At 63.6% G+C, this 123,634-nt stretch overlaps 30 non-coding genes across 30 annotated transcripts; all 30 read left to right on the forward strand.

Annotated features, from left to right (window-relative positions):
* Window positions 1-16,439: 16,439 nt before the first annotated feature.
* LOC142874504 (5S ribosomal RNA) lies at window positions 16,440-16,558 on the forward strand. Its single transcript, XR_012922260.1, has one exon. It is a non-coding gene; the product is annotated as a 5S ribosomal RNA (ribosomal RNA).
* Window positions 16,559-20,155: 3,597 nt separating this feature from the next.
* On the forward strand, window positions 20,156-20,274 carry LOC142874594 (5S ribosomal RNA). The gene has a single exon (XR_012922271.1). It is a non-coding gene; the product is annotated as a 5S ribosomal RNA (ribosomal RNA).
* Window positions 20,275-23,832: 3,558 nt separating this feature from the next.
* LOC142874669 (5S ribosomal RNA) lies at window positions 23,833-23,951 on the forward strand. The gene has a single exon (XR_012922324.1). It is a non-coding gene; the product is annotated as a 5S ribosomal RNA (ribosomal RNA).
* Window positions 23,952-27,454: 3,503 nt separating this feature from the next.
* LOC142874766 (5S ribosomal RNA) lies at window positions 27,455-27,573 on the forward strand. Its single transcript, XR_012922395.1, has one exon. It is a non-coding gene; the product is annotated as a 5S ribosomal RNA (ribosomal RNA).
* A 3,506-nt stretch (window positions 27,574-31,079) lies between these two features.
* On the forward strand, window positions 31,080-31,198 carry LOC142874394 (5S ribosomal RNA). Its single transcript, XR_012922212.1, has one exon. It is a non-coding gene; the product is annotated as a 5S ribosomal RNA (ribosomal RNA).
* Window positions 31,199-34,681: 3,483 nt separating this feature from the next.
* LOC142874406 (5S ribosomal RNA) lies at window positions 34,682-34,800 on the forward strand. The gene has a single exon (XR_012922223.1). It is a non-coding gene; the product is annotated as a 5S ribosomal RNA (ribosomal RNA).
* Window positions 34,801-38,287: 3,487 nt separating this feature from the next.
* On the forward strand, window positions 38,288-38,406 carry LOC142874417 (5S ribosomal RNA). The gene has a single exon (XR_012922234.1). It is a non-coding gene; the product is annotated as a 5S ribosomal RNA (ribosomal RNA).
* A 3,511-nt stretch (window positions 38,407-41,917) lies between these two features.
* Window positions 41,918-42,036, forward strand: LOC142874428 (5S ribosomal RNA). The gene has a single exon (XR_012922245.1). It is a non-coding gene; the product is annotated as a 5S ribosomal RNA (ribosomal RNA).
* Window positions 42,037-45,546: 3,510 nt separating this feature from the next.
* On the forward strand, window positions 45,547-45,665 carry LOC142874439 (5S ribosomal RNA). The gene has a single exon (XR_012922253.1). It is a non-coding gene; the product is annotated as a 5S ribosomal RNA (ribosomal RNA).
* A 3,483-nt stretch (window positions 45,666-49,148) lies between these two features.
* LOC142874450 (5S ribosomal RNA) lies at window positions 49,149-49,267 on the forward strand. Its single transcript, XR_012922254.1, has one exon. It is a non-coding gene; the product is annotated as a 5S ribosomal RNA (ribosomal RNA).
* Window positions 49,268-52,741: 3,474 nt separating this feature from the next.
* LOC142874462 (5S ribosomal RNA) lies at window positions 52,742-52,860 on the forward strand. Its single transcript, XR_012922255.1, has one exon. It is a non-coding gene; the product is annotated as a 5S ribosomal RNA (ribosomal RNA).
* Window positions 52,861-56,346: 3,486 nt separating this feature from the next.
* On the forward strand, window positions 56,347-56,465 carry LOC142874474 (5S ribosomal RNA). The gene has a single exon (XR_012922256.1). It is a non-coding gene; the product is annotated as a 5S ribosomal RNA (ribosomal RNA).
* A 3,483-nt stretch (window positions 56,466-59,948) lies between these two features.
* Window positions 59,949-60,067, forward strand: LOC142874485 (5S ribosomal RNA). The gene has a single exon (XR_012922257.1). It is a non-coding gene; the product is annotated as a 5S ribosomal RNA (ribosomal RNA).
* Window positions 60,068-63,551: 3,484 nt separating this feature from the next.
* On the forward strand, window positions 63,552-63,670 carry LOC142874497 (5S ribosomal RNA). The gene has a single exon (XR_012922259.1). It is a non-coding gene; the product is annotated as a 5S ribosomal RNA (ribosomal RNA).
* A 3,492-nt stretch (window positions 63,671-67,162) lies between these two features.
* LOC142874510 (5S ribosomal RNA) lies at window positions 67,163-67,281 on the forward strand. The gene has a single exon (XR_012922261.1). It is a non-coding gene; the product is annotated as a 5S ribosomal RNA (ribosomal RNA).
* A 3,474-nt stretch (window positions 67,282-70,755) lies between these two features.
* On the forward strand, window positions 70,756-70,874 carry LOC142874523 (5S ribosomal RNA). Its single transcript, XR_012922262.1, has one exon. It is a non-coding gene; the product is annotated as a 5S ribosomal RNA (ribosomal RNA).
* A 3,513-nt stretch (window positions 70,875-74,387) lies between these two features.
* LOC142874535 (5S ribosomal RNA) lies at window positions 74,388-74,506 on the forward strand. Its single transcript, XR_012922263.1, has one exon. It is a non-coding gene; the product is annotated as a 5S ribosomal RNA (ribosomal RNA).
* A 3,483-nt stretch (window positions 74,507-77,989) lies between these two features.
* Window positions 77,990-78,108, forward strand: LOC142874547 (5S ribosomal RNA). The gene has a single exon (XR_012922264.1). It is a non-coding gene; the product is annotated as a 5S ribosomal RNA (ribosomal RNA).
* A 3,484-nt stretch (window positions 78,109-81,592) lies between these two features.
* On the forward strand, window positions 81,593-81,711 carry LOC142874559 (5S ribosomal RNA). The gene has a single exon (XR_012922265.1). It is a non-coding gene; the product is annotated as a 5S ribosomal RNA (ribosomal RNA).
* Window positions 81,712-85,223: 3,512 nt separating this feature from the next.
* Window positions 85,224-85,342, forward strand: LOC142874571 (5S ribosomal RNA). Its single transcript, XR_012922266.1, has one exon. It is a non-coding gene; the product is annotated as a 5S ribosomal RNA (ribosomal RNA).
* Window positions 85,343-88,824: 3,482 nt separating this feature from the next.
* Window positions 88,825-88,943, forward strand: LOC142874583 (5S ribosomal RNA). Its single transcript, XR_012922267.1, has one exon. It is a non-coding gene; the product is annotated as a 5S ribosomal RNA (ribosomal RNA).
* Window positions 88,944-92,426: 3,483 nt separating this feature from the next.
* LOC142874591 (5S ribosomal RNA) lies at window positions 92,427-92,545 on the forward strand. Its single transcript, XR_012922268.1, has one exon. It is a non-coding gene; the product is annotated as a 5S ribosomal RNA (ribosomal RNA).
* Window positions 92,546-96,019: 3,474 nt separating this feature from the next.
* On the forward strand, window positions 96,020-96,138 carry LOC142874592 (5S ribosomal RNA). Its single transcript, XR_012922269.1, has one exon. It is a non-coding gene; the product is annotated as a 5S ribosomal RNA (ribosomal RNA).
* A 3,474-nt stretch (window positions 96,139-99,612) lies between these two features.
* On the forward strand, window positions 99,613-99,731 carry LOC142874593 (5S ribosomal RNA). Its single transcript, XR_012922270.1, has one exon. It is a non-coding gene; the product is annotated as a 5S ribosomal RNA (ribosomal RNA).
* A 3,474-nt stretch (window positions 99,732-103,205) lies between these two features.
* Window positions 103,206-103,324, forward strand: LOC142874595 (5S ribosomal RNA). Its single transcript, XR_012922272.1, has one exon. It is a non-coding gene; the product is annotated as a 5S ribosomal RNA (ribosomal RNA).
* A 3,492-nt stretch (window positions 103,325-106,816) lies between these two features.
* LOC142874429 (5S ribosomal RNA) lies at window positions 106,817-106,935 on the forward strand. Its single transcript, XR_012922246.1, has one exon. It is a non-coding gene; the product is annotated as a 5S ribosomal RNA (ribosomal RNA).
* Window positions 106,936-110,410: 3,475 nt separating this feature from the next.
* On the forward strand, window positions 110,411-110,529 carry LOC142874596 (5S ribosomal RNA). The gene has a single exon (XR_012922273.1). It is a non-coding gene; the product is annotated as a 5S ribosomal RNA (ribosomal RNA).
* A 3,501-nt stretch (window positions 110,530-114,030) lies between these two features.
* LOC142874411 (5S ribosomal RNA) lies at window positions 114,031-114,149 on the forward strand. The gene has a single exon (XR_012922228.1). It is a non-coding gene; the product is annotated as a 5S ribosomal RNA (ribosomal RNA).
* Window positions 114,150-117,653: 3,504 nt separating this feature from the next.
* Window positions 117,654-117,772, forward strand: LOC142874412 (5S ribosomal RNA). Its single transcript, XR_012922229.1, has one exon. It is a non-coding gene; the product is annotated as a 5S ribosomal RNA (ribosomal RNA).
* Window positions 117,773-121,263: 3,491 nt separating this feature from the next.
* On the forward strand, window positions 121,264-121,382 carry LOC142874597 (5S ribosomal RNA). Its single transcript, XR_012922274.1, has one exon. It is a non-coding gene; the product is annotated as a 5S ribosomal RNA (ribosomal RNA).
* The last annotated feature ends 2,252 nt before the right edge of the window (window positions 121,383-123,634 follow it).

The following is a 123,634-nucleotide window of genomic DNA, read 5'->3' on the forward strand; positions in this document are numbered from 1 at the left end:
CATGCCCGTCTTCCGTTGGTCAGTGGACATAGCCAGATTCACACAGCACCCTCTTTGTCCGACTCCTGTGTGTGAATGGACACAGCCAAATCCACACTGCACATTGCCTGCCCGTCTCCCGTGGGTGAGTGGACACAGCCAGATCCGCACTGCGCCCTGCCTGCCCGTCTGCCGTGGGTCAGTGGACATAGCCAGATCCAAACAGCACCCTCTCTGCCCGTCTGCCGTGGGTCAGTGGACATAGCCAGATCCACACAGCACCCTCTCTGCCCGTCTCCCGAGGGTGAGAGGACACAGCCAGATCCACACAGCACCCTCTCTGCCCGTCTCACGTGGGTGAGTGGACACAGCCAGATCCGCACTGCGCCCTGCCTGCCCGTCTGCCGTGGGTGAGTGGACACAGCCAGATCCGCACTGCGCCCTGCCTGCCCGTCTGCCGTGGGTGAGTGGACACAGCCAGATCCGCACTGCGCCCTGCCTGCCCGTCTGCAGTGGGTCAGTGGACATAGCCATATCCACACAGCACCCTCTCTTCCCGTCTCCCGTGGGTGAGTGGACACAGCCAGATCCACACTGCGCCTTGCCTACCCGTCTCCAATGGGTGAGTGGACACAGCCAGATCCACACTGCGCCCTGCCTGACCGTCTGCCGTGGGTGAGTGGACACAGCCAGATCCGCACTGCGCCCTGCCTGCCCGACTGCCGAAGGTCAGTGGACATAGCCAGATCCACACAGCACCCTCTCTGTCCGTCTCCCGTAGGTGAGTCGACACAGCCAGATCCGCCCTGCGCCCTGCCTGCCCGTCTGCCGTGGGTCAGTGGACATGGCCAGATCCACACATCACCCTCTCTGCCCATCTCCCGTGTGTAGTGGACACAGCCAGATCCATACTGCGCCTTGCCTCCCTGTCTGCCGTGGGTCAGTGGACATAGCCAGATCCACACAGCACCCTCTCTGCCCGTCTCCTGTGGGTGAGTGGACACAGCCAGATCCACACTGCGCCTTGCCTGACCGCCTCCCGTGGGTAAGTGTACACAGCTAGATCTGCACTGCGCCCTGCCTGCCCGTCTACCGTGGATCAGTGGACACAGCCAGATCCGCACAGCACACTCTCTGCCCGTCTCCCGTGGGTGAGTGGACACAGCCAGATCCACACTCCGCCTTGCCTGCCCGTCTCCCCTGGGTGAGTGAACACAGCCAGATCCGAACTGCGCCCTGCCTGCCCGTCTCCCATGGGTGAGTGGACACAGCCAGATACGCACTGCGCCCTGCCTGACCGTCTGCCTTGGGTGAGTGGACACAGTCAGATCCGCACTGCGCCCTGCCTGCCCGTGTGCCGTGGGTGATTGGACACAGCCAGATCCGCACTGCGCCCTGCCTCCCCGTCTGCCGTGGGTCAGTGGACATAGCCAGATCCAAACAGCACCCTCTCTGCCCGTCTCCCGTGGGTGAGTGGACACAGCCTGATCCACACTGCGCCTTGCCTGCCCGTCTCTCGTGGGTGAGTGGAAACAGCCAGATCCGCACTGCGCCCTGCCTGCGCGTCTCCCGTGGGTGAATGGACACAGCGAGATCCGCAATGCGCCCTGCATGCCCGTCTCCCGTGGGTGAGTGGACACAGTCAGATCCGCACTGTGCAATGCCTGACCGTCTGCCGTGGGTGAGAGGACACAGCCAGCTCCGCACTGCGCCCTGCCTGCCCGTCTGCCGTGGGTGAGTGGACACAGCCAGATCCGCACTGCGCCCTGCCTGCCCGTCTGCCGTTGGTCCGTGGACATAGCCAGATCCACACAGCACCCTCTCTGCCCGTCTCTGGTGGGTGAGTGGACACAGCCAGATCCACACTGCGCCTTGCCTGCCCATCTCCCGTGGATGCGTGGACACAGCCAGATCCGCACTGTGCCCTGCCTGCCCGTCTCCCGTGGATGAGTGGACACAGCCAGATCCGCACTGCGCCCTGTCTTCCCGTCTGCCGTGGGTCAGTGGACATAGCCAGATCCACACAGCACCCTCTCTGCACATCTCCCGTGGGTGAGTGGACACAGCCAGATGCACACTGCACCTTGCCTGCCCGTCTCCCGTGGGTGAGTGGACACAGCCAGATTCGCACTGCGCCCTGCCTACCCTTGTGCCGTGGGTCAGTGGACATAGCCAGATCCACATAGCACCCTCTCTGCCGGTCTCCCGTGGGTGAGTGGACACAGCCAGATCCACACTGCGCCTTGCCTTCCCGTCTCCCGTGGGTGAGTGGACACAGCCAGATCCGCACTGCGCCCTGTCTGCCCGTCTGCCTTACGTGAGTGGACACAGCCAGATCCGCACTGCGACTTGCCTGCCCGTCTGCCTTGGGTCAGTGGACACAGCCAGATCCACACTGCGCCTTGCCTGCCCGTCTCCCATTGGTGAGTGGACACAGCAAGATCCCCAAATGGACACAGCCAGATCCGCAATGCGCCCTGCCTGCCCGTCTGCCGTGGGTCAGTGGACATAGCCAGATCCACACAGCACCCTATCTGCCCGTCTCCCGTGGGTGAGTGGACACAGCCAGATCCACACTGCGCCTTGCCTGCCCCTCTCCCATTGGTGAGTGGACACAGCCAGATCCGCAATGCGCCCTGCCTACCCGTCTGCCGTGGGTGAGTCGACACAGCCAGATCCGCACTGCGATCTGCCTGCCCCTCTGCCGTGGGTCAGTGGACATATCCAGATCCACACAGCACCCTCTGTGCCCGTCTCCCGTGTATGAGTTGACACAGCCAGATCCACACTGTGCCTTTCCAGCCCGTCTCCCGTGGGTGAGTGGACATCGCCAGATCCGCACTGCGCCCTGCCTTCCCGTCTGCCGTGGCTGAGTGGACACAGCCTGATCCGCACTTCCCCCTGCCTGCCCGTCTCCCGTGGGTGAGTGTAGACAGCCAGATCCACACTGCGCCCTGCCTGCCCGTCTCCCGTGGGTGAGTGGACACAGCCAGATCCGCACTGCCCCCTGCCTGCCCGTCTCCCGTGGTTCAGTGTAGACAGCCAGATCCACACTGCGCCCTGCCTGCCCATCTCCCATGGGTGAGTGGACACAACCAGATCCGCACTGCGCCCTGCCTGACCGTCTGCCGTGGGTGAGTGGACACAGCCAGATCCGCACTGTGCCCTGCCTGCCCGTCTGCCGTGTGTCAGTGGACATAGCCAGATGCACACAGCACACTCTCTGCCCGTCTCCCGTGGTTGAGTGGACACAGCCAGATCCACACTGCGCCTTGCCTGCCCGTCTCCCGTGGGTGAGTGGACACAGCCAGATCCGCACTGCGCACTGCCTGCCCGTCTGCCGTGGGTGAGTGGACACAGCCAGATCCGCACTGCGCCCTGCCTGCCCGTCTACCGTGGGTCAGTGGACATAGCCAGATTCACACAGCACCCTCTCTGGCCGTCTCCCGTGGGTGAGTGGACACAGCCAGATCCACACTACGACTTGCCTGCCCGTCTCCCGTTGGTGAGTGGACACAGCCAGATCCGCACTGCATCCTGCCTACCCGCCTGTCGAGGGTGAGTGGACACAGCCAGATCCGCACTGCGCCCTTCCTGCCCGTCTGCCGTGGGTCAGTTGACACAGCCAGATCCGCACAGCACCCTCTCTGCCCGTCTACCGTGGGTGAGTGGACACAGCCAGATCCACACTGCGCCTTGCCTGCCCGTCTCCCCTGGGTGAGTGAACACAGCCAGATCCGAACTGCGCCCTGCCTGCCCGTCTCCCATGGGTGAGTGGACACAGCCAGATACGCACTGCGCCCTGCCTGACCGTCTGCCGTGGGTGAGTGGACACAATCAGATCCGCACTGCGCCCTGCCTGCCCGTGTGCCGTGGGTGATTGGACACAGCCAGATCCGCACTGCGCCCTGCCTCCCCGTCTGCCGTGGGTCAGTGGACATAGCCAGATCCAAACAGCACCCTCTCTGCCCGTCTCCCGTGGGTGAGTGGACACAGCCTGATCCACACTGCGCCTTGCCTGCCCGTCTCTCGTGGGTGAGTGGAAACAGCCAGATCCGCACTGCGCCCTGCCTGCGCGTCTCCCATGGGTGAATGGACACAGCGAGATCCGCACTGCGCCCTGCATGCCCGTCTCCCGTGGGTGAGTGGACACAGTCAGATCCGCACTGTGCAATGCCTGACCGTCTGCCGTGGGTGAGAGGACACAGCCAGCTCCGCACTGCGCCCTGCCTGCCCGTCTGCCGTGGGTGAGTGGACACAGCCAGATCCGCACTGCGCCCTGCCTGCCCGTCTGCCGTTGGTCCGTGGACATAGCCAGATCCACACAGCACCCTCTCTGCCCGTCTCTGGTGGGTGAGTGGACACAGCCAGATCCACACTGCGCCTTGCCTGCCCATCTCCCGTGGATGCGTGGACACAGCAAGATCCGCACTGTGCCCTGCCTGCCCGTCTCCCGTGGGTGAGTGGACACAGCCAGATCCGCACTGCGCCCTGTCTTCCCGTCTGCCGTGGGTCAGTGGACATAGCCAGATCCACACAGCACCCTCTCTGTACGTCTCCCGTGGGTGAGTGGACACAGCCAGATGCACACTGCACCTTGCCTGCCCGTCTCCCGTGGGTGAGTGGACACAGCCAGATTCGCACTGCGCCCTGCCTGCCCTTGTGCCGTGGGTCAGTGGACATAGCCAGATCCACATAGCACCCTCTCTGCCGGTCTCCCGTGGGTGAGTGGACACAGCCAGATCCACACTGCGCCTTGCCTTCCCGTCTCCCGTGGGTGAGTGGACACAGCCAGATCCGCACTGCGCCCTGTCTGCCCGTCTGCCTTGCGTGAGTGGACACAGCCATATCCGCACTGCAACTTGCCTGCCCGTCTGCCGTGGGTCAGTGGACACAGCCAGATCCACACTGCGCCTTCCCTGCCCGTCTCCCATTGGTGAGTGGACACAGCAAGATCCCCAAGTGGACACAGCCAGATCCGCAATGCGCCCTGCCTGCCCGTCTGCCGTGGGTCAGTGGACATAGCCAGATCCACACAGCACCCTATCTGCCCGTCTCCCGTGGGTGAGTGGACACAGCCAGATCCACACTGCGCCTTGCCTGCCCCTCTCCCATTGGTGAGTGGACACAGCCAGATCCACAATGCGCCCTGCCTACCCGTCTGCCGTGGGTGAGTCGACACAGCCAGATCCGCACTGCGATCTGCCTGCCCCTCTGCCGTGGGTCAGTGGACATATCCAGATCCACACAGCACCCTCTGTGCCCGTCTTCCGTGTATGAGTTGACACAGCCAGATCCACACTGTACCTTTCCTGCCTGTCTCCCGTGGGTGAGTGGACATAGCCAGATCCGCACTGCGCCCTGCCTTCCCGTCTGCCGTGGCTGAGTGGACACAGCCTGATCCGCACTTCCCACTGCCTGCCCGTCTCCCGTGGGTGAGTGTAGACAGCCATATTCACACTGCGCCCTGCCTGCCCGTCTCCCGTGGGTGAGTGGACACAGCCAGATCCGCACTGCCCCCTGCCTGCCCGTCTCCCGTGGTTCAGTGTAGACAGCCAGATCCACACTGCGCCCTGCCTGCCCATCTCCCGTGGGTGAGTGGACACAACCAGATCCGCACTGCGCCCTGCCTGACCGTCTGCCGTGGGTGAGTGGACACAGCCAGATCCGCACTGCGCCCTGCCTGCCCGTCTGCCGTGTGTCAGTGGACATAGCCAGATGCACACAGCACACTCTCTGCCCGTCTCCCGTGGTTGAGTGGACACAGCCAGATCCACACTGCGCCTTGCCTGCCCGTCTCCCGTGGGTGAGTGGACACAGCCAGATCCGCACTGCGCACTGCCTGCCCGTCTGCCGTGGGTGAGTGGACACAGCCAGATCCGCACTGCGCCCTGCCTGCCCGTCTACCGTGGGTCAGTGGACATAGCCAGATTCACACAGCACCCTCTCTGGCCGTCTCCCGTGGGTGAGTGGACACAGCCAGATCCACACTACGACTTGCCTGCCCGTCTCCCGTGGGTGAGTGGACACAGCCAGATCCGCACTGCATCCTGCCTACCCGCCTGTCGAGGGTGAGTGGACACAGCCAGATCCGCACTGCGCCCTTCCTGCCCGTCTACCGTGGGTCAGTGGACATAGCCAGATCCACACAGCACCCTATCTGCCCGTCTCCCGAGGGTGAGAGGACACAGCCAGATCCACACAGCACCCTCTCTAACCGTCTCCCGTGGGTGAGTGGACACAGCCAGATCCGCACTGCGCCCTGCCTGCCCGTCTGCAGTGGGTCAGTGGACATAGCCAGATCCACACAGCACCCTCTCTGCCCGTCTGCCGTGGGTGAGTGGACACAGCCAGAACCACATTGCGCCTTGCCTGCCCGTCTCCCGTGGGTGAGTGGACACAGCCAGATCCGCACTGCACCCTGCCTGCCTGTCTGCGTGGGAGAGTGGACACAGACAATTCCAAACTCTTCCCTGCCTGCCCGTCACCCGTGGATGAGTGGACACAGCCAGATCCACACTGTGCACTCACTGCCTGTCTCCCGTGAGTGAGTGGACACAGACAGATCCACACTGAGCCCTCACTGCCCGTCTCCCGTGAGTGAGTGGACACACCCAGATCCACACTGAGCTCTCACTGCTCGTCTCCCGTGAGTGAGTGGAAACAGCCAGATCCACACTGAGCCCTCACTGCCCATCTCCCGCGGGTGAGTGGACACAGACAGATCCACACTGTGCCCTGCCTGCCCGTCTTCCGTGGGTCAGTGGACATAGCCAGATCCACAGAGCACCCTCTCTGCCCGTCTCCTGTGGGTGAATGGACACAGCCAAATCCACACTGTGCCTTGCCTGTAAGTCTCCCGTGGGTGAGTGCACACAGCCAGATCCGCACTGCGCCCTGCCTGCCCGTATGCCATGGGTGAGTGGACACAGCCAGATCCGCACTGCACCCTGCCTGACCGTCTGCCGTGGGTGAGTGGACACAGCCAATTCCGCACTGCGCACTGCCTGCCCTTCTGCCGTGGGTCAGTGGACATAGCCAGATCCACACAGCACCCTCTCTGCCCGTCTCCCGTGGGTGAGTGGACACAGCCAGATCAACACTGCGCCTTGCCTGCCCGTCTCCCGTGGGTGAGTGGACACAGCCAGATCCGCACTGCGCCTGCCTGCCCTTCTCCCGTGTGTGAGTGGACACAGCCAGATCCGCACTGCGCCCTGCCTGACCATCTGCCGTGGGTGAGTGGACACAGCCAGATCCGTACTGTGCCCTGCCTGCCCGTCTGCCGTGGGTCAGTGGACATAGCCAGATGCACACAGCACCCTCTCTGCCCGTCTCCCGTGGGTGAGTGGACACAGCCAGATCCACACTGCGCCTTGCCTGCCCGTCTCCCGTGGGTGAGTGGACACAGCCAGATCCGCACTGCGCACTGCCTGCCCGTCTGCCGTGGGTGAGTGGACACAGCCGGATCCGCACTGCGCCCTGCCTGCCTGTCGGTCGTGGGTCAGTGGACATAGCCAGATTCACACAAAACCCTCTCTGGCCGTCTCCCGTGTGTGAGTGGACACAGCCAGATCCACAGTGCGAGTTGCCTGCCCGTCTCCCGTGGGTGAGTGGACACAGCCAGATCCGCACTGCGCCCTGCCTGCCCGTCTGCCGTGGGTGAGTGGACACAGCCAGATCCGCACTGCGCCCTGCCTGGCCTTGTTCCGTGGGTCAGTGGACATAGCCAGATCAACATAGCACCCTCTCTGCCCGTCTCCCGTGGGTGAGTGGACACAGCCAGATCCACACTGAGCCTTGACTGCCCGTCTGCCATGGGTGAGTGGACACAGCCAGAGCCGCACTGCGCCCTGCCTGCCCGTCTGCTGTGGGTCAGTGGACATAGCCATATCCACACAGCACCCTCTCTGCCCGTCTCCCGTGGGTTAATGGACACAGTCAGACCCACAGTGCGCCTTGCCTGCCCGTCGCCCGTGGGTGAGTGGACACAGCTAGGTCCGCACTGCACACTGCCTGCCCGTCTGCCGTGGGTGAGTGGACACAGCCAGATGCGCACTGCGCCCAGCATACTGATCTGCCGTGGGTCAGTGGACATAGCCAAATCCACACAGCACCCTCTTTGCCCGTCTCTCGTAGGTGAGTGGTCACAGCCAGATCCACACTGAGCTCTCACTGCTCGTCTCCCGTGAGTGAGTGGACACAGCCAGATCCACACTGAGCCCTCACTGCCCGTCTCCCATGGGTGAGTGGACACAGACAGATCCACACTGCGCCCTCACTGCCCGTCTCCCGTGGGTGTGTGGACACAGCCAGATCCACACTGTGTTCTGCCTGCCCGTCTTCCGTGGGTCAGTGGACATAGCCAGATTCACACAGCACCCTCTATGCCCGTCTCCTGTGTGTGAATGGACACAGCCAAATCCACACTGCACATTGCCTGCCCGTCTCCCGTGGGTGAGTGGACACAGCCAGATCCGCACTGCGCCCTGCCTGCCCGTCTGCTGTGGGTGAGTGGACACAACTAGATCCGCACTGCGCCCTGCCTGCCCGTCTGCCGTGGGTCAGTGGACATAGCCAGATCCACACAGCATTCTCTCTATCCGTCTCCTGTGGGTGAGTGGACACAGCCAGATCCACACTGTGACCTGCCTGCCCATCTCCCGTGGGTGAGTGGACATAGCAGGATCCACACTGCGCACTCATTGCAGGTCTCCCGTGGGAATGTGGACACAGCCAATTCCAAACTGTTCCCTGCCTGCCCGTCACCCGTGGATGAGTGGACACAGCCAGATCCACACTGTCCACTCACTGCCCGTCTCCCGTGAGTGAGTGGACACAGCCAGATCCACACTGAGCCCTCACTGCCCGTCTCCCGTGAGTGAGTGGACACAGCCAGATCCACACTGAGCCCTCACTGCCCGTCTCTTGTGGGTGAGTGGACACAGCCAGATCCACACTGCGCCCTCACTGCCCGTCTCCCGTGTGAGTGTGGACACAGCCAGATCCGCACTGCGCCCTGCTTGCCCGTCTCCCATGGGTGAGTGGACACAGCCAGATCCGCTCTGTGTGATGCCTGCCCGTCTGCCATGGGTGAATGGACACTGCTATATCCTCACTGTTCCCTGCCTGCCCGTCTCCCGTGGGTCAGTGGACATAGCCAGATTCACACTGTGCCTTCACTGCCCATCTCCCGTGGTAGTGTGGTCACAGCAAGATCCACACTGTGCCCTGCCTGCCCATCTCCCGTGGGTGAGTGGACATAGCCAGATCCACACAGCAGGCTCACTGCCCGTCTCCCGTGGGTGAGTGGACACAGCCAGATCCACACTGAGCCTTGCCTGCCCGACTCCCGTGGGTGAGTGGACACAGCCAGATCCGCACTGCACCCTGCCTGCCCGTCTATTGTGGTTGAGTGGACACAGCCAGATCCACACAGCACCCTCACTGCCCATCTCCCGTGGGTGAGTGGTCACAGCAGGATCCACACAGCACCCTCAGTGCCCGTCTCCCGTGGGTGAGTGGACACAGCCAGATCCACACTGCGCCTTGCCTGCCCGTCTCCCGTGGGTGAGTGGACACAGCCAGATCCGCACTGCGCCCTGCCTGCCCGTCTGCCGTGGGTCAGTGGACATAGCCAGATCCACACAGCACACTCTCTGCCCATCTCCTGTGGGTGAGTGGACACAGCCAGATCCACACTGCGCCTTGCTTGCCCGTCTCCCATGGGTGAGTGGACACAGCCAGATCCGCACTGCGCCTTGCCTCCCCGTCTGCCGTGGGTGAGTGGACACAGCCAGATCCGCACTGTGCCCTGCCTGAACGTCTGCCGTGGGTCAGTGAACACAGCAAGATCCGCACTGCGCCCTACCTGCCCGTCTGCCGTGGGTCAGTGGACATAGCCAGATCCACACAGCACCCTCTCTGCCCGTCTCCCGTGGGTGAGTGGACACAGCCAGATCCGCACTGCGCCCTGCCTGCCCGACTGCCGTGGGTCAGTGGACACAGCCAGATCCACACTGCGCCTTGCCTGCCCGACTGCCGTGGGTCAGTGTACACAGCCAGATCCACACTGCGCCTTGCCTGCCCATCTCCCGTGGGTGAGTGGACACAGCCAGATCCGCACTGCACCTTGCCTGCCCATCTCCCGTGGGTGAGTGGACACAGCCAGATCCGCACTGCCCCCTGCCTGCCCGTCTCCCGTGGGTGAGTGGACACAGCCAGATCCGCACTGCGCCTTGCCTGTCCGTCTCCCGTGGGTGAGTGGACACAGCCAGATCTGCACTGCGCCCTGCCTGACTGTCTGCCGTGGGTGAGTGGACACAGCAAGATCCGCACTGCGCCCTGCCTGCCCGTCTGCCGTGGGTCAGTGGACATAGCCAGATCCACACAGCCCCCTCTGTGCCCGTCTCCCATGGGTGAGTGGACATAGCCAGATCCACACAGCACCCTCTCTGGCCATCTCCCGTGGGTGAGTGGACCCAGCCAGATCCACACTGTGCCCTGCCTGCCCTTCTGCCGTGGGTGAGTGGACACAGCCAGATCCGCACAGCGCCCTGCCTGCCCATCTGCCGTGGGTCAGTGGACATAGCCAGATCCACAAAACATCCTCTCTGTCCATCTCCCGTGAGTGAGTGGACACAGCCAGATCCACACTGCGCCTTACCTGCCCGTCTCCCGTTGGTGAGAGGACACAGCCAGATCCTCACAGCGCCCTGCCTGCCGGTCTGCCATGGGTGAGTGGACACAGCCAGAACCACACTGTGCCCAAATGCCCATCTCCCATGGAGTGTGGACAGAGCCAGATCCACACTGTTCCCTGCCTGCCCGTCTCCCGTGGGTGAGTGGACATAGCCAGATCCACACATCACCCTCTCTGGCCGTCTCCCGTGGGTGAGTGGACACAGCCAGATCCACACTGCGCCTTGCCTGTCCGTCTCCTGTGGGTGAGTGGACACAGCCAGATCCTCACAGCGCCCTGTCTGCCCGTCTGCCGTGGGTGAGTGGACACAGCCAGATCCACACTGCGCCCTCACTGCCCGTCTCCCGTGGGAGTGTGGACACAGCCATATCCACACTGTGCCCTGCCTGCCCGTCTCCCGTGGGTGAGTGGACATAGCCAGATCCACACAGCACCCTCTCTGCTCATCTACCGTGGGTGTGTGGACACAGCCAGATCCACACGGCGCCCTCACTGCCCGTCTCCCTTGGGTGAGTGGACACAGCCAGATACACACTTTGCCCTCACTGCCGGTCTCCCTTGGGTGAGTGGAAACAGCCAGATCCACACTGCGCCCTTACTGCCCGTCTCCCGTGAGTGAGTGGACACAGCCAGATCCACACTGTGCCCTGCCTGCCCATCTCCCGTGGTTAGTGGACATAGCCAGATCCACACTGCGCACTCACTGCCCGTCTCCCGTGGGAGTGTGAACACAGCCAATTCCCACTGTGCCCTGCCTGCCTGTCACCCGTGGATGAGTGGACACAGCCAGATCCACACTGCGCACTCACTGCCCGTCTCCCGTGAATGAGTGGACACAGCCAGATCCACACTGAGCCCTCACTGCCCGTCTCCCGAGAGGGAGTGGACACAGCCTAATCCACACTGAGCTCTCACTGCTCGTCTCCCGTGAGTGAGTGGACGCAGCCAGATCCACACTGCGCCTTGCCTTCCCGCCTCCGTGGGTGAGTGGACACAGCCAGATCCGCACTGCGCCCTGTCTGCCCGTCTGCCTTGCGTGAGTGGACACAGCCAGATCCGCACTGCGACTTGCCTGCCCATCTGCCGTGGGTCAGTGGACACAGCCAGATCCACACTGCGCCTTGCCTGCCCGTCTCCCATTGGTGAGTGGACACAGCAAGATCCCCAAGTAGACACAGCCAGATCCGCAATGCGCCCTGCCTGCCCGTCTGCCGTGGGTCAGTGGACATAGCCAGATCCACACAGCACCCTATCTGCCCGTCTCCCGTGGGTGAGTGGACACAGCCAGATCCACACTGCGCCTTGCCTGCCCCTCTCCCATTGGTGAGTGGACACAGCCAGATCCGCAATGCGCCCTGCCTACCCGTCTGCCGTGGGTGAGTCGACACAGCCAGATCCGCACTGCAATCTGCCTGCCCCTCTGCCGTGGGTCAGTGGACATATCCAGATCCACACAGCACCCTCTGTGCCCGTCTCCCGTGTATGAGTTGACACAGCCAGATCCACACTGTGCCTTTCCAGCCCGTCTCCCGTGGGTGAGTGGACATCGCCAGATCCGCACTGCGCCCTGCCTTCCCGTCTGCCGTGGCTGAGTGGACACAGCCTGATCCGCACTTCCCCCTGCCTGCCCGTCTCCCGTGGGTGAGTGTAGACAGCCAGATCCACACTGCGCCCTGCCTGCCCGTCTCCCGTGGGTGAGTGGACACAGCCAGATCCGCACTGCCCCCTGCCTGCCCGTCTCCCGTGGTTCAGTGTAGACAGCCAGATCCACACTGCGCCCTGCCTGCCCATCTCCCATGGGTGAGTGGACACAACCAGATCCACACTACGACTTGCCTGCCCGTCTCCCGTGGGTGAGTGGACACAGCCAGATCCGCACTGCATCCTGCCTACCCGCCTGTCGAGGGTGAGTGGACACAGCCAGATCCGCACTGCGCCCTTCCTGCCCGTCTGCCGTGGGTCAGTGGACATAGCCAGATCCACACAGCACCCTCTCTGCCCGTCTACCGAGGGTGAGAGGACACAGCGAGATCCACACTGCACCCTCTCTGCCCGTCTCCCGTGGGTGAGTGGACACAGCCAGATCCGCACTGCGCCCTGCCTGCCCGTCTGCCGTGGGTCAGTGGACATAGCCAGATCCACACAGCACCCTCTCTGCCCGTCTGCCGTGGGTGAGTGGACACAGCCAGAACCACATTGCGCCTTGCCTGCCCGTCTCCCGTGGGTGAGTGGACACAGCCTGATCCGCACTGCGCCCTGCCTGCCCATCTGCCGTGGGTGAGTGGACATACCCAGATCCACACAGCACCCTCTCTGGCCGTCTCCCGTGGGTGACTGGACACAGCCAGATCCACACTGCGCCTTGACTGCCTGTCTCCTGTGGGTGAGTGCACACAGCCAGTTCCGCACAGCACCCTGCCTGCCCGTCTGCCGTGGGTGAGTGGACGCAGCCAGATCCACACTGCGCCTTGCCTGCCCCACTCCCGTTGGTGAGTGGACACAGCCAGATCCGCACTGTGCCCTGCCTGCCCGTCTGCCATGGGTGAGTGGACACAGCCATGTCCACACAGCACCCTCTCTGCCCGTCTATCATGGGTGAGTGGACACAGCCAGATCCTCACTGTTCCTTGCCTGCCCGTCTCCCATTTGTGAGTGGACACAGCCAGATCCACACTGCGCCTTGCCTGCCCTTCTGCCGTGGGTCAGTGGACACAGCCAGATCCACACTGCGCCTTGCCTGCCCGTCTCCCGTGGGTGAGTGGACACAGCCAGATCTGCACTGCGCCCTGCATACCCGTCTGCGGTGGGTCAGTGGACATAGCCAAATCCACACAGCACCCTCTCTGCCCGTCTACCGTAGGTGAGTGGTCACAGCCAGATCCACACTGAGCTCTCACTGCTCGTCTCCCGTGAGTGAGTGTACACAGCCAGATCCACACTGAGCCCTCACTGCCCGTCTCCCGTGGCTGTGTGGACACAGCCAGATCCACACTGTGTTCTGCATGCCCGTCTTCCGTTGGTCAGTGGACATAGCCAGATTCACACAGCACCCTCTTGTCCGACTCCTGTGTGTGAATGGACACAGCCAAATCCACACTGCACATTGCCTGCCCGTCTCCCGTGGGTGAGTGGACACAGCCAGATCCGCACTGCGCCCTGCCTGCCCGTCTGCCGTGGGTCTGTGGACATAGCCAGATCCAAACAGCACCCTCTCTGCCCGTCTGCCGTGGGTCAGTGGACATAGCCAGATCCACACAGCACCCTCTCTGCCCGTCTCCCGAGGGTGAGTGGACACAGCCAGATCCGCACTGCGCCCTGCCTGCCCGTCTGCCGTGGGTGAGTGGACACAGCCAGATCCGCACTGTGCCCTGCCTGCCCGTCTGCTGTGGGTCAGTGGACATAGCCATATCCACACAGCACCCTCTCTTCCCGTCTCCCGTGGGTGAGTGGACACAGCCAGATCCACACTGCGCCTTGCCTACCCGTCTCCAGTGGGTGAGTGGACACAGCCAGATCCGCACTGCGCCCTGCCTGACCGTCTGCCGTGGGTGAGTGGACACAGCCAGATCCGCACTGCGCCTTGCCGGCCCCTCTCCCATTGGTGAGTGGACACAGCCAGATCCGCAATGCGCCCTGCCTGCCCGTCTGCCGTGGGTGAGTGGACACAGCCAGATCCACACTGCGAACTGCCTGCCCATCTGCCGTGGGTCAGTGGACATATCCAGATCCACACAGGACCCTCTCTGCCCGTCTCCCGTGTGTGAGTGGACACAGCCAGATTCACACTGTGCCTTTCCTGCCCGTCTCCCGTGGGTGAGTGGACATAGCCAGATCCGCACTGCGCCCTGCCTTCCCGTCTGCCGTGGGTGAGTGGACACAGCCTGATCCGCACTGCGCCCTGCCTGCCCATCTCCCGTGGGTGAGTGGACATACCCAGATCCACACAGCACCCTCTCTGGCCGTCTCCCGTGGGTGACTGGACACAGCCAGATCCACACTGCGCCTTGCCTGCCTGTCTCCTGTGTGTGAGTGCACATAGCCAATTCCGCACAGCACCCTGCCTGCCCGTGCCGTGGGTGAGTGGACGCAGCCAGATCCACACTGCACCTTGCCTGCCCGACTCCCGTTGGTGAGTGGACACAGCCAGATCCGCACTGTGCCCTGCCTGCCCGTCTGCCGTGGGTGAGTGGACACAGCCATGTCCACACAGCACCCTCTCTGCCCGTCTATCGTGGGTGAGTGGACACAGCCAGATCCTCACTGTTCCTTGCCTGCCCGTCTCCCATTTGTGAGTGGACACAGCCAGATCCACACTGCGCCTTGCCTGCCCTTCTGCCGTGGGTCAGTGGACACAGCCAGATCTACACTGCGCCTTGCCTGCCCGTCTCCCGTGGGTCAGTGGACATAGCCAAATCCACACAGCACCCTCTCTGCCCGTCTCCCGTAGGTGAGTGGTCACAGCCTGATCCACACTGAGCTCTCACTGCTCGTCTCCCGTGAGTGAGTGTACACAGCCAGATCCACACTGAGCCCTCACTGCCCGTCTCCCGTGGCTGTGTGGACACAGCCAGATCCACACTGTGTTCTGCATGCCCGTCTTCCGTTGGTCAGTGGACATAGCCAGATTCACACAGCACCCTCTCTGTCCGTCTCCTGTGTGTGAATGGACACAGCCAAATCCACACTGCACATTGCCTGCACGTCTCCCGTGGGTTAGTGGACACAGCCAGATCCGCACTGCGCCCTGCCTGCCCGTCTGCCGTGGGTCAGTGGACATAGCCAGATCCACAAAGCATTCTCTCTATCCGTCTCCTGTGGGTGAGTGGACACAGCCAGATCCACACTGTGCCCTGCCTGCCCATCTCCCGTGGGTGAGTGGACATAGCAGGATCCACACTGCGCAGTCACTGCAGGTCTCCCGTGGGAATGTGGACACAGCCAATTCCAAACTGTTCCCTGCCTGCCCGTCACCCGTGGATGAGTGGACACAGCCAGATCCACACTGTCCACTCACTGCCCGTCTCCCGTGAGTGAGTGGACACATCCATATCCACACTGCGCCTTGCCTGCCCGTCTCCCGTGGGTGAGTGGACACAGCCAGATCCACACTGCAACCTGCCTGCCCGTCTCTTGTGGTTGAGTGGACACAGCCAGATCCACACAGCACCCTCACTGCCCATCTCCCGTGGGTTACTGGTCACAGCAGGATCCACAAAACACCCTCACTGCCCATCTACCGTGGGTGAGTGGGCCCGGGGGAATAGGCGGCAGCCCACCCACAGGGTGGGGGGCGCAGCTGAAAGGGGTTGTCGGGGAGGGCGGCCACTGCCTGGGGTCAAAGGGCGGGCGACCCGCGCGTGCGCAATCGGCGGCGGCGGGGGCGGCGGCGGCGGGGGCGGCCACGAGCTGGGGGTGGGCCAGGCGAGGAGAGGAAGGGGGCTGGAAGGTCTCCACCTTGGCGAGTCCAGCCGTGGAGGCGCATCTTGTGTGAGTGTGAGTGAGTGAGTGTGAGTGTGAGTGTGTGTGTGTGTGTGTGTGTGTGTATAGAGAGACAGCCCCCCACCCCGGCCCGCCGCTCCCTGCCCGCCCCGCCCCGCCCCGCCTGTCACCCCCGTCCCTCGGAGCCCGCCGGACCCGGCCGGTGAACTCAACAGGCCTGCCCGGTGCGGGTCAGCGCCAGCGCGGGGCCTGGGGCGGGAGGAGGCGGCGGGGAAGCGCAGAGAGGCTCGGCTTCTTGAGCGGGGCAGGGGCGCCCTCCGCCGTCTAGGGCCACACCACCCTGAACGCGCCCGATCTCGTCTGGTCTCGGAAGCTAAGCAGGGTCGGGCCTGGTTAGTACTTGGATGGGAGACCGCCTGGGAATACCGGGTGCCGTAGGCTTCTTTTTTTTTTGTTTTTGTTTTTGTTTTGCCTCTTGTTCTGTCCCCTCTCTGGGAGCGAGGCGGCGGCCCGGGGCGGGGGTCACCCCCACCCTCAGCGCCCGCCGCGGTGCCTGGCGCCCCAGCCCGCACCGTGGGGCCTCCTCTTGTCCCAAGCCGCGACACCGCCGTCACGCGGCAGCATGCGTGGCTTCTGGACTGTCAGGTCTCAGACCAAAGGTCTGCTCCGTGGGAACCGACACGCTGGAGGAAACCTTGAGAGTCTGAGAGGGGAGGGAGTTCCAGAAGAAGGCCAGGATGTCATTTTGAGGGAGTATGTGACCAGAACTCGTCCCGTTGCTTTTGGGGTTCTATGGGCTACACGTAGGAATCTTTGGTGGTGGCACCTGATGTTGGGGGATCCGGAGTCACACCCAGACCTGCTCCACAGGCCTCCTTTTACTTTTCTCTTCGGATTCATTATGTTTAAAAAGTGTCTCTTATCTCTATGATTGCATTTTCTTTTCTCTCTCTTTTCAAGCAGATGATGGGAGTCCAAGTATTAAGGTGACATGTGTTGCCCGTGCCCCCCTCCCCCCTGTGTTCTTATTCATTAACCTCTGATGTTGTTCCAGCGTATTGTGGGGGCACCAATGTTAAGGTCGGGTACGTTGCCCTCTCCCAGCCTCCCCCCTCGGGTCAGAGCCTCAAGTGCGCCCATCCCCCAGTCGGTGCGCACCCACCCCATTCCTAATGGAGGTGTATGCCCATCCCCTCCCCCCACCCGCCCGACACCCACCCGATGAAGGTGATTCCTCTGTGTCCACTTGGGTGTCCGTCGGTTCGTACCCATTTGCTGGTGAGCGCGAGCACGTGGTGCTCGTGTGTCCATTCTTGGGCTACCTGGCTTACTGGAACGGGTTCCAGCTCTGGCCAGGAGAACCACGAGAGGTGCCCTCTCACCGCTGCTCCTCCTAGCTGAATAGCACTCCGTGGTGTCCACGCGCCACATTTCATTTACGCACTCGTGGGTCGATGGGCACTCGGGTCGCTTCCAGGTCTTTGCGATTGTGACTTGTGCCCTGACTCTAACCCTAACCCTTACCCAGCCCCGTCTGCTCCTCGGCCCCTGCCTGACTGACTCCTTCCCGCCCGGCCTGTCACCTGTCACCGTCCTCTGCCCCTGCCTGACACGCTCCTCCCCGCCCGGGCCGTCACCGTCCTCGGCCCCTGCCTGACACGCTCCTCCCCGCCCGGGCCGTCACCGTCCTCGGCCCCTGCCTGACGGGGCTCCTCCGTCGCCTGGGCCTTCCAAGGGCTTGGTGTGGACGCTGGTTCCAGGACGCCCTCCCAGGAACCCGGTAGCAGGGCGGCCGCAGCGTCTCGCGCCACCCAACCGTCCGCCGGCCGGCGGCCGTCGCTAAGTGGCCTGCGGGGGACGTGCCCCCACTGTGGGGCGGGCGCCCAGCCTGATGTCTTCTCTGAGGCCCCGTGGCTGCTTTTCCCCCCCGCAAGGGGAGAGCCGCGGAGGTGGGGACCGCCTCCTCGTGGGGACTTACACCCAGCTCTCCACGTCGGATTCCGGGGCTCTCTGTCCTGCCAGAAGGCCCAGCTGGCCTGCGGGTCCTTAGAGTGGCAAAAACATCCGAAAACTGAGATTGAGGGTCCGGTGGTTGTCTGCACTTTTGTGCTGGGCACCCCAGGGAGGCCCGGGGGCTGGCTGGACAACGCGGTCTGCTGGGCAGGGGGGGGGTTTGGAGGAGCAACTGATGCCCTTTGCACTTTGGGTAGCAAGTGTCTGAGGTGTCTCTGAGCCCTGCGCCATGTCGGGGGTGGGGGTGGGAGGTCGGGGGGGTGGAGGAGCAGGAGGAGGAGGAGGAGGAGGTGGGAAGGGCCGTGGCCTGCAGTCGTGTTCCCGGGGTGGCTTCTTCCACAGGCTGCTTGGCCTGGGCTCCCTGCACCTGGGCCTTTGGAGGACCGGCCCTGTGCTTGCCAACGCTTCCCCTGCAGGGACCCAGAGCTGGGAGGTGGCATCTCTCAGCCCTGGGTCGGGCAGAGCCCCAGCGGGCCATGCCCACAACCTCTCTCAGCACGGGTCCCCCAGAAGGCTCCTTTGGGACCAGGATTCTCTTGCGGGTGGCTCTTTAAGGTCTGGCTCCTGGATCGAGGGGCACCAGGAGTAGAGGAGCAGGTAGGGGAAGGGGGTGGCCATGCGAGGGGACACTTTCAGGCCAAGTCCCAGCTTCAGCCTGATCCTCCTGGGAACCCCGGGGTGTACGTCACACCTCCTGGTTGTCCCGCTCTGAGACAAGGAGCCGGGCTTCGCATTCCCCCAGCAGCCAGTCGTGGGCTGAGGACACCTGGGGCGTTGGGAACTCCCTGGCTTCTCCTTGGCTTAACATCTGGAGCTGCTTGTGAATCGTGCCGCCACACACACCCGAGTGCAGGTGTCTTCTGCACAGACTGCGGGCCTCGCTCTTCTGAATGCCGCTAGCTCGCCACCCACCCACGGGTGAACCTGGTCAGGGTACTTTCTCTCGGGGGCAGACTCTGATCCTGGCGGGCTACCGGTGTCTCTGTTTGCTCGTTTCTTTCTTCCATTTCGGGAAAGGCTTCCTTACTGGGTGTGGAAATCTCCTATGCCTTTCCTCGCCTATTCTGTCAGCTTTAAAATTCTCTTTCAGTTGCCACCCTCACAGATGGATTAGGAAACTCTTTCCGGTGCACTCATTAGTGAAATGACCTCAATGAAGCTGGAATCCAATATCTAATCGCCGATTTTTAGCGAGTCCACACGCCAGGGGGGTCGGGGTCCAATGCAGCCCCGGCCAGGCCCAGGCCCCTTGGACTGGGCCACAGGAGGACACAGAGGAGGGTCCCGGCCCCCACGGTCGCGTTGCCGGCAGTTCTCCAAGGGCTTGGGCGTTTTCCAGAGGTAGGAGACGGAGGGGACTGATTTCTTCAGCGCCCCACTAACCACGCCACCCCACCCATGGGACACATCCCAAGAGAGAGAGAGAGACGCCCCATACACTCGCTCCCCTCCCCCATGCGCTGTGCCCCAGCCCGGGCCCGGGGGAATAGGCGGCAGCCCACCCACAGGGTGGGGGGCGCAGCTGAAAGGGGTTGTCGGGGAGGGCGGCCCCTGCCTGGGGTCAAAGGGCGGGCGACCCGCGCGTGCGCAATCGGCGGCGGCGGCGGCGGCGGCGGCGGCGGCGGCGGCGGCGGCGGCGGCGGCGGCGGCGGCGGCGGGGGCGGCCACGAGCTGGGGGTGGGCCAGGCGAGGAGAGGAAGGGGGCTGGAAGGTCTCCACCTTGGCGAGTCCAGCCGTGGAGGCGCATCTTGTGTGAGTGTGAGTGAGTGAGTTGAGTGTGAGTGTGTGTGTGTGTGTGTGTGTGTGTATAGAGAGACAGCCCCCCACCCCGGCCCGCCGCTCCCTGCCCGCCCCGCCCCGCCCCGCCTGTCACCCCCGTCCCTCGGAGCCCGCCGGACCCGGCCGGTGAACTCAACAGGCCCGCCCGGTGCGGGTCAGCGCCGGCGCGGGGCCTGGGGCGGGAGGAGGCGGCGGGGAAGCGCAGAGAGGCTCGGCTTCTTGAGCGGGGCAGGGGCGCCCTCCGCCGTCTAGGGCCACACCACCCTGAACGCGCCCGATCTCGTCTGGTCTCGGAAGCTAAGCAGGGTCGGGCCTGGTTAGTACTTGGATGGGAGACCGCCTGGGAATACCGGGTGCCGTAGGCTTCTTTTTTTTTTGTTTTTGTTTTTGTTTTGCCTCTTGTTCTGTCCCCTCTCTGGGAGTGAGGCGGCGGCCCGGGGCGGGGGTCACCCCCACCCTCAGGCCCGCCGCGGTGCCTGGCGCCCCAGCCCGCACCGTGGGGCCTCCTCTTGTCCCAAGCCGCGACACCGCCGTCACGCGGCAGCATGCGTGGCTTCTGGACTGTCAGGTCTCAGACCAAAGGTCTGCTCTGTGGGAACCGACACGCTGGAGGAAACCTTGAGAGTCTGAGAGGGGAGGGAGTTCCAGAAGAAGGCCAGGATGTCATTTTGAGGGAGTATGTGACCAGAACTCGTCCCGTTGCTTTTGGGGTTCTATGGGCTACACGTAGGAATCTTTGGTGGTGGCACCTGATGTTGGGGGATCCGGAGTCACACCCAGACCTGCCCCACAGGCCTCCTTTTACTTTTCTCTTCGGATTCATTATGTTTAAAAAGTGTCTCTTATCTCTATGATTGCATTTTCTTTTCTCTCTCTTTTCAAGCAGATGATGGGAGTCCAAGTATTAAGGTGACATGTGTTGCCCGTGCCCCCCTCCCCCCTGTGTTCTTATTCATTAACCTCTGATGTTGTTCCAGCGTATTGTGGGGGCACCAATGTTAAGGTCGGGTACGTTGCCCTCTCCCAGCCTCCCCCCTCGGGTCAGAGCCTCAAGTGCGCCCATCCCCCAGTCGGTGCGCACCCACCCCATTCCTAATGGAGGTGTATGCCCATCCCCTCCCCCCACCCGCCCGACACACACCCGATGAAGGTGATTCCTCTGTGTCCACTTGGGTGTCCGTCGGTTCGTACCCATTTGCTGGTGAGCGCGAGCACGTGGTGCTCGTGTGTCCATTCTTGGGCTACCTGGCTTACTGGAACGGGTTCCAGCTCTGGCCAGGAGAACCACGAGAGGTGCCCTCTCACCGCTGCTCCTCCTAGCTGAATAGCACTCCGTGGTGTCCACGCGCCACATTTCATTTACGCACTCGTGGGTCGATGGGCACTCGGGTCGCTTCCAGGTCTTTGCGATTGTGACTTGTGCCCTGACTCTAACCCTAACCCTTACCCAGCCCCGTCTGCTCCTCGGCCCCTGCCTGACTGACTCCTTCCCGCCCGGCCTGTCACCTGTCACCGTCCTCTGCCCCTGCCTGACACGCTCCTCCCCGCCCGGGCCGTCACTGTCCTCGGCCCCTGCCTGACACGCTCCTCCCCGCCCGGGCCGTCACCGTCCTCGGCCCCTGCCTGACGGGGCTCCTCCGTCGCCTGGGCCTTCCAAGGGCTTGGTGTGGACGCTGGTTCCAGGACGCCCTCCCAGGAACCCGGTAGCAGGGCGGCCGCAGCGTCTCGCGCCACCCAACCGTCCGCCGGCCGGCGGCCGTCGCTAAGTGGCCTGCGGGGGACGTGCTCCCACTGTGGGGCGGGCGCCCAGCCTGGTGTCTTCTCTGAGGCCCCGTGGCTGCTTTTCCCCCCCCCGCAAGGGGAGAGCCGCGGAGGTGGGGACCGCCTCCTCGTGGGGACGTACACCCAGCTCTCCACGTCGGATTCCGGGGCTCTCTGTCCTGCCAGAAGGCCCAGCTGGCCTGCGGGTCCTTAGAGTGGCAAAAACATCCGAAAACTGAGATTGAGGGTCCGGTGGTTGTCTGCACTTTTGTGCTGGGCACCCCAGGGAGGCCCGGGGGCTGGCTGGACAACGCGGTCTGCTTGGCGGGGGGGGGGGGTTTGGAGGAGCAACTGATGCCCTTTGCACTTTGGGTAGCAAGTGTCTGAGGTGTCTCTGAGCCCTGCGCCATGTCGGGGGTGGGGGTGGGAGGTCGGGGGGGGGGTGGAGGAGCAGGAGGAGGAGGAGGAGGAGGAGGTGGGAAGGGCCGTGGCCTGCAGTCGTGTTCCCGGGGTGGCTTCTTCCACAGGCTGCTTGGCCTGGGCTCCCTGCACCTGGGCCTTTGGAGGACTGGCCCTGTGCTTGCCAACGCTTCCCCTGCAGGGACCCAGAGCTGGGAGGTTGCATCTCTCAGCCCTGGGTCGGGCAGAGCCCCAGCGGGCCATGCCCACAACCTCTCTCAGCACGGGTCCCCCAGAAGGCTCCTTTGGGACCAGGATTCTCTTGCGGGTGACTCTTTAAGGTCTGGCCCCTGGATGGAGGGGCAACAGGAGTAGAGGAGCAGGAAGGGGAAGGGGGTGGCCGTGCGAGGGGACACTTTGAGGCCAAGTCCCAGCTTCAGCCTGATCCTCCTGGGAACCCCGGGGTGTACGTCACACCTCCTGGTTGTCCCGCTCTGAGACAAGGAGCCGGGCTTCGCATTCCCCCAGCAGCCAGTCGTGGGCTGAGGACACCTGGGGCGTTGGGAACTCCCTGGCTTCTCCTTGGCTTAACATCTGGAGCTGCTTGTGAATCGTGCCGCCACACACACCCGAGTGCAGGTGTCTTCTGCACAGACTGCGGGCCTCGCTCTTCTGAATGCCGCTAGCTCGCCACCCACCCACGGGTGAACCTGGTCAGGGTACTTTCTCTCGGGGGCAGACTCTGATCCTGGCGGGCTACCGGTGTCTCTGTTTGCTCGTTTCTTTCTTCCATTTCGGGAAAGGCTTCCTTACTGGGTGTGGAAATCTCCTATGCCTTTCCTCGCCTATTCTGTCAGCTTTAAAATTCTCTTTCAGTTGCCACCCTCACAGATGGATTAGGAAACTCTTTCCGGTGCCCTCATTAGTGAAATGACCTCAATGAAGCTGGAATCCAATATCTAATCGCCGATTTTTAGCGAGTCCACACGCCAGGGGGGTCGGGGTCCAATGCAGCCCCGGCCAGGCCCAGGCCCCTTGGACTGGGCCACAGGAGGACACAGAGGAGGGTCCCGGCCCCCACGGTCGCGTTGCCGGCAGTTCTCCAAGGGCTTGGGCGTTTTCCAGAGGTAGGAGATGGAGGGGACTGATTTCTTCAGCGCCCCACTAACCACGCCACCCCACCCATGGGACACATCCCAAGAGAGAGAGAGAGACGCCCCATACACTCGCTCCCCTCCCCCATGCGCTGTGCCCCAGCCCGGGCCCGGGGGAATAGGCGGCAGCCCACCCACAGGGTGGGGGGCGCAGCTGAAAGGGGTTGTCGGGGAGGGCGGCCCCTGCCTGGGGTCAAAGGGCGGGCGACCCGCGCGTGCGCAATCGGCGGCGGCGGCGGGGGCGGCCACGAGCTGGGGGTGGGCCAGGCGAGGAGAGGAAGGGGGCTGGAAGGTCTCCACCTTGGCGAGTCCAGCCGTGGAGGCGCATCTTGTGTGAGTGTGAGTGAGTGAGTGTGAGTGTGAGTGTGTGTGTGTGTGTGTGTGTGTGTGTATAGAGAGACAGCCCCCCACCCCGGCCCGCCGCTCCCTGCCCGCCCCGCCCCGCCCCGCCTGTCACCCCCGTCCCTCGGAGCCCGCCGGACCCGGCCGGTGAACTCAACAGGCCCGCCCGGTGCGGGTCAGCGCCGGCGCGGGGCCTGGGGCGGGAGGAGGCGGCGGGGAAGCGCAGAGAGGCTCGGCTTCTTGAGCGGGGCAGGGGCGCCCTCCGCCGTCTAGGGCCACACCACCCTGAACGCGCCCGATCTCGTCTGGTCTCGGAAGCTAAGCAGGGTCGGGCCTGGTTAGTACTTGGATGGGAGACCGCCTGGGAATACCGGGTGCCGTAGGCTTCTTTTTTTTTTTTTTTTTTTTTGCCTCTTGTTCTGTCCCCTCTCTGGGAGCGAGGCGGCGGCCCGGGGCGGGGGTCACCCCCACCCTCAGCGCCCGCCGCGGTGCCTGGCGCCCCAGCCCGCACCGTGGGGCCTCCTCTTGTCCCAAGCCGCGACACCGCCGTCACGCGGCAGCATGCGTGGCTTCTGGACTGTCAGGTCTCAGACCAAAGGTCTGCTCCGTGGGAACCGACACGCTGGAGGAAACCTTGAGAGTCTGAGAGGGGAGGGAGTTCCAGAAGAAGGCCAGGATGTCATTTTGAGGGAGTATGTGACCAGAACTCGTCCCGTTGCTTTTGGGGTTCTATGGGCTACACGTAGGAATCTTTGGTGGTGGCACCTGATGTTGGGGGATCCGGAGTCACACCCAGACCTGCCCCACAGGCCTCCTTTTACTTTTCTCTTCGGATTCATTATGTTTAAAAAGTGTCTCTTATCTCTATGATTGCATTTTCTTTTCTCTCTCTTTTCAAGCAGATGATGGGAGTCCAAGTATTAAGGTGACATGTGTTGCCCGTGCCCCCCTCCCCCCTGTGTTCTTATTCATTAACCTCTGATGTTGTTCCAGCGTATTGTGGGGGTACCAATGTTAAGGTCGGGTACGTTGCCCTCTCCCAGCCTCCCCCCTCGGGTCAGAGCCTCAAGTGCGCCCATCCCCCAGTCGGTGCGCACCCACCCCATTCCTAATGGAGGTGTATGCCCATCCCCTCCCCCCACCCGCCCGACACCCACCCGATGAAGGTGATTCCTCTGTGTCCACTTGGGTGTCCGTCGGTTCGTACCCATTTGCTGGTGAGCGCGAGCACGTGGTGCTCGTGTGTCCATTCTTGGGCTACCTGGCTTACTGGAACGGGTTCCAGCTCTGGCCAGGAGAACCACGAGAGGTGCCCTCTCACCGCTGCTCCTCCTAGCTGAATAGCACTCCGTGGTGTCCACGCGCCACATTTCATTTACGCACTCGTGGGTCGATGGGCACTCGGGTCGCTTCCAGGTCTTTGCGATTGTGACTTGTGCCCTGACTCTAACCCTAACCCTTACCCAGCCCCGTCTCCTCCTCGGCCCCTGCCTGACTGACTCCTTCCCGCCCGGCCTGTCACCTGTCACCGTCCTCTGCCCCTGCCTGACACGCTCCTCCCCGCCCGGGCCGTCACCGTCCTCGGCCCCTGCCTGACGGGGCTCCTCCGTCGCCTGGGCCTTCCAAGGGCTTGGTGTGGACGCTGGTTCCAGGACGCCCTCCCAGGAACCCGGTAGCAGGGCGGCCGCAGCGTCTCGCGCCACCCAACCGTCCGCCGGCCGGCGGCCGTCGCTAAGTGGCCTGCGGGGGACGTGCCCCCACTGTGGGGCGGGCGCCCAGCCTGGTGTCTTCTCTGAGGCCCCGTGGCTGCTTTTCCCCCCCCCGCAAGGGGAGAGCCGCGGAGGTGGGGACCGCCTCCTCGTGGGGACGTACACCCAGCTCTCCACGTCGGATTCCGGGGCTCTCTGTCCTGCCAGAAGGCCCAGCTGGCCTGCGGGTCCTTAGAGTGGCAAAAACATCCGAAAACTGAGATTGAGGGTCCGGTGGTTGTCTGCACTTTTGTGCTGGGCACCCCAGGGAGGCCCGGGGGCTGGCTGGACAACGCGGTCTGCTGGGCGGGGGGGGGGGTTTGGAGGAGCAACTGATGCCCTTTGCACTTTGGGTAGCAAGTGTCTGAGGTGTCTCTGAGCCCTGCGCCATGTCGGGGGTGGGGGTGGGAGGTCGGGGGGGGGGTGGAGGAGCAGGAGGAGGAGGAGGAGGAGGAGGTGGGAAGGGCCGTGGCCTGCAGTCGTGTTCCAGGGGTGGCTTCTTCCACAGGCTGCTTGGCCTGGGCTCCCTGCACCTGGGCCTTTGGAGGACTGGCCCTGTGCTTGCCAACGCTTCCCCTGCAGGGACCCAGAGCTGGGAGGTTGCATCTCTCAGCCCTGGGTCGGGCAGAGCCCCAGCGGGCCATGCCCACAACCTCTCTCAGCACGGGTCCCCCAGAAGGCTCCTTTGGGACCAGGATTCTCTTGCGGGTGACTCTTTAAGGTCTGGCCCCTGGATGGAGGGGCACCAGGAGTAGAGGAGCAGGAAGGGGAAGGGGGTGGCCGTGCGAGGGGACACTTTGAGGCCAAGTCCCAGCTTCAGCCTGATCCTCCTGGGAACCCCGGGGTGTACGTCACACCTCCTGGTTGTCCCGCTCTGAGACAAGGAGCCGGGCTTCGCATTCCCCCAGCAGCCAGTCGTGGGCTGAGGACACCTGGGGCGTTGGGAACTCCCTGGCTTCTCCTTGGCTTAACATCTGGAGCTGCTTGTGAATCGTGCCGCCACACACACCCGAGTGCAGGTGTCTTCTGCACAGACTGCGGGCCTCGCTCTTCTGAATGCCGCTAGCTCGCCACCCACCCACGGGTGAACCTGGTCAGGGTACTTTCTCTCGGGGGCAGACTCTGATCCTGGCGGGCTACCGGTGTCTCTGTTTGCTCGTTTCTTTCTTCCATTTCGGGAAAGGCTTCCTTACTGGGTGTGGAAATCTCCTATGCCTTTCCTCGCCTATTCTGTCAGCTTTAAAATTCTCTTTCAGTTGCCACCCTCACAGATGGATTAGGAAACTCTTTCCGGTGCCCTCATTAGTGAAATGACCTCAATGAAGCTGGAATCCAATATCTAATCGCCGATTTTTAGCGAGTCCACACGCCAGGGTGGTCGGGGTCCAATGCAGCCCCGGCCAGGCCCAGGCCCCTTGGACTGGGCCACAGGAGGACACAGAGGAGGGTCCCGGCCCCCACGGTCGCGTTGCCGGCAGTTCTCCAAGGGCTTGGGCGTTTTCCAGAGGTAGGAGATGGAGGGGACTGATTTCTTCAGCGCCCCACTAACCACGCCACCCCACCCATGGGACACATCCCAAGAGAGAGAGAGAGACGCCCCATACACTCGCTCCCCTCCCCCATGCGCTGTGCCCCAGCCCGGGCCCGGGGGAATAGGCGGCAGCCCACCCACAGGGTGGGGGGCGCAGCTGAAAGGGGTTGTCGGGGAGGGCGGCCCCTGCCTGGGGTCAAAGGGCGGGCGACCCGCGCGTGCGCAATCGGCGGCGGCGGCGGGGGCGGCCACGAGCTGGGGGTGGGCCAGGCGAGGAGAGGAAGGGGGCTGGAAGGTCTCCACCTTGGCGAGTCCAGCCGTGGAGGCGCATCTTGTGTGAGTGTGAGTGAGTGAGTGTGAGTGTGAGTGTGTGTGTGTGTGTGTGTGTGTGTATAGAGAGACAGCCCCCCACCCCGGCCCGCCGCTCCCTGCCCGCCCCGCCCCGCCCCGCCTGTCACCCCCGTCCCTCGGAGCCCGCCGGACCCGGCCGGTGAACTCAACAGGCCCGCCCGGTGCGGGTCAGCGCCGGCGCGGGGCCTGGGGCGGGAGGAGGCGGCGGGGAAGCGCAGAGAGGCTCGGCTTCTTGAGCGGGGCAGGGGCGCCCTCCGCCGTCTAGGGCCACACCACCCTGAACGCGCCCGATCTCGTCTGGTCTCGGAAGCTAAGCAGGGTCGGGCCTGGTTAGTACTTGGATGGGAGACCGCCTGGGAATACCGGGTGCCGTAGGCTTCTTTTTTTTTTTTTTTTTTTTGCCTCTTGTTCTGTCCCCTCTCTGGGAGCGAGGCGGCGGCCCGGGGCGGGGGTCACCCCCACCCTCAGCGCCCGCCGCGGTGCCTGGCGCCCCAGCCCGCACCGTGGGGCCTCCTCTTGTCCCAAGCCACGACACCGCCGTCACGCGGCAGCATGCGTGGCTTCTGGACTGTCAGGTCTCAGACCAAAGGTCTGCTCCGTGGGAACCGACACGCTGGAGGAAACCTTGAGAGTCTGAGAGGGGAGGGAGTTCCAGAAGAAGGCCAGGATGTCATTTTGAGGGAGTATGTGACCAGAACTCGTCCCGTTGCTTTTGGGGTTCTATGGGCTACACGTAGGAATCTTTGGTGGTGGCACCTGATGTTGGGGGATCCGGAGTCACACCCAGACCTGCCCCACAGGCCTCCTTTTACTTTTCTCTTCGGATTCATTATGTTTAAAAAGTGTCTCTTATCTCTATGATTGCATTTTCTTTTCTCTCTCTTTTCAAGCAGATGATGGGAGTCCAAGTATTAAGGTGACATGTGTTGCCCGTGCCCCCCTCCCCCCTGTGTTCTTATTCATTAACCTCTGATGTTGTTCCAGCGTATTGTGGGGGTACCAATGTTAAGGTCGGGTACGTTGCCCTCTCCCAGCCTCCCCCCTCGGGTCAGAGCCTCAAGTGCGCCCATCCCCCAGTCGGTGCGCACCCACCCCATTCCTAATGGAGGTGTATGCCCATCCCCTCCCCCCACCCGCCCGACACCCACCCGATGAAGGTGATTCCTCTGTGTCCACTTGGGTGTCCGTCGGTTCGTACCCATTTGCTGGTGAGCGCGAGCACGTGGTGCTCGTGTGTCCATTCTTGGGCTACCTGGCTTACTGGAACGGGTTCCAGCTCTGGCCAGGAGAACCACGAGAGGTGCCCTCTCACCGCTGCTCCTCCTAGCTGAATAGCACTCCGTGGTGTCCACGCGCCACATTTCATTTACGCACTCGTGGGTCGATGGGCACTCGGGTCGCTTCCAGGTCTTTGCGATTGTGACTTGTGCCCTGACTCTAACCCTAACCCTTACCCAGCCCCGTCTCCTCCTCGGCCCCTGCCTGACTGACTCCTTCCCGCCCGGCCTGTCACCTGTCACCGTCCTCTACCCCTGCCTGACACGCTCCTCCCCGCCCGGGCCGTCACCGTCCTCGGCCCCTGCCTGACGGGGCTCCTCCGTCGCCTGGGCCTTCCAAGGGCTTGGTGTGGACGCTGGTTCCAGGACGCCCTCCCAGGAACCCGGTAGCAGGGCGGCCGCAGCGTCTCGCGCCACCCAACCGTCCGCCGGCCGGCGGCCGTCGCTAAGTGGCCTGCGGGGGACGTGCTCCCACTGTGGGGCAGGCGCCCAGCCTGGTGTCTTCTCTGAGGCCCCGTGGCTGCTTTTCCCCCCCCGCAAGGGGAGAGCCGCGGAGGTGGGGACCGCCTCCTCGTGGGGACGTACACCCAGCTCTCCACGTCGGATTCCGGGGCTCTCTGTCCTGCCAGAAGGCCCAGCTGGCCTGCGGGTCCTTAGAGTGGCAAAAACATCCGAAAACTGAGATTGAGGGTCTGGTGGTTGTCTGCACTTTTGTGCTGGGCACCCCAGGGAGGCCCGGGGGCTGGCTGGACAACGCGGTCTGCTGGGCGGGGGGGGGGTTTGGAGGAGCAACTGATGCCCTTTGCACTTTGGGTAGCAAGTGTCTGAGGTGTCTCTGAGCCCTGCGCCATGTCGGGGGTGGGGGTGGGAGGTCGGGGGGGGGGTGGAGGAGCAGGAGGAGGAGGAGGAGGAGGAGGTGGGAAGGGCCGTGGCCTGCAGTCGTGTTCCAGGGGTGGCTTCTTCCACAGGCTGCTTGGCCTGGGCTCCCTGCACCTGGGCCTTTGGAGGACTGGCCCTGTGCTTGCCAACGCTTCCCCTGCAGGGACCCAGAGCTGGGAGGTTGCATCTCTCAGCCCTGGGTCGGGCAGAGCCCCAGCGGGCCATGCCCACAACCTCTCTCAGCACGGGTCCCCCAGAAGGCTCCTTTGGGACCAGGATTCTCTTGCGGGTGACTCTTTAAGGTCTGGCCCCTGGATGGAGGGGCACCAGGAGTAGAGGAGCAGGAAGGGGAAGGGGGTGGCCGTGCGAGGGGACACTTTGAGGCCAAGTCCCAGCTTCAGCCTGATCCTCCTGGGAACCCCGGGGTGTACGTCACACCTCCTGGTTGTCCCGCTCTGAGACAAGGAGCCGGGCTTCGCATTCCCCCAGCAGCCAGTCGTGGGCTGAGGACACCTGGGGCGTTGGGAACTCCCTGGCTTCTCCTTGGCTTAACATCTGGAGCTGCTTGTGAATCGTGCCGCCACACACACCCGAGTGCAGGTGTCTTCTGCACAGACTGCGGGCCTCGCTCTTCTGAATGCCGCTAGCTCGCCACCCACCCACGGGTGAACCTGGTCAGGGTACTTTCTCTCGGGGGCAGACTCTGATCCTGGCGGGCTACCGGTGTCTCTGTTTGCTCGTTTCTTTCTTCCATTTCGGGAAAGGCTTCCTTACTGGGTGTGGAAATCTCCTATGCCTTTCCTCGCCTATTCTGTCAGCTTTAAAATTCTCTTTCAGTTGCCACCCTCACAGATGGATTAGGAAACTCTTTCCGGTGCACTCATTAGTGAAATGACCTCAATGAAGCTGGAATCCAATATCTAATCGCCGATTTTTAGCGAGTCCACACGCCAGGGTGGTCGGGGTCCAATGCAGCCCCGGCCAGGCCCAGGCCCCTTGGACTGGGCCACAGGAGGACACAGAGGAGGGTCCCGGCCCCCACGGTCGCGTTGCCGGCAGTTCTCCAAGGGCTTGGGCGTTTTCCAGAGGTAGGAGATGGAGGGGACTGATTTCTTCAGCGCCCCACTAACCACGCCACCCCACCCATGGGACACATCCCAAGAGAGAGAGAGAGACGCCCCATACACTCGCTCCCCTCCCCCATGCGCTGTGCCCCAGCCCGGGCCCGGGGGAATAGGCGGCAGCCCACCCACAGGGTGGGGGGCGCAGCTGAAAGGGGTTGTCGGGGAGGGCGGCCCCTGCCTGGGGTCAAAGGGCGGGCGACCCGCGCGTGCGCAATCGGCGGCGGCGGCGGGGGCGGCCACGAGCTGGGGGTGGGCCAGGCGAGGAGAGGAAGGGGGCTGGAAGGTCTCCACCTTGGCGAGTCCAGCCGTGGAGGCGCATCTCGTGTGAGTGTGAGTGAGTGAGTGTGAGTGTGAGTGTGTGTGTGTGTGTGTGTGTGTGTGTGTGTATAGAGAGACAGCCCCCCACCCCGGCCCGCCGCTCCCTGCCCGCCCCGCCCCGCCCCGCCTGTCACCCCCGTCCCTCGGAGCCCGCCGGACCCGGCCGGTGAACTCAACAGGCCCGCCCGGTGCGGGTCAGCGCCGGCGCGGGGCCTGGGGCGGGAGGAGGCGGCGGGGAAGCGCAGAGAGGCTCGGCTTCTTGAGCGGGGCAGGGGCGCCCTCCGCCGTCTAGGGCCACACCACCCTGAACGCGCCCGATCTCGTCTGGTCTCGGAAGCTAAGCAGGGTCGGGCCTGGTTAGTACTTGGATGGGAGACCGCCTGGGAATACCGGGTGCCGTAGGCTTCTTTTTTTTTTTTTTTTTTTTTGCCTCTTGTTCTGTCCCCTCTCTGGGAGCGAGGCGGCGGCCCGGGGCGGGGGTCACCCCCACCCTCAGCGCCCGCCGCGGTGCCTGGCGCCCCAGCCCGCACCGTGGGGCCTCCTCTTGTCCCAAGCCACGACACCGCCGTCACGCGGCAGCATGCGTGGCTTCTGGACTGTCAGGTCTCAGACCAAAGGTCTGCTCCGTGGGAACCGACACGCTGGAGGAAACCTTGAGAGTCTGAGAGGGGAGGGAGTTCCAGAAGAAGGCCAGGATGTCATTTTGAGGGAGTATGTGACCAGAACTCGTCCCGTTGCTTTTGGGGTTCTATGGGCTACACGTAGGAATCTTTGGTGGTGGCACCTGATGTTGGGGGATCCGGAGTCACACCCAGACCTGCCCCACAGGCCTCCTTTTACTTTTCTCTTCGGATTCATTATGTTTAAAAAGTGTCTCTTATCTCTATGATTGCATTTTCTTTTCTCTCTCTTTTCAAGCAGATGATGGGAGTCCAAGTATTAAGGTGACATGTGTTGCCCGTGCCCCCCTCCCCCCTGTGTTCTTATTCATTAACCTCTGATGTTGTTCCAGCGTATTGTGGGGGTACCAATGTTAAGGTCGGGTACGTTGCCCTCTCCCAGCCTCCCCCCTCGGGTCAGAGCCTCAAGTGCGCCCATCCCCCAGTCGGTGCGCACCCACCCCATTCCTAATGGAGGTGTATGCCCATCCCCTCCCCCCACCCGCCCGACACCCACCCGATGAAGGTGATTCCTCTGTGTCCACTTGGGTGTCCGTCGGTTCGTACCCATTTGCTGGTGAGCGCGAGCACGTGGTGCTCGTGTGTCCATTCTTGGGCTACCTGGCTTACTGGAACGGGTTCCAGCTCTGGCCAGGAGAACCACGAGAGGTGCCCTCTCACCGCTGCTCCTCCTAGCTGAATAGCACTCCGTGGTGTCCACGCGCCACATTTCATTTACGCACTCGTGGGTCGATGGGCACTCGGGTCGCTTCCAGGTCTTTGCGATTGTGACTTGTGCCCTGACTCTAACCCTAACCCTTACCCAGCCCCGTCTCCTCCTCGGCCCCTGCCTGACTGACTCCTTCCCGCCCGGCCTGTCACCTGTCACCGTCCTCTACCCCTGCCTGACACGCTCCTCCCCGCCCGGGCCGTCACCGTCCTCGGCCCCTGCCTGACGGGGCTCCTCCGTCGCCTGGGCCTTCCAAGGGCTTGGTGTGGACGCTGGTTCCAGGACGCCCTCCCAGGAACCCGGTAGCAGGGCGGCCGCAGCGTCTCGCGCCACCCAACCGTCCGCCGGCCGGCGGCCGTCGCTAAGTGGCCTGCGGGGGACGTGCTCCCACTGTGGGGCAGGCGCCCAGCCTGGTGTCTTCTCTGAGGCCCCGTGGCTGCTTTTCCCCCCCCGCAAGGGGAGAGCCGCGGAGGTGGGGACCGCCTCCTCGTGGGGACGTACACCCAGCTCTCCACGTCGGATTCCGGGGCTCTCTGTCCTGCCAGAAGGCCCAGCTGGCCTGCGGGTCCTTAGAGTGGCAAAAACATCCGAAAACTGAGATTGAGGGTCTGGTGGTTGTCTGCACTTTTGTGCTGGGCACCCCAGGGAGGCCCGGGGGCTGGCTGGACAACGCGGTCTGCTGGGCGGGGGGGGGGTTTGGAGGAGCAACTGATGCCCTTTGCACTTTGGGTAGCAAGTGTCTGAGGTGTCTCTGAGCCCTGCGCCATGTCGGGGGTGGGGGTGGGAGGTCGGGGGGGGGGTGGAGGAGCAGGAGGAGGAGGAGGAGGAGGAGGTGGGAAGGGCCGTGGCCTGCAGTCGTGTTCCAGGGGTGGCTTCTTCCACAGGCTGCTTGGCCTGGGCTCCCTGCACCTGGGCCTTTGGAGGACTGGCCCTGTGCTTGCCAACGCTTCCCCTGCAGGGACCCAGAGCTGGGAGGTTGCATCTCTCAGCCCTGGGTCGGGCAGAGCCCCAGCGGGCCATGCCCACAACCTCTCTCAGCACGGGTCCCCCAGAAGGCTCCTTTGGGACCAGGATTCTCTTGCGGGTGACTCTTTAAGGTCTGGCCCCTGGATGGAGGGGCACCAGGAGTAGAGGAGCAGGAAGGGGAAGGGGGTGGCCGTGCGAGGGGACACTTTGAGGCCAAGTCCCAGCTTCAGCCTGATCCTCCTGGGAACCCCGGGGTGTACGTCACACCTCCTGGTTGTCCCGCTCTGAGACAAGGAGCCGGGCTTCGCATTCCCCCAGCAGCCAGTCGTGGGCTGAGGACACCTGGGGCGTTGGGAACTCCCTGGCTTCTCCTTGGCTTAACATCTGGAGCTGCTTGTGAATCGTGCCGCCACACACACCCGAGTGCAGGTGTCTTCTGCACAGACTGCGGGCCTCGCTCTTCTGAATGCCGCTAGCTCGCCACCCACCCACGGGTGAACCTGGTCAGGGTACTTTCTCTCGGGGGCAGACTCTGATCCTGGCGGGCTACCGGTGTCTCTGTTTGCTCGTTTCTTTCTTCCATTTCGGGAAAGGCTTCCTTACTGGGTGTGGAAATCTCCTATGCCTTTCCTCGCCTATTCTGTCAGCTTTAAAATTCTCTTTCAGTTGCCACCCTCACAGATGGATTAGGAAACTCTTTCCGGTGCACTCATTAGTGAAATGACCTCAATGAAGCTGGAATCCAATATCTAATCGCCGATTTTTAGCGAGTCCACACGCCAGGGTGGTCGGGGTCCAATGCAGCCCCGGCCAGGCCCAGGCCCCTTGGACTGGGCCACAGGAGGACACAGAGGAGGGTCCCGGCCCCCACGGTCGCGTTGCCGGCAGTTCTCCAAGGGCTTGGGCGTTTTCCAGAGGTAGGAGATGGAGGGGACTGATTTCTTCAGCGCCCCACTAACCACGCCACCCCACCCATGGGACACATCCCAAGAGAGAGAGAGAGACGCCCCATACACTCGCTCCCCTCCCCCATGCGCTGTGCCCCAGCCCGGGCCCGGGGGAATAGGCGGCAGCCCACCCACAGGGTGGGGGGCGCAGCTGAAAGGGGTTGTCGGGGAGGGCGGCCCCTGCCTGGGGTCAAAGGGCGGGCGACCCGCGCGTGCGCAATCGGCGGCGGCGGCGGGGGCGGCCACGAGCTGGGGGTGGGCCAGGCGAGGAGAGGAAGGGGGCTGGAAGGTCTCCACCTTGGCGAGTCCAGCCGTGGAGGCGCATCTTGTGTGAGTGTGAGTGAGTGAGTGTGAGTGTGAGTGTGTGTGTGTGTGTGTGTGTGTGTATAGAGAGACAGCCCCCCACCCCGGCCCGCCGCTCCCTGCCCGCCCCGCCCCGCCCCGCCTGTCACCCCCGTCCCTCGGAGCCCTCCGGACCCGCCCGCCCGGTGCGGGTCAGCGCCGGCGCGGGGCCTGGGGCGGGAGGAGGCGGCGGGGAAGCGCAGAGAGGCTCGGCTTCTTGAGCGGGGCAGGGGCGCCCTCCGCCGTCTAGGGCCACACCACCCTGAACGCGCCCGATCTCGTCTGGTCTCGGAAGCTAAGCAGGGTCGGGCCTGGTTAGTACTTGGATGGGAGACCGCCTGGGAATACCGGGTGCCGTAGGCTTCTTTTTTTTTTTTTTTTTTTTTGCCTCTTGTTCTGTCCCCTCTCTGGGAGCGAGGCGGCGGCCCGGGGCGGGGGTCACCCCCACCCTCAGCGCCCGCCGCGGTGCCTGGCGCCCCAGCCCGCACCGTGGGGCCTCCTCTTGTCCCAAGCCGCGACACCGCCGTCACGCGGCAGCATGCGTGGCTTCTGGACTGTCAGGTCTCAGACCAAAGGTCTGCTCCGTGGGAACCGACACGCTGGAGGAAACCTTGAGAGTCTGAGAGGGGAGGGAGTTCCAGAAGAAGGCCAGGATGTCATTTTGAGGGAGTATGTGACCAGAACTCGTCCCGTTGCTTTTGGGGTTCTATGGGCTACACGTAGGAATCTTTGGTGGTGGCACCTGATGTTGGGGGATCCGGAGTCACACCCAGACCTGCCCCACAGGCCTCCTTTTACTTTTCTCTTCGGATTCATTATGTTTAAAAAGTGTCTCTTATCTCTATGATTGCATTTTCTTTTCTCTCTCTTTTCAAGCAGATGATGGGAGTCCAAGTATTAAGGTGACATGTGTTGCCCGTGCCCCCCTCCCCCCTGTGTTCTTATTCATTAACCTCTGATGTTGTTCCAGCGTATTGTGGGGGTACCAATGTTAAGGTCGGGTACGTTGCCCTCTCCCAGCCTCCCCCCTCGGGTCAGAGCCTCAAGTGCGCCCATCCCCCAGTCGGTGCGCACCCACCCCATTCCTAATGGAGGTGTATGCCCATCCCCTCCCCCCACCCGCCCGACACCCACCCGATGAAGGTGATTCCTCTGTGTCCACTTGGGTGTCCGTCGGTTCGTACCCATTTGCTGGTGAGCGCGAGCACGTGGTGCTCGTGTGTCCATTCTTGGGCTACCTGGCTTACTGGAACGGGTTCCAGCTCTGGCCAGGAGAACCACGAGAGGTGCCCTCTCACCGCTGCTCCTCCTAGCTGAATAGCACTCCGTGGTGTCCACGCGCCACATTTCATTTACGCACTCGTGGGTCGATGGGCACTCGGGTCGCTTCCAGGTCTTTGCGATTGTGACTTGTGCCCTGACTCTAACCCTAACCCTTACCCAGCCCCGTCTCCTCCTCGGCCCCTGCCTGACTGACTCCTTCCCGCCCGGCCTGTCACCTGTCACCGTCCTCTGCCCCTGCCTGACACGCTCCTCCCCGCCCGGGCCGTCACCGTCCTCGGCCCCTGCCTGACGGGGCTCCTCCGTCGCCTGGGCCTTCCAAGGTCTTGGTGTGGACGCTGGTTCCAGGACGCCCTCCCAGGAACCCGGTAGCAGGGCGGCCGCAGCGTCTCGCGCCACCCAACCGTCCGCCGGCCGGCGGCCGTCGCTAAGTGGCCTGCGGGGGACGTGCCCCCACTGTGGGGCGGGCGCCCAGCCTGGTGTCTTCTCTGAGGCCCCGTGGCTGCTTTTCCCCCCCCCCGCAAGGGGAGAGCCGCGGAGGTGGGGACCGCCTCCTCGTGGGGACGTACACCCAGCTCTCCACGTCGGATTCCGGGGCTCTCTGTCCTGCCAGAAGGCCCAGCTGGCCTGCGGGTCCTTAGAGTGGCAAAAACATCCGAAAACTGAGATTGAGGGTCCGGTGGTTGTCTGCACTTTTGTGCTGGGCACCCCAGGGAGGCCCGGGGGCTGGCTGGACAACGCGGTCTGCTGGGCGGGGGGGGGGGGTTTGGAGGAGCAACTGATGCCCTTTGCACTTTGGGTAGCAAGTGTCTGAGGTGTCTCTGAGCCCTGCGCCATGTCGGGGGTGGGGGTGGGAGGTCGGGGGGGGGGTGGAGGAGCAGGAGGAGGAGGAGGAGGAGGAGGTGGGAAGGGCCGTGGCCTGCAGTCGTGTTCCAGGGGTGGCTTCTTCCACAGGCTGCTTGGCCTGGGCTCCCTGCACCTGGGCCTTTGGAGGACTGGCCCTGTGCTTGCCAACGCTTCCCCTGCAGGGACCCAGAGCTGGGAGGTTGCATCTCTCAGCCCTGGGTCGGGCAGAGCCCCAGCGGGCCATGCCCACAACCTCTCTCAGCACGGGTCCCCCAGAAGGCTCCTTTGGGACCAGGATTCTCTTGCGGGTGACTCTTTAAGGTCTGGCCCCTGGATGGAGGGGCACCAGGAGTAGAGGAGCAGGAAGGGGAAGGGGGTGGCCGTGCGAGGGGACACTTTGAGGCCAAGTCCCAGCTTCAGCCTGATCCTCCTGGGAACCCCGGGGTGTACGTCACACCTCCTGGTTGTCCCGCTCTGAGACAAGGAGCCGGGCTTCGCATTCCCCCAGCAGCCAGTCGTGGGCTGAGGACACCTGGGGCGTTGGGAACTCCCTGGCTTCTCCTTGGCTTAACATCTGGAGCTGCTTGTGAATCGTGCTGCCACACACACCCGAGTGCAGGTGTCTTCTGCACAGACTGCGGGCCTCGCTCTTCTGAATGCCGCTAGCTCGCCACCCACCCACGGGTGAACCTGGTCAGGGTACTTTCTCTCGGGGGCAGACTCTGATCCTGGCGGGCTACCGGTGTCTCTGTTTGCTCGTTTCTTTCTTCCATTTCGGGAAAGGCTTCCTTACTGGGTGTGGAAATCTCCTATGCCTTTCCTCGCCTATTCTGTCAGCTTTAAAATTCTCTTTCAGTTGCCACCCTCACAGATGGATTAGGAAACTCTTTCCGGTGCACTCATTAGTGAAATGACCTCAATGAAGCTGGAATCCAATATCTAATCGCCGATTTTTAGCGAGTCCACACGCCAGGGGGGTCGGGGTCCAATGCAGCCCCGGCCAGGCCCAGGCCCCTTGGAATGGGCCACAGGAGGACACAGAGGAGGGTCCCGGCCCCCACGGTCGCGTTGCCGGCAGTTCTCCAAGGGCTTGGGCGTTTTCCAGAGGTAGGAGATGGAGGGGACTGATTTCTTCAGCGCCCCACTAACCACGCCACCCCACCCATGGGACACATCCCAAGAGAGAGAGAGAGACGCCCCATACACTCGCTCCCCTCCCCCATGCGCTGTGCCCCAGCCCGGGCCCGGGGGAATAGGCGGCAGCCCACCCACAGGGTGGGGGGCGCAGCTGAAAGGGGTTGTCGGGGAGGGCGGCCCCTGCCTGGGGTCAAAGGGCGGGCGACCCGCGCGTGCGCAATCGGCGGCGGCGGCGGGGGCGGCCACGAGCTGGGGGTGGGCCAGGCGAGGAGAGGAAGGGGGCTGGAAGGTCTCCACCTTGGCGAGTCCAGCCGTGGAGGCGCATCTTGTGTGAGTGTGAGTGAGTGAGTGTGAGTGTGAGTGTGTGTGTGTGTGTGTGTGTGTGTATAGAGAGACAGCCCCCCACCCCGGCCCGCCGCTCCCTGCCCGCCCCGCCCCGCCCCGCCTGTCACCCCCGTCCCTCGGAGCCCGCCGGACCCGCCCGCCCGGTGCGGGTCAGCGCCGGCGCGGGGCCTGGGGCGGGAGGAGGCGGCGGGGAAGCGCAGAGAGGCTCGGCTTCTTGAGCGGGGCAGGGGCGCCCTCCGCCGTCTAGGGCCACACCACCCTGAACGCGCCCGATCTCGTCTGGTCTCGGAAGCTAAGCAGGGTCGGGCCTGGTTAGTACTTGGATGGGAGACCGCCTGGGAATACCGGGTGCCGTAGGCTTCTTTTTTTTTTTTTTTTTTTTGCCTCTTGTTCTGTCCCCTCTCTGGGAGCGAGGCGGCGGCCCGGGGCGGGGGTCACCCCCACCCTCAGCGCCCGCCGCGGTGCCTGGCGCCCCAGCCCGCACCGTGGGGCCTCCTCTTGTCCCAAGCCACGACACCGCCGTCACGCGGCAGCATGCGTGGCTTCTGGACTGTCAGGTCTCAGACCAAAGGTCTGCTCCGTGGGAACCGACACGCTGGAGGAAACCTTGAGAGTCTGAGAGGGGAGGGAGTTCCAGAAGAAGGCCAGGATGTCATTTTGAGGGAGTATGTGACCAGAACTCGTCCCGTTGCTTTTGGGGTTCTATGGGCTACACGTAGGAATCTTTGGTGGTGGCACCTGATGTTGGGGGATCCGGAGTCACACCCAGACCTGCCCCACAGGCCTCCTTTTACTTTTCTCTTCGGATTCATTATGTTTAAAAAGTGTCTCTTATCTCTATGATTGCATTTTCTTTTCTCTCTCTTTTCAAGCAGATGATGGGAGTCCAAGTATTAAGGTGACATGTGTTGCCCGTGCCCCCCTCCCCCCTGTGTTCTTATTCATTAACCTCTGATGTTGTTCCAGCGTATTGTGGGGGTACCAATGTTAAGGTCGGGTACGTTGCCCTCTCCCAGCCTCCCCCCTCGGGTCAGAGCCTCAAGTGCGCCCATCCCCCAGTCGGTGCGCACCCACCCCATTCCTAATGGAGGTGTATGCCCATCCCCTCCCCCCACCCGCCCGACACCCACCCGATGAAGGTGATTCCTCTGTGTCCACTTGGGTGTCCGTCGGTTCGTACCCATTTGCTGGTGAGCGCGAGCACGTGGTGCTCGTGTGTCCATTCTTGGGCTACCTGGCTTACTGGAACGGGTTCCAGCTCTGGCCAGGAGAACCACGAGAGGTGCCCTCTCACCGCTGCTCCTCCTAGCTGAATAGCACTCCGTGGTGTCCACGCGCCACATTTCATTTACGCACTCGTGGGTCGATGGGCACTCGGGTCGCTTCCAGGTCTTTGCGATTGTGACTTGTGCCCTGACTCTAACCCTAACCCTTACCCAGCCCCGTCTCCTCCTCGGCCCCTGCCTGACTGACTCCTTCCCGCCCGGCCTGTCACCTGTCACCGTCCTCTGCCCCTGCCTGACACGCTCCTCCCCGCCCGGGCCGTCACCGTCCTCGGCCCCTGCCTGACGGGGCTCCTCCGTCGCCTGGGCCTTCCAAGGTCTTGGTGTGGACGCTGGTTCCAGGACGCCCTCCCAGGAACCCGGTAGCAGGGCGGCCGCAGCGTCTCGCGCCACCCAACCGTCCGCCGGCCGGCGGCCGTCGCTAAGTGGCCTGCGGGGGACGTGCCCCCACTGTGGGGCGGGCGCCCAGCCTGGTGTCTTCTCTGAGGCCCCGTGGCTGCTTTTCCCCCCCCCCGCAAGGGGAGAGCCGCGGAGGTGGGGACCGCCTCCTCGTGGGGACGTACACCCAGCTCTCCACGTCGGATTCCGGGGCTCTCTGTCCTGCCAGAAGGCCCAGCTGGCCTGCGGGTCCTTAGAGTGGCAAAAACATCCGAAAACTGAGATTGAGGGTCCGGTGGTTGTCTGCACTTTTGTGCTGGGCACCCCAGGGAGGCCCGGGGGCTGGCTGGACAACGCGGTCTGCTGGGCGGGGGGGGGGGGGTTTGGAGGAGCAACTGATGCCCTTTGCACTTTGGGTAGCAAGTGTCTGAGGTGTCTCTGAGCCCTGCGCCATGTCGGGGGTGGGGGTGGGAGGTCGGGGGGGGGGTGGAGGAGCAGGAGGAGGAGGAGGAGGAGGAGGTGGGAAGGGCCGTGGCCTGCAGTCGTGTTCCAGGGGTGGCTTCTTCCACAGGCTGCTTGGCCTGGGCTCCCTGCACCTGGGCCTTTGGAGGACTGGCCCTGTGCTTGCCAACGCTTCCCCTGCAGGGACCCAGAGCTGGGAGGTTGCATCTCTCAGCCCTGGGTCGGGCAGAGCCCCAGCGGGCCATGCCCACAACCTCTCTCAGCACGGGTCCCCCAGAAGGCTCCTTTGGGACCAGGATTCTCTTGCGGGTGACTCTTTAAGGTCTGGCCCCTGGATGGAGGGGCACCAGGAGTAGAGGAGCAGGAAGGGGAAGGGGGTGGCCGTGCGAGGGGACACTTTGAGGCCAAGTCCCAGCTTCAGCCTGATCCTCCTGGGAACCCCGGGGTGTACGTCACACCTCCTGGTTGTCCCGCTCTGAGACAAGGAGCCGGGCTTCGCATTCCCCCAGCAGCCAGTCGTGGGCTGAGGACACCTGGGGCGTTGGGAACTCCCTGGCTTCTCCTTGGCTTAACATCTGGAGCTGCTTGTGAATCGTGCCGCCACACACACCCGAGTGCAGGTGTCTTCTGCACAGACTGCGGGCCTCGCTCTTCTGAATGCCGCTAGCTCGCCACCCACCCACGGGTGAACCTGGTCAGGGTACTTTCTCTCGGGGGCAGACTCTGATCCCGGCGGGCTACCGGTGTCTCTGTTTGCTCGTTTCTTTCTTCCATTTCGGGAAAGGCTTCCTTACTGGGTGTGGAAATCTCCTATGCCTTTCCTCGCCTATTCTGTCAGCTTTAAAATTCTCTTTCAGTTGCCACCCTCACAGATGGATTAGGAAACTCTTTCCGGTGCACTCATTAGTGAAATGACCTCAATGAAGCTGGAATCCAATATCTAATCGCCGATTTTTAGCGAGTCCACACGCCAGGGGGGTCGGGGTCCAATGCAGCCCCGGCCAGGCCCAGGCCCCTTGGAATGGGCCACAGGAGGACACAGAGGAGGGTCCCGGCCCCCACGGTCGCGTTGCCGGCAGTTCTCCAAGGGCTTGGGCGTTTTCCAGAGGTAGGAGATGGAGGGGACTGATTTCTTCAGCGCCCCACTAACCACGCCACCCCACCCATGGGACACATCCCAAGAGAGAGAGAGAGACGCCCCATACACTCGCTCCCCTCCCCCATGCGCTGTGCCCCAGCCCGGGCCCGGGGGAATAGGCGGCAGCCCACCCACAGGGTGGGGGGCGCAGCTGAAAGGGGTTGTCGGGGAGGGCGGCCCCTGCCTGGGGTCAAAGGGCGGGCGACCCGCGCGTGCGCAATCGGCGGCGGCGGCGGGGGCGGCCACGAGCTGGGGGTGGGCCAGGCGAGGAGAGGAAGGGGGCTGGAAGGTCTCCACCTTGGCGAGTCCAGCCGTGGAGGCGCATCTCGTGTGAGTGTGAGTGAGTGAGTGTGAGTGTGAGTGTGTGTGTGTGTGTGTGTGTGTGTGTGTGTATAGAGAGACAGCCCCCCACCCCGGCCCGCCGCTCCCTGCCCGCCCCGCCCCGCCCCGCCTGTCACCCCCGTCCCTCGGAGCCCGCCGGACCCGGCCGGTGAACTCAACAGGCCCGCCCGGTGCGGGTCAGCGCCGGCGCGGGGCCTGGGGCGGGAGGAGGCGGCGGGGAAGCGCAGAGAGGCTCGGCTTCTTGAGCGGGGCAGGGGCGCCCTCCGCCGTCTAGGGCCACACCACCCTGAACGCGCCCGATCTCGTCTGGTCTCGGAAGCTAAGCAGGGTCGGGCCTGGTTAGTACTTGGATGGGAGACCGCCTGGGAATACCGGGTGCCGTAGGCTTCTTTTTTTTTTTTTTTTTTTTGCCTCTTGTTCTGTCCCCTCTCTGGGAGCGAGGCGGCGGCCCGGGGCGGGGGTCACCCCCACCCTCAGCGCCCGCCGCGGTGCCTGGCGCCCCAGCCCGCACCGTGGGGCCTCCTCTTGTCCCAAGCCACGACACCGCCGTCACGCGGCAGCATGCGTGGCTTCTGGACTGTCAGGTCTCAGACCAAAGGTCTGCTCCGTGGGAACCGACACGCTGGAGGAAACCTTGAGAGTCTGAGAGGGGAGGGAGTTCCAGAAGAAGGCCAGGATGTCATTTTGAGGGAGTATGTGACCAGAACTCGTCCCGTTGCTTTTGGGGTTCTATGGGCTACACGTAGGAATCTTTGGTGGTGGCACCTGATGTTGGGGGATCCGGAGTCACACCCAGACCTGCCCCACAGGCCTCCTTTTACTTTTCTCTTCGGATTCATTATGTTTAAAAAGTGTCTCTTATCTCTATGATTGCATTTTCTTTTCTCTCTCTTTTCAAGCAGATGATGGGAGTCCAAGTATTAAGGTGACATGTGTTGCCCGTGCCCCCCTCCCCCCTGTGTTCTTATTCATTAACCTCTGATGTTGTTCCAGCGTATTGTGGGGGTACCAATGTTAAGGTCGGGTACGTTGCCCTCTCCCAGCCTCCCCCCTCGGGTCAGAGCCTCAAGTGCGCCCATCCCCCAGTCGGTGCGCACCCACCCCATTCCTAATGGAGGTGTATGCCCATCCCCTCCCCCCACCCGCCCGACACCCACCCGATGAAGGTGATTCCTCTGTGTCCACTTGGGTGTCCGTCGGTTCGTACCCATTTGCTGGTGAGCGCGAGCACGTGGTGCTCGTGTGTCCATTCTTGGGCTACCTGGCTTACTGGAACGGGTTCCAGCTCTGGCCAGGAGAACCACGAGAGGTGCCCTCTCACCGCTGCTCCTCCTAGCTGAATAGCACTCCGTGGTGTCCACGCGCCACATTTCATTTACGCACTCGTGGGTCGATGGGCACTCGGGTCGCTTCCAGGTCTTTGCGATTGTGACTTGTGCCCTGACTCTAACCCTAACCCTTACCCAGCCCCGTCTCCTCCTCGGCCCCTGCCTGACTGACTCCTTCCCGCCCGGCCTGTCACCTGTCACCGTCCTCTGCCCCTGCCTGACACGCTCCTCCCCGCCCGGGCCGTCACCGTCCTCGGCCCCTGCCTGACGGGGCTCCTCCGTCGCCTGGGCCTTCCAAGGTCTTGGTGTGGACGCTGGTTCCAGGACGCCCTCCCAGGAACCCGGTAGCAGGGCGGCCGCAGCGTCTCGCGCCACCCAACCGTCCGCCGGCCGGCGGCCGTCGCTAAGTGGCCTGCGGGGGACGTGCCCCCACTGTGGGGCGGGCGCCCAGCCTGGTGTCTTCTCTGAGGCCCCGTGGCTGCTTTTCCCCCCCCCCGCAAGGGGAGAGCCGCGGAGGTGGGGACCGCCTCCTCGTGGGGACGTACACCCAGCTCTCCACGTCGGATTCCGGGGCTCTCTGTCCTGCCAGAAGGCCCAGCTGGCCTGCGGGTCCTTAGAGTGGCAAAAACATCCGAAAACTGAGATTGAGGGTCCGGTGGTTGTCTGCACTTTTGTGCTGGGCACCCCAGGGAGGCCCGGGGGCTGGCTGGACAACGCGGTCTGCTGGGCGGGGGGGGGGGGTTTGGAGGAGCAACTGATGCCCTTTGCACTTTGGGTAGCAAGTGTCTGAGGTGTCTCTGAGCCCTGCGCCATGTCGGGGGTGGGGGTGGGAGGTCGGGGGGGGGGTGGAGGAGCAGGAGGAGGAGGAGGAGGAGGAGGTGGGAAGGGCCGTGGCCTGCAGTCGTGTTCCAGGGGTGGCTTCTTCCACAGGCTGCTTGGCCTGGGCTCCCTGCACCTGGGCCTTTGGAGGACTGGCCCTGTGCTTGCCAACGCTTCCCCTGCAGGGACCCAGAGCTGGGAGGTTGCATCTCTCAGCCCTGGGTCGGGCAGAGCCCCAGCGGGCCATGCCCACAACCTCTCTCAGCACGGGTCCCCCAGAAGGCTCCTTTGGGACCAGGATTCTCTTGCGGGTGACTCTTTAAGGTCTGGCCCCTGGATGGAGGGGCACCAGGAGTAGAGGAGCAGGAAGGGGAAGGGGGTGGCCGTGCGAGGGGACACTTTGAGGCCAAGTCCCAGCTTCAGCCTGATCCTCCTGGGAACCCCGGGGTGTACGTCACACCTCCTGGTTGTCCCGCTCTGAGACAAGGAGCCGGGCTTCGCATTCCCCCAGCAGCCAGTCGTGGGCTGAGGACACCTGGGGCGTTGGGAACTCCCTGGCTTCTCCTTGGCTTAACATCTGGAGCTGCTTGTGAATCGTGCCGCCACACACACCCGAGTGCAGGTGTCTTCTGCACAGACTGCGGGCCTCGCTCTTCTGAATGCCGCTAGCTCGCCACCCACCCACGGGTGAACCTGGTCAGGGTACTTTCTCTCGGGGGCAGACTCTGATCCCGGCGGGCTACCGGTGTCTCTGTTTGCTCGTTTCTTTCTTCCATTTCGGGAAAGGCTTCCTTACTGGGTGTGGAAATCTCCTATGCCTTTCCTCGCCTATTCTGTCAGCTTTAAAATTCTCTTTCAGTTGCCACCCTCACAGATGGATTAGGAAACTCTTTCCGGTGCACTCATTAGTGAAATGACCTCAATGAAGCTGGAATCCAATATCTAATCGCCGATTTTTAGCGAGTCCACACGCCAGGGGGGTCGGGGTCCAATGCAGCCCCGGCCAGGCCCAGGCCCCTTGGAATGGGCCACAGGAGGACACAGAGGAGGGTCCCGGCCCCCACGGTCGCGTTGCCGGCAGTTCTCCAAGGGCTTGGGCGTTTTCCAGAGGTAGGAGATGGAGGGGACTGATTTCTTCAGCGCCCCACTAACCACGCCACCCCACCCATGGGACACATCCCAAGAGAGAGAGAGAGACGCCCCATACACTCGCTCCCCTCCCCCATGCGCTGTGCCCCAGCCCGGGCCCGGGGGAATAGGCGGCAGCCCACCCACAGGGTGGGGGGCGCAGCTGAAAGGGGTTGTCGGGGAGGGCGGCCCCTGCCTGGGGTCAAAGGGCGGGCGACCCGCGCGTGCGCAATCGGCGGCGGCGGCGGGGGCGGCCACGAGCTGGGGGTGGGCCAGGCGAGGAGAGGAAGGGGGCTGGAAGGTCTCCACCTTGGCGAGTCCAGCCGTGGAGGCGCATCTCGTGTGAGTGTGAGTGAGTGAGTGTGAGTGTGAGTGTGTGTGTGTGTGTGTGTGTGTGTGTGTGTATAGAGAGACAGCCCCCCACCCCGGCCCGCCGCTCCCTGCCCGCCCCGCCCCGCCCCGCCTGTCACCCCCGTCCCTCGGAGCCCGCCGGACCCGGCCGGTGAACTCAACAGGCCCGCCCGGTGCGGGTCAGCGCCGGCGCGGGGCCTGGGGCGGGAGGAGGCGGCGGGGAAGCGCAGAGAGGCTCGGCTTCTTGAGCGGGGCAGGGGCGCCCTCCGCCGTCTAGGGCCACACCACCCTGAACGCGCCCGATCTCGTCTGGTCTCGGAAGCTAAGCAGGGTCGGGCCTGGTTAGTACTTGGATGGGAGACCGCCTGGGAATACCGGGTGCCGTAGGCTTCTTTTTTTTTTTTTTTTTTTTGCCTCTTGTTCTGTCCCCTCTCTGGGAGCGAGGCGGCGGCCCGGGGCGGGGGTCACCCCCACCCTCAGCGCCCGCCGCGGTGCCTGGCGCCCCAGCCCGCACCGTGGGGCCTCCTCTTGTCCCAAGCCACGACACCGCCGTCACGCGGCAGCATGCGTGGCTTCTGGACTGTCAGGTCTCAGACCAAAGGTCTGCTCCGTGGGAACCGACACGCTGGAGGAAACCTTGAGAGTCTGAGAGGGGAGGGAGTTCCAGAAGAAGGCCAGGATGTCATTTTGAGGGAGTATGTGACCAGAACTCGTCCCGTTGCTTTTGGGGTTCTATGGGCTACACGTAGGAATCTTTGGTGGTGGCACCTGATGTTGGGGGATCCGGAGTCACACCCAGACCTGCCCCACAGGCCTCCTTTTACTTTTCTCTTCGGATTCATTATGTTTAAAAAGTGTCTCTTATCTCTATGATTGCATTTTCTTTTCTCTCTCTTTTCAAGCAGATGATGGGAGTCCAAGTATTAAGGTGACATGTGTTGCCCGTGCCCCCCTCCCCCCTGTGTTCTTATTCATTAACCTCTGATGTTGTTCCAGCGTATTGTGGGGGTACCAATGTTAAGGTCGGGTACGTTGCCCTCTCCCAGCCTCCCCCCTCGGGTCAGAGCCTCAAGTGCGCCCATCCCCCAGTCGGTGCGCACCCACCCCATTCCTAATGGAGGTGTATGCCCATCCCCTCCCCCCACCCGCCCGACACCCACCCGATGAAGGTGATTCCTCTGTGTCCACTTGGGTGTCCGTCGGTTCGTACCCATTTGCTGGTGAGCGCGAGCACGTGGTGCTCGTGTGTCCATTCTTGGGCTACCTGGCTTACTGGAACGGGTTCCAGCTCTGGCCAGGAGAACCACGAGAGGTGCCCTCTCACCGCTGCTCCTCCTAGCTGAATAGCACTCCGTGGTGTCCACGCGCCACATTTCATTTACGCACTCGTGGGTCGATGGGCACTCGGGTCGCTTCCAGGTCTTTGCGATTGTGACTTGTGCCCTGACTCTAACCCTAACCCTTACCCAGCCCCGTCTCCTCCTCGGCCCCTGCCTGACTGACTCCTTCCCGCCCGGCCTGTCACCTGTCACCGTCCTCTACCCCTGCCTGACACGCTCCTCCCCGCCCGGGCCGTCACCGTCCTCGGCCCCTGCCTGACGGGGCTCCTCCGTCGCCTGGGCCTTCCAAGGGCTTGGTGTGGACGCTGGTTCCAGGACGCCCTCCCAGGAACCCGGTAGCAGGGCGGCCGCAGCGTCTCGCGCCACCCAACCGTCCGCCGGCCGGCGGCCGTCGCTAAGTGGCCTGCGGGGGACGTGCTCCCACTGTGGGGCGGGCGCCCAGCCTGGTGTCTTCTCTGAGGCCCCGTGGCTGCTTTTCCCCCCCCGCAAGGGGAGAGCCGCGGAGGTGGGGACCGCCTCCTCGTGGGGACGTACACCCAGCTCTCCACGTCGGATTCCGGGGCTCTCTGTCCTGCCAGAAGGCCCAGCTGGCCTGCGGGTCCTTAGAGTGGCAAAAACATCCGAAAACTGAGATTGAGAGTCTGGTGGTTGTCTGCACTTTTGTGCTGGGCACCCCAGGGAGGCCCGGGGGCTGGCTGGACAACGCGGTCTGCTGGGCGGGGGGGGGGGGTTTGGAGGAGCAACTGATGCCCTTTGCACTTTGGGTAGCAAGTGTCTGAGGTGTCTCTGAGCCCTGCGCCATGTCGGGGGTGGGGGTGGGAGGTCGGGGGGGGGTGGAGGAGCAGGAGGAGGAGGAGGAGGAGGAGGTGGGTAGGGCCGTGGCCTGCAGTCGTGTTCCCGGGGTGGCTTCTTCCACAGGCTGCTTGGCCTGGGCTCCCTGCACCTGGGCCTTTGGAGGACTGGCCCTGTGCTTGCCAACGCTTCCCCTGCAGGGACCCAGAGCTGGGAGGTTGCATCTCTCAGCCCTGGGTCGGGCAGAGCCCCAGCGGGCCATGCCCACAACCTCTCTCAGCACGGGTCCCCCAGAAGGCTCCTTTGGGACCAGGATTCTCTTGCGGGTGACTCTTTAAGGTCTGGCCCCTGGATGGAGGGGCACCAGGAGTAGAGGAGCAGGAAGGGGAAGGGGGTGGCCGTGCGAGGGGACACTTTGAGGCCAAGTCCCAGCTTCAGCCTGATCCTCCTGGGAACCCCGGGGTGTACGTCACACCTCCTGGTTGTCCCGCTCTGAGACAAGGAGCCGGGCTTCGCATTCCCCCAGCAGCCAGTCGTGGGCTGAGGACACCTGGGGCGTTGGGAACTCCCTGGCTTCTCCTTGGCTTAACATCTGGAGCTGCTTGTGAATCGTGCCGCCACACACACCCAAGTGCAGGTGTCTTCTGCACAGACTGCGGGCCTCGCTCTTCTGAATGCCGCTAGCTCGCCACCCACCCACGGGTGAACCTGGTCAGGGTACTTTCTCTCGGGGGCAGACTCTGATCCCGGCGGGCTACCGGTGTCTCTGTTTGCTCGTTTCTTTCTTCCATTTCGGGAAAGGCTTCCTTACTGGGTGTGGAAATCTCCTATGCCTTTCCTCGCCTATTCTGTCAGCTTTAAAATTCTCTTTCAGTTGCCACCCTCACAGATGGATTAGGAAACTCTTTCCGGTGCACTCATTAGTGAAATGTCCTCAATGAAGCTGGAATCCAATATCTAATCGCCGATTTTTAGCGAGTCCACACGCCAGGGGGGTCGGGGTCCAATGCAGCCCCGGCCAGGCCCAGGCCCCTTGGACTGGGCCACAGGAGGACACAGAGGAGGGTCCCGGCCCCCACGGTCGCGTTGCCGGCAGTTCTCCAAGGGCTTGGGCGTTTTCCAGAGGTAGGAGATGGAGGGGACTGATTTCTTCAGCGCCCCACTAACCACGCCACCCCACCCATGGGACACATCCCAAGAGAGAGAGAGAGACGCCCCATACACTCGCTCCCCTCCCCCATGCGCTGTGCCCCAGCCCGGGCCCGGGGGAATAGGCGGCAGCCCACCCACAGGGTGGGGGGCGCAGCTGAAAGGGGTTGTCGGGGAGGGCGGCCCCTGCCTGGGGTCAAAGGGCGGGCGACCCGCGCGTGCGCAATCGGCGGCGGCGGCGGGGGCGGCCACGAGCTGGGGGTGGGCCAGGCGAGGAGAGGAAGGGGGCTGGAAGGTCTCCACCTTGGCGAGTCCAGCCGTGGAGGCGCATCTTGTGTGAGTGTGAGTGAGTGAGTGTGAGTGTGAGTGTGTGTGTGTGTGTGTGTGTGTGTATAGAGAGACAGCCCCCCACCCCGGCCCGCCGCTCCCTGCCCGCCCCGCCCCGCCCCGCCTGTCACCCCCGTCCCTCGGAGCCCGCCGGACCCGCCCGCCCGGTGCGGGTCAGCGCCGGCGCGGGGCCTGGGGCGGGAGGAGGCGGCGGGGAAGCGCAGAGAGGCTCGGCTTCTTGAGCGGGGCAGGGGCGCCCTCCGCCGTCTAGGGCCACACCACCCTGAACGCGCCCGATCTCGTCTGGTCTCGGAAGCTAAGCAGGGTCGGGCCTGGTTAGTACTTGGATGGGAGACCGCCTGGGAATACCGGGTGCCGTAGGCTTCTTTTTTTTTTTTTTTTTTTTTGCCTCTTGTTCTGTCCCCTCTCTGGGAGCGAGGCGGCGGCCCGGGGCGGGGGTCACCCCCACCCTCAGCGCCCGCCGCGGTGCCTGGCGCCCCAGCCCGCACCGTGGGGCCTCCTCTTGTCCCAAGCCGCGACACCGCCGTCACGCGGCAGCATGCGTGGCTTCTGGACTGTCAGGTCTCAGACCAAAGGTCTGCTCCGTGGGAACCGACACGCTGGAGGAAACCTTGAGAGTCTGAGAGGGGAGGGAGTTCCAGAAGAAGGCCAGGATGTCATTTTGAGGGAGTATGTGACCAGAACTCGTCCCGTTGCTTTTGGGGTTCTATGGGCTACACGTAGGAATCTTTGGTGGTGGCACCTGATGTTGGGGGATCCGGAGTCACACCCAGACCTGCCCCACAGGCCTCCTTTTACTTTTCTCTTCGGATTCATTATGTTTAAAAAGTGTCTCTTATCTCTATGATTGCATTTTCTTTTCTCTCTCTTTTCAAGCAGATGATGGGAGTCCAAGTATTAAGGTGACATGTGTTGCCCGTGCCCCCCTCCCCCCTGTGTTCTTATTCATTAACCTCTGATGTTGTTCCAGCGTATTGTGGGGGTACCAATGTTAAGGTCGGGTACGTTGCCCTCTCCCAGCCTCCCCCCTCGGGTCAGAGCCTCAAGTGCGCCCATCCCCCAGTCGGTGCGCACCCACCCCATTCCTAATGGAGGTGTATGCCCATCCCCTCCCCCCACCCGCCCGACACCCACCCGATGAAGGTGATTCCTCTGTGTCCACTTGGGTGTCCGTCGGTTCGTACCCATTTGCTGGTGAGCGCGAGCACGTGGTGCTCGTGTGTCCATTCTTGGGCTACCTGGCTTACTGGAACGGGTTCCAGCTCTGGCCAGGAGAACCACGAGAGGTGCCCTCTCACCGCTGCTCCTCCTAGCTGAATAGCACTCCGTGGTGTCCACGCGCCACATTTCATTTACGCACTCGTGGGTCGATGGGCACTCGGGTCGCTTCCAGGTCTTTGCGATTGTGACTTGTGCCCTGACTCTAACCCTAACCCTTACCCAGCCCCGTCTCCTCCTCGGCCCCTGCCTGACTGACTCCTTCCCGCCCGGCCTGTCACCTGTCACCGTCCTCTGCCCCTGCCTGACACGCTCCTCCCCGCCCGGGCCGTCACCGTCCTCGGCCCCTGCCTGACGGGGCTCCTCCGTCGCCTGGGCCTTCCAAGGTCTTGGTGTGGACGCTGGTTCCAGGACGCCCTCCCAGGAACCCGGTAGCAGGGCGGCCGCAGCGTCTCGCGCCACCCAACCGTCCGCCGGCCGGCGGCCGTCGCTAAGTGGCCTGCGGGGGACGTGCCCCCACTGTGGGGCGGGCGCCCAGCCTGGTGTCTTCTCTGAGGCCCCGTGGCTGCTTTTCCCCCCCCCGCAAGGGGAGAGCCGCGGAGGTGGGGACCGCCTCCTCGTGGGGACGTACACCCAGCTCTCCACGTCGGATTCCGGGGCTCTCTGTCCTGCCAGAAGGCCCAGCTGGCCTGCGGGTCCTTAGAGTGGCAAAAACATCCGAAAACTGAGATTGAGGGTCCGGTGGTTGTCTGCACTTTTGTGCTGGGCACCCCAGGGAGGCCCGGGGGCTGGCTGGACAACGCGGTCTGCTGGGCGGGGGGGGGGTTTGGAGGAGCAACTGATGCCCTTTGCACTTTGGGTAGCAAGTGTCTGAGGTGTCTCTGAGCCCTGCGCCATGTCGGGGGTGGGGGTGGGAGGTCGGGGGGGGGGTGGAGGAGCAGGAGGAGGAGGAGGTGGGAAGGGCCGTGGCCTGCAGTCGTGTTCCCGGGGTGGCTTCTTCCACAGGCTGCTTGGCCTGGGCTCCCTGCACCTGGGCCTTTGGAGGACTGGCCCTGTGCTTGCCAACGCTTCCCCTGCAGGGACCCAGAGCTGGGAGGTTGCATCTCTCAGCCCTGGGTCGGGCAGAGCCCCAGCGGGCCATGCCCACAACCTCTCTCAGCACGGGTCCCCCAGAAGGCTCCTTTGGGACCAGGATTCTCTTGCGGGTGACTCTTTAAGGTCTGGCCCCTGGATGGAGGGGCACCAGGAGTAGAGGAGCAGGAAGGGGAAGGGGTGGCCGTGCGAGGGGACACTTTCAGGCCAAGTCCCAGCTTCAGCCTGATCCTCCTGGGAACCCCGGGGTGTACGTCACACCTCCTGGTTGTCCCGCTCTGAGACAAGGAGCCGGGCTTCGCATTCCCCCAGCAGCCAGTCGTGGGCTGAGGACACCTGGGGCGTTGGGAACTCCCTGGCTTCTCCTTGGCTTAACATCTGGAGCTGCTTGTGAATCGTGCCGCCACACACACCCGAGTGCAGGTGTCTTCTGCACAGACTGCGGGCCTCGCTCTTCTGAATGCCGCTAGCTCGCCACCCACCCACGGGTGAACCTGGTCAGGGTACTTTCTCTCGGGGGCAGACTCTGATCCTGGCGGGCTACCGGTGTCTCTGTTTGCTCGTTTCTTTCTTCCATTTCGGGAAAGGCTTCCTTACTGGGTGTGGAAATCTCCTATGCCTTTCCTCGCCTATTCTGTCAGCTTTAAAATTCTCTTTCAGTTGCCACCCTCACAGATGGATTAGGAAACTCTTTCCGGTGCACTCATTAGTGAAATGACCTCAATGAAGCTGGAATCCAATATCTAATCGCCGATTTTTAGCGAGTCCACACGCCAGGGGGGTCGGGGTCCAATGCAGCCCCGGCCAGGCCCAGGCCCCTTGGAATGGGCCACAGGAGGACACAGAGGAGGGTCCCGGCCCCCACGGTCGCGTTGCCGGCAGTTCTCCAAGGGCTTGGGCGTTTTCCAGAGGTAGGAGATGGAGGGGACTGATTTCTTCAGCGCCCCACTAACCACGCCACCCCACCCATGGGACACATCCCAAGAGAGAGAGAGAGACGCCCCATACACTCGCTCCCCTCCCCCATGCGCTGTGCCCCAGCCCGGGCCCGGGGGAATAGGCGGCAGCCCACCCACAGGGTGGGGGGCGCAGCTGAAAGGGGTTGTCGGGGAGGGCGGCCCCTGCCTGGGGTCAAAGGGCGGGCGACCCGCGCGTGCGCAATCGGCGGCGGCGGCGGGGGCGGCCACGAGCTGGGGGTGGGCCAGGCGAGGAGAGGAAGGGGGCTGGAAGGTCTCCACCTTGGCGAGTCCAGCCGTGGAGGCGCATCTTGTGTGAGTGTGAGTGAGTGAGTGTGAGTGTGAGTGTGTGTGTGTGTGTGTGTGTGTGTATAGAGAGACAGCCCCCCACCCCGGCCCGCCGCTCCCTGCCCGCCCCGCCCCGCCCCGCCTGTCACCCCCGTCCCTCGGAGCCCGCCGGACCCGCCCGCCCGGTGCGGGTCAGCGCCGGCGCGGGGCCTGGGGCGGGAGGAGGCGGCGGGGAAGCGCAGAGAGGCTCGGCTTCTTGAGCGGGGCAGGGGCGCCCTCCGCCGTCTAGGGCCACACCACCCTGAACGCGCCCGATCTCGTCTGGTCTCGGAAGCTAAGCAGGGTCGGGCCTGGTTAGTACTTGGATGGGAGACCGCCTGGGAATACCGGGTGCCGTAGGCTTCTTTTTTTTTTTTTTTTTTTTTGCCTCTTGTTCTGTCCCCTCTCTGGGAGCGAGGCGGCGGCCCGGGGCGGGGGTCACCCCCACCCTCAGCGCCCGCCGCGGTGCCTGGCGCCCCAGCCCGCACCGTGGGGCCTCCTCTTGTCCCAAGCCGCGACACCGCCGTCACGCGGCAGCATGCGTGGCTTCTGGACTGTCAGGTCTCAGACCAAAGGTCTGCTCCGTGGGAACCGACACGCTGGAGGAAACCTTGAGAGTCTGAGAGGGGAGGGAGTTCCAGAAGAAGGCCAGGATGTCATTTTGAGGGAGTATGTGACCAGAACTCGTCCCGTTGCTTTTGGGGTTCTATGGGCTACACGTAGGAATCTTTGGTGGTGGCACCTGATGTTGGGGGATCCGGAGTCACACCCAGACCTGCCCCACAGGCCTCCTTTTACTTTTCTCTTCGGATTCATTATGTTTAAAAAGTGTCTCTTATCTCTATGATTGCATTTTCTTTTCTCTCTCTTTTCAAGCAGATGATGGGAGTCCAAGTATTAAGGTGACATGTGTTGCCCGTGCCCCCCTCCCCCCTGTGTTCTTATTCATTAACCTCTGATGTTGTTCCAGCGTATTGTGGGGGTACCAATGTTAAGGTCGGGTACGTTGCCCTCTCCCAGCCTCCCCCCTCGGGTCAGAGCCTCAAGTGCGCCCATCCCCCAGTCGGTGCGCACCCACCCCATTCCTAATGGAGGTGTATGCCCATCCCCTCCCCCCACCCGCCCGACACCCACCCGATGAAGGTGATTCCTCTGTGTCCACTTGGGTGTCCGTCGGTTCGTACCCATTTGCTGGTGAGCGCGAGCACGTGGTGCTCGTGTGTCCATTCTTGGGCTACCTGGCTTACTGGAACGGGTTCCAGCTCTGGCCAGGAGAACCACGAGAGGTGCCCTCTCACCGCTGCTCCTCCTAGCTGAATAGCACTCCGTGGTGTCCACGCGCCACATTTCATTTACGCACTCGTGGGTCGATGGGCACTCGGGTCGCTTCCAGGTCTTTGCGATTGTGACTTGTGCCCTGACTCTAACCCTAACCCTTACCCAGCCCCGTCTCCTCCTCGGCCCCTGCCTGACTGACTCCTTCCCGCCCGGCCTGTCACCTGTCACCGTCCTCTGCCCCTGCCTGACACGCTCCTCCCCGCCCGGGCCGTCACCGTCCTCGGCCCCTGCCTGACGGGGCTCCTCCGTCGCCTGGGCCTTCCAAGGTCTTGGTGTGGACGCTGGTTCCAGGACGCCCTCCCAGGAACCCGGTAGCAGGGCGGCCGCAGCGTCTCGCGCCACCCAACCGTCCGCCGGCCGGCGGCCGTCGCTAAGTGGCCTGCGGGGGACGTGCCCCCACTGTGGGGCGGGCGCCCAGCCTGGTGTCTTCTCTGAGGCCCCGTGGCTGCTTTTCCCCCCCCCCGCAAGGGGAGAGCCGCGGAGGTGGGGACCGCCTCCTCGTGGGGACGTACACCCAGCTCTCCACGTCGGATTCCGGGGCTCTCTGTCCTGCCAGAAGGCCCAGCTGGCCTGCGGGTCCTTAGAGTGGCAAAAACATCCGAAAACTGAGATTGAGGGTCCGGTGGTTGTCTGCACTTTTGTGCTGGGCACCCCAGGGAGGCCCGGGGGCTGGCTGGACAACGCGGTCTGCTGGGCGGGGGGGGGGGGTTTGGAGGAGCAACTGATGCCCTTTGCACTTTGGGTAGCAAGTGTCTGAGGTGTCTCTGAGCCCTGCGCCATGTCGGGGGTGGGGGTGGGAGGTCGGGGGGGGGTGGAGGAGCAGGAGGAGGAGGAGGAGGAGGAGGTGGGAAGGGCCGTGGCCTGCAGTCGTGTTCCAGGGGTGGCTTCTTCCACAGGCTGCTTGGCCTGGGCTCCCTGCACCTGGGCCTTTGGAGGACTGGCCCTGTGCTTGCCAACGCTTCCCCTGCAGGGACCCAGAGCTGGGAGGTTGCATCTCTCAGCCCTGGGTCGGGCAGAGCCCCAGCGGGCCATGCCCACAACCTCTCTCAGCACGGGTCCCCCAGAAGGCTCCTTTGGGACCAGGATTCTCTTGCGGGTGACTCTTTAAGGTCTGGCCCCTGGATGGAGGGGCACCAGGAGTAGAGGAGCAGGAAGGGGAAGGGGGTGGCCGTGCGAGGGGACACTTTGAGGCCAAGTCCCAGCTTCAGCCTGATCCTCCTGGGAACCCCGGGGTGTACGTCACACCTCCTGGTTGTCCCGCTCTGAGACAAGGAGCCGGGCTTCGCATTCCCCCAGCAGCCAGTCGTGGGCTGAGGACACCTGGGGCGTTGGGAACTCCCTGGCTTCTCCTTGGCTTAACATCTGGAGCTGCTTGTGAATCGTGCTGCCACACACACCCGAGTGCAGGTGTCTTCTGCACAGACTGCGGGCCTCGCTCTTCTGAATGCCGCTAGCTCGCCACCCACCCACGGGTGAACCTGGTCAGGGTACTTTCTCTCGGGGGCAGACTCTGATCCTGGCGGGCTACCGGTGTCTCTGTTTGCTCGTTTCTTTCTTCCATTTCGGGAAAGGCTTCCTTACTGGGTGTGGAAATCTCCTATGCCTTTCCTCGCCTATTCTGTCAGCTTTAAAATTCTCTTTCAGTTGCCACCCTCACAGATGGATTAGGAAACTCTTTCCGGTGCACTCATTAGTGAAATGACCTCAATGAAGCTGGAATCCAATATCTAATCGCCGATTTTTAGCGAGTCCACACGCCAGGGGGGTCGGGGTCCAATGCAGCCCCGGCCAGGCCCAGGCCCCTTGGAATGGGCCACAGGAGGACACAGAGGAGGGTCCCGGCCCCCACGGTCGCGTTGCCGGCAGTTCTCCAAGGGCTTGGGCGTTTTCCAGAGGTAGGAGATGGAGGGGACTGATTTCTTCAGCGCCCCACTAACCACGCCACCCCACCCATGGGACACATCCCAAGAGAGAGAGAGAGACGCCCCATACACTCGCTCCCCTCCCCCATGCGCTGTGCCCCAGCCCGGGCCCGGGGGAATAGGCGGCAGCCCACCCACAGGGTGGGGGGCGCAGCTGAAAGGGGTTGTCGGGGAGGGCGGCCCCTGCCTGGGGTCAAAGGGCGGGCGACCCGCGCGTGCGCAATCGGCGGCGGCGGCGGGGGCGGCCACGAGCTGGGGGTGGGCCAGGCGAGGAGAGGAAGGGGGCTGGAAGGTCTCCACCTTGGCGAGTCCAGCCGTGGAGGCGCATCTTGTGTGAGTGTGAGTGAGTGAGTGTGAGTGTGAGTGTGTGTGTGTGTGTGTGTGTGTGTATAGAGAGACAGCCCCCCACCCCGGCCCGCCGCTCCCTGCCCGCCCCGCCCCGCCCCGCCTGTCACCCCCGTCCCTCGGAGCCCGCCGGACCCGCCCGCCCGGTGCGGGTCAGCGCCGGCGCGGGGCCTGGGGCGGGAGGAGGCGGCGGGGAAGCGCAGAGAGGCTCGGCTTCTTGAGCGGGGCAGGGGCGCCCTCCGCCGTCTAGGGCCACACCACCCTGAACGCGCCCGATCTCGTCTGGTCTCGGAAGCTAAGCAGGGTCGGGCCTGGTTAGTACTTGGATGGGAGACCGCCTGGGAATACCGGGTGCCGTAGGCTTCTTTTTTTTTTTTTTTTTTTTGCCTCTTGTTCTGTCCCCTCTCTGGGAGCGAGGCGGCGGCCCGGGGCGGGGGTCACCCCCACCCTCAGCGCCCGCCGCGGTGCCTGGCGCCCCAGCCCGCACCGTGGGGCCTCCTCTTGTCCCAAGCCACGACACCGCCGTCACGCGGCAGCATGCGTGGCTTCTGGACTGTCAGGTCTCAGACCAAAGGTCTGCTCCGTGGGAACCGACACGCTGGAGGAAACCTTGAGAGTCTGAGAGGGGAGGGAGTTCCAGAAGAAGGCCAGGATGTCATTTTGAGGGAGTATGTGACCAGAACTCGTCCCGTTGCTTTTGGGGTTCTATGGGCTACACGTAGGAATCTTTGGTGGTGGCACCTGATGTTGGGGGATCCGGAGTCACACCCAGACCTGCCCCACAGGCCTCCTTTTACTTTTCTCTTCGGATTCATTATGTTTAAAAAGTGTCTCTTATCTCTATGATTGCATTTTCTTTTCTCTCTCTTTTCAAGCAGATGATGGGAGTCCAAGTATTAAGGTGACATGTGTTGCCCGTGCCCCCCTCCCCCCTGTGTTCTTATTCATTAACCTCTGATGTTGTTCCAGCGTATTGTGGGGGTACCAATGTTAAGGTCGGGTACGTTGCCCTCTCCCAGCCTCCCCCCTCGGGTCAGAGCCTCAAGTGCGCCCATCCCCCAGTCGGTGCGCACCCACCCCATTCCTAATGGAGGTGTATGCCCATCCCCTCCCCCCACCCGCCCGACACCCACCCGATGAAGGTGATTCCTCTGTGTCCACTTGGGTGTCCGTCGGTTCGTACCCATTTGCTGGTGAGCGCGAGCACGTGGTGCTCGTGTGTCCATTCTTGGGCTACCTGGCTTACTGGAACGGGTTCCAGCTCTGGCCAGGAGAACCACGAGAGGTGCCCTCTCACCGCTGCTCCTCCTAGCTGAATAGCACTCCGTGGTGTCCACGCGCCACATTTCATTTACGCACTCGTGGGTCGATGGGCACTCGGGTCGCTTCCAGGTCTTTGCGATTGTGACTTGTGCCCTGACTCTAACCCTAACCCTTACCCAGCCCCGTCTCCTCCTCGGCCCCTGCCTGACTGACTCCTTCCCGCCCGGCCTGTCACCTGTCACCGTCCTCTACCCCTGCCTGACACGCTCCTCCCCGCCCGGGCCGTCACCGTCCTCGGCCCCTGCCTGACGGGGCTCCTCCGTCGCCTGGGCCTTCCAAGGGCTTGGTGTGGACGCTGGTTCCAGGACGCCCTCCCAGGAACCCGGTAGCAGGGCGGCCGCAGCGTCTCGCGCCACCCAACCGTCCGCCGGCCGGCGGCCGTCGCTAAGTGGCCTGCGGGGGACGTGCTCCCACTGTGGGGCGGGCGCCCAGCCTGGTGTCTTCTCTGAGGCCCCGTGGCTGCTTTTCCCCCCCCGCAAGGGGAGAGCCGCGGAGGTGGGGACCGCCTCCTCGTGGGGACGTACACCCAGCTCTCCACGTCGGATTCCGGGGCTCTCTGTCCTGCCAGAAGGCCCAGCTGGCCTGCGGGTCCTTAGAGTGGCAAAAACATCCGAAAACTGAGATTGAGAGTCTGGTGGTTGTCTGCACTTTTGTGCTGGGCACCCCAGGGAGGCCCGGGGGCTGGCTGGACAACGCGGTCTGCTGGGCGGGGGGGGGGGGTTTGGAGGAGCAACTGATGCCCTTTGCACTTTGGGTAGCAAGTGTCTGAGGTGTCTCTGAGCCCTGCGCCATGTCGGGGGTGGGGGTGGGAGGTCGGGGGGGGGTGGAGGAGCAGGAGGAGGAGGAGGAGGAGGAGGTGGGTAGGGCCGTGGCCTGCAGTCGTGTTCCCGGGGTGGCTTCTTCCACAGGCTGCTTGGCCTGGGCTCCCTGCACCTGGGCCTTTGGAGGACTGGCCCTGTGCTTGCCAACGCTTCCCCTGCAGGGACCCAGAGCTGGGAGGTTGCATCTCTCAGCCCTGGGTCGGGCAGAGCCCCAGCGGGCCATGCCCACAACCTCTCTCAGCACGGGTCCCCCAGAAGGCTCCTTTGGGACCAGGATTCTCTTGCGGGTGACTCTTTAAGGTCTGGCCCCTGGATGGAGGGGCACCAGGAGTAGAGGAGCAGGAAGGGGAAGGGGGTGGCCGTGCGAGGGGACACTTTGAGGCCAAGTCCCAGCTTCAGCCTGATCCTCCTGGGAACACCGGGGTGTACGTCACACCTCCTGGTTGTCCCGCTCTGAGACAAGGAGCCGGGCTTCGCATTCCCCCAGCAGCCAGTCGTGGGCTGAGGACACCTGGGGCGTTGGGAACTCCCTGGCTTCTCCTTGGCTTAACATCTGGAGCTGCTTGTGAATCGTGCCGCCACACACACCCAAGTGCAGGTGTCTTCTGCACAGACTGCGGGCCTCGCTCTTCTGAATGCCGCTAGCTCGCCACCCACCCACGGGTGAACCTGGTCAGGGTACTTTCTCTCGGGGGCAGACTCTGATCCCGGCGGGCTACCGGTGTCTCTGTTTGCTCGTTTCTTTCTTCCATTTCGGGAAAGGCTTCCTTACTGGGTGTGGAAATCTCCTATGCCTTTCCTCGCCTATTCTGTCAGCTTTAAAATTCTCTTTCAGTTGCCACCCTCACAGATGGATTAGGAAACTCTTTCCGGTGCACTCATTAGTGAAATGTCCTCAATGAAGCTGGAATCCAATATCTAATCGCCGATTTTTAGCGAGTCCACACGCCAGGGGGGTCGGGGTCCAATGCAGCCCCGGCCAGGCCCAGGCCCCTTGGACTGGGCCACAGGAGGACACAGAGGAGGGTCCCGGCCCCCACGGTCGCGTTGCCGGCAGTTCTCCAAGGGCTTGGGCGTTTTCCAGAGGTAGGAGATGGAGGGGACTGATTTCTTCAGCGCCCCACTAACCACGCCACCCCACCCATGGGACACATCCCAAGAGAGAGAGAGAGACGCCCCATACACTCGCTCCCCTCCCCCATGCGCTGTGCCCCAGCCCGGGCCCGGGGGAATAGGCGGCAGCCCACCCACAGGGTGGGGGGCGCAGCTGAAAGGGGTTGTCGGGGAGGGCGGCCCCTGCCTGGGGTCAAAGGGCGGGCGACCCGCGCGTGCGCAATCGGCGGCGGCGGCGGGGGCGGCCACGAGCTGGGGGTGGGCCAGGCGAGGAGAGGAAGGGGGCTGGAAGGTCTCCACCTTGGCGAGTCCAGCCGTGGAGGCGCATCTTGTGTGAGTGTGAGTGAGTGAGTGTGAGTGTGAGTGTGTGTGTGTGTGTGTGTGTGTGTATAGAGAGACAGCCCCCCACCCCGGCCCGCCGCTCCCTGCCCGCCCCGCCCCGCCCCGCCTGTCACCCCCGTCCCTCGGAGCCCGCCGGACCCGCCCGCCCGGTGCGGGTCAGCGCCGGCGCGGGGCCTGGGGCGGGAGGAGGCGGCGGGGAAGCGCAGAGAGGCTCGGCTTCTTGAGCGGGGCAGGGGCGCCCTCCGCCGTCTAGGGCCACACCACCCTGAACGCGCCCGATCTCGTCTGGTCTCGGAAGCTAAGCAGGGTCGGGCCTGGTTAGTACTTGGATGGGAGACCGCCTGGGAATACCGGGTGCCGTAGGCTTCTTTTTTTTTTTTTTTTTTTTTGCCTCTTGTTCTGTCCCCTCTCTGGGAGCGAGGCGGCGGCCCGGGGCGGGGGTCACCCCCACCCTCAGCGCCCGCCGCGGTGCCTGGCGCCCCAGCCCGCACCGTGGGGCCTCCTCTTGTCCCAAGCCGCGACACCGCCGTCACGCGGCAGCATGCGTGGCTTCTGGACTGTCAGGTCTCAGACCAAAGGTCTGCTCCGTGGGAACCGACACGCTGGAGGAAACCTTGAGAGTCTGAGAGGGGAGGGAGTTCCAGAAGAAGGCCAGGATGTCATTTTGAGGGAGTATGTGACCAGAACTCGTCCCGTTGCTTTTGGGGTTCTATGGGCTACACGTAGGAATCTTTGGTGGTGGCACCTGATGTTGGGGGATCCGGAGTCACACCCAGACCTGCCCCACAGGCCTCCTTTTACTTTTCTCTTCGGATTCATTATGTTTAAAAAGTGTCTCTTATCTCTATGATTGCATTTTCTTTTCTCTCTCTTTTCAAGCAGATGATGGGAGTCCAAGTATTAAGGTGACATGTGTTGCCCGTGCCCCCCTCCCCCCTGTGTTCTTATTCATTAACCTCTGATGTTGTTCCAGCGTATTGTGGGGGTACCAATGTTAAGGTCGGGTACGTTGCCCTCTCCCAGCCTCCCCCCTCGGGTCAGAGCCTCAAGTGCGCCCATCCCCCAGTCGGTGCGCACCCACCCCATTCCTAATGGAGGTGTATGTCCATCCCCTCCCCCCACCCGCCCGACACCCACCCGATGAAGGTGATTCCTCTGTGTCCACTTGGGTGTCCGTCGGTTCGTACCCATTTGCTGGTGAGCGCGAGCACGTGGTGCTCGTGTGTCCATTCTTGGGCTACCTGGCTTACTGGAACGGGTTCCAGCTCTGGCCAGGAGAACCACGAGAGGTGCCCTCTCACCGCTGCTCCTCCTAGCTGAATAGCACTCCGTGGTGTCCACGCGCCACATTTCATTTACGCACTCGTGGGTCGATGGGCACTCGGGTCGCTTCCAGGTCTTTGCGATTGTGACTTGTGCCCTGACTCTAACCCTAACCCTTACCCAGCCCCGTCTCCTCCTCGGCCCCTGCCTGACTGACTCCTTCCCGCCCGGCCTGTCACCTGTCACCGTCCTCTGCCCCTGCCTGACACGCTCCTCCCCGCCCGGGCCGTCACCGTCCTCGGCCCCTGCCTGACGGGGCTCCTCCGTCGCCTGGGCCTTCCAAGGGCTTGGTGTGGACGCTGGTTCCAGGACGCCCTCCCAGGAACCCGGTAGCAGGGCGGCCGCAGCGTCTCGCGCCACCCAACCGTCCGCCGGCCGGCGGCCGTCGCTAAGTGGCCTGCGGGGGACGTGCTCCCACTGTGGGGCGGGCGCCCAGCCTGGTGTCTTCTCTGAGGCCCCGTGGCTGCTTTTCCCCCCCCGCAAGGGGAGAGCCGCGGAGGTGGGGACCGCCTCCTCGTGGGGACGTACACCCAGCTCTCCACGTCGGATTCCGGGGCTCTCTGTCCTGCCAGAAGGCCCAGCTGGCCTGCGGGTCCTTAGAGTGGCAAAAACATCCGAAAACTGAGATTGAGAGTCTGGTGGTTGTCTGCACTTTTGTGCTGGGCACCCCAGGGAGGCCCGGGGGCTGGCTGGACAACGCGGTCTGCTGGGCGGGGGGGGGGGGTTTGGAGGAGCAACTGATGCCCTTTGCACTTTGGGTAGCAAGTGTCTGAGGTGTCTCTGAGCCCTGCGCCATGTCGGGGGTGGGGGTGGGAGGTCGGGGGGGGGTGGAGGAGCAGGAGGAGGAGGAGGAGGAGGAGGTGGGTAGGGCCGTGGCCTGCAGTCGTGTTCCCGGGGTGGCTTCTTCCACAGGCTGCTTGGCCTGGGCTCCCTGCACCTGGGCCTTTGGAGGACTGGCCCTGTGCTTGCCAACGCTTCCCCTGCAGGGACCCAGAGCTGGGAGGTTGCATCTCTCAGCCCTGGGTCGGGCAGAGCCCCAGCGGGCCATGCCCACAACCTCTCTCAGCACGGGTCCCCCAGAAGGCTCCTTTGGGACCAGGATTCTCTTGCGGGTGACTCTTTAAGGTCTGGCCCCTGGATGGAGGGGCACCAGGAGTAGAGGAGCAGGAAGGGGAAGGGGGTGGCTGTGCGAGGGGACACTTTGAGGCCAAGTCCCAGCTTCAGCCTGATCCTCCTGGGAACCCCGGGGTGTACGTCACACCTCCTGGTTGTCCCGCTCTGAGACAAGGAGCCGGGCTTCGCATTCCCCCAGCAGCCAGTCGTGGGCTGAGGACACCTGGGGCGTTGGGAACTCCCTGGCTTCTCCTTGGCTTAACATCTGGAGCTGCTTGTGAATCGTGCCGCCACACACACCCAAGTGCAGGTGTCTTCTGCACAGACTGCGGGCCTCGCTCTTCTGAATGCCGCTAGCTCGCCACCCACCCACGGGTGAACCTGGTCAGGGTACTTTCTCTCGGGGGCAGACTCTGATCCCGGCGGGCTACCGGTGTCTCTGTTTGCTCGTTTCTTTCTTCCATTTCGGGAAAGGCTTCCTTACTGGGTGTGGAAATCTCCTATGCCTTTCCTCGCCTATTCTGTCAGCTTTAAAATTCTCTTTCAGTTGCCACCCTCACAGATGGATTAGGAAACTCTTTCCGGTGCACTCATTAGTGAAATGTCCTCAATGAAGCTGGAATCCAATATCTAATCGCCGATTTTTAGCGAGTCCACACGCCAGGGGGGTCGGGGTCCAATGCAGCCCCGGCCAGGCCCAGGCCCCTTGGACTGGGCCACAGGAGGACACAGAGGAGGGTCCCGGCCCCCACGGTCGCGTTGCCGGCAGTTCTCCAAGGGCTTGGGCGTTTTCCAGAGGTAGGAGATGGAGGGGACTGATTTCTTCAGCGCCCCACTAACCACGCCACCCCACCCATGGGACACATCCCAAGAGAGAGAGAGAGACGCCCCATACACTCGCTCCCCTCCCCCATGCGCTGTGCCCCAGCCCGGGCCCGGGGGAATAGGCGGCAGCCCACCCACAGGGTGGGGGGCGCAGCTGAAAGGGGTTGTCGGGGAGGGCGGCCCCTGCCTGGGGTCAAAGGGCGGGCGACCCGCGCGTGCGCAATCGGCGGCGGCGGCGGGGGCGGCCACGAGCTGGGGGTGGGCCAGGCGAGGAGAGGAAGGGGGCTGGAAGGTCTCCACCTTGGCGAGTCCAGCCGTGGAGGCGCATCTTGTGTGAGTGTGAGTGAGTGAGTGTGAGTGTGAGTGTGTGTGTGTGTGTGTGTGTGTGTATAGAGAGACAGCCCCCCACCCCGGCCCGCCGCTCCCTGCCCGCCCCGCCCCGCCCCGCCTGTCACCCCCGTCCCTCGGAGCCCGCCGGACCCGCCCGCCCGGTGCGGGTCAGCGCCGGCGCGGGGCCTGGGGCGGGAGGAGGCGGCGGGGAAGCGCAGAGAGGCTCGGCTTCTTGAGCGGGGCAGGGGCGCCCTCCGCCGTCTAGGGCCACACCACCCTGAACGCGCCCGATCTCGTCTGGTCTCGGAAGCTAAGCAGGGTCGGGCCTGGTTAGTACTTGGATGGGAGACCGCCTGGGAATACCGGGTGCCGTAGGCTTCTTTTTTTTTTTTTTTTTTTTTGCCTCTTGTTCTGTCCCCTCTCTGGGAGCGAGGCGGCGGCCCGGGGCGGGGGTCACCCCCACCCTCAGCGCCCGCCGCGGTGCCTGGCGCCCCAGCCCGCACCGTGGGGCCTCCTCTTGTCCCAAGCCGCGACACCGCCGTCACGCGGCAGCATGCGTGGCTTCTGGACTGTCAGGTCTCAGACCAAAGGTCTGCTCCGTGGGAACCGACACGCTGGAGGAAACCTTGAGAGTCTGAGAGGGGAGGGAGTTCCAGAAGAAGGCCAGGATGTCATTTTGAGGGAGTATGTGACCAGAACTCGTCCCGTTGCTTTTGGGGTTCTATGGGCTACACGTAGGAATCTTTGGTGGTGGCACCTGATGTTGGGGGATCCGGAGTCACACCCAGACCTGCCCCACAGGCCTCCTTTTACTTTTCTCTTCGGATTCATTATGTTTAAAAAGTGTCTCTTATCTCTATGATTGCATTTTCTTTTCTCTCTCTTTTCAAGCAGATGATGGGAGTCCAAGTATTAAGGTGACATGTGTTGCCCGTGCCCCCCTCCCCCCTGTGTTCTTATTCATTAACCTCTGATGTTGTTCCAGCGTATTGTGGGGGTACCAATGTTAAGGTCGGGTACGTTGCCCTCTCCCAGCCTCCCCCCTCGGGTCAGAGCCTCAAGTGCGCCCATCCCCCAGTCGGTGCGCACCCACCCCATTCCTAATGGAGGTGTATGCCCATCCCCTCCCCCCACCCGCCCGACACCCACCCGATGAAGGTGATTCCTCTGTGTCCACTTGGGTGTCCGTCGGTTCGTACCCATTTGCTGGTGAGCGCGAGCACGTGGTGCTCGTGTGTCCATTCTTGGGCTACCTGGCTTACTGGAACGGGTTCCAGCTCTGGCCAGGAGAACCACGAGAGGTGCCCTCTCACCGCTGCTCCTCCTAGCTGAATAGCACTCCGTGGTGTCCACGCGCCACATTTCATTTACGCACTCGTGGGTCGATGGGCACTCGGGTCGCTTCCAGGTCTTTGCGATTGTGACTTGTGCCCTGACTCTAACCCTAACCCTTACCCAGCCCCGTCTCCTCCTCGGCCCCTGCCTGACTGACTCCTTCCCGCCCGGCCTGTCACCTGTCACCGTCCTCTGCCCCTGCCTGACACGCTCCTCCCCGCCCGGGCCGTCACCGTCCTCGGCCCCTGCCTGACGGGGCTCCTCCGTCGCCTGGGCCTTCCAAGGGCTTGGTGTGGACGCTGGTTCCAGGACGCCCTCCCAGGAACCCGGTAGCAGGGCGGCCGCAGCGTCTCGCGCCACCCAACCGTCCGCCGGCCGGCGGCCGTCGCTAAGTGGCCTGCGGGGGACGTGCCCCCACTGTGGGGCGGGCGCCCAGCCTGGTGTCTTCTCTGAGGCCCCGTGGCTGCTTTTCCCCCCCCCGCAAGGGGAGAGCCGCGGAGGTGGGGACCGCCTCCTCGTGGGGACGTACACCCAGCTCTCCACGTCGGATTCCGGGGCTCTCTGTCCTGCCAGAAGGCCCAGCTGGCCTGCGGGTCCTTAGAGTGGCAAAAACATCCGAAAACTGAGATTGAGGGTCCGGTGGTTGTCTGCACTTTTGTGCTGGGCACCCCAGGGAGGCCCGGGGGCTGGCTGGACAACGCGGTCTGCTGGGCGGGGGGGGGGTTTGGAGGAGCAACTGATGCCCTTTGCACTTTGGGTAGCAAGTGTCTGAGGTGTCTCTGAGCCCTGCGCCATGTCGGGGGTGGGGGTGGGAGGTCGGGGGGGGGGTGGAGGAGCAGGAGGAGGAGGAGGTGGGAAGGGCCGTGGCCTGCAGTCGTGTTCCCGGGGTGGCTTCTTCCACAGGCTGCTTGGCCTGGGCTCCCTGCACCTGGGCCTTTGGAGGACTGGCCCTGTGCTTGCCAACGCTTCCCCTGCAGGGACCCAGAGCTGGGAGGTTGCATCTCTCAGCCCTGGGTCGGGCAGAGCCCCAGCGGGCCATGCCCACAACCTCTCTCAGCACGGGTCCCCCAGAAGGCTCCTTTGGGACCAGGATTCTCTTGCGGGTGACTCTTTAAGGTCTGGCCCCTGGATGGAGGGGCACCAGGAGTAGAGGAGCAGGAAGGGGAAGGGGTGGCCGTGCGAGGGGACACTTTCAGGCCAAGTCCCAGCTTCAGCCTGATCCTCCTGGGAACCCCGGGGTGTACGTCACACCTCCTGGTTGTCCCGCTCTGAGACAAGGAGCCGGGCTTCGCATTCCCCCAGCAGCCAGTCGTGGGCTGAGGACACCTGGGGCGTTGGGAACTCCCTGGCTTCTCCTTGGCTTAACATCTGGAGCTGCTTGTGAATCGTGCCGCCACACACACCCGAGTGCAGGTGTCTTCTGCACAGACTGCGGGCCTCGCTCTTCTGAATGCCGCTAGCTCGCCACCCACCCACGGGTGAACCTGGTCAGGGTACTTTCTCTCGGGGGCAGACTCTGATCCTGGCGGGCTACCGGTGTCTCTGTTTGCTCGTTTCTTTCTTCCATTTCGGGAAAGGCTTCCTTACTGGGTGTGGAAATCTCCTATGCCTTTCCTCGCCTATTCTGTCAGCTTTAAAATTCTCTTTCAGTTGCCACCCTCACAGATGGATTAGGAAACTCTTTCCGGTGCACTCATTAGTGAAATGACCTCAATGAAGCTGGAATCCAATATCTAATCGCCGATTTTTAGCGAGTCCACACGCCAGGGGGGTCGGGGTCCAATGCAGCCCCGGCCAGGCCCAGGCCCCTTGGAATGGGCCACAGGAGGACACAGAGGAGGGTCCCGGCCCCCACGGTCGCGTTGCCGGCAGTTCTCCAAGGGCTTGGGCGTTTTCCAGAGGTAGGAGATGGAGGGGACTGATTTCTTCAGCGCCCCACTAACCACGCCACCCCACCCATGGGACACATCCCAAGAGAGAGAGAGAGACGCCCCATACACTCGCTCCCCTCCCCCATGCGCTGTGCCCCAGCCCGGGCCCGGGGGAATAGGCGGCAGCCCACCCACAGGGTGGGGGGCGCAGCTGAAAGGGGTTGTCGGGGAGGGCGGCCCCTGCCTGGGGTCAAAGGGCGGGCGACCCGCGCGTGCGCAATCGGCGGCGGCGGCGGGGGCGGCCACGAGCTGGGGGTGGGCCAGGCGAGGAGAGGAAGGGGGCTGGAAGGTCTCCACCTTGGCGAGTCCAGCCGTGGAGGCGCATCTTGTGTGAGTGTGAGTGAGTGAGTGTGAGTGTGAGTGTGTGTGTGTGTGTGTGTGTGTGTATAGAGAGACAGCCCCCCACCCCGGCCCGCCGCTCCCTGCCCGCCCCGCCCCGCCCCGCCTGTCACCCCCGTCCCTCGGAGCCCGCCGGACCCGGCCGGTGAACTCAACAGGCCCGCCCGGTGCGGGTCAGCGCCGGCGCGGGGCCTGGGGCGGGAGGAGGCGGCGGGGAAGCGCAGAGAGGCTCGGCTTCTTGAGCGGGGCAGGGGCGCCCTCCGCCGTCTAGGGCCACACCACCCTGAACGCGCCCGATCTCGTCTGGTCTCGGAAGCTAAGCAGGGTCGGGCCTGGTTAGTACTTGGATGGGAGACCGCCTGGGAATACCGGGTGCCGTAGGCTTCTTTTTTTTTTTTTTTTTTTTTGCCTCTTGTTCTGTCCCCTCTCTGGGAGCGAGGCGGCGGCCCGGGGCGGGGGTCACCCCCACCCTCAGCGCCCGCCGCGGTGCCTGGCGCCCCAGCCCGCACCGTGGGGCCTCCTCTTGTCCCAAGCCGCGACACCGCCGTCACGCGGCAGCATGCGTGGCTTCTGGACTGTCAGGTCTCAGACCAAAGGTCTGCTCCGTGGGAACCGACACGCTGGAGGAAACCTTGAGAGTCTGAGAGGGGAGGGAGTTCCAGAAGAAGGCCAGGATGTCATTTTGAGGGAGTATGTGACCAGAACTCGTCCCGTTGCTTTTGGGGTTCTATGGGCTACACGTAGGAATCTTTGGTGGTGGCACCTGATGTTGGGGGATCCGGAGTCACACCCAGACCTGCCCCACAGGCCTCCTTTTACTTTTCTCTTCGGATTCATTATGTTTAAAAAGTGTCTCTTATCTCTATGATTGCATTTTCTTTTCTCTCTCTTTTCAAGCAGATGATGGGAGTCCAAGTATTAAGGTGACATGTGTTGCCCGTGCCCCCCTCCCCCCTGTGTTCTTATTCATTAACCTCTGATGTTGTTCCAGCGTATTGTGGGGGTACCAATGTTAAGGTCGGGTACGTTGCCCTCTCCCAGCCTCCCCCCTCGGGTCAGAGCCTCAAGTGCGCCCATCCCCCAGTCGGTGCGCACCCACCCCATTCCTAATGGAGGTGTATGCCCATCCCCTCCCCCCACCCGCCCGACACCCACCCGATGAAGGTGATTCCTCTGTGTCCACTTGGGTGTCCGTCGGTTCGTACCCATTTGCTGGTGAGCGCGAGCACGTGGTGCTCGTGTGTCCATTCTTGGGCTACCTGGCTTACTGGAACGGGTTCCAGCTCTGGCCAGGAGAACCACGAGAGGTGCCCTCTCACCGCTGCTCCTCCTAGCTGAATAGCACTCCGTGGTGTCCACGCGCCACATTTCATTTACGCACTCGTGGGTCGATGGGCACTCGGGTCGCTTCCAGGTCTTTGCGATTGTGACTTGTGCCCTGACTCTAACCCTAACCCTTACCCAGCCCCGTCTCCTCCTCGGCCCCTGCCTGACTGACTCCTTCCCGCCCGGCCTGTCACCTGTCACCGTCCTCTGCCCCTGCCTGACACGCTCCTCCCCGCCCGGGCCGTCACCGTCCTCGGCCCCTGCCTGACGGGGCTCCTCCGTCGCCTGGGCCTTCCAAGGGCTTGGTGTGGACGCTGGTTCCAGGACGCCCTCCCAGGAACCCGGTAGCAGGGCGGCCGCAGCGTCTCGCGCCACCCAACCGTCCGCCGGCCGGCGGCCGTCGCTAAGTGGCCTGCGGGGGACGTGCCCCCACTGTGGGGCGGGCGCCCAGCCTGGTGTCTTCTCTGAGGCCCCGTGGCTGCTTTTCCCCCCCCCGCAAGGGGAGAGCCGCGGAGGTGGGGACCGCCTCCTCGTGGGGACGTACACCCAGCTCTCCACGTCGGATTCCGGGGCTCTCTGTCCTGCCAGAAGGCCCAGCTGGCCTGCGGGTCCTTAGAGTGGCAAAAACATCCGAAAACTGAGATTGAGGGTCCGGTGGTTGTCTGCACTTTTGTGCTGGGCACCCCAGGGAGGCCCGGGGGCTGGCTGGACAACGCGGTCTGCTGGGCGGGGGGGGGGTTTGGAGGAGCAACTGATGCCCTTTGCACTTTGGGTAGCAAGTGTCTGAGGTGTCTCTGAGCCCTGCGCCATGTCGGGGGTGGGGGTGGGAGGTCGGGGGGGGGGTGGAGGAGCAGGAGGAGGAGGAGGTGGGAAGGGCCGTGGCCTGCAGTCGTGTTCCCGGGGTGGCTTCTTCCACAGGCTGCTTGGCCTGGGCTCCCTGCACCTGGGCCTTTGGAGGACTGGCCCTGTGCTTGCCAACGCTTCCCCTGCAGGGACCCAGAGCTGGGAGGTTGCATCTCTCAGCCCTGGGTCGGGCAGAGCCCCAGCGGGCCATGCCCACAACCTCTCTCAGCACGGGTCCCCCAGAAGGCTCCTTTGGGACCAGGATTCTCTTGCGGGTGACTCTTTAAGGTCTGGCCCCTGGATGGAGGGGCACCAGGAGTAGAGGAGCAGGAAGGGGAAGGGGTGGCCGTGCGAGGGGACACTTTCAGGCCAAGTCCCAGCTTCAGCCTGATCCTCCTGGGAACCCCGGGGTGTACGTCACACCTCCTGGTTGTCCCGCTCTGAGACAAGGAGCCGGGCTTCGCATTCCCCCAGCAGCCAGTCGTGGGCTGAGGACACCTGGGGCGTTGGGAACTCCCTGGCTTCTCCTTGGCTTAACATCTGGAGCTGCTTGTGAATCGTGCCGCCACACACACCCGAGTGCAGGTGTCTTCTGCACAGACTGCGGGCCTCGCTCTTCTGAATGCCGCTAGCTCGCCACCCACCCACGGGTGAACCTGGTCAGGGTACTTTCTCTCGGGGGCAGACTCTGATCCTGGCGGGCTACCGGTGTCTCTGTTTGCTCGTTTCTTTCTTCCATTTCGGGAAAGGCTTCCTTACTGGGTGTGGAAATCTCCTATGCCTTTCCTCGCCTATTCTGTCAGCTTTAAAATTCTCTTTCAGTTGCCACCCTCACAGATGGATTAGGAAACTCTTTCCGGTGCACTCATTAGTGAAATGACCTCAATGAAGCTGGAATCCAATATCTAATCGCCGATTTTTAGCGAGTCCACACGCCAGGGGGGTCGGGGTCCAATGCAGCCCCGGCCAGGCCCAGGCCCCTTGGAATGGGCCACAGGAGGACACAGAGGAGGGTCCCGGCCCCCACGGTCGCGTTGCCGGCAGTTCTCCAAGGGCTTGGGCGTTTTCCAGAGGTAGGAGATGGAGGGGACTGATTTCTTCAGCGCCCCACTAACCACGCCACCCCACCCATGGGACACATCCCAAGAGAGAGAGAGAGACGCCCCATACACTCGCTCCCCTCCCCCATGCGCTGTGCCCCAGCCCGGGCCCGGGGGAATAGGCGGCAGCCCACCCACAGGGTGGGGGGCGCAGCTGAAAGGGGTTGTCGGGGAGGGCGGCCCCTGCCTGGGGTCAAAGGGCGGGCGACCCGCGCGTGCGCAATCGGCGGCGGCGGCGGGGGCGGCCACGAGCTGGGGGTGGGCCAGGCGAGGAGAGGAAGGGGGCTGGAAGGTCTCCACCTTGGCGAGTCCAGCCGTGGAGGCGCATCTTGTGTGAGTGTGAGTGAGTGAGTGTGAGTGTGAGTGTGTGTGTGTGTGTGTGTGTGTGTATAGAGAGACAGCCCCCCACCCCGGCCCGCCGCTCCCTGCCCGCCCCGCCCCGCCCCGCCTGTCACCCCCGTCCCTCGGAGCCCGCCGGACCCGCCCGCCCGGTGCGGGTCAGCGCCGGCGCGGGGCCTGGGGCGGGAGGAGGCGGCGGGGAAGCGCAGAGAGGCTCGGCTTCTTGAGCGGGGCAGGGGCGCCCTCCGCCGTCTAGGGCCACACCACCCTGAACGCGCCCGATCTCGTCTGGTCTCGGAAGCTAAGCAGGGTCGGGCCTGGTTAGTACTTGGATGGGAGACCGCCTGGGAATACCGGGTGCCGTAGGCTTCTTTTTTTTTTTTTTTTTTTTTTGCCTCTTGTTCTGTCCCCTCTCTGGGAGCGAGGCGGCGGCCCGGGGCGGGGGTCACCCCCACCCTCAGCGCCCGCCGCGGTGCCTGGCGCCCCAGCCCGCACCGTGGGGCCTCCTCTTGTCCCAAGCCGCGACACCGCCGTCACGCGGCAGCATGCGTGGCTTCTGGACTGTCAGGTCTCAGACCAAAGGTCTGCTCCGTGGGAACCGACACGCTGGAGGAAACCTTGAGAGTCTGAGAGGGGAGGGAGTTCCAGAAGAAGGCCAGGATGTCATTTTGAGGGAGTATGTGACCAGAACTCGTCCCGTTGCTTTTGGGGTTCTATGGGCTACACGTAGGAATCTTTGGTGGTGGCACCTGATGTTGGGGGATCCGGAGTCACACCCAGACCTGCCCCACAGGCCTCCTTTTACTTTTCTCTTCGGATTCATTATGTTTAAAAAGTGTCTCTTATCTCTATGATTGCATTTTCTTTTCTCTCTCTTTTCAAGCAGATGATGGGAGTCCAAGTATTAAGGTGACATGTGTTGCCCGTGCCCCCCTCCCCCCTGTGTTCTTATTCATTAACCTCTGATGTTGTTCCAGCGTATTGTGGGGGTACCAATGTTAAGGTCGGGTACGTTGCCCTCTCCCAGCCTCCCCCCTCGGGTCAGAGCCTCAAGTGCGCCCATCCCCCAGTCGGTGCGCACCCACCCCATTCCTAATGGAGGTGTATGCCCATCCCCTCCCCCCACCCGCCCGACACCCACCCGATGAAGGTGATTCCTCTGTGTCCACTTGGGTGTCCGTCGGTTCGTACCCATTTGCTGGTGAGCGCGAGCACGTGGTGCTCGTGTGTCCATTCTTGGGCTACCTGGCTTACTGGAACGGGTTCCAGCTCTGGCCAGGAGAACCACGAGAGGTGCCCTCTCACCGCTGCTCCTCCTAGCTGAATAGCACTCCGTGGTGTCCACGCGCCACATTTCATTTACGCACTCGTGGGTCGATGGGCACTCGGGTCGCTTCCAGGTCTTTGCGATTGTGACTTGTGCCCTGACTCTAACCCTAACCCTTACCCAGCCCCGTCTCCTCCTCGGCCCCTGCCTGACTGACTCCTTCCCGCCCGGCCTGTCACCTGTCACCGTCCTCTGCCCCTGCCTGACACGCTCCTCCCCGCCCGGGCCGTCACCGTCCTCGGCCCCTGCCTGACGGGGCTCCTCCGTCGCCTGGGCCTTCCAAGGGCTTGGTGTGGACGCTGGTTCCAGGACGCCCTCCCAGGAACCCGGTAGCAGGGCGGCCGCAGCGTCTCGCGCCACCCAACCGTCCGCCGGCCGGCGGCCGTCGCTAAGTGGCCTGCGGGGGACGTGCCCCCACTGTGGGGCGGGCGCCCAGCCTGGTGTCTTCTCTGAGGCCCCGTGGCTGCTTTTCCCCCCCCCGCAAGGGGAGAGCCGCGGAGGTGGGGACCGCCTCCTCGTGGGGACGTACACCCAGCTCTCCACGTCGGATTCCGGGGCTCTCTGTCCTGCCAGAAGGCCCAGCTGGCCTGCGGGTCCTTAGAGTGGCAAAAACATCCGAAAACTGAGATTGAGGGTCCGGTGGTTGTCTGCACTTTTGTGCTGGGCACCCCAGGGAGGCCCGGGGGCTGGCTGGACAACGCGGTCTGCTGGGCGGGGGGGGGGTTTGGAGGAGCAACTCATGCCCTTTGCACTTTGGGTAGCAAGTGTCTGAGGTGTCTCTGAGCCCTGCGCCATGTCGGGGGTGGGGGTGGGAGGTCGGGGAAGGGGTGGAGGAGCAGGAGGAGGAGGAGGAGGAGGAGGTGGGAAGGGCCGTGGCCTGCAGTCGTGTTCCCGGGGTGGCTTCTTCCACAGGCTGCTTGGCCTGGGCTCCCTGCACCTGGGCCTTTGGAGGACTGGCCCTGTGCTTGCCAACGCTTCCCCTGCAGGGACCCAGAGCTGGGAGGTTGCATCTCTCAGCCCTGGGTCGGGCAGAGCCCCAGCGGGCCATGCCCACAACCTCTCTCAGCACGGGTCCCCCAGAAGGCTCCTTTGGGACCAGGATTCTCTTGCGGGTGACTCTTTAAGGTCTGGCCCCTGGATGGAGGGGCACCAGGAGTAGAGGAGCAGGAAGGGGAAGGGGGTGGCCGTGCGAGGGGACACTTTGAGGCCAAGTCCCAGCTTCAGCCTGATCCTCCTGGGAACCCCGGGGTGTACGTCACACCTCCTGGTTGTCCCGCTCTGAGACAAGGAGCCGGGCTTCGCATTCCCCCAGCAGCCAGTCGTGGGCTGAGGACACCTGGGGCGTTGGGAACTCCCTGGCTTCTCCTTGGCTTAACATCTGGAGCTGCTTGTGAATCGTGCCGCCACACACACCCGAGTGCAGGTGTCTTCTGCACAGACTGCGGGCCTCGCTCTTCTGAATGCCGCTAGCTCGCCACCCACCCACGGGTGAACCTGGTCAGGGTACTTTCTCTCGGGGGCAGACTCTGATCCTGGCGGGCTACCGGTGTCTCTGTTTGCTCGTTTCTTTCTTCCATTTCGGGAAAGGCTTCCTTACTGGGTGTGGAAATCTCCTATGCCTTTCCTCGCCTATTCTGTCAGCTTTAAAATTCTCTTTCAGTTGCCACCCTCACAGATGGATTAGGAAACTCTTTCCGGTGCACTCATTAGTGAAATGACCTCAATGAAGCTGGAATCCAATATCTAATCGCCGATTTTTAGCGAGTCCACACGCCAGGGTGGTCGGGGTCCAATGCAGCCCCGGCCAGGCCCAGGCCCCTTGGACTGGGCCACAGGAGGACACAGAGGAGGGTCCCGGCCCCCACGGTCGCGTTGCCGGCAGTTCTCCAAGGGCTTGGGCGTTTTCCAGAGGTAGGAGATGGAGGGGACTGATTTCTTCAGCGCCCCACTAACCACGCCACCCCACCCATGGGACACATCCCAAGAGAGAGAGAGAGACGCCCCATACACTCGCTCCCCTCCCCCATGCGCTGTGCCCCAGCCCGGGCCCGGGGGAATAGGCGGCAGCCCACCCACAGGGTGGGGGGCGCAGCTGAAAGGGGTTGTCGGGGAGGGCGGCCCCTGCCTGGGGTCAAAGGGCGGGCGACCCGCGCGTGCGCAATCGGCGGCGGCGGCGGGGGCGGCCACGAGCTGGGGGTGGGCCAGGCGAGGAGAGGAAGGGGGCTGGAAGGTCTCCACCTTGGCGAGTCCAGCCGTGGAGGCGCATCTTGTGTGAGTGTGAGTGAGTGAGTGTGAGTGTGAGTGTGTGTGTGTGTGTGTGTGTGTGTGTGTGTGTGTATAGAGAGACAGCCCCCCACCCCGGCCCGCCGCTCCCTGCCCGCCCCGCCCCGCCCCGCCTGTCACCCCCGTCCCTCGGAGCCCGCCGGACCCGGCCGGTGAACTCAACAGGCCCGCCCGGTGCGGGTCAGCGCCGGCGCGGGGCCTGGGGCGGGAGGAGGCGGCGGGGAAGCGCAGAGAGGCTCGGCTTCTTGAGCGGGGCAGGGGCGCCCTCCGCTGTCTAGGGCCACACCACCCTGAACGCGCCCGATCTCGTCTGGTCTCGGAAGCTAAGCAGGGTCGGGCCTGGTTAGTACTTGGATGGGAGACCGCCTGGGAATACCGGGTGCCGTAGGCTTCTTTTTTTTTTTTTTTTTTTTTGCCTCTTGTTCTGTCCCCTCTCTGGGAGCGAGGCGGCGGCCCGGGGCGGGGGTCACCCCCACCCTCAGCGCCCGCCGCGGTGCCTGGCGCCCCAGCCCGCACCGTGGGGCCTCCTCTTGTCCCAAGCCACGACACCGCCGTCACGCGGCAGCATGCGTGGCTTCTGGACTGTCAGGTCTCAGACCAAAGGTCTGCTCCGTGGGAACCGACACGCTGGAGGAAACCTTGAGAGTCTGAGAGGGGAGGGAGTTCCAGAAGAAGGCCAGGATGTCATTTTGAGGGAGTATGTGACCAGAACTCGTCCCGTTGCTTTTGGGGTTCTATGGGCTACACGTAGGAATCTTTGGTGGTGGCACCTGATGTTGGGGGATCCGGAGTCACACCCAGACCTGCCCCACAGGCCTCCTTTTACTTTTCTCTTCGGATTCATTATGTTTAAAAAGTGTCTCTTATCTCTATGATTGCATTTTCTTTTCTCTCTCTTTTCAAGCAGATGATGGGAGTCCAAGTATTAAGGTGACATGTGTTGCCCGTGCCCCCCTCCCCCCTGTGTTCTTATTCATTAACCTCTGATGTTGTTCCAGCGTATTGTGGGGGTACCAATGTTAAGGTCGGGTACGTTGCCCTCTCCCAGCCTCCCCCCTCGGGTCAGAGCCTCAAGTGCGCCCATCCCCCAGTCGGTGCGCACCCACCCCATTCCTAATGGAGGTGTATGCCCATCCCCTCCCCCCACCCGCCCGACACCCACCCGATGAAGGTGATTCCTCTGTGTCCACTTGGGTGTCCGTCGGTTCGTACCCATTTGCTGGTGAGCGCGAGCACGTGGTGCTCGTGTGTCCATTCTTGGGCTACCTGGCTTACTGGAACGGGTTCCAGCTCTGGCCAGGAGAACCACGAGAGGTGCCCTCTCACCGCTGCTCCTCCTAGCTGAATAGCACTCCGTGGTGTCCACGCGCCACATTTCATTTACGCACTCGTGGGTCGATGGGCACTCGGGTCGCTTCCAGGTCTTTGCGATTGTGACTTGTGCCCTGACTCTAACCCTAACCCTTACCCAGCCCCGTCTCCTCCTCGGCCCCTGCCTGACTGACTCCTTCCCGCCCGGCCTGTCACCTGTCACCGTCCTCTACCCCTGCCTGACACGCTCCTCCCCGCCCGGGCCGTCACCGTCCTCGGCCCCTGCCTGACGGGGCTCCTCCGTCGCCTGGGCCTTCCAAGGGCTTGGTGTGGACGCTGGTTCCAGGACGCCCTCCCAGGAACCCGGTAGCAGGGCGGCCGCAGCGTCTCGCGCCACCCAACCGTCCGCCGGCCGGCGGCCGTCGCTAAGTGGCCTGCGGGGGACGTGCTCCCACTGTGGGGCAGGCGCCCAGCCTGGTGTCTTCTCTGAGGCCCCGTGGCTGCTTTTCCCCCCCCGCAAGGGGAGAGCCGCGGAGGTGGGGACCGCCTCCTCGTGGGGACGTACACCCAGCTCTCCACGTCGGATTCCGGGGCTCTCTGTCCTGCCAGAAGGCCCAGCTGGCCTGCGGGTCCTTAGAGTGGCAAAAACATCCGAAAACTGAGATTGAGGGTCTGGTGGTTGTCTGCACTTTTGTGCTGGGCACCCCAGGGAGGCCCGGGGGCTGGCTGGACAACGCGGTCTGCTGGGCGGGGGGGGGGTTTGGAGGAGCAACTGATGCCCTTTGCACTTTGGGTAGCAAGTGTCTGAGGTGTCTCTGAGCCCTGCGCCATGTCGGGGGTGGGGGTGGGAGGTCGGGGGGGGGGTGGAGGAGCAGGAGGAGGAGGAGGAGGAGGAGGTGGGAAGGGCCGTGGCCTGCAGTCGTGTTCCAGGGGTGGCTTCTTCCACAGGCTGCTTGGCCTGGGCTCCCTGCACCTGGGCCTTTGGAGGACTGGCCCTGTGCTTGCCAACGCTTCCCCTGCAGGGACCCAGAGCTGGGAGGTTGCATCTCTCAGCCCTGGGTCGGGCAGAGCCCCAGCGGGCCATGCCCACAACCTCTCTCAGCACGGGTCCCCCAGAAGGCTCCTTTGGGACCAGGATTCTCTTGCGGGTGACTCTTTAAGGTCTGGCCCCTGGATGGAGGGGCACCAGGAGTAGAGGAGCAGGAAGGGGAAGGGGGTGGCCGTGCGAGGGGACACTTTGAGGCCAAGTCCCAGCTTCAGCCTGATCCTCCTGGGAACCCCGGGGTGTACGTCACACCTCCTGGTTGTCCCGCTCTGAGACAAGGAGCCGGGCTTCGCATTCCCCCAGCAGCCAGTCGTGGGCTGAGGACACCTGGGGCGTTGGGAACTCCCTGGCTTCTCCTTGGCTTAACATCTGGAGCTGCTTGTGAATCGTGCCGCCACACACACCCGAGTGCAGGTGTCTTCTGCACAGACTGCGGGCCTCGCTCTTCTGAATGCCGCTAGCTCGCCACCCACCCACGGGTGAACCTGGTCAGGGTACTTTCTCTCGGGGGCAGACTCTGATCCTGGCGGGCTACCGGTGTCTCTGTTTGCTCGTTTCTTTCTTCCATTTCGGGAAAGGCTTCCTTACTGGGTGTGGAAATCTCCTATGCCTTTCCTCGCCTATTCTGTCAGCTTTAAAATTCTCTTTCAGTTGCCACCCTCACAGATGGATTAGGAAACTCTTTCCGGTGCACTCATTAGTGAAATGACCTCAATGAAGCTGGAATCCAATATCTAATCGCCGATTTTTAGCGAGTCCACACGCCAGGGTGGTCGGGGTCCAATGCAGCCCCGGCCAGGCCCAGGCCCCTTGGACTGGGCCACAGGAGGACACAGAGGAGGGTCCCGGCCCCCACGGTCGCGTTGCCGGCAGTTCTCCAAGGGCTTGGGCGTTTTCCAGAGGTAGGAGATGGAGGGGACTGATTTCTTCAGCGCCCCACTAACCACGCCACCCCACCCATGGGACACATCCCAAGAGAGAGAGAGAGACGCCCCATACACTCGCTCCCCTCCCCCATGCGCTGTGCCCCAGCCCGGGCCCGGGGGAATAGGCGGCAGCCCACCCACAGGGTGGGGGGCGCAGCTGAAAGGGGTTGTCGGGGAGGGCGGCCCCTGCCTGGGGTCAAAGGGCGGGCGACCCGCGCGTGCGCAATCGGCGGCGGCGGCGGGGGCGGCCACGAGCTGGGGGTGGGCCAGGCGAGGAGAGGAAGGGGGCTGGAAGGTCTCCACCTTGGCGAGTCCAGCCGTGGAGGCGCATCTTGTGTGAGTGTGAGTGAGTGAGTGTGAGTGTGAGTGTGTGTGTGTGTGTGTGTGTGTGTATAGAGAGACAGCCCCCCACCCCGGCCCGCCGCTCCCTGCCCGCCCCGCCCCGCCCCGCCTGTCACCCCCGTCCCTCGGAGCCCGCCGGACCCGCCCGCCCGGTGCGGGTCAGCGCCGGCGCGGGGCCTGGGGCGGGAGGAGGCGGCGGGGAAGCGCAGAGAGGCTCGGCTTCTTGAGCGGGGCAGGGGCGCCCTCCGCCGTCTAGGGCCACACCACCCTGAACGCGCCCGATCTCGTCTGGTCTCGGAAGCTAAGCAGGGTCGGGCCTGGTTAGTACTTGGATGGGAGACCGCCTGGGAATACCGGGTGCCGTAGGCTTCTTTTTTTTTTTTTTTTTTTTTGCCTCTTGTTCTGTCCCCTCTCTGGGAGCGAGGCGGCGGCCCGGGGCGGGGGTCACCCCCACCCTCAGCGCCCGCCGCGGTGCCTGGCGCCCCAGCCCGCACCGTGGGGCCTCCTCTTGTCCCAAGCCGCGACACCGCCGTCACGCGGCAGCATGCGTGGCTTCTGGACTGTCAGGTCTCAGACCAAAGGTCTGCTCCGTGGGAACCGACACGCTGGAGGAAACCTTGAGAGTCTGAGAGGGGAGGGAGTTCCAGAAGAAGGCCAGGATGTCATTTTGAGGGAGTATGTGACCAGAACTCGTCCCGTTGCTTTTGGGGTTCTATGGGCTACACGTAGGAATCTTTGGTGGTGGCACCTGATGTTGGGGGATCCGGAGTCACACCCAGACCTGCCCCACAGGCCTCCTTTTACTTTTCTCTTCGGATTCATTATGTTTAAAAAGTGTCTCTTATCTCTATGATTGCATTTTCTTTTCTCTCTCTTTTCAAGCAGATGATGGGAGTCCAAGTATTAAGGTGACATGTGTTGCCCGTGCCCCCCTCCCCCCTGTGTTCTTATTCATTAACCTCTGATGTTGTTCCAGCGTATTGTGGGGGTACCAATGTTAAGGTCGGGTACGTTGCCCTCTCCCAGCCTCCCCCCTCGGGTCAGAGCCTCAAGTGCGCCCATCCCCCAGTCGGTGCGCACCCACCCCATTCCTAATGGAGGTGTATGCCCATCCCCTCCCCCCACCCGCCCGACACCCACCCGATGAAGGTGATTCCTCTGTGTCCACTTGGGTGTCCGTCGGTTCGTACCCATTTGCTGGTGAGCGCGAGCACGTGGTGCTCGTGTGTCCATTCTTGGGCTACCTGGCTTACTGGAACGGGTTCCAGCTCTGGCCAGGAGAACCACGAGAGGTGCCCTCTCACCGCTGCTCCTCCTAGCTGAATAGCACTCCGTGGTGTCCACGCGCCACATTTCATTTACGCACTCGTGGGTCGATGGGCACTCGGGTCGCTTCCAGGTCTTTGCGATTGTGACTTGTGCCCTGACTCTAACCCTAACCCTTACCCAGCCCCGTCTCCTCCTCGGCCCCTGCCTGACTGACTCCTTCCCGCCCGGCCTGTCACCTGTCACCGTCCTCTACCCCTGCCTGACACGCTCCTCCCCGCCCGGGCCGTCACCGTCCTCGGCCCCTGCCTGACGGGGCTCCTCCGTCGCCTGGGCCTTCCAAGGGCTTGGTGTGGACGCTGGTTCCAGGACGCCCTCCCAGGAACCCGGTAGCAGGGCGGCCGCAGCGTCTCGCGCCACCCAACCGTCCGCCGGCCGGCGGCCGTCGCTAAGTGGCCTGCGGGGGACGTGCTCCCACTGTGGGGCGGGCGCCCAGCCTGGTGTCTTCTCTGAGGCCCCGTGGCTGCTTTTCCCCCCCCGCAAGGGGAGAGCCGCGGAGGTGGGGACCGCCTCCTCGTGGGGACGTACACCCAGCTCTCCACGTCGGATTCCGGGGCTCTCTGTCCTGCCAGAAGGCCCAGCTGGCCTGCGGGTCCTTAGAGTGGCAAAAACATCCGAAAACTGAGATTGAGAGTCTGGTGGTTGTCTGCACTTTTGTGCTGGGCACCCCAGGGAGGCCCGGGGGCTGGCTGGACAACGCGGTCTGCTGGGCGGGGGGGGGGGGTTTGGAGGAGCAACTGATGCCCTTTGCACTTTGGGTAGCAAGTGTCTGAGGTGTCTCTGAGCCCTGCGCCATGTCGGGGGTGGGGGTGGGAGGTCGGGGGGGGGTGGAGGAGCAGGAGGAGGAGGAGGAGGAGGAGGTGGGTAGGGCCGTGGCCTGCAGTCGTGTTCCCGGGGTGGCTTCTTCCACAGGCTGCTTGGCCTGGGCTCCCTGCACCTGGGCCTTTGGAGGACTGGCCCTGTGCTTGCCAACGCTTCCCCTGCAGGGACCCAGAGCTGGGAGGTTGCATCTCTCAGCCCTGGGTCGGGCAGAGCCCCAGCGGGCCATGCCCACAACCTCTCTCAGCACGGGTCCCCCAGAAGGCTCCTTTGGGACCAGGATTCTCTTGCGGGTGACTCTTTAAGGTCTGGCCCCTGGATGGAGGGGCACCAGGAGTAGAGGAGCAGGAAGGGGAAGGGGGTGGCCGTGCGAGGGGACACTTTGAGGCCAAGTCCCAGCTTCAGCCTGATCCTCCTGGGAACCCCGGGGTGTACGTCACACCTCCTGGTTGTCCCGCTCTGAGACAAGGAGCCGGGCTTCGCATTCCCCCAGCAGCCAGTCGTGGGCTGAGGACACCTGGGGCGTTGGGAACTCCCTGGCTTCTCCTTGGCTTAACATCTGGAGCTGCTTGTGAATCGTGCCGCCACACACACCCAAGTGCAGGTGTCTTCTGCACAGACTGCGGGCCTCGCTCTTCTGAATGCCGCTAGCTCGCCACCCACCCACGGGTGAACCTGGTCAGGGTACTTTCTCTCGGGGGCAGACTCTGATCCCGGCGGGCTACCGGTGTCTCTGTTTGCTCGTTTCTTTCTTCCATTTCGGGAAAGGCTTCCTTACTGGGTGTGGAAATCTCCTATGCCTTTCCTCGCCTATTCTGTCAGCTTTAAAATTCTCTTTCAGTTGCCACCCTCACAGATGGATTAGGAAACTCTTTCCGGTGCACTCATTAGTGAAATGTCCTCAATGAAGCTGGAATCCAATATCTAATCGCCGATTTTTAGCGAGTCCACACGCCAGGGGGGTCGGGGTCCAATGCAGCCCCGGCCAGGCCCAGGCCCCTTGGACTGGGCCACAGGAGGACACAGAGGAGGGTCCCGGCCCCCACGGTCGCGTTGCCGGCAGTTCTCCAAGGGCTTGGGCGTTTTCCAGAGGTAGGAGATGGAGGGGACTGATTTCTTCAGCGCCCCACTAACCACGCCACCCCACCCATGGGACACATCCCAAGAGAGAGAGAGAGACGCCCCATACACTCGCTCCCCTCCCCCATGCGCTGTGCCCCAGCCCGGGCCCGGGGGAATAGGCGGCAGCCCACCCACAGGGTGGGGGGCGCAGCTGAAAGGGGTTGTCGGGGAGGGCGGCCCCTGCCTGGGGTCAAAGGGCGGGCGACCCGCGCGTGCGCAATCGGCGGCGGCGGCGGGGGCGGCCACGAGCTGGGGGTGGGCCAGGCGAGGAGAGGAAGGGGGCTGGAAGGTCTCCACCTTGGCGAGTCCAGCCGTGGAGGCGCATCTTGTGTGAGTGTGAGTGAGTGAGTGTGAGTGTGAGTGTGTGTGTGTGTGTGTGTGTGTGTATAGAGAGACAGCCCCCCACCCCGGCCCGCCGCTCCCTGCCCGCCCCGCCCCGCCCCGCCTGTCACCCCCGTCCCTCGGAGCCCGCCGGACCCGCCCGCCCGGTGCGGGTCAGCGCCGGCGCGGGGCCTGGGGCGGGAGGAGGCGGCGGGGAAGCGCAGAGAGGCTCGGCTTCTTGAGCGGGGCAGGGGCGCCCTCCGCCGTCTAGGGCCACACCACCCTGAACGCGCCCGATCTCGTCTGGTCTCGGAAGCTAAGCAGGGTCGGGCCTGGTTAGTACTTGGATGGGAGACCGCCTGGGAATACCGGGTGCCGTAGGCTTCTTTTTTTTTTTTTTTTTTTTTGCCTCTTGTTCTGTCCCCTCTCTGGGAGCGAGGCGGCGGCCCGGGGCGGGGGTCACCCCCACCCTCAGCGCCCGCCGCGGTGCCTGGCGCCCCAGCCCGCACCGTGGGGCCTCCTCTTGTCCCAAGCCGCGACACCGCCGTCACGCGGCAGCATGCGTGGCTTCTGGACTGTCAGGTCTCAGACCAAAGGTCTGCTCCGTGGGAACCGACACGCTGGAGGAAACCTTGAGAGTCTGAGAGGGGAGGGAGTTCCAGAAGAAGGCCAGGATGTCATTTTGAGGGAGTATGTGACCAGAACTCGTCCCGTTGCTTTTGGGGTTCTATGGGCTACACGTAGGAATCTTTGGTGGTGGCACCTGATGTTGGGGGATCCGGAGTCACACCCAGACCTGCCCCACAGGCCTCCTTTTACTTTTCTCTTCGGATTCATTATGTTTAAAAAGTGTCTCTTATCTCTATGATTGCATTTTCTTTTCTCTCTCTTTTCAAGCAGATGATGGGAGTCCAAGTATTAAGGTGACATGTGTTGCCCGTGCCCCCCTCCCCCCTGTGTTCTTATTCATTAACCTCTGATGTTGTTCCAGCGTATTGTGGGGGTACCAATGTTAAGGTCGGGTACGTTGCCCTCTCCCAGCCTCCCCCCTCGGGTCAGAGCCTCAAGTGCGCCCATCCCCCAGTCGGTGCGCACCCACCCCATTCCTAATGGAGGTGTATGCCCATCCCCTCCCCCCACCCGCCCGACACCCACCCGATGAAGGTGATTCCTCTGTGTCCACTTGGGTGTCCGTCGGTTCGTACCCATTTGCTGGTGAGCGCGAGCACGTGGTGCTCGTGTGTCCATTCTTGGGCTACCTGGCTTACTGGAACGGGTTCCAGCTCTGGCCAGGAGAACCACGAGAGGTGCCCTCTCACCGCTGCTCCTCCTAGCTGAATAGCACTCCGTGGTGTCCACGCGCCACATTTCATTTACGCACTCGTGGGTCGATGGGCACTCGGGTCGCTTCCAGGTCTTTGCGATTGTGACTTGTGCCCTGACTCTAACCCTAACCCTTACCCAGCCCCGTCTCCTCCTCGGCCCCTGCCTGACTGACTCCTTCCCGCCCGGCCTGTCACCTGTCACCGTCCTCTGCCCCTGCCTGACACGCTCCTCCCCGCCCGGGCCGTCACCGTCCTCGGCCCCTGCCTGACGGGGCTCCTCCGTCGCCTGGGCCTTCCAAGGGCTTGGTGTGGACGCTGGTTCCAGGACGCCCTCCCAGGAACCCGGTAGCAGGGCGGCCGCAGCGTCTCGCGCCACCCAACCGTCCGCCGGCCGGCGGCCGTCGCTAAGTGGCCTGCGGGGGACGTGCCCCCACTGTGGGGCGGGCGCCCAGCCTGGTGTCTTCTCTGAGGCCCCGTGGCTGCTTTTCCCCCCCCCGCAAGGGGAGAGCCGCGGAGGTGGGGACCGCCTCCTCGTGGGGACGTACACCCAGCTCTCCACGTCGGATTCCGGGGCTCTCTGTCCTGCCAGAAGGCCCAGCTGGCCTGCGGGTCCTTAGAGTGGCAAAAACATCCGAAAACTGAGATTGAGGGTCCGGTGGTTGTCTGCACTTTTGTGCTGGGCACCCCAGGGAGGCCCGGGGGCTGGCTGGACAACGCGGTCTGCTGGGCGGGGGGGGGGTTTGGAGGAGCAACTCATGCCCTTTGCACTTTGGGTAGCAAGTGTCTGAGGTGTCTCTGAGCCCTGCGCCATGTCGGGGGTGGGGGTGGGAGGTCGGGGAAGGGGTGGAGGAGCAGGAGGAGGAGGAGGAGGAGGAGGTGGGAAGGGCCGTGGCCTGCAGTCGTGTTCCCGGGGTGGCTTCTTCCACAGGCTGCTTGGCCTGGGCTCCCTGCACCTGGGCCTTTGGAGGACTGGCCCTGTGCTTGCCAACGCTTCCCCTGCAGGGACCCAGAGCTGGGAGGTTGCATCTCTCAGCCCTGGGTCGGGCAGAGCCCCAGCGGGCCATGCCCACAACCTCTCTCAGCACGGGTCCCCCAGAAGGCTCCTTTGGGACCAGGATTCTCTTGCGGGTGACTCTTTAAGGTCTGGCCCCTGGATGGAGGGGCACCAGGAGTAGAGGAGCAGGAAGGGGAAGGGGGTGGCCGTGCGAGGGGACACTTTGAGGCCAAGTCCCAGCTTCAGCCTGATCCTCCTGGGAACCCCGGGGTGTACGTCACACCTCCTGGTTGTCCCGCTCTGAGACAAGGAGCCGGGCTTCGCATTCCCCCAGCAGCCAGTCGTGGGCTGAGGACACCTGGGGCGTTGGGAACTCCCTGGCTTCTCCTTGGCTTAACATCTGGAGCTGCTTGTGAATCGTGCCGCCACACACACCCGAGTGCAGGTGTCTTCTGCACAGACTGCGGGCCTCGCTCTTCTGAATGCCGCTAGCTCGCCACCCACCCACGGGTGAACCTGGTCAGGGTACTTTCTCTCGGGGGCAGACTCTGATCCTGGCGGGCTACCGGTGTCTCTGTTTGCTCGTTTCTTTCTTCCATTTCGGGAAAGGCTTCCTTACTGGGTGTGGAAATCTCCTATGCCTTTCCTCGCCTATTCTGTCAGCTTTAAAATTCTCTTTCAGTTGCCACCCTCACAGATGGATTAGGAAACTCTTTCCGGTGCACTCATTAGTGAAATGACCTCAATGAAGCTGGAATCCAATATCTAATCGCCGATTTTTAGCGAGTCCACACGCCAGGGTGGTCGGGGTCCAATGCAGCCCCGGCCAGGCCCAGGCCCCTTGGACTGGGCCACAGGAGGACACAGAGGAGGGTCCCGGCCCCCACGGTCGCGTTGCCGGCAGTTCTCCAAGGGCTTGGGCGTTTTCCAGAGGTAGGAGATGGAGGGGACTGATTTCTTCAGCGCCCCACTAACCACGCCACCCCACCCATGGGACACATCCCAAGAGAGAGAGAGAGACGCCCCATACACTCGCTCCCCTCCCCCATGCGCTGTGCCCCAGCCCGGGCCCGGGGGAATAGGCGGCAGCCCACCCACAGGGTGGGGGGCGCAGCTGAAAGGGGTTGTCGGGGAGGGCGGCCCCTGCCTGGGGTCAAAGGGCGGGCGACCCGCGCGTGCGCAATCGGCGGCGGCGGCGGGGGCGGCCACGAGCTGGGGGTGGGCCAGGCGAGGAGAGGAAGGGGGCTGGAAGGTCTCCACCTTGGCGAGTCCAGCCGTGGAGGCGCATCTTGTGTGAGTGTGAGTGAGTGAGTGTGAGTGTGAGTGTGTGTGTGTGTGTGTGTGTGTGTGTGTGTGTGTATAGAGAGACAGCCCCCCACCCCGGCCCGCCGCTCCCTGCCCGCCCCGCCCCGCCCCGCCTGTCACCCCCGTCCCTCGGAGCCCGCCGGACCCGGCCGGTGAACTCAACAGGCCCGCCCGGTGCGGGTCAGCGCCGGCGCGGGGCCTGGGGCGGGAGGAGGCGGCGGGGAAGCGCAGAGAGGCTCGGCTTCTTGAGCGGGGCAGGGGCGCCCTCCGCCGTCTAGGGCCACACCACCCTGAACGCGCCCGATCTCGTCTGGTCTCGGAAGCTAAGCAGGGTCGGGCCTGGTTAGTACTTGGATGGGAGACCGCCTGGGAATACCGGGTGCCGTAGGCTTCTTTTTTTTTTTTTTTTTTTTGCCTCTTGTTCTGTCCCCTCTCTGGGAGCGAGGCGGCGGCCCGGGGCGGGGGTCACCCCCACCCTCAGCGCCCGCCGCGGTGCCTGGCGCCCCAGCCCGCACCGTGGGGCCTCCTCTTGTCCCAAGCCACGACACCGCCGTCACGCGGCAGCATGCGTGGCTTCTGGACTGTCAGGTCTCAGACCAAAGGTCTGCTCCGTGGGAACCGACACGCTGGAGGAAACCTTGAGAGTCTGAGAGGGGAGGGAGTTCCAGAAGAAGGCCAGGATGTCATTTTGAGGGAGTATGTGACCAGAACTCGTCCCGTTGCTTTTGGGGTTCTATGGGCTACACGTAGGAATCTTTGGTGGTGGCACCTGATGTTGGGGGATCCGGAGTCACACCCAGACCTGCCCCACAGGCCTCCTTTTACTTTTCTCTTCGGATTCATTATGTTTAAAAAGTGTCTCTTATCTCTATGATTGCATTTTCTTTTCTCTCTCTTTTCAAGCAGATGATGGGAGTCCAAGTATTAAGGTGACATGTGTTGCCCGTGCCCCCCTCCCCCCTGTGTTCTTATTCATTAACCTCTGATGTTGTTCCAGCGTATTGTGGGGGTACCAATGTTAAGGTCGGGTACGTTGCCCTCTCCCAGCCTCCCCCCTCGGGTCAGAGCCTCAAGTGCGCCCATCCCCCAGTCGGTGCGCACCCACCCCATTCCTAATGGAGGTGTATGCCCATCCCCTCCCCCCACCCGCCCGACACCCACCCGATGAAGGTGATTCCTCTGTGTCCACTTGGGTGTCCGTCGGTTCGTACCCATTTGCTGGTGAGCGCGAGCACGTGGTGCTCGTGTGTCCATTCTTGGGCTACCTGGCTTACTGGAACGGGTTCCAGCTCTGGCCAGGAGAACCACGAGAGGTGCCCTCTCACCGCTGCTCCTCCTAGCTGAATAGCACTCCGTGGTGTCCACGCGCCACATTTCATTTACGCACTCGTGGGTCGATGGGCACTCGGGTCGCTTCCAGGTCTTTGCGATTGTGACTTGTGCCCTGACTCTAACCCTAACCCTTACCCAGCCCCGTCTCCTCCTCGGCCCCTGCCTGACTGACTCCTTCCCGCCCGGCCTGTCACCTGTCACCGTCCTCTACCCCTGCCTGACACGCTCCTCCCCGCCCGGGCCGTCACCGTCCTCGGCCCCTGCCTGACGGGGCTCCTCCGTCGCCTGGGCCTTCCAAGGGCTTGGTGTGGACGCTGGTTCCAGGACGCCCTCCCAGGAACCCGGTAGCAGGGCGGCCGCAGCGTCTCGCGCCACCCAACCGTCCGCCGGCCGGCGGCCGTCGCTAAGTGGCCTGCGGGGGACGTGCTCCCACTGTGGGGCAGGCGCCCAGCCTGGTGTCTTCTCTGAGGCCCCGTGGCTGCTTTTCCCCCCCCGCAAGGGGAGAGCCGCGGAGGTGGGGACCGCCTCCTCGTGGGGACGTACACCCAGCTCTCCACGTCGGATTCCGGGGCTCTCTGTCCTGCCAGAAGGCCCAGCTGGCCTGCGGGTCCTTAGAGTGGCAAAAACATCCGAAAACTGAGATTGAGGGTCTGGTGGTTGTCTGCACTTTTGTGCTGGGCACCCCAGGGAGGCCCGGGGGCTGGCTGGACAACGCGGTCTGCTGGGCGGGGGGGGGGTTTGGAGGAGCAACTGATGCCCTTTGCACTTTGGGTAGCAAGTGTCTGAGGTGTCTCTGAGCCCTGCGCCATGTCGGGGGTGGGGGTGGGAGGTCGGGGGGGGGGTGGAGGAGCAGGAGGAGGAGGAGGAGGAGGAGGTGGGAAGGGCCGTGGCCTGCAGTCGTGTTCCAGGGGTGGCTTCTTCCACAGGCTGCTTGGCCTGGGCTCCCTGCACCTGGGCCTTTGGAGGACTGGCCCTGTGCTTGCCAACGCTTCCCCTGCAGGGACCCAGAGCTGGGAGGTTGCATCTCTCAGCCCTGGGTCGGGCAGAGCCCCAGCGGGCCATGCCCACAACCTCTCTCAGCACGGGTCCCCCAGAAGGCTCCTTTGGGACCAGGATTCTCTTGCGGGTGACTCTTTAAGGTCTGGCCCCTGGATGGAGGGGCACCAGGAGTAGAGGAGCAGGAAGGGGAAGGGGGTGGCCGTGCGAGGGGACACTTTGAGGCCAAGTCCCAGCTTCAGCCTGATCCTCCTGGGAACCCCGGGGTGTACGTCACACCTCCTGGTTGTCCCGCTCTGAGACAAGGAGCCGGGCTTCGCATTCCCCCAGCAGCCAGTCGTGGGCTGAGGACACCTGGGGCGTTGGGAACTCCCTGGCTTCTCCTTGGCTTAACATCTGGAGCTGCTTGTGAATCGTGCCGCCACACACACCCGAGTGCAGGTGTCTTCTGCACAGACTGCGGGCCTCGCTCTTCTGAATGCCGCTAGCTCGCCACCCACCCACGGGTGAACCTGGTCAGGGTACTTTCTCTCGGGGGCAGACTCTGATCCTGGCGGGCTACCGGTGTCTCTGTTTGCTCGTTTCTTTCTTCCATTTCGGGAAAGGCTTCCTTACTGGGTGTGGAAATCTCCTATGCCTTTCCTCGCCTATTCTGTCAGCTTTAAAATTCTCTTTCAGTTGCCACCCTCACAGATGGATTAGGAAACTCTTTCCGGTGCACTCATTAGTGAAATGACCTCAATGAAGCTGGAATCCAATATCTAATCGCCGATTTTTAGCGAGTCCACACGCCAGGGTGGTCGGGGTCCAATGCAGCCCCGGCCAGGCCCAGGCCCCTTGGACTGGGCCACAGGAGGACACAGAGGAGGGTCCCGGCCCCCACGGTCGCGTTGCCGGCAGTTCTCCAAGGGCTTGGGCGTTTTCCAGAGGTAGGAGATGGAGGGGACTGATTTCTTCAGCGCCCCACTAACCACGCCACCCCACCCATGGGACACATCCCAAGAGAGAGAGAGAGACGCCCCATACACTCGCTCCCCTCCCCCATGCGCTGTGCCCCAGCCCGGGCCCGGGGGAATAGGCGGCAGCCCACCCACAGGGTGGGGGGCGCAGCTGAAAGGGGTTGTCGGGGAGGGCGGCCCCTGCCTGGGGTCAAAGGGCGGGCGACCCGCGCGTGCGCAATCGGCGGCGGCGGCGGGGGCGGCCACGAGCTGGGGGTGGGCCAGGCGAGGAGAGGAAGGGGGCTGGAAGGTCTCCACCTTGGCGAGTCCAGCCGTGGAGGCGCATCTTGTGTGAGTGTGAGTGAGTGAGTGTGAGTGTGAGTGTGTGTGTGTGTGTGTGTGTGTGTATAGAGAGACAGCCCCCCACCCCGGCCCGCCGCTCCCTGCCCGCCCCGCCCCGCCCCGCCTGTCACCCCCGTCCCTCGGAGCCCGCCGGACCCGCCCGCCCGGTGCGGGTCAGCGCCGGCGCGGGGCCTGGGGCGGGAGGAGGCGGCGGGGAAGCGCAGAGAGGCTCGGCTTCTTGAGCGGGGCAGGGGCGCCCTCCGCCGTCTAGGGCCACACCACCCTGAACGCGCCCGATCTCGTCTGGTCTCGGAAGCTAAGCAGGGTCGGGCCTGGTTAGTACTTGGATGGGAGACCGCCTGGGAATACCGGGTGCCGTAGGCTTCTTTTTTTTTTTTTTTTTTTTTGCCTCTTGTTCTGTCCCCTCTCTGGGAGCGAGGCGGCGGCCCGGGGCGGGGGTCACCCCCACCCTCAGCGCCCGCCGCGGTGCCTGGCGCCCCAGCCCGCACCGTGGGGCCTCCTCTTGTCCCAAGCCGCGACACCGCCGTCACGCGGCAGCATGCGTGGCTTCTGGACTGTCAGGTCTCAGACCAAAGGTCTGCTCCGTGGGAACCGACACGCTGGAGGAAACCTTGAGAGTCTGAGAGGGGAGGGAGTTCCAGAAGAAGGCCAGGATGTCATTTTGAGGGAGTATGTGACCAGAACTCGTCCCGTTGCTTTTGGGGTTCTATGGGCTACACGTAGGAATCTTTGGTGGTGGCACCTGATGTTGGGGGATCCGGAGTCACACCCAGACCTGCCCCACAGGCCTCCTTTTACTTTTCTCTTCGGATTCATTATGTTTAAAAAGTGTCTCTTATCTCTATGATTGCATTTTCTTTTCTCTCTCTTTTCAAGCAGATGATGGGAGTCCAAGTATTAAGGTGACATGTGTTGCCCGTGCCCCCCTCCCCCCTGTGTTCTTATTCATTAACCTCTGATGTTGTTCCAGCGTATTGTGGGGGTACCAATGTTAAGGTCGGGTACGTTGCCCTCTCCCAGCCTCCCCCCTCGGGTCAGAGCCTCAAGTGCGCCCATCCCCCAGTCGGTGCGCACCCACCCCATTCCTAATGGAGGTGTATGCCCATCCCCTCCCCCCACCCGCCCGACACCCACCCGATGAAGGTGATTCCTCTGTGTCCACTTGGGTGTCCGTCGGTTCGTACCCATTTGCTGGTGAGCGCGAGCACGTGGTGCTCGTGTGTCCATTCTTGGGCTACCTGGCTTACTGGAACGGGTTCCAGCTCTGGCCAGGAGAACCACGAGAGGTGCCCTCTCACCGCTGCTCCTCCTAGCTGAATAGCACTCCGTGGTGTCCACGCGCCACATTTCATTTACGCACTCGTGGGTCGATGGGCACTCGGGTCGCTTCCAGGTCTTTGCGATTGTGACTTGTGCCCTGACTCTAACCCTAACCCTTACCCAGCCCCGTCTCCTCCTCGGCCCCTGCCTGACTGACTCCTTCCCGCCCGGCCTGTCACCTGTCACCGTCCTCTACCCCTGCCTGACACGCTCCTCCCCGCCCGGGCCGTCACCGTCCTCGGCCCCTGCCTGACGGGGCTCCTCCGTCGCCTGGGCCTTCCAAGGGCTTGGTGTGGACGCTGGTTCCAGGACGCCCTCCCAGGAACCCGGTAGCAGGGCGGCCGCAGCGTCTCGCGCCACCCAACCGTCCGCCGGCCGGCGGCCGTCGCTAAGTGGCCTGCGGGGGACGTGCTCCCACTGTGGGGCGGGCGCCCAGCCTGGTGTCTTCTCTGAGGCCCCGTGGCTGCTTTTCCCCCCCCGCAAGGGGAGAGCCGCGGAGGTGGGGACCGCCTCCTCGTGGGGACGTACACCCAGCTCTCCACGTCGGATTCCGGGGCTCTCTGTCCTGCCAGAAGGCCCAGCTGGCCTGCGGGTCCTTAGAGTGGCAAAAACATCCGAAAACTGAGATTGAGAGTCTGGTGGTTGTCTGCACTTTTGTGCTGGGCACCCCAGGGAGGCCCGGGGGCTGGCTGGACAACGCGGTCTGCTGGGCGGGGGGGGGGGGTTTGGAGGAGCAACTGATGCCCTTTGCACTTTGGGTAGCAAGTGTCTGAGGTGTCTCTGAGCCCTGCGCCATGTCGGGGGTGGGGGTGGGAGGTCGGGGGGGGTGGAGGAGCAGGAGGAGGAGGAGGAGGAGGAGGTGGGTAGGGCCGTGGCCTGCAGTCGTGTTCCCGGGGTGGCTTCTTCCACAGGCTGCTTGGCCTGGGCTCCCTGCACCTGGGCCTTTGGAGGACTGGCCCTGTGCTTGCCAACGCTTCCCCTGCAGGGACCCAGAGCTGGGAGGTTGCATCTCTCAGCCCTGGGTCGGGCAGAGCCCCAGCGGGCCATGCCCACAACCTCTCTCAGCACGGGTCCCCCAGAAGGCTCCTTTGGGACCAGGATTCTCTTGCGGGTGACTCTTTAAGGTCTGGCCCCTGGATGGAGGGGCACCAGGAGTAGAGGAGCAGGAAGGGGAAGGGGGTGGCCGTGCGAGGGGACACTTTGAGGCCAAGTCCCAGCTTCAGCCTGATCCTCCTGGGAACCCCGGGGTGTACGTCACACCTCCTGGTTGTCCCGCTCTGAGACAAGGAGCCGGGCTTCGCATTCCCCCAGCAGCCAGTCGTGGGCTGAGGACACCTGGGGCGTTGGGAACTCCCTGGCTTCTCCTTGGCTTAACATCTGGAGCTGCTTGTGAATCGTGCCGCCACACACACCCAAGTGCAGGTGTCTTCTGCACAGACTGCGGGCCTCGCTCTTCTGAATGCCGCTAGCTCGCCACCCACCCACGGGTGAACCTGGTCAGGGTACTTTCTCTCGGGGGCAGACTCTGATCCCGGCGGGCTACCGGTGTCTCTGTTTGCTCGTTTCTTTCTTCCATTTCGGGAAAGGCTTCCTTACTGGGTGTGGAAATCTCCTATGCCTTTCCTCGCCTATTCTGTCAGCTTTAAAATTCTCTTTCAGTTGCCACCCTCACAGATGGATTAGGAAACTCTTTCCGGTGCACTCATTAGTGAAATGTCCTCAATGAAGCTGGAATCCAATATCTAATCGCCGATTTTTAGCGAGTCCACACGCCAGGGGGGTCGGGGTCCAATGCAGCCCCGGCCAGGCCCAGGCCCCTTGGACTGGGCCACAGGAGGACACAGAGGAGGGTCCCGGCCCCCACGGTCGCGTTGCCGGCAGTTCTCCAAGGGCTTGGGCGTTTTCCAGAGGTAGGAGATGGAGGGGACTGATTTCTTCAGCGCCCCACTAACCACGCCACCCCACCCATGGGACACATCCCAAGAGAGAGAGAGAGACGCCCCATACACTCGCTCCCCTCCCCCATGCGCTGTGCCCCAGCCCGGGCCCGGGGGAATAGGCGGCAGCCCACCCACAGGGTGGGGGGCGCAGCTGAAAGGGGTTGTCGGGGAGGGCGGCCCCTGCCTGGGGTCAAAGGGCGGGCGACCCGCGCGTGCGCAATCGGCGGCGGCGGCGGGGGCGGCCACGAGCTGGGGGTGGGCCAGGCGAGGAGAGGAAGGGGGCTGGAAGGTCTCCACCTTGGCGAGTCCAGCCGTGGAGGCGCATCTTGTGTGAGTGTGAGTGAGTGAGTGTGAGTGTGAGTGTGTGTGTGTGTGTGTGTGTGTGTATAGAGAGACAGCCCCCCACCCCGGCCCGCCGCTCCCTGCCCGCCCCGCCCCGCCCCGCCTGTCACCCCCGTCCCTCGGAGCCCGCCGGACCCGCCCGCCCGGTGCGGGTCAGCGCCGGCGCGGGGCCTGGGGCGGGAGGAGGCGGCGGGGAAGCGCAGAGAGGCTCGGCTTCTTGAGCGGGGCAGGGGCGCCCTCCGCCGTCTAGGGCCACACCACCCTGAACGCGCCCGATCTCGTCTGGTCTCGGAAGCTAAGCAGGGTCGGGCCTGGTTAGTACTTGGATGGGAGACCGCCTGGGAATACCGGGTGCCGTAGGCTTCTTTTTTTTTTTTTTTTTTTTTGCCTCTTGTTCTGTCCCCTCTCTGGGAGCGAGGCGGCGGCCCGGGGCGGGGGTCACCCCCACCCTCAGCGCCCGCCGCGGTGCCTGGCGCCCCAGCCCGCACCGTGGGGCCTCCTCTTGTCCCAAGCCGCGACACCGCCGTCACGCGGCAGCATGCGTGGCTTCTGGACTGTCAGGTCTCAGACCAAAGGTCTGCTCCGTGGGAACCGACACGCTGGAGGAAACCTTGAGAGTCTGAGAGGGGAGGGAGTTCCAGAAGAAGGCCAGGATGTCATTTTGAGGGAGTATGTGACCAGAACTCGTCCCGTTGCTTTTGGGGTTCTATGGGCTACACGTAGGAATCTTTGGTGGTGGCACCTGATGTTGGGGGATCCGGAGTCACACCCAGACCTGCCCCACAGGCCTCCTTTTACTTTTCTCTTCGGATTCATTATGTTTAAAAAGTGTCTCTTATCTCTATGATTGCATTTTCTTTTCTCTCTCTTTTCAAGCAGATGATGGGAGTCCAAGTATTAAGGTGACATGTGTTGCCCGTGCCCCCCTCCCCCCTGTGTTCTTATTCATTAACCTCTGATGTTGTTCCAGCGTATTGTGGGGGTACCAATGTTAAGGTCGGGTACGTTGCCCTCTCCCAGCCTCCCCCCTCGGGTCAGAGCCTCAAGTGCGCCCATCCCCCAGTCGGTGCGCACCCACCCCATTCCTAATGGAGGTGTATGCCCATCCCCTCCCCCCACCCGCCCGACACCCACCCGATGAAGGTGATTCCTCTGTGTCCACTTGGGTGTCCGTCGGTTCGTACCCATTTGCTGGTGAGCGCGAGCACGTGGTGCTCGTGTGTCCATTCTTGGGCTACCTGGCTTACTGGAACGGGTTCCAGCTCTGGCCAGGAGAACCACGAGAGGTGCCCTCTCACCGCTGCTCCTCCTAGCTGAATAGCACTCCGTGGTGTCCACGCGCCACATTTCATTTACGCACTCGTGGGTCGATGGGCACTCGGGTCGCTTCCAGGTCTTTGCGATTGTGACTTGTGCCCTGACTCTAACCCTAACCCTTACCCAGCCCCGTCTCCTCCTCGGCCCCTGCCTGACTGACTCCTTCCCGCCCGGCCTGTCACCTGTCACCGTCCTCTGCCCCTGCCTGACACGCTCCTCCCCGCCCGGGCCGTCACCGTCCTCGGCCCCTGCCTGACGGGGCTCCTCCGTCGCCTGGGCCTTCCAAGGGCTTGGTGTGGACGCTGGTTCCAGGACGCCCTCCCAGGAACCCGGTAGCAGGGCGGCCGCAGCGTCTCGCGCCACCCAACCGTCCGCCGGCCGGCGGCCGTCGCTAAGTGGCCTGCGGGGGACGTGCCCCCACTGTGGGGCGGGCGCCCAGCCTGGTGTCTTCTCTGAGGCCCCGTGGCTGCTTTTCCCCCCCCCGCAAGGGGAGAGCCGCGGAGGTGGGGACCGCCTCCTCGTGGGGACGTACACCCAGCTCTCCACGTCGGATTCCGGGGCTCTCTGTCCTGCCAGAAGGCCCAGCTGGCCTGCGGGTCCTTAGAGTGGCAAAAACATCCGAAAACTGAGATTGAGGGTCCGGTGGTTGTCTGCACTTTTGTGCTGGGCACCCCAGGGAGGCCCGGGGGCTGGCTGGACAACGCGGTCTGCTGGGCGGGGGGGGGGTTTGGAGGAGCAACTGATGCCCTTTGCACTTTGGGTAGCAAGTGTCTGAGGTGTCTCTGAGCCCTGCGCCATGTCGGGGGTGGGGGTGGGAGGTCGGGGGGGGGGTGGAGGAGCAGGAGGAGGAGGAGGTGGGAAGGGCCGTGGCCTGCAGTCGTGTTCCCGGGGTGGCTTCTTCCACAGGCTGCTTGGCCTGGGCTCCCTGCACCTGGGCCTTTGGAGGACTGGCCCTGTGCTTGCCAACGCTTCCCCTGCAGGGACCCAGAGCTGGGAGGTTGCATCTCTCAGCCCTGGGTCGGGCAGAGCCCCAGCGGGCCATGCCCACAACCTCTCTCAGCACGGGTCCCCCAGAAGGCTCCTTTGGGACCAGGATTCTCTTGCGGGTGACTCTTTAAGGTCTGGCCCCTGGATGGAGGGGCACCAGGAGTAGAGGAGCAGGAAGGGGAAGGGGTGGCCGTGCGAGGGGACACTTTCAGGCCAAGTCCCAGCTTCAGCCTGATCCTCCTGGGAACCCCGGGGTGTACGTCACACCTCCTGGTTGTCCCGCTCTGAGACAAGGAGCCGGGCTTCGCATTCCCCCAGCAGCCAGTCGTGGGCTGAGGACACCTGGGGCGTTGGGAACTCCCTGGCTTCTCCTTGGCTTAACATCTGGAGCTGCTTGTGAATCGTGCCGCCACACACACCCGAGTGCAGGTGTCTTCTGCACAGACTGCGGGCCTCGCTCTTCTGAATGCCGCTAGCTCGCCACCCACCCACGGGTGAACCTGGTCAGGGTACTTTCTCTCGGGGGCAGACTCTGATCCTGGCGGGCTACCGGTGTCTCTGTTTGCTCGTTTCTTTCTTCCATTTCGGGAAAGGCTTCCTTACTGGGTGTGGAAATCTCCTATGCCTTTCCTCGCCTATTCTGTCAGCTTTAAAATTCTCTTTCAGTTGCCACCCTCACAGATGGATTAGGAAACTCTTTCCGGTGCACTCATTAGTGAAATGACCTCAATGAAGCTGGAATCCAATATCTAATCGCCGATTTTTAGCGAGTCCACACGCCAGGGGGGTCGGGGTCCAATGCAGCCCCGGCCAGGCCCAGGCCCCTTGGAATGGGCCACAGGAGGACACAGAGGAGGGTCCCGGCCCCCACGGTCGCGTTGCCGGCAGTTCTCCAAGGGCTTGGGCGTTTTCCAGAGGTAGGAGATGGAGGGGACTGATTTCTTCAGCGCCCCACTAACCACGCCACCCCACCCATGGGACACATCCCAAGAGAGAGAGAGAGACGCCCCATACACTCGCTCCCCTCCCCCATGCGCTGTGCCCCAGCCCGGGCCCGGGGGAATAGGCGGCAGCCCACCCACAGGGTGGGGGGCGCAGCTGAAAGGGGTTGTCGGGGAGGGCGGCCCCTGCCTGGGGTCAAAGGGCGGGCGACCCGCGCGTGCGCAATCGGCGGCGGCGGCGGGGGCGGCCACGAGCTGGGGGTGGGCCAGGCGAGGAGAGGAAGGGGGCTGGAAGGTCTCCACCTTGGCGAGTCCAGCCGTGGAGGCGCATCTTGTGTGAGTGTGAGTGAGTGAGTGTGAGTGTGAGTGTGTGTGTGTGTGTGTGTGTGTGTATAGAGAGACAGCCCCCCACCCCGGCCCGCCGCTCCCTGCCCGCCCCGCCCCGCCCCGCCTGTCACCCCCGTCCCTCGGAGCCCGCCGGACCCGCCCGCCCGGTGCGGGTCAGCGCCGGCGCGGGGCCTGGGGCGGGAGGAGGCGGCGGGGAAGCGCAGAGAGGCTCGGCTTCTTGAGCGGGGCAGGGGCGCCCTCCGCCGTCTAGGGCCACACCACCCTGAACGCGCCCGATCTCGTCTGGTCTCGGAAGCTAAGCAGGGTCGGGCCTGGTTAGTACTTGGATGGGAGACCGCCTGGGAATACCGGGTGCCGTAGGCTTCTTTTTTTTTTTTTTTTTTTTTGCCTCTTGTTCTGTCCCCTCTCTGGGAGCGAGGCGGCGGCCCGGGGCGGGGGTCACCCCCACCCTCAGCGCCCGCCGCGGTGCCTGGCGCCCCAGCCCGCACCGTGGGGCCTCCTCTTGTCCCAAGCCGCGACACCGCCGTCACGCGGCAGCATGCGTGGCTTCTGGACTGTCAGGTCTCAGACCAAAGGTCTGCTCCGTGGGAACCGACACGCTGGAGGAAACCTTGAGAGTCTGAGAGGGGAGGGAGTTCCAGAAGAAGGCCAGGATGTCATTTTGAGGGAGTATGTGACCAGAACTCGTCCCGTTGCTTTTGGGGTTCTATGGGCTACACGTAGGAATCTTTGGTGGTGGCACCTGATGTTGGGGGATCCGGAGTCACACCCAGACCTGCCCCACAGGCCTCCTTTTACTTTTCTCTTCGGATTCATTATGTTTAAAAAGTGTCTCTTATCTCTATGATTGCATTTTCTTTTCTCTCTCTTTTCAAGCAGATGATGGGAGTCCAAGTATTAAGGTGACATGTGTTGCCCGTGCCCCCCTCCCCCCTGTGTTCTTATTCATTAACCTCTGATGTTGTTCCAGCGTATTGTGGGGGTACCAATGTTAAGGTCGGGTACGTTGCCCTCTCCCAGCCTCCCCCCTCGGGTCAGAGCCTCAAGTGCGCCCATCCCCCAGTCGGTGCGCACCCACCCCATTCCTAATGGAGGTGTATGCCCATCCCCTCCCCCCACCCGCCCGACACCCACCCGATGAAGGTGATTCCTCTGTGTCCACTTGGGTGTCCGTCGGTTCGTACCCATTTGCTGGTGAGCGCGAGCACGTGGTGCTCGTGTGTCCATTCTTGGGCTACCTGGCTTACTGGAACGGGTTCCAGCTCTGGCCAGGAGAACCACGAGAGGTGCCCTCTCACCGCTGCTCCTCCTAGCTGAATAGCACTCCGTGGTGTCCACGCGCCACATTTCATTTACGCACTCGTGGGTCGATGGGCACTCGGGTCGCTTCCAGGTCTTTGCGATTGTGACTTGTGCCCTGACTCTAACCCTAACCCTTACCCAGCCCCGTCTCCTCCTCGGCCCCTGCCTGACTGACTCCTTCCCGCCCGGCCTGTCACCTGTCACCGTCCTCTGCCCCTGCCTGACACGCTCCTCCCCGCCCGGGCCGTCACCGTCCTCGGCCCCTGCCTGACGGGGCTCCTCCGTCGCCTGGGCCTTCCAAGGGCTTGGTGTGGACGCTGGTTCCAGGACGCCCTCCCAGGAACCCGGTAGCAGGGCGGCCGCAGCGTCTCGCGCCACCCAACCGTCCGCCGGCCGGCGGCCGTCGCTAAGTGGCCTGCGGGGGACGTGCCCCCACTGTGGGGCGGGCGCCCAGCCTGGTGTCTTCTCTGAGGCCCCGTGGCTGCTTTTCCCCCCCCCGCAAGGGGAGAGCCGCGGAGGTGGGGACCGCCTCCTCGTGGGGACGTACACCCAGCTCTCCACGTCGGATTCCGGGGCTCTCTGTCCTGCCAGAAGGCCCAGCTGGCCTGCGGGTCCTTAGAGTGGCAAAAACATCCGAAAACTGAGATTGAGGGTCCGGTGGTTGTCTGCACTTTTGTGCTGGGCACCCCAGGGAGGCCCGGGGGCTGGCTGGACAACGCGGTCTGCTGGGCGGGGGGGGGGTTTGGAGGAGCAACTGATGCCCTTTGCACTTTGGGTAGCAAGTGTCTGAGGTGTCTCTGAGCCCTGCGCCATGTCGGGGGTGGGGGTGGGAGGTCGGGGGGGGGGTGGAGGAGCAGGAGGAGGAGGAGGTGGGAAGGGCCGTGGCCTGCAGTCGTGTTCCCGGGGTGGCTTCTTCCACAGGCTGCTTGGCCTGGGCTCCCTGCACCTGGGCCTTTGGAGGACTGGCCCTGTGCTTGCCAACGCTTCCCCTGCAGGGACCCAGAGCTGGGAGGTTGCATCTCTCAGCCCTGGGTCGGGCAGAGCCCCAGCGGGCCATGCCCACAACCTCTCTCAGCACGGGTCCCCCAGAAGGCTCCTTTGGGACCAGGATTCTCTTGCGGGTGACTCTTTAAGGTCTGGCCCCTGGATGGAGGGGCACCAGGAGTAGAGGAGCAGGAAGGGGAAGGGGTGGCCGTGCGAGGGGACACTTTCAGGCCAAGTCCCAGCTTCAGCCTGATCCTCCTGGGAACCCCGGGGTGTACGTCACACCTCCTGGTTGTCCCGCTCTGAGACAAGGAGCCGGGCTTCGCATTCCCCCAGCAGCCAGTCGTGGGCTGAGGACACCTGGGGCGTTGGGAACTCCCTGGCTTCTCCTTGGCTTAACATCTGGAGCTGCTTGTGAATCGTGCCGCCACACACACCCGAGTGCAGGTGTCTTCTGCACAGACTGCGGGCCTCGCTCTTCTGAATGCCGCTAGCTCGCCACCCACCCACGGGTGAACCTGGTCAGGGTACTTTCTCTCGGGGGCAGACTCTGATCCTGGCGGGCTACCGGTGTCTCTGTTTGCTCGTTTCTTTCTTCCATTTCGGGAAAGGCTTCCTTACTGGGTGTGGAAATCTCCTATGCCTTTCCTCGCCTATTCTGTCAGCTTTAAAATTCTCTTTCAGTTGCCACCCTCACAGATGGATTAGGAAACTCTTTCCGGTGCACTCATTAGTGAAATGACCTCAATGAAGCTGGAATCCAATATCTAATCGCCGATTTTTAGCGAGTCCACACGCCAGGGGGGTCGGGGTCCAATGCAGCCCCGGCCAGGCCCAGGCCCCTTGGAATGGGCCACAGGAGGACACAGAGGAGGGTCCCGGCCCCCACGGTCGCGTTGCCGGCAGTTCTCCAAGGGCTTGGGCGTTTTCCAGAGGTAGGAGATGGAGGGGACTGATTTCTTCAGCGCCCCACTAACCACGCCACCCCACCCATGGGACACATCCCAAGAGAGAGAGAGAGACGCCCCATACACTCGCTCCCCTCCCCCATGCGCTGTGCCCCAGCCCGGGCCCGGGGGAATAGGCGGCAGCCCACCCACAGGGTGGGGGGCGCAGCTGAAAGGGGTTGTCGGGGAGGGCGGCCCCTGCCTGGGGTCAAAGGGCGGGCGACCCGCGCGTGCGCAATCGGCGGCGGCGGCGGGGGCGGCCACGAGCTGGGGGTGGGCCAGGCGAGGAGAGGAAGGGGGCTGGAAGGTCTCCACCTTGGCGAGTCCAGCCGTGGAGGCGCATCTTGTGTGAGTGTGAGTGAGTGAGTGTGAGTGTGAGTGTGTGTGTGTGTGTGTGTGTGTGTATAGAGAGACAGCCCCCCACCCCGGCCCGCCGCTCCCTGCCCGCCCCGCCCCGCCCCGCCTGTCACCCCCGTCCCTCGGAGCCCGCCGGACCCGCCCGCCCGGTGCGGGTCAGCGCCGGCGCGGGGCCTGGGGCGGGAGGAGGCGGCGGGGAAGCGCAGAGAGGCTCGGCTTCTTGAGCGGGGCAGGGGCGCCCTCCGCCGTCTAGGGCCACACCACCCTGAACGCGCCCGATCTCGTCTGGTCTCGGAAGCTAAGCAGGGTCGGGCCTGGTTAGTACTTGGATGGGAGACCGCCTGGGAATACCGGGTGCCGTAGGCTTCTTTTTTTTTTTTTTTTTTTTTGCCTCTTGTTCTGTCCCCTCTCTGGGAGCGAGGCGGCGGCCCGGGGCGGGGGTCACCCCCACCCTCAGCGCCCGCCGCGGTGCCTGGCGCCCCAGCCCGCACCGTGGGGCCTCCTCTTGTCCCAAGCCGCGACACCGCCGTCACGCGGCAGCATGCGTGGCTTCTGGACTGTCAGGTCTCAGACCAAAGGTCTGCTCCGTGGGAACCGACACGCTGGAGGAAACCTTGAGAGTCTGAGAGGGGAGGGAGTTCCAGAAGAAGGCCAGGATGTCATTTTGAGGGAGTATGTGACCAGAACTCGTCCCGTTGCTTTTGGGGTTCTATGGGCTACACGTAGGAATCTTTGGTGGTGGCACCTGATGTTGGGGGATCCGGAGTCACACCCAGACCTGCCCCACAGGCCTCCTTTTACTTTTCTCTTCGGATTCATTATGTTTAAAAAGTGTCTCTTATCTCTATGATTGCATTTTCTTTTCTCTCTCTTTTCAAGCAGATGATGGGAGTCCAAGTATTAAGGTGACATGTGTTGCCCGTGCCCCCCTCCCCCCTGTGTTCTTATTCATTAACCTCTGATGTTGTTCCAGCGTATTGTGGGGGTACCAATGTTAAGGTCGGGTACGTTGCCCTCTCCCAGCCTCCCCCCTCGGGTCAGAGCCTCAAGTGCGCCCATCCCCCAGTCGGTGCGCACCCACCCCATTCCTAATGGAGGTGTATGCCCATCCCCTCCCCCCACCCGCCCGACACCCACCCGATGAAGGTGATTCCTCTGTGTCCACTTGGGTGTCCGTCGGTTCGTACCCATTTGCTGGTGAGCGCGAGCACGTGGTGCTCGTGTGTCCATTCTTGGGCTACCTGGCTTACTGGAACGGGTTCCAGCTCTGGCCAGGAGAACCACGAGAGGTGCCCTCTCACCGCTGCTCCTCCTAGCTGAATAGCACTCCGTGGTGTCCACGCGCCACATTTCATTTACGCACTCGTGGGTCGATGGGCACTCGGGTCGCTTCCAGGTCTTTGCGATTGTGACTTGTGCCCTGACTCTAACCCTAACCCTTACCCAGCCCCGTCTCCTCCTCGGCCCCTGCCTGACTGACTCCTTCCCGCCCGGCCTGTCACCTGTCACCGTCCTCTGCCCCTGCCTGACACGCTCCTCCCCGCCCGGGCCGTCACCGTCCTCGGCCCCTGCCTGACGGGGCTCCTCCGTCGCCTGGGCCTTCCAAGGGCTTGGTGTGGACGCTGGTTCCAGGACGCCCTCCCAGGAACCCGGTAGCAGGGCGGCCGCAGCGTCTCGCGCCACCCAACCGTCCGCCGGCCGGCGGCCGTCGCTAAGTGGCCTGCGGGGGACGTGCCCCCACTGTGGGGCGGGCGCCCAGCCTGGTGTCTTCTCTGAGGCCCCGTGGCTGCTTTTCCCCCCCCCGCAAGGGGAGAGCCGCGGAGGTGGGGACCGCCTCCTCGTGGGGACGTACACCCAGCTCTCCACGTCGGATTCCGGGGCTCTCTGTCCTGCCAGAAGGCCCAGCTGGCCTGCGGGTCCTTAGAGTGGCAAAAACATCCGAAAACTGAGATTGAGGGTCCGGTGGTTGTCTGCACTTTTGTGCTGGGCACCCCAGGGAGGCCCGGGGGCTGGCTGGACAACGCGGTCTGCTGGGCGGGGGGGGGGTTTGGAGGAGCAACTGATGCCCTTTGCACTTTGGGTAGCAAGTGTCTGAGGTGTCTCTGAGCCCTGCGCCATGTCGGGGGTGGGGGTGGGAGGTCGGGGGGGGGGTGGAGGAGCAGGAGGAGGAGGAGGTGGGAAGGGCCGTGGCCTGCAGTCGTGTTCCCGGGGTGGCTTCTTCCACAGGCTGCTTGGCCTGGGCTCCCTGCACCTGGGCCTTTGGAGGACTGGCCCTGTGCTTGCCAACGCTTCCCCTGCAGGGACCCAGAGCTGGGAGGTTGCATCTCTCAGCCCTGGGTCGGGCAGAGCCCCAGCGGGCCATGCCCACAACCTCTCTCAGCACGGGTCCCCCAGAAGGCTCCTTTGGGACCAGGATTCTCTTGCGGGTGACTCTTTAAGGTCTGGCCCCTGGATGGAGGGGCACCAGGAGTAGAGGAGCAGGAAGGGGAAGGGGTGGCCGTGCGAGGGGACACTTTCAGGCCAAGTCCCAGCTTCAGCCTGATCCTCCTGGGAACCCCGGGGTGTACGTCACACCTCCTGGTTGTCCCGCTCTGAGACAAGGAGCCGGGCTTCGCATTCCCCCAGCAGCCAGTCGTGGGCTGAGGACACCTGGGGCGTTGGGAACTCCCTGGCTTCTCCTTGGCTTAACATCTGGAGCTGCTTGTGAATCGTGCCGCCACACACACCCGAGTGCAGGTGTCTTCTGCACAGACTGCGGGCCTCGCTCTTCTGAATGCCGCTAGCTCGCCACCCACCCACGGGTGAACCTGGTCAGGGTACTTTCTCTCGGGGGCAGACTCTGATCCTGGCGGGCTACCGGTGTCTCTGTTTGCTCGTTTCTTTCTTCCATTTCGGGAAAGGCTTCCTTACTGGGTGTGGAAATCTCCTATGCCTTTCCTCGCCTATTCTGTCAGCTTTAAAATTCTCTTTCAGTTGCCACCCTCACAGATGGATTAGGAAACTCTTTCCGGTGCACTCATTAGTGAAATGACCTCAATGAAGCTGGAATCCAATATCTAATCGCCGATTTTTAGCGAGTCCACACGCCAGGGGGGTCGGGGTCCAATGCAGCCCCGGCCAGGCCCAGGCCCCTTGGAATGGGCCACAGGAGGACACAGAGGAGGGTCCCGGCCCCCACGGTCGCGTTGCCGGCAGTTCTCCAAGGGCTTGGGCGTTTTCCAGAGGTAGGAGATGGAGGGGACTGATTTCTTCAGCGCCCCACTAACCACGCCACCCCACCCATGGGACACATCCCAAGAGAGAGAGAGAGACGCCCCATACACTCGCTCCCCTCCCCCATGCGCTGTGCCCCAGCCCGGGCCCGGGGGAATAGGCGGCAGCCCACCCACAGGGTGGGGGGCGCAGCTGAAAGGGGTTGTCGGGGAGGGCGGCCCCTGCCTGGGGTCAAAGGGCGGGCGACCCGCGCGTGCGCAATCGGCGGCGGCGGCGGGGGCGGCCACGAGCTGGGGGTGGGCCAGGCGAGGAGAGGAAGGGGGCTGGAAGGTCTCCACCTTGGCGAGTCCAGCCGTGGAGGCGCATCTTGTGTGAGTGTGAGTGAGTGAGTGTGAGTGTGAGTGTGTGTGTGTGTGTGTGTGTGTGTATAGAGAGACAGCCCCCCACCCCGGCCCGCCGCTCCCTGCCCGCCCCGCCCCGCCCCGCCTGTCACCCCCGTCCCTCGGAGCCCGCCGGACCCGCCCGCCCGGTGCGGGTCAGCGCCGGCGCGGGGCCTGGGGCGGGAGGAGGCGGCGGGGAAGCGCAGAGAGGCTCGGCTTCTTGAGCGGGGCAGGGGCGCCCTCCGCCGTCTAGGGCCACACCACCCTGAACGCGCCCGATCTCGTCTGGTCTCGGAAGCTAAGCAGGGTCGGGCCTGGTTAGTACTTGGATGGGAGACCGCCTGGGAATACCGGGTGCCGTAGGCTTCTTTTTTTTTTTTTTTTTTTTTGCCTCTTGTTCTGTCCCCTCTCTGGGAGCGAGGCGGCGGCCCGGGGCGGGGGTCACCCCCACCCTCAGCGCCCGCCGCGGTGCCTGGCGCCCCAGCCCGCACCGTGGGGCCTCCTCTTGTCCCAAGCCGCGACACCGCCGTCACGCGGCAGCATGCGTGGCTTCTGGACTGTCAGGTCTCAGACCAAAGGTCTGCTCCGTGGGAACCGACACGCTGGAGGAAACCTTGAGAGTCTGAGAGGGGAGGGAGTTCCAGAAGAAGGCCAGGATGTCATTTTGAGGGAGTATGTGACCAGAACTCGTCCCGTTGCTTTTGGGGTTCTATGGGCTACACGTAGGAATCTTTGGTGGTGGCACCTGATGTTGGGGGATCCGGAGTCACACCCAGACCTGCCCCACAGGCCTCCTTTTACTTTTCTCTTCGGATTCATTATGTTTAAAAAGTGTCTCTTATCTCTATGATTGCATTTTCTTTTCTCTCTCTTTTCAAGCAGATGATGGGAGTCCAAGTATTAAGGTGACATGTGTTGCCCGTGCCCCCCTCCCCCCTGTGTTCTTATTCATTAACCTCTGATGTTGTTCCAGCGTATTGTGGGGGTACCAATGTTAAGGTCGGGTACGTTGCCCTCTCCCAGCCTCCCCCCTCGGGTCAGAGCCTCAAGTGCGCCCATCCCCCAGTCGGTGCGCACCCACCCCATTCCTAATGGAGGTGTATGCCCATCCCCTCCCCCCACCCGCCCGACACCCACCCGATGAAGGTGATTCCTCTGTGTCCACTTGGGTGTCCGTCGGTTCGTACCCATTTGCTGGTGAGCGCGAGCACGTGGTGCTCGTGTGTCCATTCTTGGGCTACCTGGCTTACTGGAACGGGTTCCAGCTCTGGCCAGGAGAACCACGAGAGGTGCCCTCTCACCGCTGCTCCTCCTAGCTGAATAGCACTCCGTGGTGTCCACGCGCCACATTTCATTTACGCACTCGTGGGTCGATGGGCACTCGGGTCGCTTCCAGGTCTTTGCGATTGTGACTTGTGCCCTGACTCTAACCCTAACCCTTACCCAGCCCCGTCTCCTCCTCGGCCCCTGCCTGACTGACTCCTTCCCGCCCGGCCTGTCACCTGTCACCGTCCTCTGCCCCTGCCTGACACGCTCCTCCCCGCCCGGGCCGTCACCGTCCTCGGCCCCTGCCTGACGGGGCTCCTCCGTCGCCTGGGCCTTCCAAGGGCTTGGTGTGGACGCTGGTTCCAGGACGCCCTCCCAGGAACCCGGTAGCAGGGCGGCCGCAGCGTCTCGCGCCACCCAACCGTCCGCCGGCCGGCGGCCGTCGCTAAGTGGCCTGCGGGGGACGTGCCCCCACTGTGGGGCGGGCGCCCAGCCTGGTGTCTTCTCTGAGGCCCCGTGGCTGCTTTTCCCCCCCCCGCAAGGGGAGAGCCGCGGAGGTGGGGACCGCCTCCTCGTGGGGACGTACACCCAGCTCTCCACGTCGGATTCCGGGGCTCTCTGTCCTGCCAGAAGGCCCAGCTGGCCTGCGGGTCCTTAGAGTGGCAAAAACATCCGAAAACTGAGATTGAGGGTCCGGTGGTTGTCTGCACTTTTGTGCTGGGCACCCCAGGGAGGCCCGGGGGCTGGCTGGACAACGCGGTCTGCTGGGCGGGGGGGGGGTTTGGAGGAGCAACTGATGCCCTTTGCACTTTGGGTAGCAAGTGTCTGAGGTGTCTCTGAGCCCTGCGCCATGTCGGGGGTGGGGGTGGGAGGTCGGGGGGGGGGTGGAGGAGCAGGAGGAGGAGGAGGTGGGAAGGGCCGTGGCCTGCAGTCGTGTTCCCGGGGTGGCTTCTTCCACAGGCTGCTTGGCCTGGGCTCCCTGCACCTGGGCCTTTGGAGGACTGGCCCTGTGCTTGCCAACGCTTCCCCTGCAGGGACCCAGAGCTGGGAGGTTGCATCTCTCAGCCCTGGGTCGGGCAGAGCCCCAGCGGGCCATGCCCACAACCTCTCTCAGCACGGGTCCCCCAGAAGGCTCCTTTGGGACCAGGATTCTCTTGCGGGTGACTCTTTAAGGTCTGGCCCCTGGATGGAGGGGCACCAGGAGTAGAGGAGCAGGAAGGGGAAGGGGTGGCCGTGCGAGGGGACACTTTCAGGCCAAGTCCCAGCTTCAGCCTGATCCTCCTGGGAACCCCGGGGTGTACGTCACACCTCCTGGTTGTCCCGCTCTGAGACAAGGAGCCGGGCTTCGCATTCCCCCAGCAGCCAGTCGTGGGCTGAGGACACCTGGGGCGTTGGGAACTCCCTGGCTTCTCCTTGGCTTAACATCTGGAGCTGCTTGTGAATCGTGCCGCCACACACACCCGAGTGCAGGTGTCTTCTGCACAGACTGCGGGCCTCGCTCTTCTGAATGCCGCTAGCTCGCCACCCACCCACGGGTGAACCTGGTCAGGGTACTTTCTCTCGGGGGCAGACTCTGATCCTGGCGGGCTACCGGTGTCTCTGTTTGCTCGTTTCTTTCTTCCATTTCGGGAAAGGCTTCCTTACTGGGTGTGGAAATCTCCTATGCCTTTCCTCGCCTATTCTGTCAGCTTTAAAATTCTCTTTCAGTTGCCACCCTCACAGATGGATTAGGAAACTCTTTCCGGTGCACTCATTAGTGAAATGACCTCAATGAAGCTGGAATCCAATATCTAATCGCCGATTTTTAGCGAGTCCACACGCCAGGGGGGTCGGGGTCCAATGCAGCCCCGGCCAGGCCCAGGCCCCTTGGAATGGGCCACAGGAGGACACAGAGGAGGGTCCCGGCCCCCACGGTCGCGTTGCCGGCAGTTCTCCAAGGGCTTGGGCGTTTTCCAGAGGTAGGAGATGGAGGGGACTGATTTCTTCAGCGCCCCACTAACCACGCCACCCCACCCATGGGACACATCCCAAGAGAGAGAGAGAGACGCCCCATACACTCGCTCCCCTCCCCCATGCGCTGTGCCCCAGCCCGGGCCCGGGGGAATAGGCGGCAGCCCACCCACAGGGTGGGGGGCGCAGCTGAAAGGGGTTGTCGGGGAGGGCGGCCCCTGCCTGGGGTCAAAGGGCGGGCGACCCGCGCGTGCGCAATCGGCGGCGGCGGCGGGGGCGGCCACGAGCTGGGGGTGGGCCAGGCGAGGAGAGGAAGGGGGCTGGAAGGTCTCCACCTTGGCGAGTCCAGCCGTGGAGGCGCATCTTGTGTGAGTGTGAGTGAGTGAGTGTGAGTGTGAGTGTGTGTGTGTGTGTGTGTGTGTGTATAGAGAGACAGCCCCCCACCCCGGCCCGCCGCTCCCTGCCCGCCCCGCCCCGCCCCGCCTGTCACCCCCGTCCCTCGGAGCCCGCCGGACCCGGCCGGTGAACTCAACAGGCCCGCCCGGTGCGGGTCAGCGCCGGCGCGGGGCCTGGGGCGGGAGGAGGCGGCGGGGAAGCGCAGAGAGGCTCGGCTTCTTGAGCGGGGCAGGGGCGCCCTCCGCCGTCTAGGGCCACACCACCCTGAACGCGCCCGATCTCGTCTGGTCTCGGAAGCTAAGCAGGGTCGGGCCTGGTTAGTACTTGGATGGGAGACCGCCCGGGAATACCGGGTGCGGTAGGCTTCTTTTTTTTTTTTTTTTTTTTTTGCCTCTTGTTCTGTCCCCTCTCTGGGAGCGAGGCGGCGGCCCGGGGCGGGGGTCACCCCCACCCTCAGCGCCCGCCGCGGTGCCTGGCGCCCCAGCCCGCACCGTGGGGCCTCCTCTTGTCCCAAGCCGCGACACCGCCGTCACGCGGCAGCATGCGTGGCTTCTGGACTGTCAGGTCTCAGACCAAAGGTCTGCTCCGTGGGAACCGACACGCTGGAGGAAACCTTGAGAGTCTGAGAGGGGAGGGAGTTCCAGAAGAAGGCCAGGATGTCATTTTGAGGGAGTATGTGACCAGAACTCGTCCCGTTGCTTTTGGGGTTCTATGGGCTACACGTAGGAATCTTTGGTGGTGGCACCTGATGTTGGGGGATCCGGAGTCACACCCAGACCTGCCCCACAGGCCTCCTTTTACTTTTCTCTTCGGATTCATTATGTTTAAAAAGTGTCTCTTATCTCTATGATTGCATTTTCTTTTCTCTCTCTTTTCAAGCAGATGATGGGAGTCCAAGTATTAAGGTGACATGTGTTGCCCGTGCCCCCCTCCCCCCTGTGTTCTTATTCATTAACCTCTGATGTTGTTCCAGCGTATTGTGGGGGTACCAATGTTAAGGTCGGGTACGTTGCCCTCTCCCAGCCTCCCCCCTCGGGTCAGAGCCTCAAGTGCGCCCATCCCCCAGTCGGTGCGCACCCACCCCATTCCTAATGGAGGTGTATGCCCATCCCCTCCCCCCACCCGCCCGACACCCACCCGATGAAGGTGATTCCTCTGTGTCCACTTGGGTGTCCGTCGGTTCGTACCCATTTGCTGGTGAGCGCGAGCACGTGGTGCTCGTGTGTCCATTCTTGGGCTACCTGGCTTACTGGAACGGGTTCCAGCTCTGGCCAGGAGAACCACGAGAGGTGCCCTCTCACCGCTGCTCCTCCTAGCTGAATAGCACTCCGTGGTGTCCACGCGCCACATTTCATTTACGCACTCGTGGGTCGATGGGCACTCGGGTCGCTTCCAGGTCTTTGCGATTGTGACTTGTGCCCTGACTCTAACCCTAACCCTTACCCAGCCCCGTCTCCTCCTCGGCCCCTGCCTGACTGACTCCTTCCCGCCCGGCCTGTCACCTGTCACCGTCCTCTGCCCCTGCCTGACACGCTCCTCCCCGCCCGGGCCGTCACCGTCCTCGGCCCCTGCCTGACGGGGCTCCTCCGTCGCCTGGGCCTTCCAAGGGCTTGGTGTGGACGCTGGTTCCAGGACGCCCTCCCAGGAACCCGGTAGCAGGGCGGCCGCAGCGTCTCGCGCCACCCAACCGTCCGCCGGCCGGCGGCCGTCGCTAAGTGGCCTGCGGGGGACGTGCCCCCACTGTGGGGCGGGCGCCCAGCCTGGTGTCTTCTCTGAGGCCCCGTGGCTGCTTTTCCCCCCCCCGCAAGGGGAGAGCCGCGGAGGTGGGGACCGCCTCCTCGTGGGGACGTACACCCAGCTCTCCACGTCGGATTCCGGGGCTCTCTGTCCTGCCAGAAGGCCCAGCTGGCCTGCGGGTCCTTAGAGTGGCAAAAACATCCGAAAACTGAGATTGAGGGTCCGGTGGTTGTCTGCACTTTTGTGCTGGGCACCCCAGGGAGGCCCGGGGGCTGGCTGGACAACGCGGTCTGCTGGGCGGGGGGGGGGTTTGGAGGAGCAACTGATGCCCTTTGCACTTTGGGTAGCAAGTGTCTGAGGTGTCTCTGAGCCCTGCGCCATGTCGGGGGTGGGGGTGGGAGGTCGGGGGGGGGGTGGAGGAGCAGGAGGAGGAGGAGGTGGGAAGGGCCGTGGCCTGCAGTCGTGTTCCCGGGGTGGCTTCTTCCACAGGCTGCTTGGCCTGGGCTCCCTGCACCTGGGCCTTTGGAGGACTGGCCCTGTGCTTGCCAACGCTTCCCCTGCAGGGACCCAGAGCTGGGAGGTTGCATCTCTCAGCCCTGGGTCGGGCAGAGCCCCAGCGGGCCATGCCCACAACCTCTCTCAGCACGGGTCCCCCAGAAGGCTCCTTTGGGACCAGGATTCTCTTGCGGGTGACTCTTTAAGGTCTGGCCCCTGGATGGAGGGGCACCAGGAGTAGAGGAGCAGGAAGGGGAAGGGGTGGCCGTGCGAGGGGACACTTTCAGGCCAAGTCCCAGCTTCAGCCTGATCCTCCTGGGAACCCCGGGGTGTACGTCACACCTCCTGGTTGTCCCGCTCTGAGACAAGGAGCCGGGCTTCGCATTCCCCCAGCAGCCAGTCGTGGGCTGAGGACACCTGGGGCGTTGGGAACTCCCTGGCTTCTCCTTGGCTTAACATCTGGAGCTGCTTGTGAATCGTGCCGCCACACACACCCGAGTGCAGGTGTCTTCTGCACAGACTGCGGGCCTCGCTCTTCTGAATGCCGCTAGCTCGCCACCCACCCACGGGTGAACCTGGTCAGGGTACTTTCTCTCGGGGGCAGACTCTGATCCTGGCGGGCTACCGGTGTCTCTGTTTGCTCGTTTCTTTCTTCCATTTCGGGAAAGGCTTCCTTACTGGGTGTGGAAATCTCCTATGCCTTTCCTCGCCTATTCTGTCAGCTTTAAAATTCTCTTTCAGTTGCCACCCTCACAGATGGATTAGGAAACTCTTTCCGGTGCACTCATTAGTGAAATGACCTCAATGAAGCTGGAATCCAATATCTAATCGCCGATTTTTAGCGAGTCCACACGCCAGGGGGGTCGGGGTCCAATGCAGCCCCGGCCAGGCCCAGGCCCCTTGGAATGGGCCACAGGAGGACACAGAGGAGGGTCCCGGCCCCCACGGTCGCGTTGCCGGCAGTTCTCCAAGGGCTTGGGCGTTTTCCAGAGGTAGGAGATGGAGGGGACTGATTTCTTCAGCGCCCCACTAACCACGCCACCCCACCCATGGGACACATCCCAAGAGAGAGAGAGAGACGCCCCATACACTCGCTCCCCTCCCCCATGCGCTGTGCCCCAGCCCGGGCCCGGGGGAATAGGCGGCAGCCCACCCACAGGGTGGGGGGCGCAGCTGAAAGGGGTTGTCGGGGAGGGCGGCCCCTGCCTGGGGTCAAAGGGCGGGCGACCCGCGCGTGCGCAATCGGCGGCGGCGGCGGGGGCGGCCACGAGCTGGGGGTGGGCCAGGCGAGGAGAGGAAGGGGGCTGGAAGGTCTCCACCTTGGCGAGTCCAGCCGTGGAGGCGCATCTTGTGTGAGTGTGAGTGAGTGAGTGTGAGTGTGAGTGTGTGTGTGTGTGTGTGTGTGTGTATAGAGAGACAGCCCCCCACCCCGGCCCGCCGCTCCCTGCCCGCCCCGCCCCGCCCCGCCTGTCACCCCCGTCCCTCGGAGCCCGCCGGACCCGCCCGCCCGGTGCGGGTCAGCGCCGGCGCGGGGCCTGGGGCGGGAGGAGGCGGCGGGGAAGCGCAGAGAGGCTCGGCTTCTTGAGCGGGGCAGGGGCGCCCTCCGCCGTCTAGGGCCACACCACCCTGAACGCGCCCGATCTCGTCTGGTCTCGGAAGCTAAGCAGGGTCGGGCCTGGTTAGTACTTGGATGGGAGACCGCCTGGGAATACCGGGTGCCGTAGGCTTCTTTTTTTTTTTTTTTTTTTTTGCCTCTTGTTCTGTCCCCTCTCTGGGAGCGAGGCGGCGGCCCGGGGCGGGGGTCACCCCCACCCTCAGCGCCCGCCGCGGTGCCTGGCGCCCCAGCCCGCACCGTGGGGCCTCCTCTTGTCCCAAGCCGCGACACCGCCGTCACGCGGCAGCATGCGTGGCTTCTGGACTGTCAGGTCTCAGACCAAAGGTCTGCTCCGTGGGAACCGACACGCTGGAGGAAACCTTGAGAGTCTGAGAGGGGAGGGAGTTCCAGAAGAAGGCCAGGATGTCATTTTGAGGGAGTATGTGACCAGAACTCGTCCCGTTGCTTTTGGGGTTCTATGGGCTACACGTAGGAATCTTTGGTGGTGGCACCTGATGTTGGGGGATCCGGAGTCACACCCAGACCTGCCCCACAGGCCTCCTTTTACTTTTCTCTTCGGATTCATTATGTTTAAAAAGTGTCTCTTATCTCTATGATTGCATTTTCTTTTCTCTCTCTTTTCAAGCAGATGATGGGAGTCCAAGTATTAAGGTGACATGTGTTGCCCGTGCCCCCCTCCCCCCTGTGTTCTTATTCATTAACCTCTGATGTTGTTCCAGCGTATTGTGGGGGTACCAATGTTAAGGTCGGGTACGTTGCCCTCTCCCAGCCTCCCCCCTCGGGTCAGAGCCTCAAGTGCGCCCATCCCCCAGTCGGTGCGCACCCACCCCATTCCTAATGGAGGTGTATGCCCATCCCCTCCCCCCACCCGCCCGACACCCACCCGATGAAGGTGATTCCTCTGTGTCCACTTGGGTGTCCGTCGGTTCGTACCCATTTGCTGGTGAGCGCGAGCACGTGGTGCTCGTGTGTCCATTCTTGGGCTACCTGGCTTACTGGAACGGGTTCCAGCTCTGGCCAGGAGAACCACGAGAGGTGCCCTCTCACCGCTGCTCCTCCTAGCTGAATAGCACTCCGTGGTGTCCACGCGCCACATTTCATTTACGCACTCGTGGGTCGATGGGCACTCGGGTCGCTTCCAGGTCTTTGCGATTGTGACTTGTGCCCTGACTCTAACCCTAACCCTTACCCAGCCCCGTCTCCTCCTCGGCCCCTGCCTGACTGACTCCTTCCCGCCCGGCCTGTCACCTGTCACCGTCCTCTGCCCCTGCCTGACACGCTCCTCCCCGCCCGGGCCGTCACCGTCCTCGGCCCCTGCCTGACGGGGCTCCTCCGTTGCCTGGGCCTTCCAAGGGCTTGGTGTGGACGCTGGTTCCAGGACGCCCTCCCAGGAACCCGGTAGCAGGGCGGCCGCAGCGTCTCGCGCCACCCAACCGTCCGCCGGCCGGCGGCCGTCGCTAAGTGGCCTGCGGGGGACGTGCCCCCACTGTGGGGCGGGCGCCCAGCCTGGTGTCTTCTCTGAGGCCCCGTGGCTGCTTTTCCCCCCCCCGCAAGGGGAGAGCCGCGGAGGTGGGGACCGCCTCCTCGTGGGGACGTACACCCAGCTCTCCACGTCGGATTCCGGGGCTCTCTGTCCTGCCAGAAGGCCCAGCTGGCCTGCGGGTCCTTAGAGTGGCAAAAACATCCGAAAACTGAGATTGAGGGTCCGGTGGTTGTCTGCACTTTTGTGCTGGGCACCCCAGGGAGGCCCGGGGGCTGGCTGGACAACGCGGTCTGCTGGGCGGGGGGGGGGGGTTTGGAGGAGCAACTGATGCCCTTTGCACTTTGGGTAGCAAGTGTCTGAGGTGTCTCTGAGCCCTGCGCCATGTCGGGGGTGGGGGTGGGAGGTCGGGGGGGGGGGTGGAGGAGCAGGAGGAGGAGGAGGAGGAGGAGGTGGGAAGGGCCGTGGCCTGCAGTCGTGTTCCCGGGGTGGCTTCTTCCACAGGCTGCTTGGCCTGGGCTCCCTGCACCTGGGCCTTTGGAGGACTGGCCCTGTGCTTGCCAACGCTTCCCCTGCAGGGACCCAGAGCTGGGAGGTTGCATCTCTCAGCCCTGGGTCGGGCAGAGCCCCAGCGGGCCATGCCCACAACCTCTCTCAGCACGGGTCCCCCAGAAGGCTCCTTTGGGACCAGGATTCTCTTGCGGGTGACTCTTTAAGGTCTGGCCCCTGGATGGAGGGGCACCAGGAGTAGAGGAGCAGGAAGGGGAAGGGGGTGGCCGTGCGAGGGGACACTTTGAGGCCAAGTCCCAGCTTCAGCCTGATCCTCCTGGGAACCCCGGGGTGTACGTCACACCTCCTGGTTGTCCCGCTCTGAGACAAGGAGCCGGGCTTCGCATTCCCCCAGCAGCCAGTCGTGGGCTGAGGACACCTGGGGCGTTGGGAACTCCCTGGCTTCTCCTTGGCTTAACATCTGGAGCTGCTTGTGAATCGTGCCGCCACACACACCCGAGTGCAGGTGTCTTCTGCACAGACTGCGGGCCTCGCTCTTCTGAATGCCGCTAGCTCGCCACCCACCCACGGGTGAACCTGGTCAGGGTACTTTCTCTCGGGGGCAGACTCTGATCCTGGCGGGCTACCGGTGTCTCTGTTTGCTCGTTTCTTTCTTCCATTTCGGGAAAGGCTTCCTTACTGGGTGTGGAAATCTCCTATGCCTTTCCTCGCCTATTCTGTCAGCTTTAAAATTCTCTTTCAGTTGCCACCCTCACAGATGGATTAGGAAACTCTTTCCGGTGCACTCATTAGTGAAATGACCTCAATGAAGCTGGAATCCAATATCTAATCGCCGATTTTTAGCGAGTCCACACGCCAGGGTGGTCGGGGTCCAATGCAGCCCCGGCCAGGCCCAGGCCCCTTGGACTGGGCCACAGGAGGACACAGAGGAGGGTCCCGGCCCCCACGGTCGCGTTGCCGGCAGTTCTCCAAGGGCTTGGGCGTTTTCCAGAGGTAGGAGATGGAGGGTACTGATTTCTTCAGCGCCCCACTAACCACGCCACCCCACCCATGGGACACATCCCAAGAGAGAGAGAGAGACGCCCCATACACTCGCTCCCCTCCCCCATGCGCTGTGCCCCAGCCCGGGCCCGGGGGAATAGGCGGCAGCCCACCCACAGGGTGGGGGGCGCAGCTGAAAGGGGTTGTCGGGGAGGGCGGCCCCTGCCTGGGGTCAAAGGGCGGGCGACCCGCGCGTGCGCAATCGGCGGCGGCGGCGGGGGCGGCCACGAGCTGGGGGTGGGCCAGGCGAGGAGAGGAAGGGGGCTGGAAGGTCTCCACCTTGGCGAGTCCAGCCGTGGAGGCGCATCTTGTGTGAGTGTGAGTGAGTGAGTGTGAGTGTGAGTGTGTGTGTGTGTGTGTGTGTATAGAGAGACAGCCCCCCACCCCGGCCCGCCGCTCCCTGCCCGCCCCGCCCCGCCCCGCCTGTCACCCCCGTCCCTCGGAGCCCGCCGGACCCGGCCGGTGAACTCAACAGGCCCGCCCGGTGCGGGTCAGCGCCGGCGCGGGGCCTGGGGCGGGAGGAGGCGGCGGGGAAGCGCAGAGAGGCTCGGCTTCTTGAGCGGGGCAGGGGCGCCCTCCGCCGTCTAGGGCCACACCACCCTGAACGCGCCCGATCTCGTCTGGTCTCGGAAGCTAAGCAGGGTCGGGCCTGGTTAGTACTTGGATGGGAGACCGCCTGGGAATACCGGGTGCCTTAGGCTTCTTTTTTTTTTTTTTTTTTTTTTGCCTCTTGTTCTGTCCCCTCTCTGGGAGCGAGGCGGCGGCCCGGGGCGGGGGTCACCCCCACCCTCAGCGCCCGCCGCGGTGCCTGGCGCCCCAGCCCGCACCGTGGGGCCTCCTCTTGTCCCAAGCCGCGACACCGCCGTCACGCGGCAGCATGCGTGGCTTCTGGACTGTCAGGTCTCAGACCAAAGGTCTGCTCCGTGGGAACCGACACGCTGGAGGAAACCTTGAGAGTCTGAGAGGGGAGGGAGTTCCAGAAGAAGGCCAGGATGTCATTTTGAGGGAGTATGTGACCAGAACTCGTCCCGTTGCTTTTGGGGTTCTATGGGCTACACGTAGGAATCTTTGGTGGTGGCACCTGATGTTGGGGGATCCGGAGTCACACCCAGACCTGCCCCACAGGCCTCCTTTTACTTTTCTCTTCGGATTCATTATGTTTAAAAAGTGTCTCTTATCTCTATGATTGCATTTTCTTTTCTCTCTCTTTTCAAGCAGATGATGGGAGTCCAAGTATTAAGGTGACATGTGTTGCCCGTGCCCCCCTCCCCCCTGTGTTCTTATTCATTAACCTCTGATGTTGTTCCAGCGTATTGTGGGGGTACCAATGTTAAGGTCGGGTACGTTGCCCTCTCCCAGCCTCCCCCCTCGGGTCAGAGCCTCAAGTGCGCCCATCCCCCAGTCGGTGCGCACCCACCCCATTCCTAATGGAGGTGTATGCCCATCCCCTCCCCCCACCCGCCCGACACCCACCCGATGAAGGTGATTCCTCTGTGTCCACTTGGGTGTCCGTCGGTTCGTACCCATTTGCTGGTGAGCGCGAGCACGTGGTGCTCGTGTGTCCATTCTTGGGCTACCTGGCTTACTGGAACGGGTTCCAGCTCTGGCCAGGAGAACCACGAGAGGTGCCCTCTCACCGCTGCTCCTCCTAGCTGAATAGCACTCCGTGGTGTCCACGCGCCACATTTCATTTACGCACTCGTGGGTCGATGGGCACTCGGGTCGCTTCCAGGTCTTTGCGATTGTGACTTGTGCCCTGACTCTAACCCTAACCCTTACCCAGCCCCGTCTCCTCCTCGGCCCCTGCCTGACTGACTCCTTCCCGCCCGGCCTGTCACCTGTCACCGTCCTCTGCCCCTGCCTGACACGCTCCTCCCCGCCCGGGCCGTCACCGTCCTCGGCCCCTGCCTGACGGGGCTCCTCCGTCGCCTGGGCCTTCCAAGGGCTTGGTGTGGACGCTGGTTCCAGGACGCCCTCCCAGGAACCCGGTAGCAGGGCGGCCGCAGCGTCTCGCGCCACCCAACCGTCCGCCGGCCGGCGGCCGTCGCTAAGTGGCCTGCGGGGGACGTGCCCCCACTGTGGGGCGGGCGCCCAGCCTGGTGTCTTCTCTGAGGCCCCGTGGCTGCTTTTCCCCCCCCCGCAAGGGGAGAGCCGCGGAGGTGGGGACCGCCTCCTCGTGGGGACGTACACCCAGCTCTCCACGTCGGATTCCGGGGCTCTCTGTCCTGCCAGAAGGCCCAGCTGGCCTGCGGGTCCTTAGAGTGGCAAAAACATCCGAAAACTGAGATTGAGGGTCCGGTGGTTGTCTGCACTTTTGTGCTGGGCACCCCAGGGAGGCCCGGGGGCTGGCTGGACAACGCGGTCTGCTGGGCGGGGGGGGGGGTTTGGAGGAGCAACTGATGCCCTTTGCACTTTGGGTAGCAAGTGTCTGAGGTGTCTCTGAGCCCTGCGCCATGTCGGGGGTGGGGGTGGGAGGTCGGGGGGGGGGTGGAGGAGCAGGAGGAGGAGGAGGAGGAGGAGGTGGGAAGGGCCGTGGCCTGCAGTCGTGTTCCAGGGGTGGCTTCTTCCACAGGCTGCTTGGCCTGGGCTCCCTGCACCTGGGCCTTTGGAGGACTGGCCCTGTGCTTGCCAACGCTTCCCCTGCAGGGACCCAGAGCTGGGAGGTTGCATCTCTCAGCCCTGGGTCGGGCAGAGCCCCAGCGGGCCATGCCCACAACCTCTCTCAGCACGGGTCCCCCAGAAGGCTCCTTTGGGACCAGGATTCTCTTGCGGGTGACTCTTTAAGGTCTGGCCCCTGGATGGAGGGGCACCAGGAGTAGAGGAGCAGGAAGGGGAAGGGGGTGGCCGTGCGAGGGGACACTTTGAGGCCAAGTCCCAGCTTCAGCCTGATCCTCCTGGGAACCCCGGGGTGTACGTCACACCTCCTGGTTGTCCCGCTCTGAGACAAGGAGCCGGGCTTCGCATTCCCCCAGCAGCCAGTCGTGGGCTGAGGACACCTGGGGCGTTGGGAACTCCCTGGCTTCTCCTTGGCTTAACATCTGGAGCTGCTTGTGAATCGTGCCGCCACACACACCCGAGTGCAGGTGTCTTCTGCACAGACTGCGGGCCTCGCTCTTCTGAATGCCGCTAGCTCGCCACCCACCCACGGGTGAACCTGGTCAGGGTACTTTCTCTCGGGGGCAGACTCTGATCCTGGCGGGCTACCGGTGTCTCTGTTTGCTCGTTTCTTTCTTCCATTTCGGGAAAGGCTTCCTTACTGGGTGTGGAAATCTCCTATGCCTTTCCTCGCCTATTCTGTCAGCTTTAAAATTCTCTTTCAGTTGCCACCCTCACAGATGGATTAGGAAACTCTTTCCGGTGCACTCATTAGTGAAATGACCTCAATGAAGCTGGAATCCAATATCTAATCGCCGATTTTTAGCGAGTCCACACGCCAGGGTGGTCGGGGTCCAATGCAGCCCCGGCCAGGCCCAGGCCCCTTGGACTGGGCCACAGGAGGACACAGAGGAGGGTCCCGGCCCCCACGGTCGCGTTGCCGGCAGTTCTCCAAGGGCTTGGGCGTTTTCCAGAGGTAGGAGATGGAGGGGACTGATTTCTTCAGCGCCCCACTAACCACGCCACCCCACCCATGGGACACATCCCAAGAGAGAGAGAGAGACGCCCCATACACTCGCTCCCCTCCCCCATGCGCTGTGCCCCAGCCCGGGCCCGGGGGAATAGGCGGCAGCCCACCCACAGGGTGGGGGGCGCAGCTGAAAGGGGTTGTCGGGGAGGGCGGCCCCTGCCTGGGGTCAAAGGGCGGGCGACCCGCGCGTGCGCAATCGGCGGCGGCGGCGGGGGCGGCCACGAGCTGGGGGTGGGCCAGGCGAGGAGAGGAAGGGGGCTGGAAGGTCTCCACCTTGGCGAGTCCAGCCGTGGAGGCGCATCTTGTGTGAGTGTGAGTGAGTGAGTGTGAGTGTGAGTGTGTGTGTGTGTGTGTGTGTGTGTATAGAGAGACAGCCCCCCACCCCGGCCCGCCGCTCCCTGCCCGCCCCGCCCCGCCCCGCCTGTCACCCCCGTCCCTCGGAGCCCGCCGGACCCGGCCGGTGAACTCAACAGGCCCGCCCGGTGCGGGTCAGCGCCGGCGCGGGGCCTGGGGCGGGAGGAGGCGGCGGGGAAGCGCAGAGAGGCTCGGCTTCTTGAGCGGGGCAGGGGCGCCCTCCGCCGTCTAGGGCCACACCACCCTGAACGCGCCCGATCTCGTCTGGTCTCGGAAGCTAAGCAGGGTCGGGCCTGGTTAGTACTTGGATGGGAGACCGCCTGGGAATACCGGGTGCCTTAGGCTTCTTTTTTTTTTTTTTTTTTTTTTGCCTCTTGTTCTGTCCCCTCTCTGGGAGCGAGGCGGCGGCCCGGGGCGGGGGTCACCCCCACCCTCAGCGCCCGCCGCGGTGCCTGGCGCCCCAGCCCGCACCGTGGGGCCTCCTCTTGTCCCAAGCCGCGACACCGCCGTCACGCGGCAGCATGCGTGGCTTCTGGACTGTCAGGTCTCAGACCAAAGGTCTGCTCCGTGGGAACCGACACGCTGGAGGAAACCTTGAGAGTCTGAGAGGGGAGGGAGTTCCAGAAGAAGGCCAGGATGTCATTTTGAGGGAGTATGTGACCAGAACTCGTCCCGTTGCTTTTGGGGTTCTATGGGCTACACGTAGGAATCTTTGGTGGTGGCACCTGATGTTGGGGGATCCGGAGTCACACCCAGACCTGCCCCACAGGCCTCCTTTTACTTTTCTCTTCGGATTCATTATGTTTAAAAAGTGTCTCTTATCTCTATGATTGCATTTTCTTTTCTCTCTCTTTTCAAGCAGATGATGGGAGTCCAAGTATTAAGGTGACATGTGTTGCCCGTGCCCCCCTCCCCCCTGTGTTCTTATTCATTAACCTCTGATGTTGTTCCAGCGTATTGTGGGGGTACCAATGTTAAGGTCGGGTACGTTGCCCTCTCCCAGCCTCCCCCCTCGGGTCAGAGCCTCAAGTGCGCCCATCCCCCAGTCGGTGCGCACCCACCCCATTCCTAATGGAGGTGTATGCCCATCCCCTCCCCCCACCCGCCCGACACCCACCCGATGAAGGTGATTCCTCTGTGTCCACTTGGGTGTCCGTCGGTTCGTACCCATTTGCTGGTGAGCGCGAGCACGTGGTGCTCGTGTGTCCATTCTTGGGCTACCTGGCTTACTGGAACGGGTTCCAGCTCTGGCCAGGAGAACCACGAGAGGTGCCCTCTCACCGCTGCTCCTCCTAGCTGAATAGCACTCCGTGGTGTCCACGCGCCACATTTCATTTACGCACTCGTGGGTCGATGGGCACTCGGGTCGCTTCCAGGTCTTTGCGATTGTGACTTGTGCCCTGACTCTAACCCTAACCCTTACCCAGCCCCGTCTCCTCCTCGGCCCCTGCCTGACTGACTCCTTCCCGCCCGGCCTGTCACCTGTCACCGTCCTCTGCCCCTGCCTGACACGCTCCTCCCCGCCCGGGCCGTCACCGTCCTCGGCCCCTGCCTGACGGGGCTCCTCCGTCGCCTGGGCCTTCCAAGGGCTTGGTGTGGACGCTGGTTCCAGGACGCCCTCCCAGGAACCCGGTAGCAGGGCGGCCGCAGCGTCTCGCGCCACCCAACCGTCCGCCGGCCGGCGGCCGTCGCTAAGTGGCCTGCGGGGGACGTGCCCCCACTGTGGGGCGGGCGCCCAGCCTGGTGTCTTCTCTGAGGCCCCGTGGCTGCTTTTCCCCCCCCCGCAAGGGGAGAGCCGCGGAGGTGGGGACCGCCTCCTCGTGGGGACGTACACCCAGCTCTCCACGTCGGATTCCGGGGCTCTCTGTCCTGCCAGAAGGCCCAGCTGGCCTGCGGGTCCTTAGAGTGGCAAAAACATCCGAAAACTGAGATTGAGGGTCCGGTGGTTGTCTGCACTTTTGTGCTGGGCACCCCAGGGAGGCCCGGGGGCTGGCTGGACAACGCGGTCTGCTGGGCGGGGGGGGGGTTTGGAGGAGCAACTCATGCCCTTTGCACTTTGGGTAGCAAGTGTCTGAGGTGTCTCTGAGCCCTGCGCCATGTCGGGGGTGGGGGTGGGAGGTCGGGGAAGGGGTGGAGGAGCAGGAGGAGGAGGAGGAGGAGGAGGTGGGAAGGGCCGTGGCCTGCAGTCGTGTTCCCGGGGTGGCTTCTTCCACAGGCTGCTTGGCCTGGGCTCCCTGCACCTGGGCCTTTGGAGGACTGGCCCTGTGCTTGCCAACGCTTCCCCTGCAGGGACCCAGAGCTGGGAGGTTGCATCTCTCAGCCCTGGGTCGGGCAGAGCCCCAGCGGGCCATGCCCACAACCTCTCTCAGCACGGGTCCCCCAGAAGGCTCCTTTGGGACCAGGATTCTCTTGCGGGTGACTCTTTAAGGTCTGGCCCCTGGATGGAGGGGCACCAGGAGTAGAGGAGCAGGAAGGGGAAGGGGGTGGCCGTGCGAGGGGACACTTTGAGGCCAAGTCCCAGCTTCAGCCTGATCCTCCTGGGAACCCCGGGGTGTACGTCACACCTCCTGGTTGTCCCGCTCTGAGACAAGGAGCCGGGCTTCGCATTCCCCCAGCAGCCAGTCGTGGGCTGAGGACACCTGGGGCGTTGGGAACTCCCTGGCTTCTCCTTGGCTTAACATCTGGAGCTGCTTGTGAATCGTGCCGCCACACACACCCGAGTGCAGGTGTCTTCTGCACAGACTGCGGGCCTCGCTCTTCTGAATGCCGCTAGCTCGCCACCCACCCACGGGTGAACCTGGTCAGGGTACTTTCTCTCGGGGGCAGACTCTGATCCTGGCGGGCTACCGGTGTCTCTGTTTGCTCGTTTCTTTCTTCCATTTCGGGAAAGGCTTCCTTACTGGGTGTGGAAATCTCCTATGCCTTTCCTCGCCTATTCTGTCAGCTTTAAAATTCTCTTTCAGTTGCCACCCTCACAGATGGATTAGGAAACTCTTTCCGGTGCACTCATTAGTGAAATGACCTCAATGAAGCTGGAATCCAATATCTAATCGCCGATTTTTAGCGAGTCCACACGCCAGGGTGGTCGGGGTCCAATGCAGCCCCGGCCAGGCCCAGGCCCCTTGGACTGGGCCACAGGAGGACACAGAGGAGGGTCCCGGCCCCCACGGTCGCGTTGCCGGCAGTTCTCCAAGGGCTTGGGCGTTTTCCAGAGGTAGGAGATGGAGGGGACTGATTTCTTCAGCGCCCCACTAACCACGCCACCCCACCCATGGGACACATCCCAAGAGAGAGAGAGAGACGCCCCATACACTCGCTCCCCTCCCCCATGCGCTGTGCCCCAGCCCGGGCCCGGGGGAATAGGCGGCAGCCCACCCACAGGGTGGGGGGCGCAGCTGAAAGGGGTTGTCGGGGAGGGCGGCCCCTGCCTGGGGTCAAAGGGCGGGCGACCCGCGCGTGCGCAATCGGCGGCGGCGGCGGGGGCGGCCACGAGCTGGGGGTGGGCCAGGCGAGGAGAGGAAGGGGGCTGGAAGGTCTCCACCTTGGCGAGTCCAGCCGTGGAGGCGCATCTTGTGTGAGTGTGAGTGAGTGAGTGTGAGTGTGAGTGTGTGTGTGTGTGTGTGTGTGTGTGTGTGTATAGAGAGACAGCCCCCCACCCCGGCCCGCCGCTCCCTGCCCGCCCCGCCCCGCCCCGCCTGTCACCCCCGTCCCTCGGAGCCCGCCGGACCCGCCCGCCCGGTGCGGGTCAGCGCCGGCGCGGGGCCTGGGGCGGGAGGAGGCGGCGGGGAAGCGCAGAGAGGCTCGGCTTCTTGAGCGGGGCAGGGGCGCCCTCCGCCGTCTAGGGCCACACCACCCTGAACGCGCCCGATCTCGTCTGGTCTCGGAAGCTAAGCAGGGTCGGGCCTGGTTAGTACTTGGATGGGAGACCGCCTGGGAATACCGGGTGCCGTAGGCTTCTTTTTTTTTTTTTTTTTTTTTGCCTCTTGTTCTGTCCCCTCTCTGGGAGCGAGGCGGCGGCCCGGGGCGGGGGTCACCCCCACCCTCAGCGCCCGCCGCGGTGCCTGGCGCCCCAGCCCGCACCGTGGGGCCTCCTCTTGTCCCAAGCCACGACACCGCCGTCACGCGGCAGCATGCGTGGCTTCTGGACTGTCAGGTCTCAGACCAAAGGTCTGCTCCGTGGGAACCGACACGCTGGAGGAAACCTTGAGAGTCTGAGAGGGGAGGGAGTTCCAGAAGAAGGCCAGGATGTCATTTTGAGGGAGTATGTGACCAGAACTCGTCCCGTTGCTTTTGGGGTTCTATGGGCTACACGTAGGAATCTTTGGTGGTGGCACCTGATGTTGGGGGATCCGGAGTCACACCCAGACCTGCCCCACAGGCCTCCTTTTACTTTTCTCTTCGGATTCATTATGTTTAAAAAGTGTCTCTTATCTCTATGATTGCATTTTCTTTTCTCTCTCTTTTCAAGCAGATGATGGGAGTCCAAGTATTAAGGTGACATGTGTTGCCCGTGCCCCCCTCCCCCCTGTGTTCTTATTCATTAACCTCTGATGTTGTTCCAGCGTATTGTGGGGGTACCAATGTTAAGGTCGGGTACGTTGCCCTCTCCCAGCCTCCCCCCTCGGGTCAGAGCCTCAAGTGCGCCCATCCCCCAGTCGGTGCGCACCCACCCCATTCCTAATGGAGGTGTATGCCCATCCCCTCCCCCCACCCGCCCGACACCCACCCGATGAAGGTGATTCCTCTGTGTCCACTTGGGTGTCCGTCGGTTCGTACCCATTTGCTGGTGAGCGCGAGCACGTGGTGCTCGTGTGTCCATTCTTGGGCTACCTGGCTTACTGGAACGGGTTCCAGCTCTGGCCAGGAGAACCACGAGAGGTGCCCTCTCACCGCTGCTCCTCCTAGCTGAATAGCACTCCGTGGTGTCCACGCGCCACATTTCATTTACGCACTCGTGGGTCGATGGGCACTCGGGTCGCTTCCAGGTCTTTGCGATTGTGACTTGTGCCCTGACTCTAACCCTAACCCTTACCCAGCCCCGTCTCCTCCTCGGCCCCTGCCTGACTGACTCCTTCCCGCCCGGCCTGTCACCTGTCACCGTCCTCTACCCCTGCCTGACACGCTCCTCCCCGCCCGGGCCGTCACCGTCCTCGGCCCCTGCCTGACGGGGCTCCTCCGTCGCCTGGGCCTTCCAAGGGCTTGGTGTGGACGCTGGTTCCAGGACGCCCTCCCAGGAACCCGGTAGCAGGGCGGCCGCAGCGTCTCGCGCCACCCAACCGTCCGCCGGCCGGCGGCCGTCGCTAAGTGGCCTGCGGGGGACGTGCTCCCACTGTGGGGCGGGCGCCCAGCCTGGTGTCTTCTCTGAGGCCCCGTGGCTGCTTTTCCCCCCCCGCAAGGGGAGAGCCGCGGAGGTGGGGACCGCCTCCTCGTGGGGACGTACACCCAGCTCTCCACGTCGGATTCCGGGGCTCTCTGTCCTGCCAGAAGGCCCAGCTGGCCTGCGGGTCCTTAGAGTGGCAAAAACATCCGAAAACTGAGATTGAGAGTCTGGTGGTTGTCTGCACTTTTGTGCTGGGCACCCCAGGGAGGCCCGGGGGCTGGCTGGACAACGCGGTCTGCTGGGCGGGGGGGGGGGGTTTGGAGGAGCAACTGATGCCCTTTGCACTTTGGGTAGCAAGTGTCTGAGGTGTCTCTGAGCCCTGCGCCATGTCGGGGGTGGGGGTGGGAGGTCGGGGGGGGGTGGAGGAGCAGGAGGAGGAGGAGGAGGAGGAGGTGGGTAGGGCCGTGGCCTGCAGTCGTGTTCCCGGGGTGGCTTCTTCCACAGGCTGCTTGGCCTGGGCTCCCTGCACCTGGGCCTTTGGAGGACTGGCCCTGTGCTTGCCAACGCTTCCCCTGCAGGGACCCAGAGCTGGGAGGTTGCATCTCTCAGCCCTGGGTCGGGCAGAGCCCCAGCGGGCCATGCCCACAACCTCTCTCAGCACGGGTCCCCCAGAAGGCTCCTTTGGGACCAGGATTCTCTTGCGGGTGACTCTTTAAGGTCTGGCCCCTGGATGGAGGGGCACCAGGAGTAGAGGAGCAGGAAGGGGAAGGGGGTGGCCGTGCGAGGGGACACTTTGAGGCCAAGTCCCAGCTTCAGCCTGATCCTCCTGGGAACCCCGGGGTGTACGTCACACCTCCTGGTTGTCCCGCTCTGAGACAAGGAGCCGG

This window comes from Microcebus murinus, chromosome 12 (assembly GCF_040939455.1).
Source record: "Microcebus murinus isolate Inina chromosome 12, M.murinus_Inina_mat1.0, whole genome shotgun sequence".
Lineage (NCBI taxonomy): Eukaryota > Metazoa > Chordata > Mammalia > Primates > Cheirogaleidae > Microcebus > Microcebus murinus.